General features: G+C 53.2%; 1 protein-coding gene across 2 annotated transcripts; it reads left to right on the forward strand.

Moving 5' to 3' along the window:
- Positions 1-9,088: 9,088 nt before the first annotated feature.
- IQSEC3 (IQ motif and Sec7 domain ArfGEF 3) lies at positions 9,089-96,018 on the forward strand. Of its 2 annotated transcripts, XM_068971147.1 has the most exons (14): positions 9,089-9,606; positions 39,839-39,922; positions 57,129-57,402; positions 64,887-66,001; positions 67,904-68,065; positions 79,077-79,199; positions 79,720-79,886; positions 82,296-82,435; positions 83,789-83,914; positions 86,020-86,119; positions 86,216-86,377; positions 89,513-89,605; positions 92,248-92,300; positions 95,593-96,018. In XM_068971147.1, the coding sequence occupies exons 1-14, from the start codon at positions 9,089-9,091 to the stop codon at positions 96,016-96,018; spliced, it is 3,543 nt and encodes a 1,180-aa protein (XP_068827248.1). The 2 variants fall into 2 exon arrangements, with proteins under 2 accessions (XP_068827248.1, XP_068827249.1); XM_068971148.1 differs by lacking the exons at positions 9,089-9,606; positions 39,839-39,922; positions 57,129-57,402; positions 95,593-96,018 and adding an exon at positions 92,383-92,457 and having other exon boundaries at positions 64,893-66,001.
- The last annotated feature ends 10,726 nt before the right edge of the window (positions 96,019-106,744 follow it).

A 106,744-nucleotide genomic window follows, 5' to 3' on the forward strand; every position in this document is an offset into this window, starting at 1 on the left:
GCAGCCTGGCCTGAGCGGGCTTGGGGCGCTGTCATCTGCCAGCCTTGGGAAAGCTATGTTATTCCCATGTGCCCCTGCACATGGGAATGGGGTTAATACAAATACTGTAAAATGGGGTTAATACAAATACTCCATGGACTTTTCTGTGAGGATGGAACGAGCCTGTATATCTGTCTCTGCTCATGGTATGGCATTGCTATACTTATTACGGTATTCATACAAGCTTTATTAAAGTAAAACTGATCTTACTGGGCATATGCCCTGAGCCAGATATGGTTCTGAGTATGCTGACGCTTCATCTCATTTAAATACACATACAAGAATAAGGTTGAGGCTTCCCAGGTGGCGCTAGTAGTAAAGAACCCGCTCGCCTATGCAGTAGATATAAGAGACTTGGGTTCGATCCCTGGGTCAGGAAGATCTCCTGGAGAAGGGCATGGCAACTCACTCCAGTATTCTTGCCTGGAGAATCCCATGGATGGAAGAGCCTGGCGGGCTACAGACCGTAGGGTGGCAAAGAGTCAGACAGGACTGAAGTGACCTAATGTGCACGCACAAGTATAGGGTCACTGCTGGCCATCCCTCAAAGTATTCTTTCCACAACCTGTCAGGATGTCTGAATATGTAGTGCAGAGGAAAAGAAGTAGGGGCTTAGAACAGGAGACCTGGGTGCCAGACCTAGTTCTGCCATCATTGGCTGGGTAACTTCGGAAAAGCTACTTGCCCTCTCTGAGCCTCATTTGCCACATCTGAAAAATGTCCATGTCTGGCTTACCATTCCTGAGAATCAAATAAAATGAATACGTGTGATTGCACATATCACGCACTATTTATTTATCCTTACAATGCCCTTACAACTTATGATGAGAATTCAGTTATTATTCCCACTTTATAGTAAAGAAAACCCAGGCCCAGAGAGTGAAAGACAAATGCTGGTTAGGATTATCAACACTGTTATTAAATAACAATAAGGCAAACGCCAGTGAAAACAGACCCGAAAGGTCACAGGGAGATGCCATGTTTGCTTTAGGCCTGTAGGCTGATAGCCTGATTTCTTCCCATTCCTGGCAACAGTGCATAAGAAGCATGTGTGCGCCCGAGTTCTGATTTGCATGGAATCCAGAGGCAGAGGGTTGAACAAAGTCTCCTGAGTGCCCTCGCTAGTGGTCCGACATCCCCTGAATCTTGTGGGCAGGAGCAGACACAGCCACTGTTTCCTCCCCACCCCTACCTGCCCCTCTGGCAGGCTGTCCAGTCGGAGCCAGGTGTGAAGTCTGTGTGGGTCCTTCTGCGCTGAAGTGAGAGGATTCCCGCTGCTCCTCACCCTGTGCACAGAGGTGGCAGTGCCTTCTGTCCTTGTCAGGTCGTTGAGGGATAAGAAAGGCACAAATTCATATCCCGGACCAGAAAAACTGAATCCCCCACTGTTCACTGGGCGTCAAAGCCCTTATCAGTATCCTTCCTGCTGCCATCATGTTACCCTTGAATTCTAATCTTACTAGCACACACGTCATAGCTAAGAGACAGGTCCTAGAATCCCACCTCCTATAGGAAGTCTTCCTGAACTGATCGCAATGTTGTAACATTTTATTGTTGATTATGCATTGCATATGTGTAGAAATGTACACACACACACAATTTAACCTGGTGTCCTACCTGTCTTTTTTTTTTTTTTTTTTGCAGTTTTAAGTAGCAAGAGTTAATTAAGCAAAGCAAAAGTCCACTCCCAAAAAATGAGAGTGAGCTGTCCAGAAACCAGAAGCAGCCCTGTAATTGGGTGTGTGTGTGTGCTCAGTTGCGTCTGACTCTTTGTGACCCCATGGTCTGTAGCCCGCCAGGCTCCCCTGTCCATGGGATTTCCCAGGCAGGAATACTGGAGTATTCCTACCATGCCATTTTAAAAGAGAGAGATTTGAGACTCAAGGAGGTAAGTGCCCTTTTCTGTGGCTGGATTCTTTCCTATGACTACCCATAATTGCTCACTGGTGTCTCTCTCACTCCTCCCAACCGCTTCCACGACTTCCTCGGGCCTCAACATGCGTGTCCTGAAAGAGGAACGGTAATCCCTGCCTGCCTTTCCCAGGGGGAGGATGGGAGGATGAAATGATAACAAACATGAAGGTGAAGGTGTCCTGTGAACCGGAGAGGCATTCCTTTTGTTGCTTGCTCGCCCAGGAGCTCTCCACATTAAGGTTCATCGGAATCACCTGGGGTGCTTGTTAAAAATGTACTCCTTGGCTCCTGGCCACAAAAAGACTGGCCAGAAGCCAAGAACTATGACTGCATTTGTCCTCCTTCTATCAACGGCTAGAAAATTGCTACATTCCAGTATACACATGGATTTGAAAGCCAATTTTCAGACATTGGAAAAGCAGCAACACGGGGCAATGGTTCCTAAGAAAAGGAATGCAAACTAGGTGAGCCCTGAACGCCCTGGCTTGTGGCCTTGGGGAGGAACTTTCAAGATTGCAATGCAGAATGGGAGGGAGGCTCAAGAAGGAGGGAATATGTGTATACATACAGCTGCTTCGCGCTGTTGTACAGCAGACGTTAGCACATTATAGAGCAAGTATATTCCATTAAAAAATTTTTTATGCACCCCCATGTTCATTGCAGCATTATTCACAATAGTCAAGATATGGAAACAACCTAACTGCCTGTGAACAGATGAATAAAGAAGATGTGAGATATACGTATATATATGAATATTACTCACCTATAAAAAAGAATGAAAGCTTGCCATTTGTGACAACATGAATGGATTTTGAGTGGATTATGCTAAATTAAATGAATCAGAAAGGCTAAACCAAATACTGCATGATCTAACTTAAAACACACACACACATACACACACACACACACACAAAACCTCATAGGTACAGACAGGTGGTTGCCAGAGATGGGAAATTGTGGACAGAAGTACAAACTTTCAGTTTCAAGATAAGTTAAGTCTTGGCAATGTAATGTACAGCATGGCAACTACAGCTAAACAAAAAGTAATTAAAAAAAAAAAAAGGTTGCCATGTGGGGAGCAGGGAGCAGAGCAGAGCATGATAGTCTCTGAGCTGAGGACTTAGACACTTAGGGAGGCTGAGGTGGCTGGAATTTACAGAGCAGAGTCAGAGAAGGAGTTAGATGAAGCAGGAGCTCCAGGAATCCACAGAGAGCCTTTCTTGGGTCTGATGCTAAACACTGAACTGCACACGAATATGGTAAAACTCTGTAAGACTCAATAAATAATGACTGGGATAGGGTGGGTGATTAAGCTGAACCATGCGCAGGGCTCACAGAGGCTGGAAGAGATTAGAGTTCTGACCAGTCACACTGAAGAGACCCTGATGGCATTTGATCAGAGGACAGAATGATCGCACCATGGCAATAGGGATAAATTAGCCCAAGAGTTGCCCTAAAAAAAAAAGCTTACAAATTAGTCTTGAAACGATCAAGTGGATCCACAGATAATTTAACGACTTATAAAAGCAGAGCCCAACACTCTTCAAAGGAAAACAACAAAATTCTGCACTCAACAAAGTCACGTTCAAAATGTCCAGCATATTCTACAGTGGAAATTAATACAACACTTGCAAAGCAGTTATACTCCAATAAAAGAAAAAGAATAAAAATTTAAAAGTCCAGTATAGAATAAACGATTACTAGATACCTGAGGAAGCAGGAAAATGAGACCCAAATTAGGAGAAAAACATAAACATAATGAGATGAGAAATGAAAGATATAAAAAAATAACTAAGTGGAACTCCTAGAGGTGAAACCATCTTCACAAAACTCAGAGGGAAAAAAAGATTGAGGGTGAAAAAAAAAAAGAGAATAGAGAACTTGGTGACCCATGAATAATATCAATGAGTCTGAGCAGTTTCTGTTGCTTTATCTTTTAGTTTTACTGATTTTTAAAATTCTGCAGTATTTATCTGCTTTAATCCCACCCAGTAAAACTTTCCTTTTAGATATTGTATTTTCACCACTAAATATTATCTAAAAGAAAAAACATGTTAAATGCAAAGACACAGATAAATTTAAAGGATGGGAGGAAATGTAACTTGCTGTATTAGTTTTCTGTGTCTGCCATAACAAATGATCACAAACGGAGTGGCTTAAGCCATTCAAATGTATTATCTTATGGTTCTGTTAGAAATTCAACATGGGTCTCACTGGGCTAAAACCAAAGCTTCAGCATGGCTGCGTTCCTTTCTGAAAGCTTTAGGGTAGATTCAGTTACCATGACTTTTCTAGAGACCGCCCACATTCCTGGGCTCATGGCCTCTTCTTCCATCTTTTTTTTTGGCCACACCATGCAGCTTGTGGCATCTTAGTTCCCTGACCACAGACTGAACCCCAGGCCCCAGCAGTGGAATCCAGAGTCCTAACCACTGGACCACCAAGAAATTCTTTCTTCCTCTGTCTTCAAAGCAAATAAAGTAGGTCTAGTCCTTCTCGAGTTACACCACTCTGAAGAATGCTTCTATACTTGTGTCTCCACATGCCCACAGCCAGAGGAAGTTCTCCACCTTTAAGGGACCATGTGGTTAGACTGCACACACCTGGATGACACTTCCATGACACTCTTCCCATCTCAAGGTCATAATTTTAATGGCACCTGTAAAGTCTCTTTTGCCATGTAGGTAACATATTCACAGGTTCTCAGGGTGGGATATGGACATTTCGGGAGCTATTATTCTGCCTACCACACATGCAAACATTAACAGTGAAAAAGCTAGAGTGGCTATCAGGCACTTGCATGTGAAATATTAATCTAAACTAACTGCAGGGAATTCCCTGGAGGTCAGTGGTTGGGACTTTGCCATCCAAAGCAGGAGTGTGGGTCAATCCCTGGTCAGGGGGCTAAGGTCCTACATGCCTTATGGCCAAAAAAAGCAGAACATACAACAGAAAAATTCAATAAAGACTTAAAAAAAAAATGGTCCACATTCAAAAAAAAAATCTTAACAAGAAAAACAGACTGTAGATTGGACCATATAAAGTCCCAAAAGTTTCAATAAATGTAAGAAGATTGAACTCATATGTTCTCTGACCACAAAGGAATTTAATTAGAAATTAATAATGGAAAGATTTAGAAGTAACAGGGAAATTGCAAAATATTTTGCTCTGAGTGAAAATGAAAACAAAATTCGTGGGATGCAGTAAAAAGAGTGCTTTATAAGACTTTAAAAACAGCAAAAATTTAGAGCTTTAAGTGCTTATATGAAAAAAGAAGAAAGGTCCAAAGTCATCAACCTAAGCTTCCACCTTAAGAATCTAGTAAAAGAAAAGCAAGAGGAAACACTGCTGCTGCTGCTGCTGCTGCTGCTGCTGCTAAGTCGCTTTAGTCGTGTCCGACTCTGTGCAACCCCATAGACGGCAGCCCACCAGGCTCCCCTGTCCCTGGGATTATCCAGGCAAGAACAATGGAGTGGATTGCCATTTCCTTCTCCAATGCATGAAAGTGAAAACTGAAAGTGAACTCGCTCAGTCGTGTCCGACTCTGTGCGACCCCATGGACTGCAACCTACCAGGCTCCTCCGTCCATGGGATTTTCCAGGCAAAAGTACTGGAGTGGGGTGCCATCGCCTTCCACATAGCAATTGCCTCACCATGACCTCTGCTTCTGTTTTCACATCTCCTCTCTGACATTCTCACCTCCCTCTTATAAAGACTTGTGATTCAAGATTCTTAATTTTATCACATATTTAATGTGGCTTTTGCCATATAAGTTAATACATTCACAGGTTTTGATAATTAAGACTAAGACATCTTTGAGAGGTCATTCTGCCTACAAGAGAAGCAAATTACCAAAATGGATACCCAAAGAAATAGAATGTTTGAATAGCCCCATGTGTACTAAAGAATTTGAATTCCTTCCCCAGGGGCTTCCCTGGTGTTCCAGTGGTTAAGAATCTGCCTTGCAATGTAAGGGACATGGGTTCAATCCCTCGTCCGGGAAGATCCCACATGCTGTGGGGCAGCTGATCCCACAAGCCACAACCAATGAACCTGGGCTCTAGAGCCTGTGAGCTGCAACTACTGAAGCCCATGTTCCTTGGAGCCTATGCTCTAAGAGAAGCAACAAGAGAAGCCCCGGCAATGAGAAGCCTTTGCACGGCAACTAGAGAAAGCCTGTGCACAGCAACGATGACCAAGTGCAACCAAAAAAAAAAAAGAGGCTAAAAATACCAAGTGATAGCAAGGATGTGAAACATCTGAACCTCTCACATACTGCTGATGAGAATAAAAAATAGTACAACCACTTTGGAAAACAATTTGACAGTTTCTTATTGTTAAATATTTGTGTGTGTGTATATATATACATACACATACACACACATTTTGTATATGACTTGGCAATTCCAGTTCTAGATTTTTCTTTCTTATAAGATACATACATGTAGCATAAAATATAAAACATATGAAAACATATGTCTACATAAATAACTGTCCATTAAGGATCACAACAGCTTTATTTAAGATAATCAAAAGCAAGCAACAACCAAATGTCCATTAATAAGCAAGTAGATAAATTATAGTGTGTCAATATCATAGAAGACTACTGAGAAATAAAAGGGAACAAAATATTGATACCTATAACAGAACAGATGAACCTCAAAAGAATTATGCTGTGCAAAAAAAAAAGACAAAAGAATATACTCTCTGTGATTGCCATTTATGTGAAATTCTAGAATAGGCAAAACTAATCTCTCTTGACAGAAAGCAGATCAGTGGTTGACTGGGGATGAGGATGACAACAATTGACTGCAAAGGGGCATGAGGTAATAACCTCATTTTTTGCAGTGATGGAAAATTTGATTACACAGTGTATATTTTTGTCAAAATTCATTGAACCGTGCACACAAAGTGGGTGCATACTATCACATGTGAGTTGTAACTCAATAATTTTTTTTATTGAAGGAAAAAAGTTAAAAGATAAAAACACATTTGGGCTCCACTCCAAGTGATTCCAACACAGCAGAACTAATAGGGGCCCCCATAGATAATTATGCTGCAGACTATTTCACTTATAGAAATAGTATTGGTGTCTATGAACACCCAACTCTTGTTTAGACAATGAGTCAACTAGGCAGGCAAAGAAAATTCAGAAGAAAAGTGTTTGCATTTTGTGTGCTCTCATTCCCCCCCTAATCTCCATTCTTCAGTGGAAATTACCGGTCACCCTCCTGGGTGCTCTGCTCTCCCAAATGTTGAGTCAGCTGTGGATAAGCTTTCTTCACTTATTCTTTACAAAAGGAAGTCTGCTAGGAAAATAAATGGGAAGAAAGCAAAATAAAACACCAAGTGCAGAGAAACCAATATATTCGCAGAGCACAGATCCTCCCCAGGTCATTTAAGTCTGGCACCAGATAGGCGTGGCTGACCCAGCTCGCTGGATACCTGGTATCGACAGATATACCCACCCTGGGGGAGCAGCAGGTAGACCGGGAGGCTGGTGGACCACCTGTGTGGAAAATGCAGCAGTCCAACAGATATGCTAAGAGCACTCCTAGCCCGGAGGAAAGGGTCATTTCCTGCCAAACTGGATTGAACAGAGGTGCTGTACTTCCATTCCTTAGTCTTTTCCTGCTGCCTGACATATCTTCCCGACCTTCCCCTAGTCTGCCTATTTGATGACACACTTCCCATCCTTCAGGGCCCAGCTTGAATAACACCTCCTCCTTATCAGATCACCATAGTTAAACACCATTTCTCACTCTCCCGAACTCCTATGGCACTTGGCTTGAAGGTCTCTTACAGAAACTTTGATTTATATTCTAGTTGTTCGTGTGCATGCCATATCTACTCTACTAGGATGCAATCCTCTTGAATACAGAAATGATAACTTGTGATCTATGCTACGGCTAGCCTGTATGGTTCCTAGTATGTTACTTAGCACTTAGTGTGTGTTTTATGTAAATGTATTGTAGAAATTATTGAGTGATTCAGTCCACGCTGATTCCTGTCTCTGCGCTTTTGCTAATGCTGTTCTCCCTTTCTGGAAAAGCTTTCCCACTTCAAGTGTTATTTCTCCCAAGGAGCATTCTCAAATCCCCAAGCTATTGGGCTCCTATAGCACTCGAGGCAATCTCCATCTTATCACTTACAACCACCACTGAATATTGAAACGAAATATTTATTACCTGTTTCACCTACTTAATCATAAGCTTCAAAAAGCCAAAGATTCCATCCTAGCCACCCTTATCTAAACACCACCTAGCACAGTGTTCCGTGCAGTATGCATTTCATAGATGTTTTTCAAACAGAATGATCTCTTTGAGAAGCTTCTGGAAACTCTTTAGTCCATGACACAGAGGGTCCGGTTTATTTAGTTCATGTTCCTATTAGAATGGCTAAAACTGTCCTGAGGTCTCATTCCCAGAGGAAATCAAGCATAAACAAACAGCCTTCCCAGCCTAAGTTTCCCCTTGGCTGAACAAGTAGGACCAGATGTTGTCTGGGGTCTCTCAGAGTCCCATGACCCTCCTGTTCCAGGGGATTCCCCCAGCAGAATACAAGATTGCCGAGTACGCAAGAGGCAAGTGTGGCCTCTGCTCGGAAGGTCTTTAAGATGGACCCTCACCCCCTGGGATGACTGGACACAGGAAAAAGAACGCGTGACTTGTCAGACTTCCTCTTTTTCGTACATTTCTGTCTCCTTTCGCCATCCTCTCCTGTTCTGCTTCCTCTTTCCTTATGTGCTTCTATTCTCCTCCCGGTCCCACCTCACTTCCACCTCGCCGGCTATCCCTTCTTGCCAGATTCATGTCATCCATCCCGGGCCCCTCCGTTTATCCTGAGCCTCTACCCGCTCTCTCATTCGCCTCTCTCCGCCCCTGCCAGCCCTGCAGGAAGCCGAGACTCCTCACGAAGCCTGGAGGGCGTGGGAGGGGGAGGATGGGAGGGGGAAGGTGGGCCCGGGCGCCGCGGTCCCGCCCCCCGTGCGTGTGTGAATGTCGGTGTGGCGGTGACGCGGCGCCGGCGGCGGGAGGGAGGCGAGCGGACCGCCGGGGCTGCTGGGCTCGTGCGCGCCCTCGCGCTCCCCGCCGCCCGCCGAGGCGCAGGCAGGGCGCAGGCGGCGGCGGGCGGCATGGAGAGCCTGCTGGAGAACCCGGTGCGCGCCGTGCTCTACCTCAAAGAGCTCACGGCCATCGTGCAGAACCAGCAGAGCCTCATCCACACCCAGCGCCAGCGCATCGACGAGCTGGAGCGGCGGCTGGACGAGCTGAGCGCCGAGAACCGCAGCCTGTGGGAGCACCAGCAGCTGCTGCAAGCCCAGCCTCCGCCCGGGCTCGTGCCCCCGTCGCCGGCCACCGCCGGGGCCCAGGAGCAGCTCCAGGACCACGGACAACTGCCGACCGCCGCGCCACAGCCCGCTCCCCAGCAGCCCCCGCTTCAGCACCACGGACAGCTCCTGGCTCAGCCCCAGCCGGGCCCCAGCGGCAGGGCTCACGCACCCCAGTCGCCCCACCAGCACCCGGTGGCGCCCGGGGCCGTGGCTGACAAGGAGAAGGAGCGTCCCCCGAGTTGTTGCGCTGCTGCTGGAACCCTCCTTCAGCACAAATCCCCCGCCGCCCTCGGCAAGGGCGTCCTGAGCAGGAGACCCGAGTGAGTGGGGAAGAAGGCATGGGAACTGTTGTGGGAGGGAGAGAAGCTAACGGACGTGAGTGGGGGACGAGGGGGTAATCAGGTGCACCCGAGTCTGGAGGACTAGGGCAGTGTGAAGTGGAGGGGTGAGAAGATGCTTAGGGGCAGAAGTATGTCAAGGAGATTTGGGGGGAACGAGGGAACGACACCAGTGTTCGAGGGGTCTGGGGGATGTTGGAGCAAAAGAGGTCAGAGCAGGAAAGACATGGGGTGATTAGGGTTATTGAAAACTGGCAGATTTCAAAGGGGACAAGACTGGAGGCGAAGTTAGGGGAGAAGATTAAACTGAAGAAAAGAGAACAGTTGAATCTTTCTAAGTCGGGGAAAATCTGGATGGGAGTTTGGGTACTAAAATTATTTGAACGGAGAGGAAGATATGAAAAACAGATATGTTAAGAGCTTTAAAAAGGGCAGGGTCCAGGAAGAGTAGAACTGGGGTCTGAGGGGATTTGGGAGGCAGAACATAAGCCTGAGAGGCAAGATGATGTGAGAAGGAAAGGGGGCTGGATACAGAGGAAGAGGAGGGTGGGAGAAAGCATCTCCCAGGGGAACAAGCTAGCTCTTTAACCGATGCAGTGGGAGTCAAAGCCAGGAGTGGCTCATTTGGGGAAGCTTACTCTGCTCTGACCTGATTGGGCCCCTTTCTTCTGAATCCCCACAAATCTAGAGGGGTGCCAGGTAGCAGCCCACCAAGCCCATGGAGAATCCCTTTATAGTGTCAGGTCTGCATGGTTACAGCTCTACCCTCTGACTCAAGGAGGATTTCTATGCAGGGTGTTAGCAGTCGTGGAAAGGGAATAATGATGAGACAGTTAGCAAACAGAGTTGGCATTTGGATGTAATTCCTGTTATGGCTGGTGACTGCAAATCTTGTTTCCCCTTGGTTATTTGGTGAAAAGTGGAATCTCATGTTAGGTCCAGAGAGAAATATGCTTATTAGCCCCTAACAAGAAACTCTAGAACTTCAAGCTCTTTTTCTTTACATCCAATATCCATGAACTAGGGATATGGGAAGAAGAGAAGAAGACTGGAATATTCTCTCCTCTGTGTTGGGAAGGCTGTGACCATGTCAGCTTCCTTTCTCTGAGGAGACAGGTGATGGAAGAACAGCTAAGGGGAAATCAGAAGCTAGTCAGTACCTGACCCTGACAATGGGGATGCCAAGGAAGTTGGGGGTCGGAAAGGAGGAGAACCAAGAGTCATCTTCAGCAGCCTTGGCATGCTTTAACCTACAGATACTTGTGAAGATTTGACGTAGGCTCATTTTCTCCTCATATCTACTGCAGAGTTAGACAAGTGGGTTCAGGACACAGGGTAGATGTGACCAAAATCTTGGGTTCTTAAGAGAGGAAGATCCAGGATGACGCCACAGCGTTTGATTCAAACCCCAAGAAGATGCGGCTTTCTTTCCAAGCTCCTTCAATGGTCCATTGCTCTTCCTTCAGTGTCACGGTTTTCTTTCCTTATTTGGCAGAAAAAGCAGAAAGTCAGTTTTCCCTCACTGCCCATGGCTCAGCAAAAGGTGAAAAAAAATCTAAAACAAAAAAAACTACAAAATACCATGTGTTTCCCCCCACCCTAAATAGGGGGCGGAATTATTCCATTCCATTTCCTAGGGCAGCCACAGCTCCCAGGGAATCGCGGTTCCTCTCCTCACGCTCCTCGGTGTCCTCCTACTTTTCCACCACTTTCTCACTTTCTTTGCATCCCTTCGGGGACTGTGTGGGCAAGAAGGGTGGAGGAAAGCTCATTTCTCCTGAATAACGACTTTGCTGTGGCCTCCAAAGCAGCTTAAAGAGCCCAAACTCTCCTGCCCAGGGGCTCTTGTTGGGAACCCAGGGGTTTTAGGCATCATCTGGATTCCTATCCAGCCTCACATGTCACAACTGGAGAGAAACCATCATGTCCTCATCTTCCCCTCTCCCTTGTCCTGCTTTTCCTTCCCAAGGGAGTAGGACAAAAATAAGTAAATAAAATGGTGGAAGAGAGTGGAAGTTGTTGGAAATCTTTCAGGAAGTTGTGCCAGGTACCAAGAGGTTAACACTGCCAGCAACCCCTTCCTTTCTTCAGATCTGCCAGCTCACCCCTCCTGCTCCTCAAGCCTAGACACCCAGAGACTTAGAGAGCTCAGAAACAAATGCCTCACCTCCTCCCTCAGCTCCCTCCCTGCTTGGATGGGAAATCTTGGGCATCCAGGCAGACTAAATGCCTTTTGGACCACCCGTGTCTCCCCACTTTTCTGCTTAACTTCAGTCGAAGTTTCCCCCTGCAGAACCTCAGGAAGGAATCATCTTTGCTGACTACACGTTTGGCCCCATCCTGCTCTCCACCCACGACCCCCGTTTTGCATGTCTGTCCTTTTCTACCCAACCTCTCAGTACTGTTGGGTTAGATATGGGCAGCACTCCATGGACCAGATAAGACTGGGGGAGACAGAGCCGAGCCAGCAGCCCTTTTCCTGGGGCCTCTCCTGGGAATCTCCCTGCTGAATCAGTTCCCTACTGGGCATGCTGACGTAGGAGGAAGAGCTGGCAGAGGGGTCTCTCCATCATAATTTTGCTGAAATCCTTTTTTGTTTCTTCCTTTCCCTTTTCTGGCCTCAGTAGGGTGAGAATGCGGCCCTGGTGAGGTTGCTGAGGCAGGGGTGAGGGTTACCAGGCACTGTGAGACTTGTGATCGCACCACACAGCTTATCTCTTATCCCCAGAACTCATCTTCTTCCCTGAATCCAGGAGAGGCCGGAGCCCTGGGGACCCTGGGGCTGGGAAATAATAGATTGTTTAATCATCATCAGATCTCCATTAATATGCTGCCCAGCCTCTCCCTCCTCCAGCTAAGGGAGCTACGAAGCTGGTGGCCTTGGAGGTCAGGTCAAGGAAGCAACAATGTGGGACTGGGTGAGTGTAAAGACATCGGGAAGAATGACACCCAAGGGGTTAACATTCTTTCTCTGCTGCTTCCTGGCTCTTGCTAAGCTCCAGCCCCCACTGCTTTTGCCTCTTAATGAAAGCAGCAATCTAGCTTCCTCCTCTTTATTTTTTCAATCAAGGCTCACAGCCTCTACAGAATTGATTATCCCTTTCCTGGCTGGAGCCAGAGCTTCAGCCTGACCCAGCAAAGTCCCCTCCTCGCCATGGAAGCATATGACCCGGCCTGAAGCTCCAGGCTTCAGTGTGGCCACAGCTTCTCTGCTTGAGCACGTGTCCATCTGTCCACCGAGCCATGTGTTTAGAGCCAGTGGATCCCAGGGCTTGCCCAAGTCCCCATGTCCATGGGCAGAGGATTACTGGAGGCAGGCTAAGATTCTCTCATTACAATTCAAATTCAGCTCCTACCCTGGAGCTCCCCATCTCCACGGGGCCGTGAACTCTGAATGTGTCTCGGGAGTTCCTGTCCTCTCTGCTTCCTCCTTTGTCTTTTTAATATGTTCTCTCTTCCCCCTTTCATCCCTCCCCTCAAACACACCCTCTCCCCACATTTTCTTCCTTCCATCCTTTGCTTCCATGTAAGCTGTATAGAGAAGTCTCCCCCTCTCTGCTCCCATCCTAAGCATAAACTAAATCTTGGGTCATCTTCTGAGCACCATGGTCTTACGTTCCCCAGAGTCGGGGGATGGCAGGAAGACTACTAGAAGTGACTTCTAGCCTGTTGTCTGAGACCCTGATTGGAGCAGGCATCTGTGCTCCTACTGAATCAAGGCTGCCTGCCTGGAGGTGGCAGATCTCCAAGACGAGCCCCTCATGGGAGCTCTTAAGAGTGTGTGAAAGTCAGCTCTACTGTATCTGTTCAAAATCCTGCACTCTCTGCTGCAAAAAGACAGAAAAGACACAAATAGTCCGTGCTCAATGCACTCTAGACAGGGGTCTAGAAACGTCTTGGTAAGTGTTAAGCGGACTGCAGGTGGCCAGAGCCTGCCTCTATCAGAACAGAATGGGGTAAAAAAGAGAGCATACACAGCATATCCAGAGCCCGGAGAGAAGGTTTCTGAGGTTGGCGCCAAGGGTTTACGTGAGGAATAGTGAGAGGCAGGGACAGCTGGAGGGGGACAGAGCTGGGAGGAGTCGATCCAAGGAGATGTCCGTGATGCACCTCGATTACCATTCCCCACTCTGACCTACAGCCCCTCCCCCATCACTCCCCCCCCCCAAGGCTAAACTCATCAACATAGGAAGAGCTCAGTACTGGTCCTTTCTTCCCAGTGGCCAAAACCTCTGCTAGCTGAGGAAGTCACACTACGCTCTTATTCCCCAGCCTCCCTGTCCTCCTCTTGCCCATCTTAATAAGGAGGGGACGACACCAGGCTGGCCAGCTGGCAAAGGGGCCTGAGTGAAGGCTCGCTGAGAAGGGGGCTTGGGTGTCTTCTGCTCACCCAGAAGCTGGCACGGGCAGACACTCGTGGCGCTCTGCTGTCCCCTGCCTCTCTGAGGGCCCGGGCCACTGCTCCTTCCTCACTCTCAGCCCAAAACAACAGGACTCCAGAGAAAAGCCACCTGCGTGCCTGCTCCACCGCCACCTCCTTCCTTCCCCAACCCTTCTCGGAACCACATGGCCAACAGCAGAGGCCCTCGCAAGGCCATCCTGGCACATCTCCCTCTTGGCCCGAAATCCAGTGAGAGGAGCAGCAGTCGGTCCTGCTGATTCAGCAAATAACTATGCAGCCCGAGTTTCAGAGGTCACCTGTGAAAAAAGGCAGACAGGTCAGGTCTTGGGAGAGGGTGACATGAAAAATCGGGGAGAGCCAGACAACCAGCTGGACCTGGAAAGAGGCCTGAATCTTGGATTTAAACCCCACATAAGGAATTTTAGACACAGACGGCTCTGTTGTAGACCCTAAACGTTTTCCACTGGGGCCTGCAAGAACTCTCAGAGGGCCCAGGGTGGCAGCGGCTTAGCAAGGGGTATCTTAGGAACAGGTCCTGGGGACGCGCTCCTTGCACCTGGCAGACCCCCAAACGCAAGGCCATTTGGTGGGGCCTCTGAGGCTGGGGCCACCGTTGCAGCTTCCTCCTCTGCTTCGCGAGAAGCGTGAAGTGTGGGTTCCCACACAAGTTGCAAAGGGCTTCTCGTGTTCACATAGGAATGGAGGGTCCTGTCCACTTCAGGCAGCAAGGGCATTAACACACGAGTAGGAGGAGGAGGAGCGGGAGGGAGAAACTAGGTTGTTCAGGCCGAAAGGAACTTAAGGAAACCAGGTTGCTGTTGTTCAGTCACTCAGCGGTGTCTCTTTGCGACCCCGTGGACTGTAGCCTGCCAGGCTCCTCTGTCCAGGGGATTCTCCAGGCAAGAGTACTGGACTGGGTTGCCATTTCCTCCTCCAGGGGATCTTCCCAACCCAGGGATCGAACCTGTGTCTCCTGCGTTGGCAGGTGGATTTTTTTTTTTTACCGCTGAGCCACCTGGGAGTTTTCAAGATCCAGATGGTTCAGAACCTGGGCTTTGCAGGCAGGCATACCCGGGTATGAATCCTGCTCCACCAGCTACCAGCTGGAATGCCTTGCATTCATTTTTTCAGCTGTTACTGGAGTATAATTGTTTTACAATGTGTTAGTTTCTGCTGTACAGCAAAGTGAATCAGCCATGTGTATACATATATCCCCTCTTTTCCGGGTTCCCATTTAGGTCACCACAGAGCACTGTGTTCCCTTATACCTTCTTTGAGCCTTGTTTTTTGTTTTCTCATTTATGAAATAAGGAATAATATCTACTTTAAAGGGTTGTTGTAAAACATTTTAAAATTAGATTATATATATTCTAAGCTGTTCTGGGCACGTAGTAAGTGCTCAATATGCTGTAATATTTCTACAGATAAAGAAGCCAGGGCCCAAGTTTCATCCAGAGTGAGACCATAGCTATTGAGGAGAATCCAGGTTCAGGACTCCTTCAGGAAGTCTCCAGGCTACATTTCTTTTTTTTTTTTTTTTTTAATTTATTTATTTATTTATTTTTTTGGTGGCAAATTATGACTTGTTTTAATTTTTTTATTTTTTTTAAATTTTAAAATCTTTAATTCTTACATGTGTTCCCAAACATGAACCCCCCCTCCCCTCCCTCCCCATAACATCTCAGTGGGTCATCCCCATGCACCAACTCCAAGCAAGCTGCATCCTGCGTCAGACATGGACTGGCGATTCAATTCTTACATGATAGTATACATGATAGAATGCCATTCTCCAAAATCATCCCACCCTCTCCCTCTCCCTCTGAGTCCAAAAGTCCGTTATACACAGCTGTGTCTTTTTTCCTGTCTTGCATACAGGGTCGTCATTGCCATCTTTCTAAATTCCATATATATGTGTTAGTATACTGTATTGGTGTTTTTCTTTCTGGCTTACTTCACTCTGTATAATCGGCTCCAGTTTCATCCATCTCATCAGAACTGATTCAAATGAATTCTTTTTAACGGCTGAGTAATACTCCATTGTGTATATGTACCACAACTTTCTTATCCATTCATCTGCTGATGGACATCTAGGTTGTTTCCATGTCCTGGCTATTATAAACAGTGCTGCGATGAACATTGGGGTACATGTGTCTCTTTCAATTCTGGTTTCCTCGGTGTGTATGCCCAGCAGTGGGATTGCTGGGTCATAAGGTAGTTCTATTTGCAATTTTTTAAGGAATCTCCACACTGTTTTCCATAGTGGCTGTACTAGTTTGCATTCCCACCAACAGTGTAGGAGGGTTCCCTTTTCTCCACACCCTCTCCAGCATTTATTGCTTGCAGATTTTTGGATCGCAGCCATTCTGACTGGTGTGAAGTGGTACCGCATTGTGGTTTTGATTTGCATTTCACTGATAATGAGTGATGTTGAGCATCTTTTCATGTGTTTGTTACCAGGCTACATTTCTATGTGTGACCTTTCTTCAACCACCACTCAACCTCTGGACAGTGTGTACCAGATATATGAATGGGAGCCTGCCTTGAAATGCAGCTGGGCAGGACAAACCCGTCATCCCTTAGTGACCTGTGGTGAGGTCTCACAACTGAATAGCTGGGAACTGCTTCCTTAAGCCCAAGCCGAATTTCTTCAGCTGCATTTTCAGATTGTTTGCACTTTTCTTATGGACACTGAGGGGACCTGAGTCGCCGCCACCCAACACCCCACAGTGGTAACAATGACCTTGTCCGTCTTCTAAATGGGGAAACCACAGTGTCATCTCGTATGTGACCTTGTCAAGGACAACAGGGGAGGGTGGGGGATGGAGTCTGAACCAGGAGAATGCCTCCCGTTCACTGGAATGAAAGCTAAATCCATTTCTCCAAATTCTCGGATTCTGGGAATGGAAGGCAGACCCACCCTTTGCAGGACTCTGCAGTCAGAAAGGGAGACAGAGCAGGGAGGGGCTGAGAAAAGTGGGAGGCCTGACCCGACCTGGCGTTTTGGTGGAAGCTGGGCAGTCAGGGTGGCTGGGGGAGGACTCTGTTTCATTCTGGTCAAGCCTAGAGGGTAAAGGAGTTTCATCTTGTAAGGACTCTCTTAGCATAAATACCTTCTAGAAAAAGACAAGGGAAGACTGGCGTGCTGCAGTCCACGGGGTCACAAAGAGTCAGATACGGCTTAGCAACTGAACAACAGCAGCAAGAAAACAAATTGAAAAGAGAAGATGGAAAGGTGGTTGTGGCTGTGAGGCATCACAGGCAAAGACCTGTGTGTGTGTGTGTGTGTCTGTGTGTCTGTGTGTGTTTAGGGGCACCGGGTGGGCCAGGGCAAAGGCTGTTGTGCTGTTGCTGTTTAGAACATCCCATTGGGAGGGTTATATAACTGCCAGGCGGGGGCTGTGCTGAGCACTACCTTCCCTCCCCAGCAGGGGGCGGGCTGCTGTGGCCAGGAGGCCTGCAGGCCAGTGGAAGTCCTGCCCAGAGAAGCACCCCACCCCTGCCCCTACCAGGAAGGTGTCTACAGCCCCAGGGGCTGGTCGGCCTTGGGAGCTGTACCAGGGTCCCCCAGACCCTCCGAATGTCAGGCAAATGTCAGAGCTGAAAAGGTTCTAGAAGCTCATTTGCACCGAACTTCTCATTTGGCAAATGAGAAAACTATGGCCTGAGAGAGAAACGGCTGGTGCTTCCAAACTGATTAGAGGTCGAACTAGGTACAACTCAGCTTCTCCACACTCTTCATCCCGTGCTCTTGTCAGTATGCAGTGAGGGACTGAGAGAACCAGTCAGGGCTGCCCTGTGGGTGTGCAGGGCCAAACTTACCTCCAGTTACAGGGGATGAGGGCACCCAGGGAGGTCTCTCTGCCTTCCAGAACATCTTGCCAAGGCCAGCAATTGCACAGTTAGAGACTCCTTTGGGGACTTCAGGTTATCCCCCTTGTTAAAATGCAAATTCTCCTAGGACAGGAGAAAAACAACACGTTTGGCTCTAAAAGCATGGGAATTTATCTGAGCAGTGTCTGAGGACGAGCTTGACAAGGGAAGAGGATGTCTAACAGCTGGGGCAGGAGGTTCAGAAGGTGTTGAAGGGCTCACGAGGGAGGCTGATGAAGCCTAAGTGGTCTTCACGTCCACTGTATTTTGCAAGGAATTAGCACTGCTTGGCAAGCAAAGGGGAGGGACCCAGGGCACTCACTCCCACACTGGCTAGTCTTGAAATTATCTGCGCTGGAGAAGGAATACTTCCCCAATGAGCCCCATGTGTAAAATTCACAAGGCAGGAATCTAAGGAGCATCCTGGTGCTTGGTTAAGCAATTTTGATCCTTTCTAGCCCCTTAAAATAATATGTTAGATGGCAAAAGTCTCACACAACTCTAATGGGGTCTGTCATGGTGGGGGGAGATGTTGGCAGGCAGTAGGTGGATGTTACATGAGCTTGAGAAGGGTGGGGGATGGAGGCGAACCCAACACCTAGCAGTGTGTGATGAACAACATGAGAAGGAATAAGCTCTCAGTGTGTAGGGCACAGGCAGTCTCATCCATCCTTAAGTGGAGGGAGGAGGTACGGCGTCAGGGCTGAAGAAAGTCTCAGCTGGAGGGAGGTCCGTGAGGGGGTGGGCGGTGCCCACACTCATGGGCACAGTTTCCGCAGCTGAGCACCTGGGAAATGCTGGATCAGAGGCTCAGGTCTGAAGGCCAACAGGGGAGCGTAGATCCCACCCCAATTCTACCCATGAGGATAGAGAGCTCCCTCCTTCTTTGACCCAAGCCTCTGAGCAGTCCAGTCCTCAGCCTGGGAAGCTTTAGGAAGAATGAAGCATAAGAAAGCCTTGGAGTGTTCCAACAGACACACACACACACACACACACACACACACACACACACACATACAGACACACTCTTTCTCTCTCTCTTTGCACATGCACACACTCGCACACAGCCCATCAGCAGGCTCAACTAGAAATGGAAAACAGATCTAAGAGGACGGGAGGGAAAGGGAACCTGAGTTGCTGCCATGTCACCAGGCAGAAAAGAGACAAAGGAGAAAGGGTTGGATTCTGGGGTCACCGCCTGGCCTGGGAGCAGCCATGGGAAGCAGCAGCCAGGCTCCAGGCCTCTCCCGTTTCTCCACCAGGCGGTGGTGTGAGCTCTGGTCAGGGAGCCGCTAGGACGCTGCCGGGAGGGAGAGTGGGTGTGAGTCTGGCGTGGCTGCGTCTGGGGGACGGAGAAGGTGCGTCTTTGCTAGGGTGGGCCCGTTCCTGACTCCAGGCTGGAGGAGGGGGTGATGACCCCACCCCACAGCACAGGCCTCCTCGCTGCCTTCTCACCGCCCAGACTGCGAACGCTGTCCCAACTCTGGCTTCCTTCTTTCTCTGTGTGCTTGCTTCTCTCTGCTGCCCAGCCAGCTCCTCCTGGTCCCCCAATGGGACGAGTCTACAGCACCTCCACTTTCTCCCCCTCACTCTGCCTGGAGCGGGGAGGAGATTCAGCCTCTGGAGGCTGTGAGCTCCAGGAAGAAGCAGCTGGGCGGTACAGGGGCGAGGTATTTGGGACTCTGCAGAGGTGCTGTGTTTGGACGCTCAGGTGCTGGCAGCAGCAAGATGCTGGCCAAACCGCAGTGATCTGCTCTGAACTGGCCCGGTGTGGCCAGGGCCTGGCGCCCATGACCTCTCCAAGTTTGGGTGCAGCAGGTCAAACCAGCTGCCTCCCTGTTTCCAATCAGGAATGCACTCCCCATCCCAGCGGAGAGGCAAGGGAATTCCACAATTTCCTTCATGATAAATGATTCCAATCTACCACGATTTTCATTCAACACATCACTTCAACACAATGATTATTTAAAACAGCAACAAAAACTCAGCAGAGCAATTGGGAATCTCCTGGCTGTGTCTAACGTTTCTGGTGCACAGACTGGTCTTTAGGAACAGAGATGCCCGGGTGCTTCCAAATCGGTTTGCTGGGCATCCTGGATATTCTTGGAGCTACGCAACTCCTAAGGACCCGTGGGAGAGGGCCAAAGGGAATTCCAGAGGCACGTGAAGGCACCCTGAGGCAGCAGTGGAAGGGGTGGGTAGAGGACAGTTTCTTGGAGCAGCTCGACTGAACCCAGAAGCCAGGACTCCGGGGTCCTGTTCGCTGTGCCCACCCTCACTGACCCCAAGTGTGAACTGCTGCAAATCCACTCCCCTCTCTTCAGTGGGCCTTGGTGTCCCCTCTGCCCAGTGGGGACAATCGGTCTTTGCCCACCTCTGGGCCCCTCTCTGCCTACCGGTCACCGAGGCTGGGGCAAAGCTAAGCCGTTCAGAGGTCGCTGCAACAGGACCAACTTACCTTGGATGAGAAAACTGACTTCCAAATGCTAAGAGGCTCAAGAAGGGAGCTCTGAATCCGCTGGTTTTTGTTTTTGTTTTTTTGCGAGAAACGAAGGAGACAGACCTTGGGCCCCGTGCAGGGCGGCCAGGGCCCGCAGGTCGGGGAGGGTGGGGTGCATTCCACGGGGTCTTCCCGCTCCAGATTCTCAGGATTTGCAGGTTCCCGCCCCTCGGACACTGGAGCGTAAACCCCGGAGCAACCGGAGGGGAGCGCTCGGAGCTTGGGGAAGCCCTTCCGCGGGCGGCGCGTCCCGGGGGCTCCGCGGGGGCGGGCGCGCCGGGCCGGGCTCGGGGCTGCGTGGGCGGCTTGGCGAGCGGCCGCTGCGGAACATCCCGGCCCACGCGCCCCTCGGCGCTTCCCGCGGGGGCGGCGGGGCGCCCCCTCCTACCCACCCCCGCCCCCGCGTCGGGAAGCTGTGTGCCCCGCGCCCCTCCTGGCGAGGCGGCTGCTGAGTCACGCGCCCGGGGAGCGTGGCCGCTACCCTAACCTGCGCGCCCGGCGCCGCAGGGTGGGGAGGGGCGCATCTCTCGGGTCGGCTGCTCCCCCGCAGCGCTCCCCCTCCCCCCGACCCCGACCGCCCGCCGCCCGCCCACGGTGTCTGGGAGCATCCCAGCCGCGGCTTCCGGGCAGCGGGCCCCCCCCCAGACCCGACCCGCTGCCCTCCTCCGGGGGCTGGAGGCTGGGGTTCTGGTGGGGGGCGGGGGAAGTGGCGCTGCCCTAGGGTGCGGATGATCCAAGCTGGATGTCTCAGCCGGGACTGTGGAAAAGGCCATTGCCTTTCTGGGAGAAGCCGCAGGGGCAGCGAAGAGGATCGGGGATCAGGGAGGTGTCAGGGAGGTCGAGTTCTACTCAGCATCCACCTCACTAGCCTTCCTTGTACCCGAGTCACTTTGGCAGAGGATCCCAGCCCTGCCTTAGCTTGCCATAGCTAGATCAACCTAAAGGAAATCAACCCTGAATATTCCCTGGAAGAGCTGAAGCTGAAGCTCCAATATTTTAGCCGCCTGACGTGAAGAGCCAACTCCTTGGAAAAGACCCTGATGCTGGGAAAGATGGAGGGCAGGAGGAGGGGGCGCCAGAGGGTGAGATGGTTGGATGGCATCACCAACTCAATGGACATGACTTCAAGCAAACTCTTAGAGATAGTGAAGGACAGGGGAGCCTGGGGTGCTGCAGTCCTTGGGGTTGGGAAGAGTTGGACATGACTGAGCAACTGAACAGCAACAGAATCACATGGCCTTCGAGTTCTGGCCCAACCTGTGATGACTGTAGTAGTTCAGAGTGTGGCCTCCGGTTTGAGCCCTGACTCCATCACGTACTGATGTGACCCTCAGCAGTGACAGCCTCGATTTTCTTGTCTCTAAAATGAGAGTGGGAACAGTGAACTCCCCGAGGACCACCGTGATAATTTAGAGTCGATGCCAATAAAGTACCCAGCAACCTGGGCGCCTGGCCCAGTGGGGCCTCAAGGACAGCTGTTATCTGGGGCCCCCTCTGGCAAGAACTGGGTGGAAAAGTGTTTTTGGAAGAGAGAGTCTTCCAGAGGGCTCAGAACAGGTCTCCTCATTCTCTGACAGCCCCTCAAGTATTTGGAGGCAGTCAATTCTCCTTGGCCTTCCTGACCACTCTCTCTAGCTGCCTCCTTTGCTTTTAGACGAGCACACCGCGGCCTGTAATTTCTGCTCCAGGTGGGTCTGTGGGTGGCTCGGTCCCCTCAATCTGGCTTCTAGCTCCTAGAACATTGGGGCTGGAATGAACCCTGTGGCTCAGGAGTCAGATGTGGCCCGGCCAGCTGGGGAAGTGGAGTCCTTCCCTCAGCCCTGCCCCATCCGTGCAGGTTCTGGTTGCTGCCTGGCTCTGCGTGGCACCTAGGAACTCACTGGCTTTCTCAGCCTCGGGCCATAGATGGAGAAGCCACTGTTAGAGAAGCTCATTCTCTGGTCTGCTGGAAGCATTCTGTCCTTCTGCTCTGGCCCCCTGTCCTTCTGCAGGTGGCTTTCATTTTAAAACCCTACGTGCTGAACTTTTCACGTTTGGCTTTCATTTTGTCAGTCTGGCTGTGTTCTTTTTAAAGTTGAATTTGCTCTTTTCAAATAGGTAGTATCAAAACAGGAAAAGTGTTTCCTCACCTCTATTTTGCACCCACTCACCCCCAGCCCCTGTTCCCAGCAGCTACTGTTAGCAATTTCTTATATATCCTTCCAGGGATAGTCTCTGTGTGTGTGTGTGTGTGTGTGTGTGTGTGTGTGTGTGTGTGTATAGGCTTCCCAGATGGCGTTAGTGGTAAAGAATCCAACTTCTAATGCATGAGACACAGAAGATGTGGATTTGATCCCTGGGTTGGAAAGATCCCCTGGAGGAGGAAATGGCAACCCACTCCAGTATCCTTGCCTGGAAAGTTCCATGGGCAGAGGAGCCTAGGGGGTTGTTGTCCATGGGGCCTGCAAAGAGTCGGACACAACTGAGCACGCATACAGTTATATGTATATATATATTTGTTTAGATATGTATATATTTCATTTTGTACAAATGGTAGTATACTATACACTTCTCATCTTGCATTCTTCCCCTCTAATAATGTCTCTGGGTGATGCTTCCATATTCAGTATAAAAAGAGCTGTCTCATTCTTTTCAATAGCAATAAAGTATTCCATTGTGTGAGTGTGAATCTAGGTCCTTTCTTTTCGTTCACTGAGTGCGCGGAAGGCAAGCTCTGGGCAGCCTACCTCTGTGTAATCATTTGGGTGGGCTTTTCTGAGGGTGGGGATGGGTCGTGTGCAGGTAGGCAGGCATTATCCAGGGGCTCTGTTTGAACTTGGCCTTCCAGCGGGGGAACCTGCTGGTGGAGCTTTCTACAGACACTGGTAAATTGTGATAGAAATAGATTCAGGAAGTGGGCTTCCCTACCTGAAAACACTCCACTGCTCTTCCAGCTGGGCTCACTGTGTTGTCTGCCCTCATCAGTATTGGAGAAGCTGCCAGGATGTTATAACCTGGTTCAAAATGAGCTGAGAGTGAGTTCTACAGCCCACCTTCTCCAGGAAGTCTTCCTGAACTGATCTGAGAAATAAACTGAGCTTTTTATCATCTCTTCCCCTACTTGCCACTCCAGGCTGAACACACTCCAGTCCTTGCTGAGGGTGAAATTAATTCTTTATTCCTGTGGCTTAAAAGTGCTTATTTTCTTCTCTCTGTAAGTAAACATCTATGGCATCTGCATTCGTTCTTTCACTTAACAAATATTTATCGATTGTCTGCTGTGTGCCAGGTACTCGGATGTAGCAGCGAGCAAAATACCCCACATCACTTCATGAAGCTTAGAGGCAAAAAATAAATAAATAAACAAGGTTAAGAATTAAAACATATGTTTAATGGGATAAGTGCTCTGGGGAGGCCTGGGAATAAAGAGGTTTGCAATTTCAGAAGGGGTGCCCTGGGAAGGCTGGGAGCTAAGATGGTGCCTGAGTGTGCCCTGGAGAAAGGGTTCTGTGTGGTCTGGGGGAGGAGGGCTCCTTGCAGGGTCCGCAGCAGCAAGGGAGCGAGGGAGGCGGGGGGCTGATGGAGCACAAGGAGAGTGGTCTGAGGGGAGTCAGTGACCTTGGAGGGGTGGCAGTTGCGGGGCTGGGGGGCCGTGCAAGGCTGCAGCAAACCTTATAAGAGTCTCGCCTGGGATTTCCAGATCCACCAGGCAGTGTTTGGAAGTGCATGGGGACATTTTAGTTGTCACAGTGGCTGGCAAGGGTGGGAAGGGATCCTTTGCCGGCATTTAATGAGCAAGGGCTATGGCTAACATCCTCTACTGCTCAGGACCATCCCCACCAGGAAGAGTTTCCCTGCCCACAATGCCAGCGTTGCTTGATGAGAAACACTGATGGAGCCTTGGAACCTGTTGTGAAGAGTCTGGCTTTTACTTTGAGAAAAACTGGGAGCTGGTGAATGGTTTTGAGCAGAGAATGCTTCAAAGGGACCTCAGCTGCTGGGTTGAGCCTGGGTTGAAGATAGACTGAGGAGGAAGAAAGCTGGTGGCAGGGAAAGAAGGTGGGATGTTGTTGCAAGGTCCAGTTAAGAGACGGAAGTAGCTTGGACCAGGGGTTGTGGCAGTCAGTGGCGATAAACAGGCAAACCCACAGGGCTCCCTGAGGGATTAACGTGGGTATGAGAGAAAGAGGAGGTGAGGATGAGTCCAAGTGTTAGGGCCAAAGTTACTGCAAGGATGAGATGAGGATGTCTGTAGGGGTTGAGTTTTAGCCACGCTAAGTTGGAGATGCTTGTTAGACATTCAGGTGGAGATGGCCTTTGGATGGGCTAGAGATAAAATCTGGGGAGGGTGACACCAGCAAGGAATAAGAAAAGAAAACCAAAGAGGGCCAGTATGGCGCCTTGGAGCACACTGGTATCAAGAGGTGGGGAAGGGAGTGGAGAAGGAGCAGCCGAAGAGGGACAGAAGAGCTGGAGACCCACGTGGTGCCCCAGCAGAGAGGGGCCTCAGTGTGGAGGATGGGAGCAGAGCCACCCCCGTGACAGGGTGAGCAGGGAAGGCAGCCCACTGAGCAGCGTGCAGGTCACTGGTGACCCCAAAAAGCCCAACTTGGGTAGAGCAAGGGGTAGGGCAGAAGCTTGATGGGTGTGGAGAAGGGAAAAGAGACACACTGACCCAGTGTGAATTCTGGGCCTTACCTAGGTCCTGATTCAGATGAAAGTGAAGTGAAAGTGAAAGTTGCTCAGTCGTGTCCGACTCTTTGCGACCCCATGGACTGTATAGTCCATGGAATTCTCCAGGCCAGAATCCTGGGGCGGGTAGCCTTTCCCTTCTCCAGGGGATCTTCCCAACCTAGGGATCGAACCCAGGTCTCTTGTGTTGTAGCCGGATTCTTTATCAGCTGAGCCACAAGGAAAGCCCTGATGAAGCAACAGTAAAAAGACTTTTTTTTTTTTTTTAATGTTTTTAGCTGTCCCACGAGGCACTTGGGAGCTTCCCTAACCAAGGATCAAACCCACACCCCTTGCATTGGAAGCAGGGAGTTTTAACCACTGGACTGCCAGGGAAGTCGTAAAACAGCATTTTTAAGGCAATCAGGGACATTTGAACACAATATTAGGGCTTCCTAGGTGACACAGTGGTAAAGAACCTGACTGCCAATGCAGGAGACTCAAGAGATGCGGGTTCAATCCCTGGGTTGGGAAGATTCCCTGGAGTAGGAAATGGCAACCCACTCCAGTATTCTTGCCTGGGAAATCCCGTGGGCAGGGAGCCTGGTGGGCTATAGTCCATGGAGTCGAAAAGGGTTGGACACGGCTGAGCAACTAAGCACACAGCAAAAAGGTCAGGGATAGCAGACTGGCAAAGTTCATGTTTGAAATTTCCCTAAAAGGAAGTTTAGAAGATGACAGAATGCAAGGATCTGTAGAAAGTGAGTATAGAAAACTCTTTGATGAATTTTTCTAGAAGGAAGAATAAAGAAATGGGGTGATACCTGCAGGGGATGAGGGTTCAGGACAGAAAGTTGTTCTTGAAGGTGGGAGTGGTGGGGGCGTGCTTGTCTCAGCCAGCTGCAGGGACAGCCATCCACAGGAGAGGCCCTTCAGTGAGCACTGCAGGAGATTGAGGACACGGCCTCATTGCCTGGAGGAAAGTAATAAAAATTTAATAAAGGCTAATATTTTATCCTGCACTCACTGTGGCCTGGGCATTCTCTTAAGTGCCTTACAACCTAACTTTATCTCAATATATGTCTCAGTAACTTCTATAGTTGGTGGGGGGTGAGGCACAACAGGGTCAGGAACCCCTCCTCGGTCAAGCAACCGTGAGGCCAACCCAGGGGTGATGTGACTCTGAAGTCAGTGCTCTCAGCCTCTGTGCTCTGAAGCCTTCCTGCAGACGACTGCAGGAACCAGGAATGGGCATGCACGTGGCCTTCACCCTGGAGACCGTCGTTGAGGGGAAGGTTGTGAGGGAAGGGGAGTACCTGCATGTACTTTATTTGTTTATTTAGTTTTTTAAAAAGCAGCTTTATTGAGAGATACGATTCATATCCCATCCAATTCACCCATTTAAAGAATACAGTTCCTGGGACTTCCTTGGTAGTCCAGTGGCTAAGACTCAGAGTCCCCAGTGCGGGGACATGGGTGCAGTCCCTGGTCCCATGTGTGTATATATATATATATATATATAAAACCTCTTTATTCATTCATCTGTTGATTTACACTTAAGTTTGCTTCCATATCTCGGCAACTGTACATAGTGTTGCTATAAACACTGAGGTTCACGTATCTTTTTGACCTAACATTTTCATTTTTTCTAGTAATATTTCTTGGAGTAGTTTGTATCCCAAGATCCCTCATGCCATGGCAAGGAGCGAGGATCCCACGAGCCCCAGCTAAGACTCAGAACAGCCAAATAAATACATATTAAGAAAAAGTAAAGTACGCAATCCATGGTTTTTCAGCATCACCGTAATTTTAGTGCATTTTCATCACCTCAGAAAAGAAATCCTGTACCCCTTGTCACTAGTCTAATCTTCCAACCCTTCTCAACCTCAAGCAAACACTCATCTCTTCTCTGACTCGAGAGAGATCCCCGGGCTGGATGTGCTGTGGGAACAGAGTCGTGGAAGAAGTGGTCCTGTGTGCCTGGCATCTTCATAATGTCTTCAAGGTTCATACACACACACTGTAGCTTGTATCAACACTTGGTTCTTTTTCTTGGTAGAATATTATTCCATGGCATGGACAGACCACACTTTGTTCATCCCTTTGTCAGTGGATGGGCATCTAGGTTGCTCCCACATTTCGGCCAAGTCTACTTTAAAGGAAGTTTTCAGGATTCCCATGCAGCTCCCTTCCCAAGAACTATTAGAGGGACTTCCTTGGTGGTCCTGTGGTTAGGAATCTGCCTTGTAATTCAAAGGATGCAGGTTCGATCCCACAAAAGGCAATGAAGATACTGCATGCTGCAACTAAGACCCAACGCAGCCAATTAAAAAAAAAAAAAGAGAGCCGTTAGAATAGATCAGCTGAATCAGCTGGCTGGGGGCTGGGAAAAAATTAAAATATATTGAACTAATGAGCTGAGCTGTGCAGGAGAGGGAGTGTGGAGAGAGGGGAACTGAGCATATTATTGTTGCTTAGGGATGGAAGTTTTATTTGGGCTCCTCAAGAGCAGAGTTCTAGCTGTCCATCCATTTAACAAGTGAACATCTACTGCTTGTCTGGCCCTGCTGGAGGTGAGGGGACTCAAAGTGAACAAGCCAGACAAAGACTCAGCCACCAGGGAACTCACATTTGAGAGAAGACAGGTGTTCAACAAGAAAAGTAACTCATGTTTATACACACTCATTGTCCCTGGAGGCTCAGAGGTTAAAGCGTCTGCCTGCAATGTGGGAGACCTGGGTTCGATCCCTGGGTTGGGAAGATCCCCTGGAGAAGGAAATGGCAACCCACTCCAGTATTCTTGCCTGGAGAATCCCATGGACGGAAGAGCCTGGTGGGTTACTGTCAACGGGGTCGCAAAGAGTCGGACTCAACTGAGTGACTTCACTTCACTATTGTGACTGTGAGGAAAAATCAGGGAGAGATGGGAGGAGGGCAGTTACAGACAAAAGCTCATGTAGGAGGTGACATTGACCAGGGTTTAAATAAAGTGAGGGATGGAACCACAGGAAGACCTGAGGGGAAAATATTCTGTGCAAAGGCCCTGGGGCTGGAAGAAACACATGTGTTCAGGGAATAGAAGGGCAAGGTGGAGAGAGACAGAGACGTTGTGGCGCTGTAGGGCCCCTCCAGAGGAGTGTGTAGGGTGGACGCTGGGGCAATTTGAGCAGGGAGCAAAGTCTCCACTCAGACAGGAAATACTCAGGGGGCTCAAGGGGCACAGGAAGGAGAGCAGCTTGCAGTGAGAGCACTGCAATGCAGCCCAGAACCATCTGATCTCCATCTCATTCATTCAATCTTTCAGCATCCACATACTAATTTCTACTATGCACTCAGCGTTTATGTGTGTCTTTAAATCTCATTTTATCTATACAGTCCTAATGGGAAGGTATGATTATCCCCATTTCACAGATGTGGTAACTGTGGCCCAGAGAGGTTAAGTTGACCCACTAAGGTCACACAGCAACAGTGGTGTCTTCAGGATTCACACGGCAGCTTTAGCCTCGTGCTCCCTAATGTAGTTATCCCCACTCTAGAGGAATGTAGGGGACTTTCCTGTTGCGGGGAAGTGCTTATTGAGTCAAGGTCTGATCAGGAACTTTGCCCAGGGTTCACGGTCAAAAAGCCTGGTGGTCCCACGTGCCCTGCATGTGACACACTCTCATGCTGTTGAACTTGGCCTTTGGCCCACTCATCTCCGTTGTGCCCTGAGGACTGGGCTTGAGGACGGGCAGAGTGTCACGTGCAATCACGGATGGATGATTTACAAGGTCCCCACGGGACACTGTGGGCTTCCCAGGCGGTTCAGACAATAAAGAATCCACCTGTAATGCAGGAGACCTAGGTTCGATCCCTGGGTCGGGAAGATCTCCTGGAGAAGGAAATGGCAACCCACTCCAGTATTCTTGCCTGGAGAATCCTCTGGACAGAGGAGCCTGGCGAGCTACAGTGGGTCGCAGAAGAGTCAGACACAACTGAAGTGATTTAGCCTGCATGGGACATTGTAGCCTTCCATGGCCACGTGGTCAGCAGGGTTCATGTAAGGGATGAAACATCCTTGGTCTCAGGCCCTTGTGTGCCCATCTGCACATGCAGGGTTGCACGTGAAAATATGTGTGTGCATACGTGTGTCTACACAGCCAAGTGCATGTGCATCCATGACACGTGCAGGATTGTGTGTGCGTAGGTTTGGGGTGTCCATAGCCTCACCAGGGCGGGAGGCAAGGACTGAACAAAGCTCCTCCCAAATCTGCAGCTCGTAGGGTCTCCAGGAACTAAGCTGCCTCCTGCAGTCGGAGAAGGGGTCCCAATGGAATTCCTCCCTAGGGCATCTGTGGCTCCCTGGCTGCTCCATGGGGCGCTCGCCTAGGATGAGAGGAACTCAGCCCAGTGCTGGCTCCACCCGTTACCAGCTGTGCAGCCTCGGGAAAACCAGGTCACCTCTCTGTTCCTCACCTGCCAGCGGGAATAACTAGATCTAACCCAAAGATGAAAAGGTGTGTGAGAAGATGCTGTAGAAGCTGCGAGGGGCTGGAGTGAAGCGAAGAGACAGCAACCTGGGTGCCCAGCAAGGTGCTGGTACCGAATGTAACAAGCGCCACATTGGCAACAAAAGCAGAAAGAAGCAAGTGTGATGGCATCAGACTGAAAAGCTTTCTCACAGCACGGAAACCATCAACAAAACAAAAAGGCAGCATACCGAAGGGGAGGAAATATTTCCAAATCATGCTGTGATAAGCGGTGAATATTCAAAATGTATAAAGAACTCATACAACTAAGTAGCAAAAAACAAACCAGTTAAAAAATGGGCAGAGGGGACTCCCCAGGTGGCTCAGTGGTAAAGGGGACTTCCCAGGTGGCTCAGTGGTAAAGAATCCGCCTGCCAAAGCAGGAGACATGGGTTGAATTCCCAGTCCGGGAAGATCCCACCAAGGGATCTAGGTGGGAGGAAAAGCCAAGGAAAAGCTAGGCCCATGCACCACAACTACTGAGCCTGTGCTCTAGGACCTGGAAAATAACAACTGCTGAAGCCCTCGCTCCCAGAGCCCAAGCTCTGCAACAGGAGAGGACACCACAATAAGAAGCCCATGTACTGCAACTATAGAGTAGCCCTCATTTGAGACAACTGGAGAAAGCCTGTGTGAAGCAACAAAGACCCAGTGCAGCGCAAAATAAAAATAAAAAACAAAAAACCGCCATGAGACACCACATCACCCCTGTTATTAAGCTGGTTGTAATCAAAAGGACAAGAAATAACAAATGTCGGAGAGGGTGTGGAGAAAAGGGAGCCCTCGTGCACTGTTGTGGGAATGTAAATTCATGCAGCCGCTATGGAAGACAGTATGGTTCTTCAAAAAAATTAAAAATACAGCTACCATATGATCCAGTAATTCCACTTCCGGGTATTGATCCGAAGGAAATTAAAACAGGATCTGGAAGAGATAGCTACACTCCCATTTATTGCAGCATTATTTACAATCGCCTAGAGATGGTAACAACCTGCATGTCCATCAGTGGACGAATGGGTAAAGAAGATGGCTCCACATATGTACATATACACACACATATATAATGGAATATTATCTTCCAGCCATGAGAGAAGGAAATCTTGCCTTTGTGACACCATGGATAGACCTTGAGGGTGTGATCCTAAAGCCAGACAGAGAAAAACAAATACTGCATGATATTACTTACATGTGGAATCTTAAAAAGAAAAAAAATGTCAAATTCATAGAAACAGAATGGAGAAAACTGGTTGCCAGGGGCTGGGTGTGTGGTGGAGGAAATAGGGAGAAGCTAGTAACGGGGTGTACAAACCTCACCTGTGAGATGAATAGTCTGAGGAGTGAGTATAAAACAGAACTGATAGCACCGTGTTGCACAACTGAAAAGAAAACACGAGAATGCACTAGACCTAGGCGGACCCCCCGGCCAGCAAACATTGACAAGCTAGTGGGTGGCCAGCAAGGGATGGGGGTATGGAGCCACAAGACGTGGTGTTTGCTGTTTGGGAAATAGAGCAGTTCATTCAAGAATGAAGCCTGACCCCAAAGGCTCACTTTCAGGATGGTCACAAGCGCTGGCCAGGCCAGTTGGTGGTGTTGGACGTTGGCTCCCTCCTTTTCCATGGACTTCTCCCCCGACGGGGATGGGTTCCTCCCATCACCATGGAAACAACCCAGCAGACCACTTCTCAGGAAGCCAGGGCCAGGGTGTTTCAAGAAGGAGGGTTTGGCCGATGAATCTGTGGAAGAGTCAAGTCAATGAATCTCGCTGGGGGCTCCCTAGGGGAAGCTCTGTTAGGGCCCCGGGGAGGAGCTACATTCCAGTGAGTTCCAAGAGATCAAGGTGAGAGGAAGCGCCTGTAGCAGCCGGCTCTTTCTGGGGGGCTGTAGAGGAGAGGGGAGGGTGTAGCCTGTGAAATGGGACAGCGTTGAAGACCATCGAGGAGGAGAAAGCCTTAAGAGGGGGCTTGGAGAGAAGGGATCACCCTCCCTGAGATGGAAGGGTGGCAGAAGCAGGGGCTTTAATAACAGCTGACAATTATTAAGCAGCTGAATATGAAAGTGTTAGTCGCTCAGTTGTGTCCGATTCTTTGTGACCCCATGGACTGTAGCCCACCAGGCTCCTCTGTCCATAGGATTCTCCAGGCAAGAATACTGGAGTGGGTTGCCATTCCCTTCTCAAGGGATCTTCTTAACCCAGGGATCGAACTCAGGTTTCCTGCATTGCAGGCAGAGTCTTTACCATCTGAGCCACCAGGCAAGCATCTATTGTGCACCGATTCCTATTGTAAGTGCGTGTGTTTTAACTCATCTCACCCTCAGAACAATGCTGTAGAGAAGTTCTATCATTAACCTCATATGCAGATGAGGAGACCAAGACAAGGCGGATACTGAGGAGTGAGGCAGAAGTAAGCAAGGAGGCTTCCTCCAGGCAGTGAGACCAGGAGGGTGGGGGTGAGCTCCTCTCCAACACCAAGGAGACTGGAAAGATTGGAAATTGGAACAGGCTTAATCACCTCAGGAGGAGAGCATCCAGTTAGAATAGTTTCCCAGTTGTTTTTTAAAACAAGGAAACTTTTCCCCCTACCCTCCACATCAGATCTGATGGCATCCTAACATAGAATTAGACCAGATCAGAGTTCCATTTGGAGTGTAAATTCCATGCCCAGCCTTCTCCACTTGCCTCCTGACTCCAGGGTGGCCCTAGGGGTGCCTGATGGGGCCCTGAGGCTCCTCAGAACCCAGGAGAGAAACACAGGGTTTCTGCAGGACCAGACTTCTTCACATGAGCATCTAAGCCAGCAGCCTGTTTTCAGGGGAATCCTCTCTGAGAGGGAGACACAGGTAGCTCTTCCTCCAGGCTCTGTAACCCCTATTCCTTGGCAGCAGGGGGGACACGAGGTATCGAGGGTCCTCAGCCTCCAGGGTCTAATGCCTGATAATCTGAATGGAGCTGATGTAATAAGAACAGAAAAGTGCACAATAAATGCAATGCACTTGAATCATCCCCAAACCATCCCCCCACCCCAGTCCATGGAAAAGTTGTCTTCCACGAAGCTGGTCCCTGGTGCCACAAAGGTTGGGGACCGCTGGACTAGATGACCTTTAAAGCTCCTCCAAAGGAGACTGGGCAGAGAGTGAGAGGGAAACAGAGGCTGGAGAGAGGGAGGCCCGCCTGATCGTGCAGCCCTGCTCTGACTTGGGGTGGAACACAGAGCTGCGGGCCCCCTAGACCAGGGTGACATTTCTGGAGCTTTCTGCCCCTGGCTGCTGAGACATCTGTCATCACTTGCCTTGTTATTAAGACCTTTTCAAAGCTTTCTGAGGAGGAGGTACAGTTGGCAGACTGCACTGAGGAGCAAAGGAAGTCCACCCTTTCCTTCTTGCCCTTGGCCTGCAGGAGGGGCGGGGGCTGGGAGAAGGAAGTAGGGAAGGCACCTGGCAGTCTCTGCTGGCCATGACCTGGGGCCGCTGAGTCCCTCAGTTTCCCAGACCAATAGCAGTAATAGACTTCCAAGGCGGCGCGAGTGGTAAAGAACCTGCCTGCCAAGCAGGAGACGTAAGAGACGCTGGTTCAATCCTTAGGTCAGGAAGATCCCCTGGAGGAGGGCACAGCAACCCACTCCAGAGTTCTTGCCTGGAGAACCCCATGGACAGAGGAGCCTGGTGAGCTACAGTCCATGGGGTCCCAAAGGGTTGACAGGACTGAGCGTCTTAGCACAGCACAGTCATGTTTGTGCGTCTATGCTGGGTTTATTAGGTTTCTTCCAGTGCAGTTTTGCATTTAAGTCTTACTGAATCCCCACAAGTCAGTGAGATGCGCAGGGCAGGGATAAGAGCCTGGTTTACAGTGCTCTGACAGGTTTACAAGGTGAGCCTGGCTTACAGTGCTGGCCCAGGGCCAGTGTGTGGAAAGGGGCCTGGGTCTCCATCACCAGCTCCTGCGCTGTTGCAGCTGCACTTCTTGGAACATCCCCCCAACCCCCGCTGCAGGGCCCCGGGCAGCATTTTCCCATCTCAATCACCCCCACCCCCAACTTTCTCATTGTCCTGCTTTTTGGCCCCCTGGCCTCCTTTGGCTCAGTTGCAAGCCATCTGGTCTCTGAAAATCCAATCTAACAGTTGAAGAGAATGAAAAAGTTGGTGTTTTTTCCTGCTGCGTGAGGGCAGGGGGATGGTTAATAATTAGGTGACCCGGGGGCAATGGGAGGAGTGAACTTAGAAATTATTCTCAAGACCCTTGATGAAGTATCGGGAACTGAGAAGGGGAAGAAAATATTTTGGTCTTAAAAAAAATCAGCCATATTAAGATACAGTTACATAAAATAAAATCCTCCCATATTTAAACGTGTAGGTTGTGATTTTTGACAAATGTCTACTGCTATGTAGCTACTTCTCAAGTGATGGAATAGCTCCACCACCCCATGACCTCTTGTTCCCTTCAGCTTGAATCTCCCCGCTTTCGTGTCACTGAAACTGGTCTGCTTCCTGTCACGATGGATTTGCCTTTTCTAGAACCTCATTCGCATGGAATCATGCAGTGTGTGGACTTTTGTGTCTGCTGTCCTTCACTTACTGCAAGGCTTTTTTGAAATTCATCCACTTGTTGTCTACATGAGTAAGCTCATTCCTTTTTACTGCTGAATAGTATTCCTTTGTATAGATATGCTACAATCTGCTTATCCATTTACCAATTCATGGACGTTTAGGGTTGCAGGGTTTTCTTTTCTTTAACATGAGTCTCTCTCCCTTTTTTCTAAAAATACTGCCTCTACATACATTTAGAACACATGGTCCACATGTGTGCAGGGTACATCACTTACTCAACTTACTAAGGCTTGGTGTGCACATATGTTTACTCTCCTTGGATTAACTCTGAGCCAACTCCATCCCACTCCTACTCCTCTGACCAGGGCACAGGGGCTCACAAAGCAGAAATCACTTTTTTATTTTATTTGGTTGCACGGCATTTGGGATGTTAGTTCCCCGACCAGGGATCAAACCTGTGCCCCCTACATTGAGATCTCCAAGTCTTAACCACCAGAGTGCCAGGGAATTCCCTGGAAACCCTCCTGTTAGTCACACAACTCGAAAAATGAATATTTGAACCCAAACACTTATGTAGATATTTAACCTTTTTACATATTTTATTTGATTGTAGCACAAACACACAATGCAAGATCCACTTGCTTAACAGATTCCTGGCTGTACATTGTAGCTACTGGCGCAATGCTGCACAGCAGCCTCTAGGAAAAATTCATCTTGCATGAGTAAAACTTTACGTCTGTTGATCAGCAATTTCCCTTTAGTCCCCTCCCCTCCCCCATCCCTGGCAACCACTATTCTAGTCTCTAATTCTGTGAGTTTGACTATTTTAGGATCCTCATTCATATAAATGGGATCATGCAGTATTTGTCTTTCTGTGACTGGCTTATTTTGCTTAGCATGTCTTTAAGGTTCATCCACGTTGTCAGATACGGCAGCGTTTCCTTCTTTTTTTTTGGTTCCCATTTTTATTTATTTATTTTTCTTTCAGCCACAGCACATTTGTGGGCTCTTAGTTTCCCAACCAAAGATTGAACCTGAATCCTCGGCAGTGAGAGTGTGGAGTCCTAACGAATGGATCGCCAGGGAATTCCCAGAATTTCCTTCTTTTTAAAGGCTGAATAGATTCCACTTGTGTAGAAGGCATTGTCTCTATTTGTTCGTCCATCTTTTGGGCTGTTTGTGAATCTTGGCTTTTGTGAATAGTGCTGCACTGAATGACGTGCTGTGCTGTGCTCCGTCCTGTCTGACTCTCTGCGACCCCATGGACTGTAGCCCACCAGGCCCCTCTGTCCATGGAACTCTCCAGACAAGAATACTGGAGTGGGTTGCCGTTTCCTCCTCCAGGGCTGCGCTGAATATTGGAGGGCTAATATCTCTTCGAGATCCTGATTTCAATTCTTTTGGATAAATACCCAGAAGGGAGATTTCTGGATCATGTGGTAGTTCTATTTTTAATATTTTGAGAAACCGCCATACTGTTTTTCATAGCACCATTTTTTTCATTCTTACCAACTGTGTATAAGGATTTTAATTTCTCCACATTTTCCCCAGTGTTTGTAGTCTTTGTCTTTATTTTTTTTTAAAGAATAAATATCCTACCATGCGTGAGGCAACAGCCCCTTGTGGTTTTGATTTGCATTTTCCTGATAGTTACCTCGAGCATCTTTTGATATACCTGTGGGCCATTTGCATGTCTTCTCTGGAAAAATGTTTGTTCAAGTTTTTAGCCCACTTTTAATTGAGTTACTAGGTTTTGTTGCTATTGAGTTGTAGGAGTTCTTTCTATATTTTGGAAATTAACTGCTTATCAGACATATGGTTTGCAACTATTTTCTCCTGTTCTGTAGGCTGCCTTTTCACTCTGTTGATTTTTTTTTTTTTTGCAGTGCGGGAGTTTTTTTGGTTTAATGTAGTCCCACTTGCCTATTTTTACTTTTGTTGCCTGTGGTTTTGGTGTCATACCCATGAAGTCATTGCCAAGACCAATGTCATAAACCTTTTCCCCTAGGTCTTATGCTTAAGTCTCTCATCCATTTTGAGCTGATTTTGTGTACAGTGTAAGATATGGGTCCAAATTAATTACTCCGCATGAGGGTGTTAAACTTTCCTGATACCGTTTGTTGAAGAGATGATCTTTTCCCTGTTGTGCCTTCTTGGTAACCTGGTCCAAGGTCAACTGGCAGTGTCTGTGTAGAGTCGACAGCTTCTTGCTTCTGGGAATATTTGCAGCTGTGAACAGTTTCATGTCAATATGTGTTTTTATTTATTTGGGGTGAATACCTAAGCATGCAATTAGTGTTAGTCATTCAGTTGTGTCCGACCCCTTTGCGGCTCTTCACTCTGTAATCCGCCAGGCTCCTCTGTCCGTGGAGTTTTCCAGACAAGAATACTGGAGTGGGTACCCATTCCCTTCTCTAGGGGATATTCCTGACCCAGGGATCAAACCAGGGTCTCCTGCAATTGCAGAAACGTCCTTTACTGTCTGAGTCACCAGGGAAGCCCCAGACATGCAGTTAGGTGTGTGTTTTAACTTTATGAGAAACGGCCAGAGTCCTTTCCCAAGAGTTGGGCCTTTTTACAACTCCACCAGGAGTGTGAGAGTCCCAGGTGCTCCACACTCTCCTCAACACTTGGTGTTGTCAGACTTTTGAACTTAGTTCTTCTCGTGGGCGTGCAGTGGTGTCTCATTTTGATTTTCATTTGCATCTCCCTAATGACTAGTGAGGAGAAGCCAATGGCACCCCACTCCAGTACTCTTGCCTGGAAAATCCCATGGGCAGAGGAGCCTGGTAGGCTGCAGTCCACGGGGTTGGGAAGAGTCGGACATGACTGAGCAACTTCACTTTCACGCACTGGAGAAGGAAATGGCAACCCACTCCAGTGTTCTTGCGTGGAGAATCCCAGGGACGGGGGAGCCTGGTGGCTGCCGTCTATGGGGTCGCACAGAATTGGACACGACTGAAGCGACTTAGCAGCAGCAGCAGCAATGACTAGTGATGTCAGTATATTTTCTTTGGAGAAGTATCTATTCAAATCTTTAGTACAGTTTTCTATAAAGTTGTTTGTCTTATTTTTTTAATTAATCAATTTATGTATTTCTGGCTATGCTGGGTCTTCATTTCTTGTCTCCAGTTGTGATGAGCAGGGCTGCTTTCCAGTTGCAGTGAGTGGGTTTCTCATGCTGCGGTTTCTGGGCTCCAGAGCACAGGCTCAGTTGCTGCGGTGCACGGGCTTAGTTGCCCTGAGGCGTACGGAATCATCTCGGACTAGGAACCAACCCCTTGTCTCCTGCATTGACAAGCAGATTCTTTACCACTGAACCACCAGGGTAGCCCCTAATTACTGAGTTATAAGAATTCACTTTTCTTAACAGTGTCTTTCAAAACAGAAAACTTCATTTTATTTCAGTGAAGTCCAATTTATCAACTTATTTCCTCCATGGTCTGTGCTTTTTGTATCCTACATATCTCTGTGTCCTCTAAGTCACAGATTTTTTCCTATGTTTTCTTTGAAAAGTTTTATAATTTTATTTATAAAATCATTCAGTTCAGTTCAATTCAGTCGCTCAGTCGTGTCCCACTCTTCGTGACCCCAAGGACTGCAGCATGCCAGGTCTCCCTGTCCATCACCAACTCCCAGAGTTTACTCAAACTCATGTCCATCGAGTCGGTGATGCCATCCAACCATCTCATCCTCTGTCGTCCCCTTCTCCTCCCGCCTTCAATCTTTCCCAGCATCAGGGTACTTTTCAGTGAGTCAGTTCTTCGCATCAGGTGGCCAAAGTATTGGAGTTTCAGCATCAGTCCTTCCAATAATCTCCTGTAGGATAGACTGGTTGGATTTCCTTGCAGTCCAAGGGACTCTCAAGAGTTTTCTCCAACACCACAGTTCAAAAGCATCAATTCTTCGGTGCTCAGGTTTCTTTATGGTCCAACTCTCTCATCCATACATGACTACTGGAAAAATAAAATCACTAGGTCTGTTTATAAAATTATTACATCTGTTACTTTAGGTCTGTGATCCAGTTAGTATTAATTCATGTATCTATGATGTAAGATATGGATTGAAGTCCATTTTCCTGCATATTGATGTTCAACTGTTTCAGCACCATCTGTTAGAAAAGTTATTATCCCTTACTGAATTATCTTGGTACTTTTACTACAAATCAATGTACCAAGAATCAGTTGAAGTTTGAATCTATTTCTAGCCTCTGCATTTGGTACAACCAATCTGTATGTCTGTCCTTATGCCAACACCAAATTCTCTTAATTTGAGCAGCTTTAAGTCTAGAAAACACGCAGTGGAAGTCCTATAACTCGTCTATTTACTTATTTATTTGTGGCTTCACTGGGTCTCCGTTGCTCTGCGGGCTTTTCTCTAGTTGCAGTGAGCAGGGGCTGCCCTCCAGTTGCAGTTCGCGGGCTTCCCATTGTGGTGGCTTCTCTTGGTGCGGAGCATCGGGCATGGTCTCTAGGGCGCTCGGGATTCTGTAGTTGTGGCACGTGGGCTCAGTAATGATGGTTTGCAGGCTCTAGAACACAGTCCCAGTAGTTGTGGTTCACGGACTTAGTTGCTCCACAGCATGCAGAATCTTCCCGGACCAGGGATTGAACCCGTGTTCCCTGCACTGGCAGGCGGATACTCAATCACTGGACCACCAGGAAGTCCCTATAACGCGCTCTTATTTCTCAAAGTTGTTGGCTTTTCTTTCTCGGTTCTCCTGCTGGGTGTCCCCTCGTCTGTCCGTCTGCTGCCGCTTCACCCGCTGCAGGACCACACGTCTCATCAGTCCCCTCAGTGACTCAGCTGTGTTTATGGCCGAGCCGTGGAGTCCTGAGTCTGAATACAGATGCGGGAGGTCGTGGCTGGGCAGCCTCTCCTGGTTCGGGGCCTGGCCGGGCGACGGCCTCATTAGCTCTTGGCATTTGGGGCTTCCTCTCCCTCCGGCCAGCTGGCCTCTCTGGTCTCTGACTTTCCCCTGGCAGTACTGCCACTCTCTTCTCCACTTCCCAGCTCTTTTGAAATAAGAAATGGGGTCCTCTTCCAGATGAATCCCAGCTTCCCCTCTTCTTTCAGGCCACGCTGCCTCCTTTTTTAATTTTTCTGAATTCCCTCTGTGCTGAGACACACACACAAAACAGCCTCAGTAAATCAAGACAGCGTCTGCGTGCTCAGTTGCTCAGTTGTGTCCGCCTCTGTGCGACCCCGTGGACTGTAGCCTACCAGGCTCCTGTGGCCGTGGGATTCTCCAGGCAAGGACACTGGAGTGGGTTTCCATTTCCTCCTCCAGGGGATCTTCCTGACCCAGGAATCAAACCCGGGCCTCCCACATTGCAGGTAGATTCTTTACCATGTGAGCCTCTATGAGCACTTTGCATCTTTGCATATGATTAGCCAAAAATGTTCACTGCATGCAATTCTGTGCATCTTGGATGAATAGAGCTAGTTCTGCCTTGCTAGCCAGACCTTAGTGGGCGGCAGGGCCGTGGAGGACTAACTGTGATCGTGACAAAAGTCAGAGCTGAATAGATGGTACATCCACGTGGAGGCGCCTGCTGTGGGGACCGGGGTGCCGAGGTAGAAGAGGTGGGAGGGCTGCGAGCAGGAGATGGTGTCTGTAGTGGCGCACGTCCTCTCCGGGCAGCGTCTGGGACCTCAGTGTTCCCCGGGGGGCAGGATGCCGCGCGGAGGCGCCTTGCGGCCGAGGGCGCTGACCTTCTCCCTCTGCTCTGCCCTCAGGAATGAGACCGTGCTGCACCAGTTCTGCTGCCCAGCCGCTGACGCCGAGCAGAAGCCCGCCTGCTCCGACCTGGGCCCCCACAGGTGGGAAGAGCTGCTGCGCGTCCTCCCCTCCCCCCTCAGCGTCCTCCACCCCGAGCAGAGCACACACCAGGGCCCCACTCTGCTTCCTCCTCCCTAGTCTCGCGTCTTGTTTATTTGTTTTTACCTCCTTCCTCATGTTTCCATCTCTCCTTCCTTCTTCCAGACCCCAGATGAGCCATTGCTGACGTTTAGATCATTATAACACTACTGTTCAAATCCCAGATCTGTACTCGCCCCTACTAAACAGCCTATGAAAGGCTTACCTGTTTAAACATCAGAGGAAATAAACTTGATTCTGTCTACATGTCTTAGTGGTGGGCTGTCCGGCACCCAAAGGTGCCCAACCAATAAGAGGACCCATACTGACTTTCTTACTCAAGACTTGCATTTTTCTTGATAATTTTTCTCCTTCCACGAAGGAGCCAAGATAGCTTTGATTTTTAGGCTTGTCCACCTCCGCTGGGTTGGCCGACCACCTGGGAAGGGGGGAGGCACTGAGCGGTCAGGGTCCTGTCCAGGCTCTCCTCCTCGCCTGTCCTGGGTCCTTCAGGACTCGCCCTCTCTCCCCCCATCCTGCCCTGCTCTCCAGCATCCTCCCCTCACTGTCCTCCCTGCAGCCCTCCGTCTCTCCTCCTCCCCCCATCAATACTCTCTCCCTCCGTCTCCACCTGGAGCCGCCCCCTCTGTGCTGCTCACACTTTGTCCTCTTCTCTTTCCCCCAAGATTTCTGTCTCAGTTCAGGACCTTTCTCTTTCCTTTGCTCATCCTTTACTTTCCTGGGGGTCAGGACACTCAGACTCTGGCGTGGAGTTGACCCCATCTGCTGTCTCCTCTTGTTGGAGTGGACTTGGGCAAGTTCCTTAACTCCTCTGCGCCCCAGTTGCCCCATCTGTATGAAGAAGGGCTGTTCTACGTAGAGAACAGCATGATGTACCATCTCTCTGAGCCTCTGGGCTGCTCACAGCCCAGATGGGCTTTAGGTCTGTGTGGGAGGGCAGCAGAAGGTTCTGGGCTGTGAGCACCCAGGCCTAGACCCGCACTAAGGGCCACTTCCTAGTTTAAGCCTCAGTGACCCCATGATCCTTCCCCCTTTATTCCTAGGAAAATAATGGGAAGCCATCAGAGGTGGTAGCTGGTGAGCTTGGCGATGGAAAACCTTCCCTGGAAGGTGTTATTGCTTGTTTTCCCTTTGAAGGAGTTGGGGAGGGGTTGGGAAAGTCAGGACTCTGGAGAGGGTGCAGGAATGGAAGTGGCGGGGGGTTGGGTTGGGTTAAATCAGGGGCCCACCTTGGGGTGCTCACCTCCAGGGCTGTAGGAGGCATGGTTCTTCCCGGAGGTGACCGCACTGGGGATGAAAGCAAGGGGAGGACGAGGTGCTGTGCTGATGCCCAGAGGACTGGGGGCCGGGCTCTGCGCCCAGGACTGCAGGAGAGGGCGGCCCCCTGGATCCCCAGGGGCTCCCTGTCCAGGGGGGCGTGTGAGCCCACATTGGAAATGACCCTCCTGGAAACTGGAAGGAAGATGAGAAACGAGAGAATGAGACAGTGGGAGAGGACAGGAAAGAGGGCAGAGACTGCTCAGACACACGGCCGAGCGGTCCTCCTTGGCGGGGAGGAGAGAGGAGCTGTCTGGTCTGCCCGCCCTGCCTGTCGGTCCCTCTCAGTCCAGTCCACATCTCTTATTGCCCCTCGAGCCCTGGCGCCAGTGAGAGTAGATGACCCGGAGCCCCCATGACGCTGGCGCCTGGGAGGTGCCCAAGGAGAGAAGTCATTTCTTGGGTCTTCCATGCCCCTTCCCTCAGCCCTGACTCCTGGTGGGAGGGGGTGGGAGACTGGGTCGGGGTCGGGGGGGGCGGGAGGGGGCAGGGGGACAGGCTTCTTTTCCAAGATGGTAGGAAATCTCTTGTCTCAGAATCCCTAGGAGGGAGGTGGGAGGTTCTCTAAGTCCCCCAGGGCCTGTGAGCTCTGCCCGCTGCTGCCTCCCCGCCTGCCACTCTGCGCAGGGCCCGGGGAGGGGCCCCCGGATGTTCAGTAGTTGTGTGTCAGTCTGTCTGTCTGTTCTTGGCTTCCTGGGGAAGTCCAGCCCAGATAAGTTTCCTCCCATCAGACACCCAACATGCCTGTTCCCAGCTCTGCCCGGGACCTTCCCGACCCTTCCCTTCCCTTTAGCCTCCAGAGCGGGTAACCGACCACCACCCCTGAGCTTCCCTAAGGAGGTGCTGAGGTCAGAGACAGGGCTGAGGCGAGGATACAGGTCACAAGGCCCCTAGAGCCACCCTCAGGAGACCCCAGTTTGGGCTCCAAGACAGGCCAGGCTGCCCCCACCGCTCAGCCTGGGTTTTCACCGGCTCAGCAAGGTTCCAGTACTTTGGCTGCCTAATGTGAAGAGCCGACTCATTGGAAAAGAGCCTGATGCTGGGATAGACTGAGGGAAAAGAAGAAGAGGGAGACAGAGGATGAGATGCTTGCAAGGTATCACCAACTTAACAGACACGAACTTGAGCAAACTCAGGGGGGTAGTGGAGGACAGGGAAGCCTGCTGTGTTGCAGTCCATGGGGTTGCTAAGAACTGGGCTTGACTGAGCAACTGGACTTCGACAGAACAACAGCAAGGCTTCGGCCGGTGGGCCTCCTCTGGGGTCTCCAGGGAGAAGCTGGATGGGCCTTACAGGAGGTCCAGTGAAGACTTCACACCATCAGTCACAGCTCAGGGTCAGGGTCTCTGATATGTGAGTGGAGGGCTGGCCATGAGGCCCCTTACTTCCCTCCTCCAAATATGGCCCAAGCCAGCAGTGATCCGGGTCAGCAGAGTGAGGTGCTGTTCCCCCGACCACCAACCATCCCCCCACCAACCATCCCTACCCTAGACTGAGCAGGAGTCCTTTTCTGGAGCTGATGGGTGCATCCTGGGGACGAGGGTGGTGGTAGGGCAGACAATGGCCCATAGCCCCTTTGATCAGATGTACAGAAAAGAGCTGCTGGAGCCTGAGGTAAACCCTCGGTCCAGGGGAGACCCTTGCTCCCTCCCAAAGCCCCAGTCCTGGGGGTGCAGGGGTGCGAGCTCAGCCTTGTCCAGCTACCCCGGGGGCAGCTTTGGGGTTGGAGTCAGGGAACCTCTCTCTTGGAAACCAGAGCCTGCCCGAGAGTGATGCTCCCAGAAGTGGGAAGATTGGGAGGCCGTGGGTGGGGTGCCCTGGGGTGGTTACGGAGGCCACAAGGCCTCTGAGGCTGGACCACCCATCCCCATGCCTAGGTTCATGTAGCCTCGAGCATGCATCCCACGCTTCCCAGGTGGGAAGCAGGGCGACCAGCCTCCAGGGCAGCGAGTGGCGTGCGAGCTGGGCTCTGCCCCTCTTCCTCATGTCCCCCCACTGCCAGTAATGACAGGGCTTTATTCTGGGCGACTGAACTGGACAGTAATTGCGAGCCCTGCCCTTCTTCCCACAGGCTCCCCTCCCTTTGGGGTGCTCAGTAACCTGGGGAACAAGCAGCCTCCGCCATCTAGAGAGAGAAATAGCAGCCCATTTGTCTCTGTGGGTGGCAGGGAGTGCCCCACCCCCAGAGGAGGAAGACTGACTTCCGTTAGAGTGATGACAGGAGGTGGGGGGCGCTCAGGAGGGGGTCCCTGGGCAGGAAGCAGAACCACCCCCAGCCCTGGGGGAGGTGCCAGGGCACTCTGGGCTTCGGTTCTCCAGCCAGGATGGAAGAGGCACTTAGTGTTACCTAATGCGCCAGGCCCCGGCACTAAGCAGCCCTGGTATTTTGTCTCCGTTCCCTATGGCCACCTGCAGATGACAGCTTGGGGTGGAGAGAAGTTCCAGGTCTCAGCAGAGGGACCCCTGCCCACCAGTTCTGAGGCTGGAAGGTCAGCCCAGGCTGAGCTCCCGCAGGCGGCCACGTTGCTCAGAACTGCCACCGGGGTTTTCTTCAGGAGTATGGGAGGGATCCTTCCAGCCACTGCATTCGACCCTGAATAACATCTATTTTCTCTGATTATAAGTTATAGTTGCTAGTTGTTGGAAATGTGGAAAAAACAGAAATATAAAGAAGAAAATAAAAATGGAACCTGGTCGTATAGAATTAACTGCTGTTAATGTATTAGCGTGCAACCTGCCAGGGTTTATTTTTCTAGGCTGGAATTTATATCTCCCCCCACGAAAGAAAAAACGATTCTGTAGTCTACCTTTTCTGCTCAGGGCACCATGGCCACAAGAGAGCCTGCCCTCCCCCAGCCAGTCCCTCCCTGTACCCCTCACTCCCATCACCTGCCAATCAGCCAGGCTGGGGGCCCTGCTGGGGACCCCTGAGGAGGAGACACCGGCCAGCAGTGGTGTTGCAGGGGGAGCCCCATGTCAGCATCCGCCACAGTGGCCAGAGGCCTGATCAGTGGACCAGCCAGAGTTTACTCAGCGATTACGGAGTGATTGAATTCTCAGTCGATACAGTTTAGGCTTCAAACAAGTGGGCTCAGTGGCCTCGAGTCCTATGCCTGCTCCACCCATCACACATCAGGCGCCCAGGCTGCCAGGAACACTGCCCTCAACCCCTCCGCATTCTGGGACTTCAGAATTGCTTGCTCTTCCCCAAAGAAGCAGAGAAAGGCCTCAGCTTCTGTCACTGCACGGGTGGGGGTGGGGCAGGGGTAGGGGTGGAAGGATGCACGCCCAGCCCACCTAGCTCCCAAGCTCCAGGGTCTCCACATCTTTAGGCCAGGGTGGCAGTGGGCAGCGGCAAGGCCAAGGGGAGATTGTCTGATGTCCTCAGAGTCCAGAGATTCGATTCCAGAGGCCTTTGCAGGGGTTGGGGGTCCGGGACCCTGAGCCAGGGCTGTGAAGACTGCCCCCTGCAATGCGCTATCCTGGAGCGGAGCCTGGGTGGGAGTCCTGGGGGTCGAAGACCACTGTCTGCTGTGGGTGCAGCAAACTGCACATGGTGCAGAGCAGCGGGCGTGGGGAGGGGCTGCTCATCCTTATGTGAGCTCCTGTCTTCTGAGGGTTCCCAGCTTGTCACAAGAGAGCCCATCTTGGCTGACTTCATCCCTAAGGGTGGCCTCAATGGAGAGGGCAGAGAATTTGGTCCCAGAGCCAGAGACGGTGGAGTTCCACCCCCAGACCCCCTGTCATTTTACCCCTCTGTGTGCTCCGTGCCCCTGAGTCTTCCCTGCCGGAATCCGGGGGCACAAGAGACGGAACAGATGCCGTCTGGGGGGGAGTGGTTCGCTGGGTGGGGGCAGTGCCCCTAACTCCAGTGGGCATCAGGAAAGTTCTGTCCTATGCTGGTGTCTGCCTTCTGCACGGACTTGTGTCTGGAGCAATCTCCCGTGTGCTTCCCGCTCAGGCCTGGCTGTCCTCTAAGATGGTCTCTCCTGTGACCTGGGTAGTCACGACGGATGCTCAGCCCCGGGGCTGCTTCCCTGGGAGCCAGGCCAGGCTGGGCCACCTCCAGACAGGCTGCTGGGTGTTGGAGCTGGTCAGAGAGCCCCTGCTCCCTCTGTGACTCTGTTTTGTGTTCCCCACTCACGAGAGGGAAGGAGAATGCTAGCTGTCCTGTGCTGAGAGCCTGCTGTGTGCAATAGATACAGGTATGATTTAATTCTCATGGAAAGCTTATAAAATATTGTTGTTCCATGTTACTTATACACGAGGCTCAGAGATGATGAGTGACTGGTCCCTGGACCGGTCGATGGCACAGTTGGGATTCGAACCACGTCTGTTGTGGCTTCTACCACTGGCGTCAGAAGACAAAGGAAGGAAGGGATTCGTTGGTGCAGGAAGTGAAGTGTGGTCCCCTGAAACTTTGTCCACCTGAGCGCCTGGCCTATGGTCCAGGGAGTGAGAAGGTAGGGCCCTTCCCGGCCTCCTGCTTCCCCTGACCCTTGAGCAGAAAGTTCGTGCAACCAGGCTGAAGAGGGAAACATCCAAGGGATACTTTTAGAGGATAAAAGCTCTAAGCTTTATTATCTTTGTTCTTTTTTTTTAATTTATTTTTTTAATTTTATATTTTTACTTTACAATACTGTATTGGTTTTGCCATACATTGACATGAATCCACCACAGGTGTACATGAGTTCCCAACCCTGAACCCCTCTCCCACCACCCTCCCCATATCATCTCTCTGGGTCATCCCAGTGCACCAGCCCCAAGCATCCTGTATCCTGTATCAAACCTAGACTAGCGATTCGTTTCTTACATGATAGTATACATGTTTCAATGCCATTCTCCCAAATCATGATTTAAGCTTTATTATTTAAAGAAATGAACATGGGAGTTCCCTGGTGGTTAGGGTTCTGAACTTTCACACCATGGCCCAGGGTTTAATCCCTGGTCAAGGAACTGAGATCCCACAAGCCATATGGCATGGCCGGAAAAAAAAAAAAAGAAAAGAAATAAACATAACTAAGATAATACTTTCAGAACAACAGAATGAAAGCTACCACGAGGACCAGCTTTTATTCATGCAGAGCTTTGTCCAGTTTTAGAGGAAGAAACAAATTGTTGCTCCATTTGCTGAAAACTTCTTTTTTGAATATTATAGAGGTTCTCTTTTCACTTCCAGGAAGGGAAGGCCTAGAGATTTCTCTAACTTCATCACTTCCCATGCTATTGTTTTCTCCTCTGAAAGGTCATCTTTACCTATTCATATATCTTTTAACCCATAACGTGACCATGGAAATGACTTATCATTCCAGTAAGTGTTTCTGATAGATAACAAAAAGGGTTTCAAATCCATTTCATCGGACTCCAAACAAGGAAACGATCTTAATCTATGTAGTGAGAGGAATTGCATCTGATCAGGCGTTCTTAAAGAATTTACTGCCTTTGAGAGGCCGTAAGACAGATTTTTAGAGATTACATTTGCGGTGATTAAGAAGCAAAGCAAGGGACTTCCCTGGTGGTCCAGCTGCTAAGACTCTGTGCTCCCAAAGCAGGGGGCCCAAGTTCCATCCCTGGTCAGGGGACTAGATCCCACATGCCACAACTAAGACCCAGCACAGCCAAATAAGTAAATGTATATATATATTTTAAAAAACAAGGAAGCCAGCTGTCTGTGAAGGACGATGTTTTTTGGTCTGGAACTGAGAGAAGGAGGGGAAGACAGAGAAAGGGGTCTGTGGATGTCAAGGTGGTGGACACACAGGGTGTAGGCTTCTACTGTCTGCAGACGGGAGATGGAGGAGACCAAAGTGCCTTGTCCTCTGGACTCAAGCTGCCTGATGGTGCTGGTGCTGACCTCCCCCAGAATAAGACAAGCCACTCCCTTCTCCAGGCCTCAATGTCCTCAGCTATCACACACAGGGGTGGGAGATGGCAGTATGAACACTCTAGTCCCCAAGGCTCCTCCCCTAGAGAGATTCTACCTGAAGGTAAGGCGCTGCCTTGGCTGGAGGAGGCGTCCATATGGAGGGACCAGGAGCATTTACAAAGCAGAACAGATCAGGGTGGTATGACCCAAACAGGAGACCCCGGGTCAGGGTTGGGAGGTGGAGGGAGCACTTACATCAGAGGAGCCTCAGCAGGCTGACGGTGGGATTTCTCTCTCCATCTCACTTATTGAAAGTGTTAGTCACTCAGCTGTGTCCCACTCTTTGCAACGCCATGGACTTCAGCCCACCAGGCTACTGGAGTGGGTGAAGTGAAGTGAAGTCACTCAGTCGTGTCCGACTCTTTGAGACCCCATGGACTGTAGCCTACCAGTCTCCTCCATCCATGGGATTTTCCGGGCAAGAGTTCTGGAGTGGATTGCCATTTCCTTCTCCAGGGGATCTTCCTGATCCAGGAATCGAACCCGGGTCTCCCGCACTGCAGGCAGACGCTTTACCGTCTGAGCCACCAGGGAAGCTGGGTAGCCATTCCCTTCTCCAGATGGTCTTCCCAGTGCAGGGATCGAACCTGGGTGGCCCACACTACAGGTAGACTCTTTACCGTCTGAGTCACCAGGGAAGCCTCATCTCATTTATTGTGAAAATACAAAGGGAGGTTTTAAAGGAGACCTACTGAGAGCACACACAGTTCAGTTCAGTTCAGTTCAGTCGCTCAGTCGTGTCCGACTCTGCGACCCCATGAATCGCAGCATGCCAGGCCTCCCTGTCCATCACCAACTCGGTGATGCCATCCAGCCATCTTATCCTCTGTCGTCCCCTTTTCCTTCTGCCCCCAATTCCTCCCAGCATCAGAGTTTTTCCAATGAGTGAACTCTTCGCATGAGGTGGCCAAAGTATTGGAGTGTCAGCTTTAGCATCAGTCCTTCCAACGAACACCCAGGACTGATCTCCTTTAGGATGGACTGGTTGGATCTCCTTGCAGTCCAAGGGACTCTCAAGAATCTTCTCCAACACCACAGTTCAAAAGCATCAATTCTTCAGTGCTCAGCTTTCTTCACAGTCTGACTCTCACATCCATACGTGACCACTGGAAAAACCGTAGCCTTGACTAGATGGACCTTTGTTGGCAAAGCAATATCTCTGCTTTTCAATATACTATCTAGGTTGGTCATAACTTTCCTTCCAAGGAATAAACGTCTTTTAATTTCATGGCTGCAGTCACCATCTGCAGTGATTTTGGAGCCCCCCAAAATAAAATCTGACACTGTTTCCCCAGCTATTTCCCATGAAGTGATGGGACCAAATGCCATGATCTTCGTTTTGTGAATGTTGAGCTTTAAGCCAACTTTTTCACTCTCCTCTTTCACTTTCATCAAGAGGCTTTTTAGTTCTTCACTTTCTGCCATAAGGGTGGTGTCATCTGCATATCTGAGGTTATTGATATTTCTCCCGGCAATCTTGATTCCAGCTTGTGCTTCTTCCAGCCCAGCGTTTCTCATGATGTACTCTGCATAGAAGTTAAATAAACAGGGTGACAATATACAGCCTTGCTGTACTCCTTTTCCTATTTGGAACCAGTCTGTTGTTCCATGTCCAGTTCTAACTGTGGCTTCCTGACCTGCATATAGGTTTCTCAAGAGGCAGGTCAGGTGGTCTGGTATTCCCATCTCTTTCAGAATTTTCCACAGTTTATTGTGATCCACACAGTCAAAGGCTTTGGCATAGAGAGCACACACAGAGCTGAGCCACAAGGGAAGTCCCTTAGGGTGGTTGGGAGGATTCAATGACGTCATGTGTGCAAAGGTATCTGGTTTATAGTAGGCACTCAATAAATGCTAGCTTTTTTTTTTTAGCATGAGGTATGTGCCATAGAGGGCTTCCTTAGTGGCTCAGATGATAAAGAATCCACCTGCAATGCAAGAGACTCTGGTTTGATTCCTGGATTGGGAAGATACCCTGGAGAAGGGAACGGCTACCCACTCCAGTATTCTGGCCTGGAGAATTCCATAGACAGAGGACTCTGGTGAGCTGTAGTCCATCCATGGTGTCACAAAGAGTCAGACACAACTGAGCAACTAACACACACACACACACACGTGCCATGGCCCAGAGCTGTCTTTCTTTAAAAAAAATTTTTTTTTTAAATTTAAAATTTTATTTGGCCATGCCACAAAGCACGTGGTATCTTAGTTCCCCAAGCAGGGAACAAACCTGTGTCCCCTGTACTGGGAGCTCAGAGTCATATTCATTGGGAATTCCTGATGCTAGCTGTTATAAAACTGGATTTTTTAAGAGCAGAAAGGGAGAAATCAGCTGAGATCTAGGAGATCCAGGAGAAGGCTCAGGCATGACTGGGAAGTACTTAGAATGGGCCAACGCTTTCAGCAGATGAGGTCCCTGCAGCAGAGACTCTAGTACAGCAAGAGGAAGGAGGCACACAACTCTGGGTCTTGCTCTCGGTTGCTGAGCTGTTCCCTCCAGGGAGAGGGCCCGGCTCCTCCTCTGGACGGCAGGCAACTGGCAGGGAGGAGGGGGCCATGTTCAGATGTTTCTACTCCAGCCTGGCCCTGATACATGGAGACTGGAGAGAGAGAGCAAGGGTGAGGGACTCAGAACTGAGAGACCAGCTGGGGGAAGAGATCAAAGGAGCTAAAAGCCCTGATGAATGCCAATCAAGCAGGACCAGCGGGCCCTGAGAGCAGATTTTCTAGATGTCAGGGCAGGAGAGGAAATGATTTAACCGAGCACCGGGCTGTCACAGTGCAGTGAGGCTGTGATTAAGTGTACAGGCATTTTATCAGGCAAATCGCACCAGCTGACAGTCTGGCCTCCTTCTGTCCTAAGAGGAGGAGACACTTTAGCCCCCGCAAGGACAGGTTTGTGGCCTGGGGCTGACCCCTGCCCTGCTTGGAGTGCGGGGCTGGCTTCCCACAGTGGGAGCTCTGGGGCTTCCTCCCAAAGCTTTTGTGTCCTGCTTCCCTTTTCACCCAAACAGCTTTGGAGATGACCCAGGAAATCCGTGGGCTTCCGTATAGCTCAGATGGTAAAGAACCTGCCTGCAATGCAGGAGACCTGGGTTCCATCCCTGGGTCAGGAAGATCCCCTGGAGAAGGAAATGGCTACCCACTCCAGTGTTCTTGCCTAGAGAATCCCATGGACAGAGGAGCCTGGCGGGCTACAGTCCATGGGGTCACAAAGAGTCGGACACAAATGAGCGACTAAACAGAACTACTCAGTGCAGCCGTCAGGTGACGGTGGGGTATGTCAAGACAGACTGCAGGCCATGTTTCTGGAGCATCATCCTAGGGGCAGGGAACTAGCTTCTGGGAGGGGGTTGGGCAGACACAGGAGAAAGCCCGAGGTGTGTCCTCAGGCTCAGAGAAGGCCAGGCTTGTGACTGTGTGCAGTGTGTCAGGCAGTGAGCTTGGAGGGTGTCCTGAGAGCTTGATTTTGCTACCAGATCCACACCTATTGGGGAGGAAATAAAACACTCAAAAATATTAGGCTTCCAGTGGCAATAAGATCGCATCACTGGTGTGGCCCAGCCTGTGAGTCTGTGTGGAAGATATCCTGAGGAAACTTCTAGATGTAGACCTCCTCCCCAGTGGGCACCAGGTGCTGGCATCTCACCGTGAGGGGCTATGATGCAGAGACAGTTTCCACACTGGACTCAGGGGCCCACCCTGAGTGGCACCCTGGGCTTGGTTCTGTGGAGGACATAGGCCCAGAGGGCTGTGATGCCTTCAACAGGAAACCCCTCCAGACAAACCAGCCCTTCCAGACTCTTCTGGAACAGTTGTGCAGCCAAATCCTGGAGTCTCCACTGAGCAGACAGGAGAGGGAGTAACTTACTCTCTCGGGGTCCGTTGGAGGAAGGGCGGCCTCTGCAAGTGGACAGCAGGGAAGACCCAGCTGCCCTCCTCCAGGGCCTCCTCCTGCAGGCCCCGGCTTCCAGTGTGGATGACGGTGGTCAGGGCAGAGAGGAAGGCAGGGAGGCCTTCACCATGTCCCTGGGGATGGAGGCCAGGGGGGTGTGGACGTGAACAGGAAGGTGCAGGGTGTGGGCCCGGGCCCTGTGGAGGGAAAGGGAGAGGGAGGAAGCTGGCCTCTCCTTCCTTCCTGTTGTCAGAGCCTTTTGCTCAAACTGTCCATCTTATGATGAGCAGTCCAAGGTGCAGGGAAGCCATGTGCCTACGGTTACAGCTAGCGCGGCTGGCAGAGGCAGTCAGACCCTGCCTGGGGCCCAGGGCTCTCCATCACCACGGGCGGCATTTTCCAGCCTGTGCTTGGAATCAGCACAGGGTGAATTTGTTTCAGGACGCTGGCCCTCTATTCACTGCAACCCCTCCCCAGCACCATCTGGGACCCTCCCCCACCAAGGACACTTGACTCCCCTTGCTCAGCCTTTATTCTAACCATCGAAGATCACTTTATCGATTCAGGCAAGAGAGAGAAAGGAGTGTTTTAGTAAAGGCTGAAAAATCTTGAGATGTGAGGCGTTTTGTTAGCTTTTGTCTGGAAAATGCCTGGTTTCTTTGTCCCAGAAGGGCTTTCAGAAAGGCTGGCGGAGCCAGGATAATCTAGTGCAATTGGCCAGGCCCTCTGGGGGAACCTTGCCGCCCAAGGAGTCCTCCAGCCTTCAAAACACTTCTGCCTGGGTCTCAGGAACTGCTGCTCTGGCCACTGCTTGGAGGGGAAAGTGGCCCTCCGTCCCTCCCTCCCCGCCCTGTCCTCAAACCCCCCATCAACATGCCTCAGGCTTCCCCTCATCCCTTTCTCTGCCTTTGTGCCAGGACCACATCCCAAGCCAATCTCTAGCAGACCGGACAAGCATGGGCCTGGTGCTCCCTCCCCTGAAGTCCTCCCTGGCCCCCTCACAGGGCTCTTTTATTAATTGATTAATTAATTTTTGGCTGCTCGGTCTTCGTTGCTTCGCGCGGGCTACCCTCTAGTTGCGGACCTTGGGCTCTCACTGCGGGGGCTTCGCTTGTGGAGCGCAGGCTCTAGGGCTCAGGGGCTTCAGTAGCTGTGATGCATGGGCTTAGCTGCTCCAGGGCACGTGGGATCTTCCTGGAGTAGGGATCAAACCCATGTCCCCTGCATTGGCAGGTGGATTCTTATGCAGCTCCCGGGCCCTGAGCTTCTGGTGGCGGGCAGGGTCTGCCTGGGAGCCCAGGGGGGACACCACCGCCAGGACTAGCTCCTGGCAGGGGCTGCACGGCCGCCCTCTCTACCCCCTCATCCTTCTCAGGGATGCATTTTCCCAGCACACCAATATAGGAGGTCAACCTCATCTTCATCACTCTCCTGGAAAGGAGATATTCATACCCCCATTTTGCAAATCGGAAAACTGAGGTGCAGAATAAATATATCTTGCTTGAAATCAGTGAGTCAGAGAACAGGGGCTCCCTCCACTCAAGCCTTCTGACCCGTGAGCGAGGACCCATCAGTGTTGAGGGAAGAGTGGCCGGCGTCTGAAAGCCCAGTGGCGTGTGAACCCTGACATTTTCTTTCTGTATGACCAGAGCTGAGCTGCCTACAGCTCTTGGCACCAGCCCTCAGTGCTTGGCGCAGTCCTCAGCACATGGATGAAACCCATGACCATCCCCCCCAGAATAGTGCTTTCAGCTTGATCCACGGAGTCTGTAAAGCCTATGAGTATGGAGGTAGGACTCGGCACGTATGAAAGCATGCCCGTTTTCTGGGAAGAGAGCCCAGAGTCTTTATCAAAGGTGTCTGGAGCCCAGAAAAGTTTTACAGGCCTGGGAGCAGGGAGAGCAGGGTAATTGTGGCTGACAAGAAAAAGGAAGGAAAAAGAGAAGCTGGGTGCCCATTGCTGGTTGGGTGCTCATCGTTCATTGGTGTCTCTGGGAAACAGACTCTGAATCTAGTGTGCTGGATGTTGACTAGAGGATGCTTAGGGTCAACACACCTGGGGGGAGGGCCGGAGCATAGCGCGGGGCAGGGAGAGGTTAACCTGTAACAGATGTCCACTAGGAGCCTGGGCTAATCCCATAGCGAGCTCTGCAGGGAGCATGACCTTTCAGATCCAGACTGGATCACATGGCTGAACCTTTATAACCACTGTCGGCCACTGGATGTAGACTGCCCTGGGGAAAACATGACTTTGGGCCCAGGAGCTCACTGCAGCTCAGATAGTCCCAGAAGGAGCTGGGGGAGCTGACAGCTGAAGGCAAGCCTCAATAGCAGCCCCAGGGCTGGACAGGAAATCAGTCCTTGAAGAAGGGTCTGGGGCTGTGTCACCAACCTCACCACAGTATCTCTGCTCTTGGGAAAGGGTGAGAGATTAAACGCTATCCATCCACCCATCCATTTACCTCCATCCATCCATCCATCCACCCATCCACCCCTCCATCCCTCTATCCATTTAACATTTCCTAAACATGTCTTATAAGCCAGCCTAGGTGATAAGCACCTATGATAAGCTGTACATGGCACTGTCTGGTGGAGGAGAGAGACACATCAGTGAATCAGGCACAGAGTGGTCAGTTATGAAATAGAGGCAAGTGCCAAGAACCACTGGAGCACATTGGAGGGCGGACTCTTCCTGGAACAATGAATGAGTTCTGAAAGAGTTGTCAAGGCAGAGAAAAGATAAGGCATTTTAGGCAGGAGGAAATGATGGTACAGGCATGGTGGTCTGAGGGGGTGCAGCAGATTTGAGGAAAGTTTCCAGGTGGCTTAGATGGTAAAGAATCTGCCTGCAATGCAGGAGACTTGGGTTATCCCTGGGTTGGGAAGATCCGCTGGAGAAGGGAATGGCTACCCACTCTAGTATTCTTGCCTGGAGAATCTCATAGACAGAAGAGCCTGGCAGGCTATAGTTCACAGGGTTGCGAAGAGTCAGACTAACACTGAGCGACTAACACTCAGCAGATAGAGTGGCCAGGTCACTCCCGGAGATGAGTCTGGGCAAGGAGATTCGGGTGAAATCACGAACGCCCTTGAACTATATCTGGCAGTACCAGGAAGTCACTGCTGGGTTTTGAGCATCTGCACTTTAGGAAGTCAACTCTGGTAGCTGAGATGATGGACAGCTGGGTGGTTGCTGGAACCTCGAGGAATCCAAGATGTGCCAGGACCAGGCATGCGCAGTGGGCACCTAGAAGCCCTCTAAGCACAAGCCAGTGCCCCACATGAGTGACCTTTCCCTGATGCAATGCAGAGCTTCAACACATAGATCATTCTGGTCCTCTGGGCATGGAGTGTTCCTCCAAGCAGCTGCTTGGTCCCCCAAGTTCTCAAAGACTTTTACATCCCATACTCAAATCTTATGATCTCCTGTGTGGAAAAACCTCCATGGGTGGCCTTGGCCCCTGGATGCATATAGGCCTAATGTCATGCGTCTTGAAAACCTGGGGTGAAGAAGCCTTGGGCATCATCACCAAGGACAGTCCAGAGTCCAGGGTGAGAGCGCATTCTGCCCCCTGGAGGCAGGTTGTGCTAGGGAGGAAAGTGACCCTGGGGCTTTTCCATGTGACCCTGGGGCTTCCCTAGTAGCTCAGTTGGTAAAGAATCCGCCTGCAATGCAGGAGACCCTGGTTTGATTCCTGGGTGGGGAAGATCCCCTGGAGGAGAGCATGGCAACTCACTCCAGTATTCTTGCCTGGAGAAATCCCATGGAGAGAGGAGCCTGGCGGGCTACAGTCCTTGGGGTCGCAAAGAGTCTGACATGACTGAGCGACAGAGCACAGCACAGCACATGTGACCGTTCGGGAAAAATGGGCGTGTTCTATCTCAAGAAAAGTTAGACCTTACAGAGAACTTCCTGGTGATACCAGTGAAAAAACCCAGTACTTAGCGCTCATCCAACTATACAGCTTGATTAGTGGCCACAGGGAAAATGACGAAGCAAAGAATTATGCAGAGGCAGGGAGTCAGGCTCCTGGTTGCTAGGGCGGCCAGTGAACTTTTCTTTATCTGTGTTTGAGGGCGGGGATGGGGTGCAGGGGAGTGCTGGGAGGACTTGAATGAAGACAGACTTTTCACCCTTGGTTATTTTAGCACTAGGAGGCTTCAAAGTTAGGCGGAAGCAAAAGGAAGCAGTCCCTCTGGCACGATTTGGGGCATCTTACGTGGGACAAAGCCTTGGAAGAAATCAATCCCAAGGTTGCCTGGCCCTCCAACCAGAGCCAGCCCACCTCCCTGGGCCCCCACTCCTCATCTGTGAAAAAAGGAGATGAGAAAGATGGGCTAGATAACCTTAGGGTACCTGTCTACTGCAGAGGCTGTGTCAGGGGTCTTGGGTTCTCTTCAATTCATCCTTCAAGTTTTTGCAGAGCCCTCACCAACTGGGGGGAAGGGGATCAAACAGAATACAAGCCTCAGGCTTGTGGGAAATGGGGGGTGGGGTGGAGAGATGGGGAAAGAGAAGCTAACGTTTCTGGAGCACTCAGTCTGTGCCAGGTACTGCACGAACCCCTCAACGTGCTGACTCCTTTCCACCTCCCAGGGACCCTGTAGGGCAGGTACCAGCGCCTCCCATGTACTGATGGGGAAACCAAGGCTCAGAGAAAAAGCAACTTGACCAAAGCCACAAGGGAGGGGGCTGCACTGGAGCCCTCACCGTGAGCTGAGAAGCTCCTCTGTGAGGCAGGTGGTGACCCTCTGGGGTTCTCACAGATGGAGCCTGGAAGCTGGAACCACCAGGAAGGCTTCATGCTGGAGAGGGCTCTCCATGCATGGGGCCTGGGGGAGGGGCAGAACTCGGAGGCTGGCCGGGGAGGGGAGCAGCCTGAGTGTCGTCTCAGACGGTGGCATGTGGGCAGCAGCTATGGCTCCTGTCCATGGTTCCACCGGAGAGAGAGGGGCTGGGGAGGGGCAGCGAATCCATCTAGAAGCATCACTCCTCCCCCAGCCTCATGTCTGCCATCTAAAAGACGGAGCTGGTTCAGCGGGGGTCAGCTTCCTCTCAGCTGCTTCAGCCACTGGCCGGAAAGCAGACCACTGATAACTATGGTAGTTAACACACACTGAGCAGGCAGCAGGAGCCAGACCCTGCCTTAAGAACTCTCTAACTCACTTAAGCCTTCCAACATCCCAGTGAGGTAGGTTCCATTATTATTCCCACTTTATACCTGATGCGAAGAGCAGACTCATTGGAAAAGGCCTCGATGCTGGGAAAGATGGAAGGCAAGAGAAGGGGACGACAGAGGGTGAGATGGTTGGATGGCATCACCGACTCAATGGACTTGTGTTTGAGTAAGCTCCGGGAGACAGTGGAGGACAGGGAAGCCGGGCGGGCTGCAGTCCATGGGGTCACAAAGAGTGGGACATGACTGGGTGACTAAACAACATTTTATAGATGGGGAAACAGGAAGTGAGGTTAAGTAACCCGCTTAGCTGTTAAGTAACAGCTAATAAGAGACAGGACCCAGATCGGAACCGGGTAGCCTACCCTTGGGCTTCCCTGGTGGCTCAGACAGTAAAGAATCTGCCTGCAATGAGGGAGACCTGGGTTCAGTCCCTGGGTTGGGAAGATCCCCTGGAGGAGGGCATGGCAACCCACTCCAGTCTTCTTGCCTGGAGAATCCCCAAGGACAGAGGAGCCTGGCCAGTACCGTCTGTGGGTCACAAACAGTCGGACATGACTGAGCGACTAAGCACAACACAGCACACATATTACGTCTAAGCAAGTTCCCGAGCCCCTCTCTCTGCCCCTCGGGGACCCTTCCCAAGCCCAGGCTCTCCTCCTGGCCTGGAGTTCTTGCACACCCAGAGAGCCCCACCCTAATGAAGACTGCCGGAGGCCCCCACCAGCCCCTCCACAGGCCCACAGCTGCCCGAGGGCCCCAGCCCCCCTCCCCTTACCCACATGCACTCCGCCCCCTCCCCCCAACCGAGCACCGTTGCCTTTCGTTCACAGTGACGGCGCCTGCGCCCAGGCCGGTGGGGGCACGGAGGACTCCGTGGCGGCGGCGGCGGTGGCCGGCAGACCCAGTGCCCATGCCCCGAAGGCTCAAGCCCAGCAGCTGCAGGAGGAGGAGGAGCGGCCGGGGGCGGGGGGCGCCTCCCCGCGGGCCGGCCCCCACCGCGCGGCCTCCCCTGGCCGGCAGCAGCCTGCCCTGGCGACGGCGCTCTGCTCCCGCGCCCCTGCCGCCTCCGATTACGAAATCTCCCTTGACCTAAAGAATAAACAGGTACCCAGGGCCTCCGAGGCGGGGCGGGAAGGGTGGTGAAGGGCCCTGACTTGGGCGCTGTCCAGGGTCCCAGGGATGTCCCTGTCTGGGCCGCCTGTGCTGCAGGCCCACCTCTTGGCCGCTAGTTCTCCCAGCTGAAAGGGGTAACTGCCCCTCCCTACAGCCAGCTCTTCTTGCAACCAGCCTTGCCAGCGGCAGGGGTCACCCGTGCAGTGCCTAGCCCACAGGCAGTGTGTCCAGGGCTCTGCCCCTCTTACCACTGCAGGAAGCCCAGTGGCCCACACACTTCCAGGCAGGTGAAGCCCCCACCCTCAACCCTGCTCCAAAGAGATGCCCAGCCTACCTGCCCACTCAAGGGGCGAGCTCCTTGCTCAGGCACACACAGGCTCAAATGAGGTTTGAAGACAGTGGTGTCCTCCAGGTAGACTAAAGATTCCCGGGATTAGCCCAGATTGGGAGAGTCCAAGTGAAGGACCAGGGAGCCCTGGAACGCTGCAGTTTGTGGGGTCGCAGAGTTGGACAAGACTTAGCGACTGAACAACGAAAGCCTCCCTGTTGGAAAACAAACTTCACTGAGGGGTTCTGGGTCTCCATCTTCCATTCTGTGAGGCAGCAAGAAAAATAGTCAGTCATGGGGTCCCCGTTGACACCCCCCAAATGACAATGGCACAGTTGTTTTGGTGGAAAAGTAAGAGAACTGAAAGGAAATGTGTGTGTGTGTGTGTGTGTGTGTGTGTGTGTGTGTGTGAACATGCTTAGACACAGACTTTATGACAGGATTTTTGAGGAAGAGCGTTGAGCTTGGAGCCACACGTGTGGGATTCACTGTGTGTTCTTGTTCCAATTCCTCTGTGACTTTGGGAGACACCAGTTAAGCACTCTGGGTGTTGGTTTCCTCATCAGCAAAACTGGGAATTATACCTTGAATCGTCACTGACGTCCCTTCTAGCTCTAAAATGTGTAGGTTCTAAAGAACCATTCCTTAACCTGATGGACAGTTTTGGAAGCGAAGCTAGTAGAGAAGTCACTAAGACTGGGTTGAGCCCAGTTGAGCCCAGCCAGACACACTCCTTCCTTTGAGCATGGATGCCAAGCTGTTACCCTGGGTCAGGGACCAGCTGCCCATGATGCACCACAGGGCTTTTAGTAAGGTATTTACAAAATCTCCTGTGATATCTATGTGGATGGGATAGGAAGTGGGTTAGTTGACAATATAGTCAGGTGGGTGTTCTCAAATGGAATTATAAAAAACAATGTTTTTTTTTTTATCAGCACCAATTCCAAGGTGATTGAGTAGGGACTGTCCTTGTTCCTGCCCTATTCAACCATTCTGAAAAGGGACTGATGCAGAGCCTAATGGGGACAGCTCATACCTTGATAACAGAATCCCAGATTTTAAAAAATCTAATTAGGACAGAAATGTGGTTAAACAGAAAATGTAAAGTGAAAGAGGGAAAAATCTCAAGTTCTGTTCTTAGCTTAGAAAATTCCACAGCACTGTTACAAAACGAGCAAGCTTGGTCCTGGGCAAGAGGCCTTAGGGCTTGAGTTGACTTCAAGCTCAAGATAAATCCACAGCCAGTGAAGCCGCTGCCAGAGAAGTGGGCCCAGAGGCCTTCACAGACATGTAGATAAAACCCCCAGTGAGAGGAGCCTGGCGTGCTGCAGTCCATGTGGTCGCTGAGAGTCAGACACGACCGAGCAACTGAACAGCAACAGAAAGGAGGCAGCTGCCTGGAGCTGCACTGGGTACCGGCCAGGCTATCTGGTTCTAGGGGCTTCTTTTAAGAGGTAACAAAGAGAACCCTGAGGTGCTGAGGTTCTTCCAAAAAAGAAAACAAATTGGCTGGGGTCATATGATGGAGAAAGACATGGCAACTCACTCCAGTATTCTTGCCTGGAGAATCCAAAGGACAGAGGACCTGGGGGCTACTGTCCATGGGGCTACAGTTGCAAAGAGTCGGACACGACTGAAGTGACTTAGCATACACCCATCCACAGGGTTACATGGGGAAATTGTAGACATGAAGACTAGCTTTAAACATGGAAGAGCTGAATGTGAATTAGCTGGATCAGATTATTTTCTATCATTCCAGGTAAAAATAGTGGTACTTGTCTGGCAGTCCAGCCTTTAAGTCTCCCTGCTTCCAATGTAGGGGGCATGGGTTTGATCCCAGGGGAACAGTGATCCCACATGCCGGGACCAAAAAATAAAATGTTTTCTAAAAAACAAAATAAAAATAGTGGTACTAGTGCATTAAACTTAAAGGAGAGGAAGGTTTTATTTTCTTTTTTTATTGCCTTTTTTTTTTTTAGCTTAACTAACAATAAGAGCCGCTAAAAATGTAGCAGGTCCTGCTTCGGGGGTAGGGAATGCCCAAGCAGGGGCCGGGAGGCAGCCTGTCTGGAGAGGCACGGTGTGATGGTGTGGTCAGCTGGCCAGATGAGAGTGTCCTCTCCGTTCCCTGAGGACAGAGACCATCTCCTGTTCATCTGTGCACCCATCGCCCAGCATCCAGCAGAGGGTCTTGGACAGAGTAAGAGCTCATCGAGTGAATATATTTTAAATAACTCTGATGAGCAAAGCAATGAGGAAGTGGGATACCCAAAAGAAAAAAACATGGTCCCTCCCTGCTCCCCGAAGAGATTACCATTCAATTGAAGGAGTGGCCTGTTAGTAACACCAAAAGAAACGTGCCTTGGCCTGGGCAGGGAATTAGTTTACTTCTCACTGACTAGGGGCTGTGGAGAGTCGTGTGGGGTTCTAGCAGGCACCGTGGACCTTTTTCACGTGGGTGTAGTTCTAGTAGATGGGCTTGCATGTCAGGAGGGCAGAGGTGGGGCAGGAAAGATGAGGGCTGGTAGGGGTGCAGCCGGGTCCTCCTGTCCTGGGGAATGGCCCCCCTCCTCTGGCCCAGGGAACCCTCCAGGCCAAGCACAGGCTAGGGGTGGGAGCGTCAGTCGCTCAGCTGCGTCTGGCTATTTGCAACCCCATGGACTGTAGCCTGCCAGGCTCCTCTGTCCATGGGATTCTCCAGGCAAGAATACTGGCAAAAAGTGACCGAGGAGTTGGGGCAGAGAGACTGAAAACATGGCATATGTTTACAAAAGATGGAATTCCACAGCTCTCTCTTGTGCAGATGAACTGTGTGACCTTAGACAAGTTCCTTCCCTTCCCCGGGCCTTGGTTGCCGCCTATAGCCCTTTGCCTCAGTTGCTAGCATTTCTATGCCCTGCCCCCCACTCCTGCACTGGTCCACCCGCACTCCTTCTCTTGCTTCAGGACTTCCCTGTGCCTTCCTTCTCCACCGCAGCTCTCCCAAGACTATGGTGGAGGCCCCTTCTCAGTGTCCCCAAGGCACTCTGGTGCTCCCTGACATGGCCCTCCAGCCCTGGATCACCAGTCCTGTTTGCTTGGCTTCTCCTTGAAGGCAGGGCCAAGATGTCCATCACGATATCCCTGATGCCCACACAGCACCTGGCGTGAGAAGATGCTCAAAAGGTGAAGAGAGGGAGGTCACAGCTCAGTGACCTGAAGGGGATGGAGAGGGGCATGAAGCCTGGGTCAGGGCCTGACTCCATCTCAGGTTTTTTTGAGATCTGGGATTTAGTATTCTGCTCCTGTGGTCCTCACGAGTCACTCACATCCTGTAGTTTTGGGGCTGGAAGGGATCCTGGACAGTGCTATTCTCCTAGTTCACCAACCTGCCTGGCCTGCTCCATCAGCCAGTCCAGAATTCCAGGCGAGAGGGCCTGGCTGGGGCACTGCTGCTGACAAGGGGCACTGTAGTGTCCCCCAGGCCTGTGGGTATGGGGAAGGGGAACACACATGGGGCGGGGGCTGGAGTGGTGCAGACTTTGGCTCCAAGCCCAGATCTAGGAGACAGCCTGCACTGCATTCCCCTGGTTGAGTTTAGTTCAGGGTGCCAACGCTGTTGAAGCCCCAGTCACAGGTCAGGATGGCGGTGGCCACAGAGAATGATGTCCTGCCTATGGGGGCGGGTAGCAGGGATGAGGCTGGGATGAGGGGAAGCCAGCTACATGACATGATGGGAACAAAAGGTGATGATTTTAGGACTGAATTCAGAGGCCATCAGGAGCAGTGGCTCCGGGCCAGGCTCTGGGCTGAGGCCACCAGTGGAGGGGACAGTGAGGACACATCAGGGCCTCCAGGAGTTTCTGCTCTAGGAGGGGTCTGGGGGAGGGAGGGAGGAGCCTGAGTTAGACGGGCACCACCAAGATTAGCGGGGAAACTGAGTGTCAGAGAAGCAGGAGGCAGCCTTCTCCAGGGACTCAGGGCGGGGAGACCCGTTCTGGTTGGGGGACTGGGAGGCTTCCTGGGGGAGGGACACTGAAAGAAAGGGAGACGGTTTTGCCTGGAGGAGAGGGTGAGGTGGGAGCTGAGGGTGGAGAGGGGGTGACAGTGTGGGAAGGGGTGTGGGGGGTTGGGGGTTGAGGGAGCTGTGGAGGTGGGAAGGCTGAGCAAGTGCTGGGGCAGGAAAGCCCAGTATGTGGGGGTGCGGGCAGGGGCAGGAGGTGGGGCTGGCATGTGAGCAGTGGACCTGCTGTAGTAGGAGGGGCCGGGGTGGGCAGGGCCAGGCTGCTGAGCCCCAGACCTGCTAGGACAGGGTGTTTATATTTATTTAGGGCAAGGATCGCCAGCGACTGAAAGACCCGTGTTTACCCTGCTCTCTGGGTACACTGCTCAGGGGGATGTAACGCAAGGTGGGTGGTGCTGGAGGAGGAAGCAGGGAAGCAACCGGGCGCCGCCAGAGTGTCCAAGGGGGGCGTCCGGGGCGCCCCACGTGGTGACAGTCTGGTGGAAAGTTCAGAGTGATGGCAGAAGGTATGGAGGGGCTGCGCTATAGGACTTTGCGCTTGACAGACGCACAGGATAAGGCAAAGGAGGACCCAGGGGCAAATGCCAGGCCCCCAGACTGGACAGCCTTGGAGCTGGGGTGCTGTGACGTGACTAAGGGTGTCACTGAGAGCCGGTTCCTTTCGGGGAAAGGGAGCAACGGACGGTTGGAAATGTAGGTCTTGAGTTGAGTCTAGGCATGGAGATTTTGAAAGTCACAGAATCAACACTTCACCATCAGATTGCCACCACTTATTGAGCTTTGACCTACTGTGTGTCAGGTACCATATGAAATAAGAATTCTCACCACAGAATGAAATCACAGAGTCAGCAGGATTATCTCCATTTAACAGACAAGAAAACAGATTCAGAGATGTTAAGAAACGTGTCCAAGGTCAGCCAGCAGGGAAGAGGTGGGTCTGGGCTGGGTGTTTCCCCATGGGCTTGCTGTTCACCTATCACAGTGCAGTGAAGTTACGATGGAAGAAGACAAGGTTCTCAAACAAGAGGCGAGAGGATATTAGCCCCAGAGACATCTATATAGAGATGCCATGGGGGCTCTGCCCAAGACAGTTCCCTCTTCATTAGCTGTTAATTATCAGCTACCAGGGCTGCTCTAAAGACTTCCCACATGGAAGTCAGGAAGATGTCCAGCATAGGAAAATCATGAAGATGTGCCTGGAGAATGGAAGAGGGCACGCATATGACTCATCACTAGCATGGTTAGGGACCCTGTGGTCAGAATACAGGATCTGGGAGCTATAGGGAGACAGGAAAATCAAGATAGACTGGGTCAGGAAGGCTGAGGACAGAGTTTCACGGGATAAAGTATCAAAGCTGCAGAAAAATTGGGGAGCAAGGGAGTTGAGGATGGGATTTAGTGATTAAAGTTCACTTTGAGGTGATCCTTTGGAGAGTCAGAAGTCTGGTGGGAGCAAGAGGCGGTTGCAGGGAGCCGGGGCACACGGGGCTGGCTAGTGGTTTGGCATTCGCTTGCATGTTGAGGCACAGGAGGTAGGGGAGTCTGCCTGTAGGTTTGTAGAAAATAGAGAGTGGGCTAGTGCCCCAGAACGAGGGAGTCAAGCAGGGTCATGATCCAGTCTGGGTGACTTAGGAGGGTCTGTAGGCTGGTGGAAAGGGCCCAAAGCTAGGCTGGAGGCTGGAAATGCAAGTAGAAGGGACTAGCGGATGAAGAAAGCTTACAAAGAAGGCATGAGATGGTGAGATCATCAGACTGAGGAACGCTATGGTGGGATTAGGAAGCAGGTCGAAGGGTTCCATGTACTGGGGGATGGAATTTGGCCTTTCTGTCTGTACCCTACCTCTCTGTGATCCTGGGGGAAGTTGGAGGGCTAATGGTCTTGCCTTGAGCTGTCGATCCCAGCCACCAGTCCTGATTGTTAGTTCAGGGATGTCACTCTGTAAGTGGAGTGTATGGCGCGTGACTAGCAACAGGACACAGTTTCAGAGCCCAGGAATACTTTCTCACTTCCTAAGCTTCCCTAAGGACTGATGGAACCCGCCACAGTGCTACCATTTTGCCCATCCCCTTCATCCAGTCTTTGTCTGTTGTTTAAATGCAAAAAAAATGTCCAGGAAGAACCACTGCTAACCCCTCTTGGTCATTCACACCTCAGAGAGAATGTTCTTCTAGTTCTTTCCCCAGAGAGATTTTTGGTAAGGGAGAAAAAGTGAGTGCTTAGGCGCCCAAGGAGAGACAAGACCACGGAGTGGGGAGAGAGCTGAGGTGAGAGGAGGAAGGCAGACTGGCCGGTGCCTGAAGTTTTCCTGGGTTCAGACCCACCAGATGAGGCAGCATCCCCTACCCCACCTCCCCATCAGACCCACCAAGCCCTGCCCCGATAGGAACAGCTCCCATTGTTGGGAACCGAGGTGAGCTGAATTGAAGAACGTGGTAGCTGGAGGATCTCCCACTGTTGAAATATCCCTCCATCACCCATCTGTCTTTTTACTAAATTCACATTTACTGAGCTCTATCATGTGCCAGCCCTTGGGCTCGGTACTGGGAACACAGAGATACTCAAACCCCAATCCCAACTCTTATGTGGCTCCCAGAAACAGGGAACGACCCCAATTTGTGACATGAATACTGAGAAAGGAAGCAGGTGAACAGGAGTAGCAGCAATGTTTTTTTACCCTTTCTATTTAATCTTCATTTTTCTATTATTTAAAATATACACAAAAGTAGAAAGAATAGTATAATAAACTCCCATTTAACCATCACCCAGTTTCAATTAATATTGTTTCATCTAACCCTTCTGCTTTTTTTGATGAAATATTTTAATACAAATTCAAGATACCACGCATTTCAGAGATAAATACTTCCATATGTGAATATATGGAAATAATCACCTACTACCATTGCCCCACCCTTGCATGGGTATCCCCAACCCTAGAACCCAATCCTACACCCCACACCTTTAGGAGTCTTGGCAGCATTTGAGACCACCGCACAGAGTTTCCAGACTCTGGCCCCTCAGTGCCGGCCTAGTTGTGCCCTCCCAGAACCCCGCCAAGGGTCAGCCAGGTCACGCCCTGCCCTGGTCTCCGAAAGCGCTGTCCCATCCTTTCCCTAACCGCGCTCCCACGCCTCTCCTCACTGCAGATTGAAATGCTAGAACACAAGTACGGGGGCCACCTGGTGTCCCGGCGCGCCGCTTGCACCATCCAAACCGCCTTCCGCCAGTACCAGCTCAGCAAGAACTTTGAGAAGATCCGCAACTCTCTGCTGGAGAGCCGCCTGCCACGGCGCATCTCCCTGCGCAAGGCGCGCGCGCCCACGGCGGAGAGCCTGGCGGCCGAGAGGGCGCTCCTGGAGGGCTGCGGCCTCGCGGGGCTGCCGCTGGTGCGCTCGCCCTCCCTGCCGCCCACCTTTGCGGGCACGCTCACCGAGCTGGAGGACTCCTTCACCGAGCAGGTGCAATCCCTGGCCAAGTCCATCGACGACGCCCTCAGCACCTGGAGCCTCAAGACCATGTGCTCCCTGCAGGAGAGCGGTGCTTACCAGATCCACCGGGCCCTGCACGCGGGCGCGGGACCGCCGAGCCTGGAGGGCGAGGCGCGGGAGTCCGAGGGCGCCTCCCTGGGGGCCGGGGCCGAGCCCACTGAGCCCCCCAGTCCGCCCCAGGGCCACGGCAGCACCCTCATGATGGCCTTCCGGGACGTCACAGTGCAGATCGCCAGCCAGAACATCTCTGTCTCCTCCTCCACGGCCCTGTCGGTGGCCAACTGCCTGGGCGCGCAGACGGCCCCGGTCCCCACAGATTCCGCGGTGGTTAAGGCCGAGGAGGGCGAGGCCAGAGCACAGGAGGCCCCGGAGGGCCCCGAGGCCCCCAGTGCCAGCCAGGGGGCCGCGCCCGCTGAAGACCGGAGCGCAGAGGGGGAGGCCGGCGGGGCCCTGCGCGCCATCTCGCAGGTGGCCGCGGGGCCTGTGATGGAGGAGGAGGAGGAAGAGGAGACCGAGGAGGCGGCCAAAGGGACCGAGGCCGAACTCGAGGCCGGAGACAACTCAGAGCAGCTGAGCAGCAGCAGCACGTCCACCAAATCAGCCAAGTCTGGCTCCGAAGCGTCGGCCTCTGCCTCCAAGGAAGCCCTGCAGGCCATGATCCTGAGCTTGCCACGCTACCACTGCGAGAACCCGGCGAGCTGCAAGTCACCCACGCTGTCCACCGACACCCTACGTAAGCGGCTGTACCGCATTGGCCTCAACCTCTTCAACATGTAAGTCGGGGTGGGGAGGTGGGGGGAAAGGGGGCACCTGCGCTTACCGCTGAGCGAGGTTCCTGGGAATGGACCGCATGGACCCAGGGGCCTCCCCTGGGCCCTGGGGGCCACACCTGGTCCTTGAGATACTGTGGGGGACACACACTTTATTTTTAATTGGTATGAATTTACTTTAAGGACTAGGGCTAAAACACCTCAAACCTATGCTTTAACCACTAGTACTGCTGGAAGAAGCAAGGCTTTGAAAAGTGAGATATTTACAAGAAAATGCAGCATTAGGTAAATATGTAAGGATGGAGCAGGAATCCCTCAGGTGGGACATGAAGTTGGGGAAACGGGGAATATGAGCCCCATGGGGTTGATGATGGGAGAAGAAAAACAGTGATGAAAAGAGGAAAGGTCAGGGGAGCAGAGACCTAGTGCAAGGAACAGGAGAGGGGTCGGGGGGTGGGGGACAGGCGGGGAGGATGATGCAAGTGGAAGTGGAGCAGAAGAGAGCAGGGGTGTCGACACAGAGATATGAATGGCCGCTGTAGCTCAGAGCCTCCAGCCAGACTTTCTTCGCTACCAAGAGGTATACAGCTGGTGGCAAGCAGAGGAAACACACATACCCTTCCTAGGGAGATTTCAAGTACACCTACTCATCTCCACCCTCCACTCACCCCTTCCTTCATAGACCTGAACCGGAAAACACAGGATCTCTCCCACCTATCAGTGAAGACTAAGCAGAAACCATTCACCTGTGTGTTCGTTTGCTCATTCCGCAACAACTTTTGGAGTGCTCAGTCCAGAAACCACATAGATGAGCAACACACATCCTCTGGCCTCAAGCTTATATTCAGTAGCTTGCCTGAGATAAAATGTTTGCAAACTTCAAATTTTTAGAGAGAGCATTATTATTGCCATTTTATAGAACAGGAATCGGGCTCACACAGTGAGGTGAGGTGAGCACTGTGAAGCAGCTAGTAAGCGACATAGCTGGGTGAAGTCATAGCTGCCTGCCTCCCAGCCCAGTGCTCTTTCTTCTATATCAGGCAGCCACTGGGACGAGTGTAGCCTAAGCCCTGCTTCCCCAGGCCCACACAGATGCCTGGACCCCACAAGGCAGTGCTTCTCAAATGATGTGTACTGAAGGATCAGCTTGGGTTTTTACTCAGTGTGTCGTGGGCTGATACTTTTGTGAAATTCAATAAACGTGAGTTGCTAGAAAAACAGTCACATGCTTGGTTGTCCTGAAAATGTCAGCCTGCTATAAACGGGTCTAAAGGCTTACCCTCTATTTCTGTCCTTATCTTCTCCTGGACCAGTAAGACCCAGCTCAGGGAGCAGCAGGGATTTGCAGACCAGGCTGGGAACACATTTACCTTAAATCCCAGCACCCACACCCACACCCACACCCACGCACAGAGACTCCAGCCTGGGAAAGTAATCCCTGGGGAGCAGGGCCTTTCTTGTGTCTACAATGCACAGGGAAGAGGGATGTGGTAAGAGATCCCACCTCTGTGTCCCAATCCACCCTCCTCCTGGTTCCAGCGTGGATCCTGAGTAGAGAAAGCAGGATACAGGTGGGAGGAGGGCTTGGGGGCCTGAAGATCAGATCCAGTGGGACTGAGGCTTGAAGACAGAAAGGATGCCCCTCTACCTGCTCTGGAACCCACTCTGACCAGCCCTCCCCAGCCCGGCACCATCCTCTGTCCTGGGTGGGGAGGTTCAGAAGCATGCTGGGAGAGAGCCTTCAGAAAGGGAGGCGCTCTGCAGCAGAAGGAATAGTGGCATTTCCTGGGAATTCCACCTGGTTACCTCCGGGCACTTCTGGGTTCCCTGGGCTGGAAGAAAGGGAGGAAGGAGTCACGGACTGTCTTGCCTCACTCTCTACTTCTTTTCCCCACCCCACCCCAGAAACCCAGACAAGGGCATCCAGTTCTTGATCTCTCGAGGCTTCATCCCCGACACCCCCATTGGAGTGGCCCATTTCCTGCTCCAGCGTAAGGGCCTGAGCCGCCAGATGATCGGCGAGTTCCTGGGCAACAGCAAGAAGCAGTTCAACCGCGATGTGCTCGAGTGAGTGCCCGCCTCCGGGCTCCGCCCCGCCCTCCTAGCCCACTCTACACTCCAGGATCTCCTGGATGGCCTGGGACCTCAGCTAGGGAAGAACACAGGGCAAGACAGGACCTCTTTAGTCTGGGTGGATTCCCAGAAGTCCTGGCGCCAGCCCTAGGGGCTTCCTGATTGGTCAAAGGAGCCAGGAGCCGCATGATCCTTAGCCAATCACTTGCTTCCTCTCCAGTTATCCTGCAGCTTACTGAGCCAGGGTGCTCCTTCCACAGGTACTGGGGAGGAGGATGGGGCTGGGGGTGGGGCTAGCACAGAAATAGTCCAGGGAGACCAAAAGGCAAGAGAGTGAAACTGGAAGAGGGCTGTGTCAGTGCCGGAGCCATCTCCTCCTGGGGGACTGACCCCTCAGCATCGCTGCTGCCTGTCCAGCCCCCAGCCCCTGAGCGTCCGCTTCATATCGTGGAGGAACCATGGGGCAGGAAAGGAAGGGGTTAGGGTTTTTAGAGCCAGAAAGTACGTTTGATGTTGTGTAAGTCATGTCACTAAGTCATGTCCGACTCTTTTGAGATCCTACAGACTGTAGCCTGCCAGACTCCTCTGCCCATGGGATTTTCCAGGCAAGAATAGTGGAGTGGGTTGCCATTTCCTTCTCCAGGGGATCTTCCCAACCCAGGAATCGAACCCCCATCTTCTGCTTGGCAGGCAGATTCTTTACCACTGAGCCACCAGAAACTAAGATTGCGTAAAGATAGATTGACCACCAAGATCACACAATCAAAAAATTGTTTTAAAGTCCAATAGATGAGGTATTTGGTGGGGAGCGAGGGGGCTGACTTGGTTCAAGCTCAACTTCGTGGGTATGATGCTGTGGGTAAGTAGGTGAGCCTCACAGCAGGGGCAGATTTCCTGGGGCTCAGGAGCAGGGCCTTGGAGCCACCTCGCCTCTCCAAAGAGGGGGTGAGGCCCTGTGAAGTCTGCCCTGGACCCCTACCTCCCCTCCTGACTCTCTCCATGCTCTTCCTCTCTTCTGCTGGCTCCCTGAACTCATTTTCTCTCCAGAGTCACCCCTCTGTAGTCACCCACTTCTCTCCCACCCCCTTGTCCTTGGGCACACTCAGCAGAAGTGTTTCCCCAGGGGTCCTGGGAGAACCCCCTCCTCCTATACTTGTTCTTGGAGCAGCAAAGGCCCACCACAGAGGGCTAGGGCTCCTGCTCCAAGTTTAGAAGCAAGAGGGTCACTGTCAGTATCCCTGGGGTGGGAGCTAGAGACCTGGCTTCTTTTTTTTTTTTTAAGAAACATTTATTTATTTGGCTGTGCTGGATCTTAGTCATGGCATGCAAGATCTTTAGTTTTGGCATGCGAACTCTTGGGCTTCCCTGGTGGCTCAGCTGGTAAAGAATCCGCCTGCAATGCAGTAGGCCTGGGTTCAATCCTTGGCTTGGGAAGATCCCCTGGAGAAGGGAAAGGCTATCCACTCCAGTATTCTGGCCTGGAGAATTCTATGGACTGTATGTATAGTCCATGGGTTTGCAAAGAGTTGGACATGACTGAGCGAATTTCACTTCACTTCATTTCCTGTGAACTCTTAGTTGCAGCATATGGAATCTAGTTCCCTGACTAGGGATCGAACCCTGGCTCTCTGCACTGGGGGCTCCGAGTCAGCCACTGGACCCCCCGACTTGGCTTCTGTTTGTGGAGCAGCCTTGGTGCTGTGTCTTGGGACAGCCCCTGCCCTCCGGCCATGGCCTGTGTTTCCATACCCAGAGAGTGGAGGCGTTGGGCTGCGAGGGGAGGTCAGCTGGCCTTAGGAATCCCGTTCACCTTCCTAAATCCACGATGGGGCAGATGTGACCTGAGCGCAGTCAGAAGAGAGGGAGGGGGCCCACCCGAGGGACGCTGAGATCCCTGATGGCCCTCCCTCCCTCTGACTCGGTGGCTCTGGGCCGTTGGTCGTCCCTCCTGGGGCCCAAACCCACAGGTGCACTTGCTTCCCTTCCCCTCAGGGGACGCTCTGAGGAACTGCGCAAGAGGAGAAAGAGCCAGTTTCCTGTCTCTTTCCTCTCCTGTTTTCCTTCTGGTTCATCTCTCCGGCCTTATCATTTGCCTTTGTCCCCTTTCCACTGACGAGCAAGTGCAGCTGCCACATCCGATGGCTTCATTCTTTCCAGCTGCCCCACGACCTGGGGGGCAACCCGGCTTTGTGCCTCTACTCTGGGGCAGCGCTGGCAGCTTCACTTCCAGGCCCTGACTGCCTCGTCCGTTCTCTTCCACCTTTCCAGTTCTCATGTGGCCTGGCCCCAGAATTCTAACCTGCTTCCCATCCCCCTACCCACCCCCTCTCAGCTCCCCCCAACCCCCAGCCTGCACTTCAGGGAACACATGGTTTTTCTCCAGACCAGGTTGTGCTGAGCAGCACATGGAAAACTTAATTGCCCATCCTCCCCGGGAGACTGAGTGTGTGGGCTGGAGACTCAGACCAGCTGCTATGCGGGAGGGGCACAGGGCTGGGGACTGGGCTGGGTGCTGGATGGGCTCAGGCTTAGATGATGGGGCAGTGGCGAGAGAGGAGAAATGGCTGGACCTGAGAGGCCAGCTCTGACTCCTGCTCTGCTTCTAACAGGCTCTAGAGCTTTTGCACGTCACTTCTGCTCCAGGCCTCAGCTTCCTCACCTGCAAAGAGAGTTGGCTGGGCTGTGTGAGCTTGGATCCCTCCAAGCACCGCTGGTGAATCTATCATCTTCCCCAATCCTTAGTGCACTTTTAACACCTTGGCATCATGCAAAATCTTCTGCCCTAAAGTGTGCTTTGTCACCATGCCAGAGCCACCCAGAGGGGCACTCAGGGGAACAGGATGGCCATTCACCACTCATTCACCAAATATTGAGTGCCTACTGTATGTAGGGAACCAAGGCTGAGCTGGGTATCCAGTGTGTGTGTATGTGTGTGTGTGTGTGTGTGTGTATAGAAAGGGGAAGAACAGGAATGGCTTCAGGGAAGATACAGACCCAGGTGTCAACAGGAAGAGATGAGAGGAGGAATGTGGAAAGAGAGGCGAAGGGCCCAGGAGCCTCCAGTGGGCCCTGTGGGCTTGGGGAGGGTGGAGAGCAGAGCCGAGCCCGGATTCTGCCCCAGTGAATGCCCCCCGCCCCAGTGAATGCCCCCCACCCCACGTGCTTTGTTCTGCAGCCATGCAGGCCCTGGGCTCCGAGGCCCTGGCACACTCAGCCAGCACGTGGCAGCTCCTCCCCCAAGTCTGCATCACCCGGATGCCTGGTTTGTCCCCTGCAAGGTGCCCGGAGAGGACAAGAGGATGGAGAGGCAGGAAGAGGCAGGCACTGGCGGGGCAGCCAGGCCCGGGGAGTTCTGGCATCTCCCTGCTGCTCAAGCCAGCATCCCCTGCCCCTTTCTTCCCCCCACAAGAGGAAACACATAAGCGACAGTCACCCAGTGCCGTTTTGGTTTTGTCCTGGCCGGGAAGGCTTCACTGGGATTCCGCACTGCTCCCTGCCCCCACCCGTGACATTCAGCCCATCGCATTCATTCCGTACAAAGCTGTTTGCTGAATAAAAGACGTAAATCACCCCTCCCCTTGGAGACTGAGACAGCCCAAGCCACCGCACTCTCCAAGATACAGCCAGACAGGAAGGGGAGAGGCGGGGAGGGAGAGGGCCTGGGAGGAGGGCGGACAGGGTGAGAGGAGGGGCCCCGCACCAGATAGAATCTGCCCCTGACGCTGATCTGCATTTGAGCATCACAGAGGTGCTGATGTTTGCCTCCAAAATCAGGCCCTCGGTGCTGTCAAAAGCTGACCTCTCTTTACATCCCTTTCTGTGCTAGTCCATGGAAGCCCCATTCCAAGAAGGGATGTGTCCAACCAGGCTTTACTGAATAATAACAGAAGGCATTCTGAGCTCAAAGGGCCATGTCCATTCCCGTGTTTACCTGGGAAGGTTTTGGGTTTTGGCTCTCTCTTTTTTTTAGGAGAAACCAGCCTCAAGTTTGTCGTTTGTCAAATGGGGATAATAGAACCAGTCATATGAATTAAATTTTAAAATGGATATGAAGTGCTTAACTCGGTGCCTGATGCTTAGTAAATTCTTTTAAAATGTCAGCTATTTCTGTTACTGTATTTTCTATTTAAAACCACAGGGCATAAAAAGAACCCCAGGGCATTAGACCTCCTCTCTCCTCACTCCCCCATGGCCCCTCCCCTAACACAGGGAAACCTCAGACTCCTCAGGGCAGGTCTCAGTCCCACTGCTTGGGAAGGGAGGAGCCACCCTGAGCCTGGAGGAAGCCCCCAGCTGGTGTTGAGAAGGAAGGGCAGTGGGAGCCGGAGGGCAGTGGGGGTCGGAATTCTTGGGGGACTGAAAGTGCTTCTCTCTCTGTTTTCACATGGCTGGGAAATTTGGCTCTGCTCTATTTCCTTCCTGAAGTGTTCGCTTCAGCAGGTTTGAAGGCCAGTGGATGGGGGGGCTGTTGCATGTGGGTTTTCAGCGGCCACCCTCCTGGCTCGTGTGATCGCTGCGCACGTGGATGGCATCTGTCCGTTCCACGGAGAATGCAGAGGGGGCGGTTTGGGGGTTGAGCAGTCCTGGGGGGCAGGGTGGGGGAGAAAGTTTCTCTGGGGGATTCCTTCTTGCACTGCGTCTGCTCCGTTCTCTGTTAGATACTGGAGTAGGACGTTTCAGTCAGATTTCATTATTTCATTTCTGTGGAAATGTGTTGGCCAGCATGTAACAGATTTGTTCTTCTTTGGGGACACTCAGAAATGAAGACAGATTGTCTGTCAAACTCAACAGGCTGGAAGGCGCTGGCCTCTCTTCGCTGGGAAGGGCCGACTCCAGAAGGTCCTGGGCGTTGTCTGCGTGTAGCTTCTGATGGGTTGTCTTGCTGCTTAGGAGATCCACAGGCAAGGGGAAAGCAGGCTGGCACCCATGCCCACCCTGGTGGGTCTGGAGGGGGATGGAGAGAGGCTGGGGCAGACATGGATAGGTGGCTTTGTGTGGCTCTGAAAACTTGATGCTGTTCCCACTCAGAGGGATGGAAGGAGAAGGTCTCTTCTAACAGGGGTGTCGGGGTTTTATGACCTTGAGCCCTCGCCTCTCCAGTGCCCTTTTCTCCACCCTTGCCTACACACACACACACACACACACACACACACATACACACACACAGATGAGAGAGTCTCCTTAACAGTTAACAGTCACTGGCATTTCAGAATCACTCACTCCTGTACATGGAGACCCTGGAACTCCAAGTTCAAGAGTGGAATGAACTCCAAGTCCAGAGTTGAGACTGCCTTTGGCTTGGTCACGGGTACATGGAGATTGGGCTTTTATAAAAAAATGAATAAACCCACCGCCCACTCCTTTCCTGAGCCCTCCGGTCCTAGCTCCAGAGGGGTCTCTCTCAATCCTGTGTGATAACTCAGGGGTGGCTGACACTAGCTACTCAGTGCAAGGGGACTTCCTGGAGGGGCATCCTGGGTGTCACACCCACCCTGGGGTTTCTCAGGAGGGCCATCTGTGAGAGAGTGAGCAGCTCACGTGTGTCAAATGTATATCGTGTGCCAGCAGGCATGGTTCCAAGAACCTTATGTGCAGAGCCACATTTTTTCTTCCCAGCAGCGCTGTGAGGCGAATGCTGGAGTCTGCACCCAGTCAAGGAACTGAGTACCAGAGAAGGTGGGTTGCTTGCCCACAGAGCTGAGCAGCCGCTGAGATCTGAAGCCGGGCAGAATGGCCCACAGCCTGAGCCCTTAGCTCTGCACCTTCCTGCCTCCTGCTCCATCCCAACAGGCGTCTGGTCCAGATGTCTCTACTGTGCATGTCAGACCCCAGTTGTGAATGGTGGTGCTGAGAAGCGCCTTGGACGGTCAGTTAGTCCAGCCCCCTCATTTTCCCCGGGCAGGGACTGAGGCCTGAGAGAAGAAACGTCTAGTGCCCTGGCCAAAATCAGGTGCTCTTCCCATGTATGTGCTAAGTCGCTCAGTCTGTTCGACTCTATGTGACCCCATGGACTGTAGCCTGCCAGATCCTCCGTCCGTGGTGTTCTCCAGGCAAGAATGCTGGAGTGGGTTGCCATGCTCTCCTCCAGGGGATCTTCCCAACCCAGGGCTCAAACCCAAGTCTCTTGTGTCTCCTGCATTGGCAGGTGGGTTCTTTACCACTAGCGCCCCCCGAGAAGCCCCTCCCATCCCTGATGCACCTTTATTTGCTGGCCCTGGCCCTCTCATCTAGGAAGAAAGCAGAGCTGAGGAACTGGTCCACAAACCTCCATCGGTCTGAGCCGACTCGGTTTCCTCTGTCTGACGGACTATGTTGTAAACAGTTGATGGACTGTTGTAAACTGGTGATGGACTTTCAGGCAGAGTTAATTGGTGATGATGGCAAGGGTGTTTATAGCTCTGCTAGCAGAAACTCCAGATCTGCTTAACCACCAGGCACATCAGCTCTGATTTGGTCCCTAACGAGAACTCTCATTTCCTTTTTAAAAACGTATTTGTGTATATATACATATACCGTCTGAGTCACCAGATATATATATATAGGTTTCCCTGGTGGCTCAGATGGTAAAGAAACTGCCTGCTATGTGGGAGACCTGGGTTCGACCCCTGGGTTGGGAAGATCCCCTGGAGGAGGATGTGGCAACCCACTCCAGTATTCTCGCCTGGGAAATCCCATGGACAGAGGAGACTGGCAGGCTACAGTCCACAGGGGCACAAAGAGTGGGACATGACTGGGCAACCAAACACATACACACACGTGTATACTTTTACTGAAGTACAGTTGATTTACAATGTTGTGCCAATCTTTGCTGCACAGCAAGGTGACTCAGTTATATAGACATTCTTTTATATATTCTTTTCCATTATGGTTTGTCACGGGATATTGAGTATAATTCCCTGTGCTATACAGTAGGACCTTGTTGGTTATCCATTCTAAATGTAATAGTTGTGACTGCCAACCCTAAACTCCCAGTCTATCCCTCCCTCCCCCACCCCTTGGCAACTGGAAGTCGGGAACTCTTTGTTTCTTATACTCTGTTATAAACTGAGAGCTTTACATACATCGTCTCTTCTAAAACCCATAACCCCACCTGCCCACTGGTAGGTTACAGGGATTACCTGTAACTAGGTGTTACAGGGTTAGCTCCATTCTAGAGATGAGAAAAGTGAGGCCCAGTGAGGCTAAGTGACTAGAACCTAATAGTCATATGGTGGAAGTGAAGTGAAGTGAAATTTGCTCAGTAGTATCCAACTCTTTGTGACCCCTTGGACTATAGCCCACCAGGCTCCTCTATCCATGGGGCTTCTCCAGGCAAGAATACTGGACTGGGTTGCTGTTGCCATGCCCTCCTCCAGGGGATCTTCCCGACTAAGGGACTGAACCCAGGTCTTCCGCATTGCAGGCAGATTCTTTACCAGCTGAGCCACAAGGGAAGCCCAGGAAGACCGAAGTGGGTAGCGTATCCCTTCTCCAGGGGATCTTCCCGACTGAGGAATTGAACTGGGGTCTCCAGCATTGCAGATGGATTCTTTACCAACTGAGCTACCAGGGAAGCCTAAGATTCAAACCCAAGGGTGCCTGACATCAAAGGCCTGCCTGACCTCTTCCTGACCCACCCCTGTCATTAGCACAGAGCATGAGTCTCAAACAGCAGCAGCCCCTGAGAACTTGTTAGCAATGTCAGTTCTCATACTCTAGCCCAGAGCCCCGGAATCAGAAACCCTGGGGTGGTGCCCAGCTTCCTGCTTGCTGATCAGCCTGCCAGGTGGTTCTGGTGAGCCCTCCAGTTTGAGAACCACCAGGTGGGGCTGCCAGCCCAGCAAAAGGAAAGTGGCCTCAGCCTCCTCACCGACTCCCGATTTGTGGGGCAGGTTCAAGGTGCGTCGGCCGCCATCCCCTCTGAGGCCCTCAAACAGGATTTTCGTTCTTGCTGTGTCATCACCAGGGACCCTGGCAGGCCCTCCTGTGTCAGCCTCCTCCAGCTTTGTTTTGTTGGCCATGTCACCCTTTTGCGGAAGGCCCTGACCTTCGTGAGGCATGTTATCAGTTCCGACTAACGAAAATAACTCTGTGGCGGATGGGGATATTTTTAATTGAATTGTATGAGACAAGAACTGCAGAAATAACACCCGGGTTCCTCCAGCTCGTGGTGGTGGGTGGTTTCGTTTTCCATCCTAATCTTGAAACTGGCCCGGCTCTGCCTGGAGCAGAGTCCCATGTGGGCAGCACACACCTCTCCCAGCCTCAGCCCAGCCTCAGCTTCCAGGGCTTCACAGTCTCTTCTGACCAATTAAACATCCCTGCTGCCATCATCACCTATTCTCAGCTCTCATCCAGTGCCTTTGTCTGCCAGACACTGTCTTGCTGTTGTTAAAAAAAAAAAATAGTGGAGATGACAACATTCATTTTGATCACAGTTGTGTACGACGCTTCGTTTTCCTGCAACGCAGACTGACGCCATGCATGGATCAGTGCTAACGAGCAATTTTATGCAAGGTTGTACCTGTTTATACAGATGCAGGGAGCGTCTGTGTTTATGCTTCCCCAGCCCCTGCAAGGGGCTTGCCACATCTCTGCAGAAACTCACAGGAAGGAGGGCACCTCCCCCGCTTCCCCCGACCCAAGTGGGAGCACCACCAGGATTACCCCCTGTTAGCAGCACCTTGCCAGGCAGGTCCAGACATCTCCCTGGGAGCAGCCTCATCAGGGCCAGCTGGCCAGGTTCTCATCACTCCCTGGCCTGCAAAGGCAGCCGAACAATGGGAAGTGTGTGCATTCCACGCTGCTTCACTGCCCACGGTCTGGAATCCACCAGCCCTTCCCTTGGCAGCCGTGTCCAGAGGTCAGGTCCAGCTGATCTGGGCCACCAGGTCAAGGCCCCAGCCACAGGGCTCCTTCTCCAGCTGACCTCTTCTCCAGCTCATGGCCCCGGTCGTTCTCCAGGTTGGTCCTGTCACTCACTCGTTCAGCCACCCCAGGAATGTTTATTGAGTTCAGATATCCGCTAGGAATGCAGAAATCGACTCTGGAGATCTGGGAGCGTGTGGCCTGGTGGGAGACCCAGCAGAGGAACCACGGAGGTCGAGGAAGACTCTCCAAGAGATGGACATCTAGACGCAGACCTGGAGGTCGGGGTGGGCTGCAGGACGAAGGAGCAGCCTGGGTGAATGAACACGCAACGATTGGAGAGCGAGGCTGCAGGACAGAGCCAGGATACCGCAGGGGCAGGGGCGACTGGGAGTCACCAGGGCTGTGCTTTGCCGGGGAACTCGGGTTTCACACAGGGGGTGTGAGAAGTCTTGGAAAAACTATAAGCAGAGGAGTGAGTGACAGGGCCGTGGATGTCCTAGAAGTGTTCTTCTGGAAGATGGTTTGGAGGCATGGAGGCTGGTCCAGAGGCTACTGAAGTCACAGTTGTGGTGAGATGCTGAGGCCCTGAACCTCAGCAGAGGCCGTGGGGAGGGGAGAGGTGGGCGGAGCCCTGAGGCAGGGAGAGGCAGCTGACCAGAGTGGGCGGGAACAGAGGCGGCCGATCTCAGGAAGAGCCTCCTGGGCTACTGAGAAATCAGGATCCGTGGTCTTTGCTTCAGACCCACTGGAGTACTTTGTCCAGGTTATACTAAATAAACACGTTTATACTTTCAGCTTTGAGAAGAGAGAGATGCTGGGTGTGGGGACACTTTATCTGAAGAATTCCTCAAACCAGACATTATCAAATATTTACTCAGGCCAACTTAAAATATTAAATACTTGGTAAAACATAGAAGATGTACACCCTGACTTTCCTGCAAGAGTTGCTAACACAGCCTGTGGCCTGGTGAAGGCTGCCCAGGGACTGACTCCCGCCCTCAGCAGCCTCCTCTGTGCGTAGTGCACCGTTATTTAACGTGGCCTCTTATGAACCCTGTAGATCAACCAAATGAATCCTTGTCCCCCCTCCCCCCACCCAGTTATTCCTTTAGGATGTCTCTCAGATTCTGAGCTGGCCTGGTCCGTTCAGGTCCATTCAATTTGTTCCGATTTAGCCCCATCTCTCGCCTGGCCCTCTGCAGGTGCATCCTGACAGCCCCTGCCTCTCTGTTGCTCCTGCCCTTCCCTGTACATTCATTCTCCCCCAACACCAGAAGAACCATCATCCAACAGACTGGATTTGTCAACCCCCTGATAGTACCCTTCTATTTCTTTCCCCTGTGTTCAGGAAACCCCCTCCTCTCTCTGCATCCTATGGGAACTAAGACAGGGCAACATGTGGCGGGTGTGGGGTGACCAGGACGGAGAAAAGCGGAGTGGCACGTGTGTGCGGGAAAGGACACGTCAGCTCCACGCAGGAGCCTCTGCGGCCCTCGGGGGCGTCAGGCCTGCTGCTTAGTTGGGCCCAGATTCCTGCCCTGATGCTCATGATCCTAAGGACAGGGTGCCCCAGGAGGGCAAGGCCGGATGCGCTGGGGGCCAGGAGGTTAAGCTGACTTGTCACTTGTTTGGGGGTGGGCAATCTGCTCGGCTACAAATGCTCAGACACTGGAGGGGTGGTGTAAGAGGAGACGGAAAGCAGGGAGAAAGCCAGGCCCCTGACAGGCCTTGGAGAGGACAGGAGAGGAAACTGTTCACCTTTTAAACCTCTGACTTCTGGATGCTCAGGGGCTGAGAGAAGAGGCCCTGGGATTTGGAGGCGGGAGGTCTGGACTCCGCATCCTCTTAGCCAGAGGCCTTGGACTTCTGGCCGCCACCCTGGGCCCCAGATTCTGGCAGTGGGAGGAGGACCCTCAGCCAGCACCTTGCAGGGCTGTCTGGGAGGGGAGGCAGGGGTGAGGAGGTCCTCCTGGGCTATGGCAGGAGACCCTGGCATGGGTAAGTCCCTCTGGTTGGTTTCAGACCCCCAAATCTCGCCTTTCCTTCAGGGAGGGGTTGTCTAGCCAGCAGGGGGCTTTGCCCTCCTCCCCAGCTCTGGCTGGTGGAGGGAGGTGTGCCCCACCGCCCTCATAGCCCTCTCCCCTCCTGGCCTCAGCTGCGTGGTAGACGAGATGGACTTCTCTGCCATGGAGCTGGACGAGGCCTTGCGCAAGTTCCAGGCCCATATCCGCGTGCAGGGCGAGGCCCAGAAGGTGGAGCGGCTCATAGAGGCCTTCAGGTGGGTCCTCCCCAGCCCTCACATACGCTGGGCGTTGGGGAAGTAGGGGGCTGCCAGCCGGGGGCAGGAGTCCCCCACACACCCAGGGGAATGGAGGAAGCAGCCCGGGCTCTGAGCTGAGGACCGGAGTCCCTAGAGGGCTGTTTGGGGTTTGGGTCGGGGAGGGTGGCAGGGTGGCAGAAGGGGAGGAAAGAAGCAGGCAGACCTCTGGGGCTCTCTGAGCTGGACCAGCATCTGGCCTCCAGGTGGCCTGGTGACACTTCATGTGTTCCCATCAACCAGCGGGTTTTTACTGAGCATCAGTCTGAGGCTGGTACTGGTGGGAGGGGTGGTGCCTGGGGTCTTTGGGTGCGTGACACCTGCCCTGTCCCCTCAGTGGGAATGGGGGCCAAAATGTGGGGATGCGGAGCCGCCCGGGCCTAAGCACACACTCAGAAAATCGGACATGCTCCCGAGCGCCCCCCTCTCCGGAGTGTGGGGAAGGCAGGGCCCTCACGCCCCTCGCGTGCCCCCACCGCAGCCAGCGTTACTGCATGTGCAACCCCGAGGTGGTGCAGCAGTTCCACAACCCGGACACCATCTTCATCCTGGCCTTCGCCATCATCCTGCTCAACACCGACATGTACAGCCCCAACATCAAGCCGGACCGCAAGATGAAGCTGGAGGACTTCATCCGGAACCTGCGAGGTAGGGGGGCAGTGGGGCGGGAGCGCTGCTCAGAGTCGTTCCGGGAGTCTCAGACGCCCGCGGAAGGCTGTCACCCCGGTGGTCAAGGGCACTGGAACTGCTGTCTGGGCCCAGGAGGTTGCTAGCATGCCCGGCATCGGGGGAGTCCTTCCTGCTCTGAGTTTCATTATTGTGTGCCTTCTTTGGCTCTTTCTTCACCCATTATGCTGGGAACTAGTTTCTTCCTTTTATTAATAGTCCAGAAACACATGCCTCCGAAATATTGCATCTAAGCATTTCCCCTGTCCTTTTTCTCTGGACTCTGTTCCTGGAACTCCTGTTTTCAGATGTTAGACCTTCCCGTCTGAGCCTCTGACGGCAACTTTCTGTCTGCCATCCTTGTCTTCTTGTTTGACTTTCTTGAAGATGGCCCTCAGGTTTCTCTTTCAGATCTCCTGCTTAACTTTTCATTCCTGCTGTCATCTTTTTCATTCTCAAGAACTCTTTTCTGCTAAGTGTTGCTCTTCAGAGCATTTTGTTCCTGTTTTGTAGAAGCAATATCTTATGTTTTCACTTGTTTGTTTGTTTCGGTTTCTCCTTGCTTTCTTCTAAGTTCCTTTTTCAGTTTTTCCCGTACTTTTCCTCTCTCGTGTTGGAGACTTTCCATACATAGTTGATGAAACTTGGTTGTCCATCCACATTTCGCAGTGAGCCACTAAAAGGCTGATTAAAACTCCAAGTGTGCGTGGGGTTGCCAACTGGTGGGCCTTCTCATGTCGACATTTCATTAAGCTGTTTCACAGGGAGAAGTGACTGCAGTATCTTTGGATATTTTCCCCTGTGCTGCTCAATCCCTCAGAAGAGAAATGTCCAATCTGTGGCCCAGAGGGGGTGAGTCTCTCTGCCAACCCTGAGAGCTTTGTGGGAAGGGGGCTCACGGGGGTCTCCTAATACACAGACACCAGCTCCATCCCCCAGTTTTCAGCACAGACTCTCACTCTTGGTTGCGCTTAGTGTCAGTCGCTCAGTCGTGTCCGACTCTTCTCAGTCCCATGAACTGTAGCCCCCACGGCTCCACTGTCCGTAGGATTTCCCAGGTAAGAATACTGGAGTGGCTTGCCATTTCCTTCTCCAACTGGTTGTGCTTGGGGTCCACCAGCCCAGAGTTCCTGGTTCATCCCTTCCAAAGAGTGAAGGCTTGGAATGGAGGAAGGGGCGGGGATGTCTAACTGCCTTTTATTCTAATTTTCAACTGATCTTTCCTATTTCGAGCCCTCCTTCACCTCCAGGGCTCTGCCAGCTCCAGAGCCCTTGGTGGTTCTAAGCCTTCTCATCCCTCTGCTGGTTTCCGTTTCCACTTTCCCAGGTTTGCGGATCCATGTGCTCATTCACCCACTTTCAGGTCCCCTGGTGCCCCTGCCTCTTCCTCCGTCTCTGCCGATTCCTTTTTCCGGGGCATTCGGAAGGAGCAGAGGTGTTGCAACCTGCCATCTCTACCTGGGAGCCCCGTGTGCTCAGTCCCTGCCCCACTCCTCTTGGCCACAGCCTGGTTTCTTTTAGGGGCCCTGGGGGGTGCTTCTTGGTTCATCAGCCCAACTCAGAACCAAGCTCAGATGTGAAAGACACAGGGTCAATCCAGAGAGTCGCTCATAGACGGTGTAATGTCCTCTCGACACTTAAGAAAACTGCTTGGAGAGCACTTGCCCAAGATGTTTCAGTTTTCATTTTTCCCCCTTGAAAAGAGGAGTGTATAATCGTTAAAAGAAGATTTAGAAAAAGTAGAAAGAAGATTTTGTTTGTTGCTTCTGTTTCTACCTCCCGGGGAAAGTTGTTTTCATGTTGGTGTACTTCCTGCTGGTGCTTTTTGTCACCAGAGTCTGATCATTACCATGAAGTGGGAGATGGGTGGTGGTCTTGTTATTGCATCACTGCGGGGGCTGCCCTGCTCTCCTTCACTTAATGTCCCACCCCTCCCTGTGCTCCCAGCAAGGAGGGGATCTTCTCACCATCTGACAACTAATCCCTGAGCTCCCTGTGGAGGGGAGGGGAGGGCCTGAAAGAGACAAGACAGCAGACGGGCAGTGCCCTCATGGCGGGGCCGGAGCGGGAGATGCTAGGAGCAAAGGCAGGAGCCTGGAGGCTGTGATCGGAGATGAGGAGGAGGCCTGGGAGGCAGGAGCCAAGACTGGCTGTGGGGCACCTGGAGGTGGGGCTGGGACACGTGCTGAGCCCTCGTACAGCGGGCGCTCTGGCCAGGGAGGCCATCTCTGATTTAGCAGGGATGTGGAGCCAACCACTGAAGGCTTTGGAGCAGGGACAGGGCCCAATCAAGGCCACCCTTGGGGAGCGTCACTCAGGTAGCGGGCTTCCCCTCTCTGGCTCCAGCCCCTGACTCCCTGACCCCATCCCTTCTCCACTCCTCATCCCTAGGTGTGGATGACGGTGCCGACATCCCCAGGGAGCTGGTGGTCGGCATCTACGAGAGGATTCAGCAGAAGGAGCTCAAGTCCAATGAGGACCACGTCACGTACGTCACCAAAGTGGAGAAGTCCATCGTGGGCATGAAGACTGTAAGTGCCCACTGTAGGGTCACAGTGCTCAGCTGGCAGGGGGCTGGAGGGGTGGAAGTGGAAGGGGTGAGGGATCATTTGCCCCCAACCTCGGGCCACAGAGCCCATGTCTCCAGCTCCTTCCCTTTCTTCCTTTCTTTCTTGCACCCTCTTCCTTCCACCTGCCTATCTCCTCATCGCTTGCCCAGCTCCTGCAGTGGGAGGGGTGGAAGTGACGTGCTGGGAAAGACTGTCCAGGCTCTTGGGTTGAAGCCTCTGGAAGGCCAGATAAGGAGGTTGGGGTGGAACAGACCCTGGGCATCCAAGATGATCTACTGAAGAGAAGGAAGGACACGGGCTAAAGCAGACTCTCGATGTGGGGTCTCAAACCCTTGGGGTGCCCCTGAGCTGTGGCCCTGGGTCACAGTTTGCTCCAAGATTGCAGTGGTTTTTAAGGGCAGTCCTCTCGAGGTGTCCACAGAAGCTCCATATGCCACAGACATAAAGGTCTGGCCTCCATCTCTAACCCTGATCTCTCTGGTTCCTCCTCTCCAGTGGCTTGCTCAGGGGGCAGTTTGGGGACCTTTCTGGAGGCTCTGTGCTGGGCCCCTCCACCCACTCATGCGAGGTCAGTCTTTCCTGGCTAGAACCCTTCATGCTGAAGTCGCAGCCTCTGTCAGGCTTGTGGATGCCCTCCAGGAGCTGGTTCACACACTAGAGCAGGTTCCAAGTGTCCCTGGGACCCCCTCCCCTCCTTGCACACTTGTGTCTGGGTGTGCAGTAGAGAGAAGCGCAGCCCAGAATGTGGGGGTGCCCTCGAGGAGGCCTCGGAGGGAGAGGGGTGCACAGTGATGGGACTTGAATGATCCAGAGGCTCTTCTTTTTTTAATGTTTATTTCTTTGTTTTTGGCCGTGCTGGGTCTTTGGTGCTGTGGGGGCTTTTCTCTAGTTGTGGGGAGCAGGGCTGCTCTTTGTCATGGAGCCTGGATTCTAGGGTGTGCGGGCTTTGCTAGGTTTAGTGCATGAGCTTAATTGCTCCACAACCTGTGGGATCTTCCCAGACCAGGGATCAAACCTGTGTCCTCTGAGTTGGCAGGTGGATTCTTTACCACTGACCCACCAAGGAAGCCCAGAGACTCTATTCAATGTCCTTTCTCTGCCTTTTATCCTCTTACTTCCTCCCAGCATCATGAACCCCTCTTGCCCAGCCCTGATCCCCAAGGAGCGTGAAGAAGGGGAGAGAGCCCTAGGGGAGGAGAGGGGAGGTTCAGGGTCAAACCGGGCCTGCATCTGCTCCTCTGGAAGCTGGTGCTGGGGGTTGATGGCCGCGGCCATGGGCCGCCCCCCCGCTGAGCACTGTGTGCCCCCGCCCAGGTTCTCTCTGTGCCGCACCGCCGCCTGGTCTGCTGCAGCCGACTCTTCGAGGTGACGGACGTGAACAAACTGCAGAAGCAGGCTGCACACCAGAGGGAGGTGTTCCTCTTCAACGACCTGCTGGTGGTGAGCCAGGAGCTGAGCAGGGAGGGGCTCAGGGACCCCCCCCACCCCCGACCCCGGCCACAGGGTGCTGCACACCCAGTGGCCAATTTCCACAGCCTGGGGCGCGAGGTGGGCATGGCAGACAGGATCATTCCTACTCTGTAGATTATGAAGCCAATGCACAGAGAGCTTATCTGCTCGGGATTCCCGGTCCTGGTGGGAATGGAGTAGGTCCCAGAGCGTCTGCCTCCCCGTCATGATGAGAAACCTGGGGCTGCAGGGTACAGGGCTGCACGTCCGTCTGTCCCACAGCCTGGGAGGTGTCCCACAGTCTGAGAGCAGCCGGTACTGTCCCCGGGTCCAGGGGAATGCTGGCATGTGTGTGTGTGTGCGCGCCCGCACGTGCGTGTGCATGTCTATACATCTATGGGGCATTCAACCTTCGCTCTTCGAACACAGAGCATGTGTGCCAAGTCTCTTCAGTTATGTCTGACTCTCTGCGACCCCGTGGACTGTAGCCCAGCAGGCTTCTCTGACCATGGAATTCTCCAGGCAAGAATACTGGAGTGGGTTGCCATGCCCTCCTTCAGGGGTCTTCCTGATCCAGGGATCGAACCCGAGTCTCTTATGTCTCCTGTGTTGGTAGGTGGGTTCTTTACCACTAGCGCTACCTGGGAGGCCCTTTGAACACAGGCATCCATACAATGACTAGTGAGTGTCAGTTGTGTCCCAGGCATTGTTCTAAGTGCTAGAAAGCAGGGGTGAACAGGATCTGATCTGTATCCTCTCCATCCCCCACCACCCTCTCCATCCATGACTCATCCCAGCACCGCCTCTAACCTTGTTCCACATCTGATGATCACACCCGAGGTCCACCTCCAAAGAGCAGCGGAGTCAACCCACCCACCCATGGAACTCATCTCGCTCCACGCCTCACCTCCATCCCCACCCCCTGACCCACCAGCTGTCTCCCGAGGCCGGGTTCCTTCTGTCTCAGACCCTGACTTTGCTGCTCATTGTCTGGTTGAAAAGCTCCCAGACCTTGCATGACCCCCCCCCTCATTCAGTGCAGAGGTCCCCCACCTCAGAGGTGGCCTGCCCACTCACTGTCCAGTCCTTACACTACTTCATCCTCCAAACACACACCGGGGACTTCCCTGGCGGTCCGGTGGTTGAGACGCTGCCCCGTTAAGAAAAAAAGTGCCAGGTTCTGCCGTCACCTGTGTATGCGTTTTTTCACTGCCTTGCGGCTTGTTATGCGTTAATGGGCCGACCCGTTGATTGACTCATGGATCCCGAGGGTCCTCCTCCCGCAACCCCGGCATCCTGAGGCCGAGATGTTTCTTCTTTCGTTTTGTTTTTGTTTGTTAGAAATGGTGGTCGGGAAGGGGTCTCTAAGGAGGCCGTATTTGAGTCAAGCTCTAAGTGAGGAGGGGCTTCCCAGGTGGCGCTGGTGGTAAAGAACCCGCCTGCCAACACAGGAGACTTAAGAGAGCTGAGTGCCATCCCTGGGATGGGAAGATTCCCCTGGGTAAGGGCATGGCATGGTAAGGACTCTTGCCTGGAGACGTCCATGGACAGAGGAGCCTGGCAGGCCTCAGTCCGTGGGTTCGCAAAGAGTCAGACGCGACTGAAAGAACTTAGCACAGCACTAAGTGAGGAGAGTAGCCGACCGCGCTGGAAGCTGCAAGGAAATGGTGCAGAGACCCACAGTGGGACCCACCCGCCCTGTTCAAGCCACAGAAAGGACGGCTTGGCCTGAGCAGAGCAGGGAGCAGACGAGGTGGGGGTTACAGACCAGGCCAGGAGTCCGGGCTGGCTGTTAGATGCCGTGGGAAGGGTTGCTGAACGGTTTCATGCAGTATATCGTGTGTATACGTATGTGTGCATGCATATGTGTATACGTGTGTGTCAATGTGTCCTGAGTGTGTAAGTCTGTGTCGTGTGTGTATGTGTGTGTGAATGTATCCTAAGTGTATAAGTCTGCCTGGGCGTGCTTGTCCTTTTCTGTGTGTTCACTTGTGTTCACCAGGGCCCCTGGGTGTCTGCCCGTCCAGGTGTGTGAGGCATGTTTATCACACGAGTGCACACCCATCAGTGCACGTCTCTCTCCCTCTCTTGGACAGATTCTCAAACTCTGCCCCAAGAAGAAGAGCTCCTCCACGTACACCTTCTGCAGGTCCGTGGGCCTGCTGGGCATGCAGTTCCACCTCTTTGAGAACGAGTGTAAGTGTCGCCTGTGGATGTGGCCAGGGCTGGGGGAGGGCCCAGGCCTCCGCTGCGGCTGCTCAAGGCCCGTGGCGGCTGGGGTCTGGCTTCCAGATTACTCTCATGGCATCACCCTGGTGACCCCGCTCTCGGGCTCCGAGAAGAAGCTGGTGCTGCATTTCTGCGCCCTGGGCTTGGACGAGATGCAGAAGTTTGTGGAAGACCTGAAGGAGTCCATCGCCGAGGTGACAGAGCTGGAGCAGATCCGGATAGAGTGTAAGGACACGTCACCCCAGGCCCCTGGGTGGCCTGGCTCCGGGAGCAGGGTCGCTCGTAGACAGACACCCCTCTGTGGAGTGAGTGTGGGTGAGCAAGGCCCCTCTGCCTTCCCGAGCCCTCCCCGCCCCCTGCCCCGCCGCGCCATCACGGCTGATGGAGGCTTCACAGTTAAACCGGGGTACGCAAGGGTGTGTGCACGTGTAGCCAGGCTGTGGGGCTCCCTGTGGGCCCCTTGGCCACAGAACTTCACTGGGTTTGAGCCGGACCAGGGAGCGAGCCAGCCCTAAAGACAGGCATGCACACCAAGGCGTCCCAGGCAGATTCTGACCCAGTCTCCCTGGACAGCCTCCTCCCTGATCCAGTTCAGATTCCCACATCACAGCTGGTTGTTTCTCATCTTTCATGCCTTTTAACCTGTAAGGGTCTCCACACTTAATTTTGTCATAACGTCATCTTCCTGAAGAGTCCCGGCTGGCTTTCTGGCCGTCCGTCGCCTTGGAGCCATCTTTCTGTCCTCTAAGGAGTGCCTATTCTCAGTTGCTCTCACTGCTGTTGCTCAGGCCTTGTAGACAATCTCAGGGCTGCTTCATCCATCCAGGTGGTTTACCGGTGGCTTATGGATTCAAGACAAGAGCAGTGACAACCTGCGGTCTCTGCCCACATGCACGCTTTCCTGTCAAGAAGCATTGTGGCAGCTTCAGAGAGCCTTTGAAGGAAAATTAAATAAGAATGGATTCAGAAACTCCAACAGAAAATAAAAAGAGACTCCAGGTCTGCCTTGCATGGCCACTTAGTTGAAAAGTAGTTCTAAATTGGTTTAAACCCCTTAGGCAGGAGGAAAGGCAGTGGGAGCTTTGAGCAGGGTGCCAGTGCGCCAGGCGATGATGTCTCACGAGCATCCTTGGAGCACCTACTGTGTGCCTGGCAGCTTGTTTAGGTGTGCCCAGAGGGAGGCTGCAAGGACTCATGGCTTTACGGAAAACGAGACAGAGCAGTTAAGGGATGTGTCTAAAGTGCATATTAGAAGCAGACGACCCGACAGTTGCACTGGAGTCTGATTCTGAGGTTCACGTAATTTCCTGTCTGAAAATGAGAGGCTAGTTTCTGTCTCTAATTTCCTAAGACAGCAATGAAATCAGGTTAAAACAAGAAACTCTCCCAACCAGCGCATATAACTTAACTCATTAATGCCTGGTGCAGGGAGGGTGTAAATTCCCTTTCTGCTGTAGGTGGGCAGTGTGACTTCAGGGTCATAACAGACTCTTTCCAATGCCATCTTAGCTGTTGGTCTAGAACATTCTCAAGGACACACCCTCACCTTGTCAGAATGTCAGAATGTCCCAGATGCAGCTGGAGAGCCCAGCACCCAAGGCAGGCACCAGCCTGGCTGCACATGGCCACTTTCCCCATCAGCCTGGGAGGAGTGTATCTGCCCCTCTGAGAACAAAGGGGTCAATATCACCAGGATCTGGGCGCTAAGGGTGAATATCCTCTCCTGCTGTTCAGAGGTTGAGGGAAGGGGGGGAGGGCTCACATCTGCTCCTGCTCTTCTGACAGAGAGTAAGGGAAGAAAGCTGAGCAAAGAGGAGGGGTTGCTCAGGAAGGCCGGGAGGAAAGAAAAAAGAAAAAGGAAAACAATCGCCAGCATTCTGTTTATCAAGCCCTTACTACGTGCCTGGCCCCGGGCTGAATGCTGCGCCTGTTGAATGATTTAATTCTTGCCACATCTTTCTAGTAGTTGAGTAGTATAATCTTCATTTTGCAAATAAGGAAACTGGTCAACAGAACTTAAGGAAGTGGTCCCAAATTCACGCGGTCCGTGACAAAACAAGACTGGCACCCAGGTTTCTTGGGCTCCTTGCTGATTTCTCCAAAGCCAAGGCGGCCCCTCTGGGGAGAGAGGAGCAACTCTCGGTTCAGTAAAATTATTGAGTATTGATTGATGGTGTGGTTCAGGCACAAATGGTCCTGGTTTGGGGTTTGCAAGCTGGTGTCCCCAAATTACAGACGACTAGTTGCTAGAATGCGTGCATGTTCAGCTGTGTCTGACTCTTTGCGACTCCCTGAACTGTAGACTGCAAGGCTCCGCTGTCCATGGGATTCTTCAGGCAAGAATACTGGAGTAGGTTGCCATTCCCTTCTCCGGGAGAAGTCCCAACCCTGGGATTGAACCCATGTCTCCTTCTTTGGCAGATGGATTCTTTACCACTGGCACCACCTGGGAAGCCCCCTAGAGAGGCAGAAAATGGAACCCAAGAGAGTAGCTTTGACACAGGGAACTTTAGTGATGTCTCCTGGGAAAGAGGAACTGAGGAGGGATGTAATAACAGCTGTCGAATCCCCAAGGAGGGTAACTGGCCTTTCTCCAGCACCACTGAGGACAGACAGGAAGGAATCAGTTTTTAGTCTAGAGAGAGGAATTAAAGCTGAGTAGCAGGCAGACCAACTCAATGGACATGAGTCTGAGCAAACTCCGGGAGATGGTGAAGGACAGGGAAGCCTGGTGTGCTGCAGTCCATGGGGTGGCAAAGAGTTGGACACCACTGAGCGACTGAACAGCAAAGGGGCAAAGCAGACAGACATCCACCAGGGCCTCGGCGGCTGGGTACTCCCTTCTCGGGGGAGCTCAGCCGGCCGACATGGTGGGCAGACAGGACGGCTCCAGTGGTGGTGAGGCACTAGCTACACCATATGTGCCTTCCACGTCGTCCTAGGAGCTGATGTGTGTTAAGCTCCTGACAAGCCTGAGTACCTTGATGTCTTTTCTCTTGCAACCCTCTTAATGATCCTATGAAGCAGACGCTGTTGTCCCCGTAAGAGAGGCACAGAGAGGTTAAGTAATCCGCCTGAAGCCACGCAGTCGGGCAGCATCGGAGCCAAGATGCAGACCCGGGTGGTCACCCCCTGTTGTCCACCTCGTCCCCCTCCTCTCGGGCTGTCAGAGCAGGGGCTGGCATCCCCGCCTCTGGAGGGGGAACTGAGGCTCCAGCGGGCACTGAACCTGCCATGAAGTGGGGATGTGGGTGCCGTGTGTTCAGGAGCCCCTTCCCCGCTCCCCCCACTCTCCCCCCATCCCTTCTCACCCCTCTGAGTCCAGGTTTCTCTCTGTTCACGGGCTTTTCCATTTCCCAGGGGAGCTGGAGAAGCAGCAAGGAACAAAGACTCTCTCCTTCAAGGCCGGGGGAGCCCAGGGAGACCCGCAGTCCAAGCAAGGGTCGCCCACAGGTGAGTTCCAGACCTGGGGCCCCGCCTGCGTGGAGGCCCCGCCCACACCCCAGCCTTGGGGTCCTGGGGGATTCAGGTGAGGAAGGTGCTGCTCTACATGGCCCAACCTCCTGGGGCCTCAGCAGTGGGAGTGGGTGGAAGGTGAGAGAGAAATGCGTCTACTGACAAAGGGTCACTGTCCTTCTGGAGGTGTCGGGACCCTGGGCCCCTCGCTCTCTGCAGACTACTGGTGCACAGGGTGGGGGCGTCTGCGGTCGGGAGCAGGTAAGAAAGGTGGCCAGAAGGGTGTGGAAATCTTGGTCTGCCTCCTCCAGACCTTTCCCTAAGGGGCCCCCAGCACTCTCTCATCCCAGGCCTGAGTCAGCCTGAAACCCACATGAACCCTCAAACCCAGTGTCTCAAATGGTTTCTCCAGGTTGAATTATTCACTCCGGATGAATTCAGCCAGCTTCGGGTTTTCCGTCACCTGTGGCCATGTTCTGTAGACCTCTTCCTCCCTTCCCTTGGCCCCCCTCCTACTTTTCTGTCCCTGGCCCCTTCCCTTCCCCCACCCTGCAGGGAGAAGATGTGCCTCCAAAGAAAAAAGAATCAGAAGGAGTGGTGGCATGAGAATTAAATCCCAGCCCAACAAACCCTAGCAAACCATCCGGGACTCTTCACTAATTAATTAATTCAGTCATTCATCCTTATAGTAATGAACTCTTATTGAGCGCCTGCTGTGTGCCTCATGCCAAGCCCTGGGAAACCAGGGTCCCAGCAGGACGTCAGTTTGAGCTGAGTCTCCAGTGGGCTCCATGCTGGTCCCAAACCCCGCCCGTTACAGCCACGGCGCCGAGGTGCTGTGACAGCATCACAGGACGGGTCTCACCAGCTGGGAGATGAGATTGGTTTTCCAAGCACGGTTTTTGCTCACGGAGACCCTCACTGTGATGTCTCCTCTGTGTGTGGGTCTGACCCGCCACCGTGAGTTCCTAATCACCTGCCCTGTTGTCAGCCAGCCCCTTTATGTCTACGGTCATAGCACACGCATGTTTTCACAGCTATTTAAACCCCGGAGTCAAACCTCAGCGGTGGCTGATTCCTGAACACCCCGCCCCACTCTCTGCAGCACGGCCTGCAGCTCCTGGCCTCCCCCCACCGCAATGTGCGTCTCCAGGGCCTCATCCATTAGCTCCCTCCCCAGCAGGGTCCTTGGTTCCAAACATTAGCCCAGCTTCCTCTTGTGTTACAGAAAGCAGAGGGGTGGGTATTGCAGGGAGTGGGCGCCCTCCCAGGGATGTGAGAAATCAGAGGGCCCTGGCAGAGGGCTCTAGGATGTTGCTGGGGGTGGGGGAGGGAGTCAGGGGTGACTGAGTTGGAAGAAGTCCTCAAGCTGTCCCTGGGGGTACACAGGGTGTGCCAGGCCCATCAGAGAGCACTCATATATATTAACGCACATATGTGAAATCCGAAAAAAAAAAAATGGTATAGATGATCTTATTTGCAAAGCAGAAATAGAGACATAGAGAACAAATGTATGGATACCAAGGCAGGAAGGAGGGGTGGGATGAATTGGAAGACTGAGATTGACATATATACACTTCTCTGTATAATAGAGATAACTAATGAGAACCTACTCTACAACCCAGGGAACTCTACTCAGGGCTCTGTTGTGACCTGAATGGGAAGGAAATCCAAAAAAAGAGGAGATGTATATATATGTATGGGGCTTTCCAGGTGGCTCAGTGGTGAAGAATTCACCTGCCAATATAGGAGACACAAGAGACGCAGGTTCGATCCCTGGGTCGGGAAGATCCCCTGGAGGAGGAAATGGCAACCCACTCCAGTATTCTTGCCTGGAGGATCCCATGGACAGAGGAGCCTGGCAGGCTACAGTCCGAGAGGTCGCAGAAAGTTGGACACAACTGAGCGATTGAGCAGCAGTGTGTATACGTCTGGGTGATTCACTTTGCTGCAGAAACTAACACAGCATTGTAAAGCTGTACTCCAGTAAAAATTAATGGAAAAGAAAAGCAAGCCCTCATAGATAGGAATTCTTTGGTGGTCCACTGGTCCACACTTCCAATGCAGGGGTCACAGGTCGTTCCCTGGGTCAGGGAACTAAGAACCTACATGCTACGGGACTTGGCCAAAAAAATTAAATGTTTTTTAAAAAGAAATCCCTGGTAGCAATCACAGACTGCTCTTACCTGCACCAGGCTCTGCCTGGGGTGCGTGCAGCTCACTGACTCCTCAGCACTCAGCTCGGTGACAGGAACAAGAAAGGAATGGGGACCCCTCCCTCACGGAGTCTGTGCCACAGACACTCAGGAGCCCCTGGGAGCCGAGAACCAAGGCCTCCTCACAGCCACTCTGCACAATCCATCCGGGGCTCTGATAAGGGTAAAGGAGATTCGACAATATCCAGCAAGGAAAAAATGGGCTCAAAGGGGTGTAGCATCTTGCCCAAGGTCACACAGCTGCTCAGTGGCAGAGCTGGGCTCAGGCACCAAGTCCACTGCCCACACAGTTGTGGGGCCCCTGGAGGATCCAGAAGGATGCCAGGTTGGGAGGTGTGGGGTGGGGTGGGGGGGGTGGGTAGGCAGGGCTTTGTGCAGGAATAGGGCGGTGGAGAGTGAGCCCTGTGCTCTTTGCATTCAAAGCCAAAAGGGAAGCAGCGGCCGCGGGGGAGAAGGCTACGGAGAGCTCGGTGGAGGTGAGTGGAGGCCTGGTCGCCCAGGTGAGTACGTCTGCGTGCCCCACCCTCTTCTCACTGTCTCTGTTGTTTCTCTTCTCAGGTTTTAATCAATGCCTCCCCAGCCCGACTCACCATATTACCAATTTCAAGAGATACAATTAAAAGTTACTGCTAGCATGGGTAATGCCACTCTTCCAGCGCCTAATTAAGCCACAGTGCCCCCTCCAGTTCCCCAGATGCCCAGCCCACTGAGCCCCCCAGGCTGAGCTCCCAGACTAACACGTGCAGATGAAGCCCCCAGCAGGCCCACAGCATCCTTCCATGGTCCCCTAAACCCACCGCCCCGCATATGCTATGGTCCTGATGCTCCATGTCCCCTGTCCCATGTCCTGCCAGCCTCTGTGGAGGGAGCCTGGCCCCTCCGAGAATCACCCCTCAGGTCCAGTCCCTGAGTCGACGCTTCTGGGGAAAGTGGGGGCGGCTGGGAGGATACAGTGTCTGCTCAACACAGCTGAGCCACCCGGAAAGCTGGCCATGGGGTGGGATGTGCCGGAGGAAGTGAGGCAAGGTGGGACTGGGGCTGTCTTAGGGCTTCTCCTGGCGGGGGGCGGTGGGCACTGCTGTGTCTGAAGACCCTCCAAGTTGGAGGGAAGGGACTGGTGGAGTGGCAGGAGCAGCTGGTCCCTGCCAGTCACAGAGCACTGCCTGGGAGGGGGCGTGTAGTCGCCCTGCAAGCCTGGAGACCCCAGCCCTCCCCACTGACTCCCCTTGGACCCCCGTGGGCCCCTCACTCATTTCTGCCAGGCCTCCAGGGCCCCTCATGGTCACACAGAGCCCCCACTCCAAGCTGGAGGAGCCCCCTCTTAGGGCTCTGAGAGAGGAGCCCTGCCCCAGCCCGACTAAGCTTGGGGAAGCCCCAGGAAACCCTCACTCTCCCCATAGCCCCCCACCCCCCACACACCTGTGTCTGGAGGAGGCACCTTCACACGGAGGAGCTTCCTGCCCCAGCAGCTGGCAAGCCCCCAGGGTGGGTATTCCATCCTCCGCGACCACCACCCCCCTGCCCATCTTCCTGCAGCTGCCCGTTCTCCAGCCTTGCAGATAAACACCGCAAGTTACCAGCCCTGCCCATGCCTTCGAGCCCCTGCCCAGGGAGGACCACAGTCTGTGGGCCCTTCGCCCCCTCCTCCCCTGGTCCAGAGGGCCACGTGGCTATCTGCAAGGCTAGCCCCAGGGCCCCTGGCAGCCTCCGCTCCCCTGCACCGAGGGTAGCCTCGCCTCCTCTCTGCTGGACCCCAAGCTCTTGCGTCCCCCGCCCCCCACCCCATCACTGCCTGGCCGCCTGCTGGCAGGCGCTTCTCCAGCTTGTCTGAGCTGTCAGGCTTGCTACTCATGTTCCATCCCTTCCCCTCTCTCTTCTTTCTTTCATCAGCAGGGAGTCGGGAGGGGGGGGTCAGAATGAGAGAATGTTCTGCTGTCACTTCCTGCTTTTCACTTACTAACTATTGAAGATAAGGATGGGCCAGCTTGGGTGGGGCAGAAGGAGGTACAAACAGCAGAGCGGGGATCAGGGACAGGGAGCCGAGGAGGAGGCGCAGGGCGAGACCAGAGCTGCAGCCGGGGCGGGGGCAGGGGGCTCGAGGGTCTGAACCACGGCGGTCAGGTGTTTGCCCCGAGAGGGGCTGCGGTAAAGTCTGGGAGCAGTGAGCAGAAACCTTGACCCCACAGTCTCAGGCCACTTCCTCCCGGGGAATAACTCAGAATAGAGCAGAATAGAGCGGGGAATAACTCAGAATAACTCAAAGCAGGTGGGGAAAAAGCCGCCCCCCACCCCCCAGTGGATGGAAAGAAGCCTCCTGTCCCAGTGAGGGCCACAGAGGACTCCCCAAGAGGGAGGGGGCGCAGCCCTGCTCTGCCCTGTCTGGGCACTGAGGGGCTTGGGGACTGCTTTGTTGGAATAGGGCAGGGAGTAGTGGGGGGAAGAAGCTCAGGCCTAGAAAACGCTGCCAAGGTAAAGGTTGAGAATGGAGAGTAGAGCCCATGGCCTGCAGACCCTGGCAGTGGGGCTTGTGAAAACCAAAGAAGCGGGGCTGGAGTTGGGGGATGAGGAGCAGGACTGGAGAGCCAAGTGACCCGTCAGGGCAGCACCCGGACCCAGGAAGGGGGAAGTCTTGGCATTGCACCTTTTGCCAGGAAATAATAGGGTCAGGACCTGCTGGTTTAGGGCTCTGAGATAGTGTAGGGCAGGGCCATCATGGTTTAGCCTGGCTATAGGGTCCCCTCCTTTGCAGCCTTAGTATTCCCCCATCCTGACCCTGAGAGGTGATGCCCCCAGGACAGTCGGAAGCAACCCCAGAGATAAGGGTCTCAGCCACCCCTGGAAAGGTCCAAGAGTCCAGAAAGGCTTGTGTGTTACATCTACAGGCTGGAGCACTGGAGGGATGAGGAATGAATTAAACTCTCCTCCTTCCAGAATCCTGCTATTTCTTCCACTATCCCTGCTAGCAAGAAAAGGACAGGCTAGTCCCCAGTGTCCTCCATGGGCTGAGGGAGGGACCACCCCCTCACACTCCAACCCAGGGGGAAAAATAGGGGTCCTTTCTGGGTTCCCCCTCTGGCAGCAGGGCAGATTTCTCCAAGACCCAAGTTGGGGCAGAAAGGCAGCTGAGGACCTGACTGTGGCTGGACTCTGCTCTCGAATGTGTGGGCATGGCCCTGGGGAGTCTGGGAGGATGGGGCAGGTCTCTGGACCACCCCTCCGGGTCCCTGGAATTCTGGGGTTTAGACATCTTTGTGATTCTACAGTGATGATGAGGCCTCGCTCTAACAATGCTGGTGGGAGGGGAGGGGCTTGCAAGGCTGAAAGCCACCTGCCTCCTGACCCTGTCCCCGTGTCCCCAACATACCCCTGGGAGACAGGGAAGCGGTAGAGCTACTCCTGCTTTTCCAGCTTGAGGCCCGTGGGGAGGCTGGTGGGCGCTGCCGCGTGGCCCAGGGCCGCCCAGCAGGTCTGTGAGATCACACTGCATAACCTGAGTGCATTGGTCCAACTGCCCACCCCGCAGACAGGAGCTAGGAGGCTCAGCCGGAGCAGAGCATAGCAGTCTCTGGGCTCTGCTCGAGCCCAGCGCCTCTGTCTGGCAGCCAGGTGCCCTCTAGGTGGCGGAGAAACGGGGAGTGGGGCCGGCGAACCCCTCGTGGGCACAGGAGCTGGGAAAGGGTGCGGGGGTGGGCGGGGAGGGAGGCCAGTCCCAGCAGCTGGGAATTAGTCTTGTAACATTTCATACTTCTCTGGCTGTTTCTAAACTAGGTGTCAATTCACAACAGGCTTCAGGTGTCCCCACACAGCTCCGGGCCGGGGGCCGAGAGGGGAGCGCCATTGCCAGACCTGCAGCCTAGCCCCTCGAGGGAGCAGCCGCCACCGCCGCCGCCGCCGCCCACGCCCCCCGGGACCCTGGTGCAGTGCCAGCAGATAGTCAAGGTCATTGTTCTGGACAAGCCCTGCCTGGCCCGTATGGAGCCCCTCCTGAGCCAGGCCCTCTCCTGCTATGCCCCAGCCTCCTCCGACTCCTGCGGCTCCACGCCCCTGGGTGGCCCAGGCTCCCCGGTCAAGGTGGTCCACCGGCCCCCGCTGCCCCCGCCCCCACCCCCCTACAACCACCCACACCAGTTCTGCCCGCCTGGCTCCCTGCTGCACCAACGTCGCTGCTCCAGCGGCTCCAGGAGCCTGGTGTAGACACGCCCCCCCTTCCCCACACTGCTGTCGCAGAGGGAGGGGGCCACGCCAGGGCCCCCACTGCCCCTCCGCCCGCTGCTCCCCACGCCCGGCACGCTGCGTTCCTGGTCACCCATCACTGTCATTTTGGAGAGAGAATTCCTGTCCCTGGCACCTGGTTTGCTCGGCCCAAACTTCTGTTCCTCAGTTGAGCAGCCCTCCCCTCCAATCTGCCGGCCTCCCTGGCTCTCCAGGGCCCCACCCAGCCTGGCACAGCTAGGCCTCTTCTACCCTGACCACCCCTCCAGCCTCTTGGGCCAGGGATTGAGGGCGACAGGAACTGAGGGCCTAACCAGCTTCCTGGGCCGGGTCTGCCAGGCCCTGGCCCTCAGGCAGGGCAGGCAGGTGTGACAGCTATGGGCTGGCACCTGAGCCTCGCACGGAAGGTGGTCTGGCTCCTGCCCCAGCACTGGGCACGCCACACTGGGTGGGGGCCAGTTGGCCCTGGATCCCTGGAGCAGCCAGATCAGGGGGAGGCCTGGGGAAAGGGGTGGGTCTCTCTGATGCCCCTCCCCGCCCCTCAGCCCAGCCGTCTCAGGAGGCCCCTCCTCTGTGCCCCGGGACGTTGACCCATCTGGCCCTGGGCGGGGCTGCGGGGGAGATTCTCCTGCTTCCTCAGGGGCTGGGGCACTGCCTGCCCCGAGGCTTCTGAGATTTCAGGAAACGGGGGAGGGAAGGGGCGCCCCTCAGCTCTCTCTCAGTCAGGTCCACAGAGCCAAGGAATCATGAGGTCACGTAGCTACAAAATGCACCTTTTATAGAGTTTCTTGTTCTCTAAGCCCCAAAGAGTGTCAAGTGTGTGCCCGGGGCATAAACGTGCACGCACGTAGGAAAACTGGGTCCTCCTGATGTAGAAGCAGAAAGAGGAAGAAGCCGGGTTTGCCCAGGGGCAGACACAACCAGCAGAGCGAGGACTCCCACCCAAGTCAGGCCGGGCCCTACCTCCCCGCTCCGACCCTGGAATGACTTCTGTGGCCTCCACGAGGGCCGTGGACATGGAGTGGGCGAGAAGTGCCCACGCAGAAGCACCCAAGCAAAAGCAGGTGCTCAGAGGCTCAGCATCTCCCCTCTGCGCCATCACCCTCAACTAGCCCTCTTAACTCCCGCCCCCACCCCAGAAGGCAGCAGGCCCGCCTCCAGTAGGGGTGGCTGCAAGTGTCCCTACACCCTCGAAACCGCGAAGGAGCACCACGCAGGGCTCGCTGATCTCCCCAGCACCTGGCAGAGCCAGAGCCAGCCTCTGTGCAACCCCTCTGTGTGCAGGCCGGCCTGCCCCAGTCACGGCCCTTCCAGGGATGGTCTGTCCCCCACCAGGCTGGACCCTCCTCTGGTCCTGAGCTGACAGCGCACTGCCATCCTCCATTAAGTGTCCTGCCGCTCGGGGCCCCAGGTCATCCCGAGAGATGGCAGTTGAACACAGGACCTAGAGTGAGTTCACTTCTCCCCAGCCCCACCCCATGCCCCAGTCGCAGGCCCAAGGCTGCAAGGAGGCACGACTCCTCCCTCTCTCAGAGATCCCAGGTGACCTAGTTTCGTGTGTACGTGTGTGAGCACAGGCGTCACTGTGATGTCACCCAGTGAGTGTATTTCTGGCTCTTTGTCAGCCCGTGTCCATAACATGTGACCAATTTACCGCCTGAGCCCGTCTGTGCCCCCCGTTGCCCCCCCACCGAGTCCTTGTTGTCCTGGCCCCCCTCCCGTGTCTTTTCTGTAACAGGGTCACTCCAATCAGAGCCTTTCCAAATGGAGCGGCCAACCAATGGGGAGGCACGGTTCAGGTTCACGTGCCCAGTGCCCGAGGCCTGGGAGCAGGGGTGTGGGCTCAGAAGGAAAAGGATGTGTCTGCGGGGTGGGGGTCCTGGGGCCCCTCGTCATCTGCTCACACAGCTGACAAAGTGCCCCCTCCCACTCTGCCGATGCCCAGACTTTCCAGGTCGGGACCAGCAGGGGGGCTCAGGGCAGGCACACGCGTGATCCTCTCCACTGAGGATGCGAAGCTCAGGTGTCTCAGTGGCCTTCCCCAGGTAGGGCTGCACCCCTAGCGCTGCCCCCCACCGCCGCCCCTTCTCCCTGCCCCCCCCCCCAGTCACTGCTGTGGCTGCCCTGGGCCCCAGTGGTGCCCTGGGGATGCTGGCCCCAGGAAGCAGACCAGGCTGGAGTCAGCAGCATGTGGAGCCGACCCTGAGCTGTGAGGGGCTTTAACCCCCACAGGCCTGGGACAGGGGGCGGCAGGGCCTCCTCACAGTTGGGGGCGCAGGATTCCCAGCCTCTGAACCTCCCTCCTCTGATGGGCCAAACGGCTAGGCTTGGGACCCGCCTCTGTGCCGGGCCCCAGAGCCGACCCCCAGACAACTGGGACAAGCCTCAGGCCCTCTGCACAGCTGTGGCCACGTCAGGGACCCCACCCTCCGGGAGGGCCCAGTGGAGGTGCTCTTGGTCTCCTGCCCCCCAGCCCCTACCAAGGGGCCTGTGGAGTGCTCCTCAAGCCCCTAAGACACAGCCTCCTGGGCAGATGCACACTGACCCCAAGGTGTCCCTGCTCTGTCCATGCTCTAGGCCTTACTTTGGGGACCTGGCCCCTTCCCGGTTTCACCCATTTGTCAGAATCAGGAGCCGGAGATGAAGATGAACCTAGCTTCCCCCACCCTGTGGGGCCAGCCTGCCTCCGAGCTGGAGCTGGTGTGCACAGGCACCCACTCTCGTGCTCAGCCCTGCCCCTGCCCCCTGGCCCCCCACAGCCTGCCAGATGTCAGTGTGCCAGTAGGCTTCCCCGCCAACCACCGGTCTGTCTGTCCCTGTGTCCTGCTGTACATACACCCTCGCTGCAGCCCTGCTGTCGCCGCGTATGCCTCCTTACCCGTCAAGAGCAGCCTCTCAAGGGAAAGAAAAGCAAGGTGGCTGCACCCAGCGACAAATCCAAATGGCAAATATTTTGTAACAAAATAGCCCAGAGGTATTTTATCTGTTCAATTCATAGAGTTTTAGAGATTATATTGAAATATGTCACTTGAGCAAACTGTGTCGGTTCTGTTTCTTTCGTACCCCAAGACGGGGGTCTACCGCAAATCAGATCTCGGTGAGACCACAGAGGCTGAGGGCGCCAGCTGGCCGCCTCTGGCCATGGGTTGTCCCCCTGTGATGCAGTCAGGGAGCCCCTTCATGCACAAATGAGGCAGACTTCTCTGGTGGTGCAGAGGTTAAGAATCTGCCTGCCAGTGTGGCCTGGGAGGATCCTGCATGTTGCAGGGCGACTAAGCCCGAGTGCCGCAACTGCAGAAGCCCCTAGAACCCCGCTCCACAGTAAGAAGAGCCCCACTCATCTCAAGAAAAAGCCTGTGCGCAGCAAGATCCACTGCAGCCAAAATGCAAAACAAAACCGTACAAGTGGGTCGAGGAACTATCAGCAACCATCTGATGGGCAGGCACTCGGTCAGAGCTCCAGGTGCAGGGCCAGGGAATGGCCCCTCACCAACATACACACGCACACGGAACAACCCCCATCAACACACACACACAGAATGACCCTCACCAACACACACACACACACACGGAACAACCCCCATCAACACACACACACAGAATGACCCTCACCAACACACACACACACACACGGAATAACCCCCACCAACACACACACACACATAGGAAATGACCTCCACCGACACACACACACAGAATGACCCCCACCAACACACACACACACATAGGAAATGACCTCCACCGACACACACACACAGAATGACCCCCACCAACACACACACACACATAGGAAATGACCTCCATCGACACACACACATGGAATGACCCCCACCAACACACACACACATGGAATGACCCCCACCAACACACACACACACGGAATGACCCCCCCACCAACACACACACACACACACACGGACTGACCTCCACCAATATGTACACACATAGGGAACGACCCCCACCAACACACACACACATGGAATGACCCCCATCAACATACATACACACAGAATGACCCCCACCAACACACACACACCACACACAGGAAATGACCTCCACCGACACACACACATAGAATGACCCCCACCAACACACACACACACAGAATGACCCCCACCAATACATACACACACGGAATGACCCCCACCAATACATACACACACGGAATGACCCCCACCAACACACACACACACAGAATGACCCCCACCAATACATACACACACGGAATGACCCCCACCAACACACACACACATGGAATGACCCCCATCAACACACATACACACAGAATGACCCCCACCAACACACACACACCACACACAGGAAATGACCTCCACCGACACACACACATAGAATGACCCCCACCAACACACACACACACAGAATGACCCCCACCAATACATACACACACGGAATGACCCCCACCAATACATACACACACGGAATGACCCCCACCAACACACACACACACAGAATGACCCCCACCAATACATACACACACGGAATGACCCCCACCAACACACACACACACAGAATGACCCCCACCAACACACGCACACAGGGAATGACCCCCACCAACACACGCACACAGGGAATGACCCCCACCAACACATACACACACACGGGAAATGACCTCCACCAACACATACACACACAGGGAATAACCCCCACCAACACACACACACAGGGAATAACCCCCACCAACACACACACACAGGGAATAACCCCCACCAACACATACACACACGGAATGACCCCCACCAACACACACACATACACACATGGAATGACCCCCACCAACACACACACACGGAATGACCCCCACCAACACACACACACACACCCCTAGCCAGTTAAAGCAGGTTTCGGTGGCGACTAGGACAGCTAGGAGACTAGGACGTGACAGCCAGTGAGCACCCCGGCAGAGTGGGAGTCCAGGGGGTTAGGACTTGGTGCTCCGCGATGGAGGCCCCGCTTGGTTTTCTGCACTTGGTGCTCCGCGATAGAGGCTGGGGGTAGGTCGGGTGTCAGGGTCCCACAGACCGCGTTTGGTCCTCAGCCTCAGGTGATTTTCTCCAGATGTCAACTCCGAAGCCTGACTTTCTCATCACTAGGTCTGGGTTGACAAGCCCCAGGTGTACCCTCTTGAAGTGGAGGGGCACAGGCCCAGGTGAAAGGGTTGGGAGAAAACTGTCAGGAAAAGTGGCGGAGCCACAGACTGTAGTGGAACAAACATCTACTGAGCCCGTGGCAGGCTGCTGGAGCTGGAAGGGGAGCCAGGGCCCGGCACAGGCCTGAGTTGCTGAGATGTGGGAGGCAAGACTGAAATCCCAGCTGGAGGGAGACGTGGGGGCCTGGGGCTGGCGTCACACTGCATGCAAGGCCCTTGCCTGCCATCACCATGAGGCAGGGGCTTGCCCAGAGCCATGTCTCCCAGGAGAGCAGACAGGAGAAGCCTTCCAGCAGAGCTGAGGCCTGAGGGAGATAAGCAACTGGCCCGAATGGCTGGTCTAGGGACACCTGCTAAGAGGGTATCCAGCTCCCCTGGTGACCAGATCACTGAGCACCCAAAATTCCAGACAGCACCCCAAGCTGGGCCCCTTTATCCCATGGAGATGCAAAGGAACAGACCCTCTCCCTCCTTCCAGGAAACGGGAAATTCCAGGAGAAGCCTGGGGCCAGCTCTGACCTGGCCCATCCTGAGAACTTTCTGACCCAGGAAGCTGAGGACTGGTCCCTTGGGAGCACCCCTGAGGAGACCCAGCTCAGCCCAAGCCTGGGAGAGGGCCCAGAGCCAAGTGGGATCCTGCCTGCTGTCCCTGTGGGGACTTGGGAGGAGGCACCATCCTGCAAGTCTTCTGGCCTCTGAGGTCGTCTAGGAGGAGATGGGCAGCCCTCCGGTAGCAAAGGAGACAGCCACAGTGGCCCCAGACGCTCTGGGTCACCCACTTAACCACTGGACATGGGGACAGACAGAGCTCTATGGCCTGTGCCTCTCGCTGTGGGACCCTTCAGACGTGGAAACAAACTCATCAACTGGACTTAGAATGCTTCTGACGGGGTGCCCCCCGGGTGTTACAGGTTTCTGGCTGAGAGCAAGGGGCCAGGTGCCAGAGCGAGAAGACGGAAAATCCAACAAGAACACCTGGTGCCTGGTGTGCTCCTGGTGAGGGTCCAGGGGTGAGAGATGTGTGGTGATGGGCCGAGCAAAGTGCCGCTCTCCAGGGGTTCATGTTGGGTGGTGCCGTCGAAAATACACAAAGAGGGACTTCCCTGGTGGTCCAGCGACTAAGACTCCATGCTTCCGGTGCAGGGGGCACAGGTTTGACCCCTGGCTGGGGAAATAAGATCACAAATGCCACGTGGCACGGCCCAAAAAATAAATAACAATTAAAAAAAATAATAAAAATACACAATTGGACCAGTGTTTTCACACAGCAGATGGTGGTATGATAGAGGTGATGGCCTCAAGGGGCTGAGGCCTCTCTGAGGAGACGAATTCAACAAGGTCTAGGTTGTGTCTGAGGGCAGGTGAGCTGCTCAAGAGACCACCTCTAGGCATGGAACGAGGTGGAAACCAGGCTAGTCTGCCACGTATTTCCCTTTTATGGGCATCCCTCGTGGCTCAGATGATAGAGAATCAGCCTGCAATACAGGACACCTGGTTTGATCCTTGGGTGCGGACGATCCCCTGGAGGAGAGCATGGCAACCCTCTCCAGTATTCATGCCTAGAGAATCCCATGGACAGAGGAGACTGCGGGGCTATGGTCCATGGGGCTGTGAGGAGTTGGACATGCTGCTGCTGCTAAGTCACACCAGTCGTGTCCGACTCTGTGCAACCCCATAGACGGCAGCCCACCAGGCTCCTCTGTCCCTGAGATTCTCCAGGCAAGAATACTAGAGTGGGTTGCCATTTCCTTCTCCAATGCATGAAAGTGAAAAGTGAAAGTGAGGTCGCTCAGTTGTGTCCGACTCTTCACGATCCCATGGACTGTAGCCTACCAGGCTCCTCCATCCATGGGATTTTCCAGGCAAGAGTACTGGAGTGGGTCACCATTGCCTTCTCCAGAGTTGGACATGACTGAACAATTAACAATGTCACTTTCATATAAGCTTACTTATATGAAAATTCCTACCAAATCTTAAATGCATTTAAAAATCACTTTTATTCAGGAAATAATAAAATGGGCCTCTCTTAGAAAACCCAGAGAGTCACCATCCTTTTGGGATAGGAAGTGAGTGGGGAGCAGGCAGTCAGGCAGCTCCTGAAGCCTGAGGGGTGGGTGGGGGCAGTGCTAAGGGCTGGGTCGCTGCAGGAGGACCCCAGAAGTCTAGCCCAGTAGCGAGGAAAAGTGCCCTGGCGCTGGCCGCTGCTGTCCAGAACACCTCCGGTGGGGAGGAGCCCTGCCCCGGGCCTGGTCAGCGTGCAGGCTGCATTGCCCCCCTCCTCCTCATCACCCCGGCCCAAGAGGACTCAAGTTTGCCATTTAGAACAATAACAGGATGGACCCCATGGCCTTTAGCTCCAGGTTCTGGGGTTGATGACCTGTCACACCTCAGCATGGAGCAGATAAAGTTGTCACAGTTTGATTCTCTTACAGTAGGGCTGGCAGACGCGCTCCCCCCGCAACCCCGTCTCAGCCTCCACGGACGTGATGACTGATCCTCGCTTTCTGGGAGTTCCCACCAAGCACCATATGTGGACATGCAGAAATTAACACGGCGCCACCTAGAAGGAAGGTGGGGGTGGTTTAGGGCAGGAGGTGCGGACTCAGGCCTGGGCTGAGATGGGAGTGGGGAGAAAGGCCCTTCGAGGGGTCACCCAGGGCTGCTCATGTGGCCCACCAGTCCCTGACTGCTCCGGGGGACGCCTGCCCTGTCCCCTGACCCCCCACTGCTCAGCCCCTCCCATGCATCCTCCTGGAGCTGCTTCCTTCTAGGGCTCCACGTGCCCCTGGCCACTCAGCAGCTGCCTGACAGCAGGTCCCCTCACCTGCTCCTCTCACCTCCCACCAACTCCATGTCCTTTGACCCCAGGGTGAGCCACTGAGGAGGACATGGCAGCTGGGCCAGGTGCAGGAGGTGCTCAGAAGAGCACCCGTCCCAGGGGGAAGCCCAGCCTACAGGGGCCTAGGCTGACACTGCTGGCCTTGGGAGAGACCCTGCACCAGGACGGGTCAGGAGGGCACTCCCCCTATGGGGAGGCGAGGCCCAGCTGGAGCCCAGCAGTCTGGAATTGCAGGCTGCATTCTTATCCTTACCCCTCCCCTCGTCAAGAACCATGGGCTTCCCTAGTGGCTCAGATGGTAAAGAACCTACCTTCAGTATGGAATACCTGGGTTTGATCCCTGGGTCAAGAAGATCCCCTAGAGAAGAGAATGTACCCACTCCAGCCTTCTTGTCTGGGAAATCTCATGGGCAGGGGAGCCTGGGGGGCTACAGTCCACGGAGTTGCATAGGGTCGGACATGAATGAGCGAGTAGCGCTTTCACTGCTTTACTCCCAAGAAGGCTGTCCAGTTCAAGATCAGCTCCAAGACCCAGCCTGGAGTCAGAACTGGTCCTACCAGGAAAATTCCACTCTCGGGGTGGCAAGAGGATGAGGGAGCTGGGCTCGGCAGATGGGGAGGAGGGATGGGAACTCTTTCCTCGCCCCTCCTCCCATCCCCCCTGCAGGTCTGGTGGCTTCTTTCCCAGGGGAACCAGGAGCCCTCACCCCACTGGCTGCTCCTAGCACCTCAGCGCTTCCTGCTCCCACGACCCTGAAACCTCAAGGCAAACTCTGGAAAAATTGTGGGAACTGGCCACAGGGATGGAGACCACCAGGAGGGCCGGCTCTTGTTCCCACATTCCCAACACCACTGGAGAGGCCTAGTGCCCGCCCCCCCCCCGCCCCCCCGCCGAAACTCCCCAATCCCCTTTCCTCCCAAGACATCTGGGTGGGAAGCAGCTTCCCCACTCCACTGCACCCCAACCCCACAAGGAATGGATGTACAGCAGGCATGAGGGAGACTTGTCCACCATCACAGGGGGCCACAGAGTCCCCGGATGTCAGACCTGGAAGCAAGCAGGTTACGAGACAGGCGGGGACTGGGGACCTGGGACCCTTTACTGCAGTACGTGTACCTGGACAGGTGTCCCCTCATCTCTTCAAGCAACAGATACAAAGAAACTGTAAGGAACTGAAACTAGCCGCACACCTGCACAGCTGGGGCAAGTCATGAACCGTAAGATGCAAAAGCCAAAACCCAACTGCTACGATCCCTGTCCACCACTAAGGGGCTGGGCAGACCCCCTAAGCCACACCTGACCCACCATACCCTCACCCCAGCTCCTGCCCCACCCCCCAGGAAAGGAGCTGGAGAGAGCCCATGCCCTGCCCCTCTGTGTGCAGAGTTGCCTGCCGCCCAGAGCAAGGGTCTCCAGGCTGAGGACCAGGCTGCACAGCTCAGCACACCCAGGGCAGGTGGCTGGCCGCTGAGAAGCCTGCTGGCCTCCACCTCACGCCCCTGGCAGCAGGGCTGTCCCAAAGCCAGTGGACTCTTGTGGGAACACCCACCGGGGCCGTGAGGAGGAGGGTGTGGGAGGTTTTCATTTCCAGAGGGCGCTAACTTGCACATGGAAGGGGAAATGCTCAGCCAGTCCACATGTCCAGCGAGGATAGGGGTGAGGGGGCCTCAGGAGGTGGGAGGCCAGACCAGGGAGGTGGCCCTGCTCCCATCCGCCACCAGGTGGCAGCAGAGAGCACCATGCTTGCCCCTCTGAGGTCCCCAGTCCAGGAAAAGAGGAATCCTGGGGCAGAGTTCCTCTCCATCCCTGGACGGCCTTCTTCACCCACCAACTAGCCAGTTAACTGCCACGGTGCAAAAGCGGTCCAGAGGGAGGCATAAGGGGCCATCCAGAACCCAGGAGTCTGGACATCTGCTTGTGCCTGGCGTGCCAGCATCCTTGTTCTCACAAGCTGAGAAGTCCTCAAAGTTCTGAGCAAAAGATAGCGGATGCTCTGAGGATGCTGGGCAGTGGGGATGGAGCTCACCCTGGCTGGACCACAGACTTTTACTCCAGCCACCAGGTGGTGACTTCTACCTACACATCACTGCAGATGGCTTCCCTTCTTCCAGCCCCTAGGTCCTCCCCAGGACACTGTCCCCAAGTGGCCCACCCCATCCCCACTCCCCCTCCCCCCTTCCCTTTGGAACAAGACCTCACAGCTTATCCAAGCCCTGCCTTCTTCCTCCAGGAAGCCTTCCTCCTCCAAGAAGCCTCCCCCAGCCAGGGAAGGGTCTGGCATGGTTTGGCAGGGGCCTGGGGAAAGGGGCACCACCACATCTCTGTGGGAGACTGGGAGTCTCTCACAGATGCAAGGCATCCTCTGGTGGAGAGGGTGGAAAGTAGGGAGAAGACAAAAGTCTAGGGAGCAAATCTGGTCAGAGGGGTGTGGGCTGGTGGAGGAACTGCCAAAGGAGGGCTGCCAATCTGGGGGGCTGCTCACCCCCACAGAGGGGGCTCTCTCTCTCCCACCCCAAGAACCACAATGGACAGAAAAAAGGTTGGCACATGCAGCAAGTGCTCCATGGGGCTTGTTAACAAGGCAGGAGAGGGAGGTGAGGGGGGACACTGGCCTGAGCGCAGGAGGCTTTAGTCGTGTCTCTGGCCCTGAGCAGCTGTGTGAACTGCAAAAGTCACTTTGTCTCTCAGGTCCTCAGTTTCC

The sequence above is a fragment of the Capricornis sumatraensis genome, chromosome 4 (assembly GCF_032405125.1).
Source record: "Capricornis sumatraensis isolate serow.1 chromosome 4, serow.2, whole genome shotgun sequence".
Lineage (NCBI taxonomy): Eukaryota > Metazoa > Chordata > Mammalia > Artiodactyla > Bovidae > Capricornis > Capricornis sumatraensis.

Bases quoted from the DNA above. Each gene is read 5' to 3' on its own strand.
- IQSEC3 (XM_068971147.1), top strand. From the start codon at position 9,089: ATGGAGAGCCTGCTGGAGAACCCGGTGCGCGCCGTGCTCTACCTCAAA. The intron at 79,887-82,295 runs GTAGGGGGGCAG...CCTCATCCCTAG, and splicing joins CTTCATCCGGAACCTGCGAG to GTGTGGATGACGGTGCCGAC. The intron at 83,915-86,019 runs GTGAGCCAGGAG...TCTCTTGGACAG, and splicing joins TCTTCAACGACCTGCTGGTG to ATTCTCAAACTCTGCCCCAA.